The sequence below is a fragment of the Drosophila obscura genome, unplaced genomic scaffold (assembly GCF_018151105.1).
Source record: "Drosophila obscura isolate BZ-5 IFL unplaced genomic scaffold, ASM1815110v1 contig_179, whole genome shotgun sequence".
Taxonomy (NCBI): domain Eukaryota; kingdom Metazoa; phylum Arthropoda; class Insecta; order Diptera; family Drosophilidae; genus Drosophila; species Drosophila obscura.
The window spans coordinates 2,121,057-2,261,495 of NW_024542766.1; the positions used below are offsets into that span (position 1 = coordinate 2,121,057).

The 140,439-nt window shown below is 44.7% G+C and overlaps 11 protein-coding genes and 5 long non-coding RNA genes across 26 annotated transcripts in view; 8 read left to right on the forward strand and 8 right to left on the reverse strand.

Annotated features, from left to right (window-relative positions):
- Positions 1–1,868: 1,868 nt before the first annotated feature.
- LOC111079647 lies at positions 1,869–4,240 on the forward strand. Of its 2 annotated transcripts, none has more exons than XR_005967607.1 (5): positions 1,869–2,107; positions 2,397–2,522; positions 2,606–2,666; positions 3,112–3,989; positions 4,045–4,240. It is a non-coding gene; the product is annotated as an uncharacterized LOC111079647 (long non-coding RNA). The 2 variants fall into 2 exon arrangements; XR_002608385.2 differs by having other exon boundaries at positions 4,059–4,240.
- On the reverse strand, positions 2,559–5,192 carry LOC111080988. 2 transcript variants are annotated; one of them, XR_005967605.1, is made up of 5 exons: positions 5,084–5,192; positions 4,498–5,009; positions 3,509–4,423; positions 2,951–3,442; positions 2,559–2,885 (listed from the first exon to the last, which is right to left on the reverse strand). It is a non-coding gene; the product is annotated as an uncharacterized LOC111080988 (long non-coding RNA). The 2 variants fall into 2 exon arrangements; XR_005967606.1 differs by having other exon boundaries at positions 2,936–3,442.
- Positions 5,193–7,733: 2,541 nt separating this feature from the next.
- On the forward strand, positions 7,734–100,306 carry LOC111081371 (Down syndrome cell adhesion molecule-like protein 1 homolog). Of its 2 annotated transcripts, XM_041592255.1 has the most exons (13): positions 7,735–8,005; positions 42,898–43,111; positions 83,941–83,982; positions 84,394–84,599; positions 84,662–84,727; positions 84,798–84,837; positions 84,911–85,066; positions 85,155–85,283; positions 87,373–87,510; positions 91,201–91,365; positions 91,563–91,622; positions 92,703–92,789; positions 97,615–100,306. In XM_041592255.1, the coding sequence occupies exons 2-13, from the start codon at positions 43,024–43,026 to the stop codon at positions 98,424–98,426; spliced, it is 1,989 nt and encodes a 662-aa protein (XP_041448189.1). In that variant the 5' UTR covers positions 7,735–8,005; positions 42,898–43,023; the 3' UTR covers positions 98,427–100,306. The 2 variants fall into 2 exon arrangements, with proteins under 2 accessions (XP_041448190.1, XP_041448189.1); XM_041592256.1 differs by lacking the exon at positions 92,703–92,789 and having other exon boundaries at positions 7,734–8,005.
- Positions 23,258–23,827, reverse strand: LOC111080993 (protein nemuri). Its single transcript, XM_022376894.2, has one exon. It carries the CDS (start codon positions 23,771–23,773, stop codon positions 23,258–23,260), a length of 516 nt encoding a protein of 171 aa, XP_022232586.2. The 5' UTR covers positions 23,774–23,827.
- On the forward strand, positions 25,619–26,701 carry LOC111079635 (cysteine and histidine-rich protein 1-like). The gene has a single exon (XM_022376888.2). The coding sequence runs from the start codon at positions 25,619–25,621 to the stop codon at positions 26,699–26,701; it is 1,083 nt and encodes a 360-aa protein (XP_022232580.2).
- On the forward strand, positions 38,435–39,810 carry LOC111080989 (E3 ubiquitin-protein ligase NRDP1). Its single transcript, XM_022376890.2, has one exon. The coding sequence runs from the start codon at positions 38,640–38,642 to the stop codon at positions 39,633–39,635; it is 996 nt and encodes a 331-aa protein (XP_022232582.2). The 5' UTR covers positions 38,435–38,639; the 3' UTR covers positions 39,636–39,810.
- On the reverse strand, positions 55,764–57,850 carry LOC111081131 (serine/arginine repetitive matrix protein 2-like). The gene has a single exon (XM_022377082.2). It carries the CDS (start codon positions 57,713–57,715, stop codon positions 55,940–55,942), a length of 1,776 nt encoding a protein of 591 aa, XP_022232774.2. The 5' UTR covers positions 57,716–57,850; the 3' UTR covers positions 55,764–55,939.
- Positions 59,017–61,651, reverse strand: LOC111080991 (glycerol-3-phosphate dehydrogenase, mitochondrial). Its single transcript, XM_022376893.2, has 2 exons — positions 61,000–61,651; positions 59,017–60,939 (listed from the first exon to the last, which is right to left on the reverse strand). The coding sequence occupies exons 1-2, from the start codon at positions 61,579–61,581 to the stop codon at positions 59,143–59,145; spliced, it is 2,379 nt and encodes a 792-aa protein (XP_022232585.2). The 5' UTR covers positions 61,582–61,651; the 3' UTR covers positions 59,017–59,142.
- An 830-nt stretch (positions 100,307–101,136) lies between the features above and the next one.
- Positions 101,137–106,305, forward strand: LOC121403947. Its single transcript, XR_005967577.1, has 3 exons — positions 101,137–101,708; positions 105,169–105,729; positions 106,049–106,305. It is a non-coding gene; the product is annotated as an uncharacterized LOC121403947 (long non-coding RNA).
- On the reverse strand, positions 105,285–112,281 carry LOC111081370. 7 transcript variants are annotated; one of them, XM_041592359.1, is made up of 6 exons: positions 111,227–112,279; positions 108,984–109,365; positions 108,778–108,893; positions 108,203–108,724; positions 107,207–107,366; positions 105,285–105,363 (listed from the first exon to the last, which is right to left on the reverse strand). In XM_041592359.1, the coding sequence occupies exons 1-6, from the start codon at positions 111,569–111,571 to the stop codon at positions 105,338–105,340; spliced, it is 1,551 nt and encodes a 516-aa protein (XP_041448293.1). In that variant the 5' UTR covers positions 111,572–112,279; the 3' UTR covers positions 105,285–105,337. The 7 variants fall into 7 exon arrangements, with proteins under 7 accessions (XP_041448293.1, XP_022233109.2, XP_022233108.2 ...); XM_022377417.2 differs by lacking the exon at positions 105,285–105,363 and adding an exon at positions 105,998–106,167 and having other exon boundaries at positions 111,227–112,280; XM_022368708.2 differs by lacking the exon at positions 105,285–105,363 and adding an exon at positions 106,397–106,808 and having other exon boundaries at positions 111,227–112,278.
- A 6,503-nt stretch (positions 112,282–118,784) lies between these two features.
- Positions 118,785–120,496, forward strand: LOC111075415 (mannosyl-oligosaccharide alpha-1,2-mannosidase IA-like). Its single transcript, XM_022368709.2, has 2 exons — positions 118,785–118,895; positions 118,955–120,496. The coding sequence occupies exons 1-2, from the start codon at positions 118,832–118,834 to the stop codon at positions 120,421–120,423; spliced, it is 1,533 nt and encodes a 510-aa protein (XP_022224401.2). The 5' UTR covers positions 118,785–118,831; the 3' UTR covers positions 120,424–120,496.
- A 6,479-nt stretch (positions 120,497–126,975) lies between these two features.
- Positions 126,976–127,483, reverse strand: LOC111075412. The gene is made up of 2 exons (XR_002607943.2): positions 127,274–127,483; positions 126,976–127,212 (listed from the first exon to the last, which is right to left on the reverse strand). It is a non-coding gene; the product is annotated as an uncharacterized LOC111075412 (long non-coding RNA).
- Positions 127,484–127,683: 200 nt separating this feature from the next.
- On the reverse strand, positions 127,684–128,247 carry LOC111075411. Its single transcript, XR_002607942.2, has 2 exons — positions 127,927–128,247; positions 127,684–127,864 (listed from the first exon to the last, which is right to left on the reverse strand). It is a non-coding gene; the product is annotated as an uncharacterized LOC111075411 (long non-coding RNA).
- A 201-nt stretch (positions 128,248–128,448) lies between these two features.
- LOC111075409 (60S ribosomal protein L22-like) lies at positions 128,449–129,348 on the forward strand. The gene has a single exon (XM_022368702.2). The coding sequence runs from the start codon at positions 128,557–128,559 to the stop codon at positions 129,211–129,213; it is 657 nt and encodes a 218-aa protein (XP_022224394.2). The 5' UTR covers positions 128,449–128,556; the 3' UTR covers positions 129,214–129,348.
- A 7,728-nt stretch (positions 129,349–137,076) lies between these two features.
- LOC111075425 (glutactin) lies at positions 137,077–140,060 on the forward strand. Of its 2 annotated transcripts, none has more exons than XM_022368719.2 (4): positions 137,077–137,779; positions 138,128–138,799; positions 138,862–139,227; positions 139,296–140,060. In XM_022368719.2, exons 1-4 carry the CDS (start codon positions 137,546–137,548, stop codon positions 139,896–139,898), a joined length of 1,875 nt encoding a protein of 624 aa, XP_022224411.2. In that variant the 5' UTR covers positions 137,077–137,545; the 3' UTR covers positions 139,899–140,060. The 2 variants fall into 2 exon arrangements, with proteins under 2 accessions (XP_022224411.2, XP_022224412.2); XM_022368720.2 differs by lacking the exon at positions 137,077–137,779 and adding an exon at positions 137,939–138,074 and having other exon boundaries at positions 138,156–138,799.
- The window catches only part of LOC111075422 (glutactin), a 3,946-nt gene continuing 3,536 nt past the window's right edge, over positions 140,030–140,439 (reverse strand). Inside the window, exon 3 of the mRNA XM_022368712.2 lies at positions 140,030–140,439. This exon is cut by the window's right edge and continues 1,865 nt beyond it. Within this exon, the coding sequence (XP_022224404.2) occupies positions 140,098–140,439 (342 nt within the window). The 3' untranslated portion in view covers positions 140,030–140,097.

A 140,439-nucleotide genomic window follows, 5' to 3' on the forward strand; every position in this document is an offset into this window, starting at 1 on the left:
GCGATGACGATGATGCTGATTCTGATTCTGCTGAAGAGCCAGCCAGCGGAGATGCAGCAAGTGGAGGTAGCAGTGAAGATAGCCAGGGTATGCGGCATGTGGCATGGACTAATAGGCTGACGAGCCAAGACAAAATTGATGTCTGTGGTTTCTGTGGTTAACAGAGAGTGCCCTTTAAATATGTATGACCAGCGATATCAGTGGTCTCAGGCCTCTTGCCGTGCCTGTCACTCATAAGTTTCCATTATCACATGCCAAACATTTAGGCCGCTATTAATTTCATGCAAGAATTATAAGATGCACCATACACAGTCATGCCCCATTTTGTTCAGCAGTTGGAGGGTGTATGCCTCCTCGCTCTGCAATTTTTGCCTTGTGTGCATAATTTATATTTCAGCGAGGGGCAGCCGAGTCTTAGCAAATGCCACACAGCAGGGTACACAGCGAAGGCAAACCGGAGTGACCATATTTAACATTACGGCAGCACAGTGGACAAATTCCATTGAAAATCTTCTGCATCGAAATCTTTGTCCAAGAGGCTAGCTTTTATTTCCGCTGCTATTCAATATTATTTGATATTTTAGGCCAAGAATTTTTAACTAAAAGTTGCCTTAAATTAAATTACTAATAATTTAATCAATTAACTTTTGAGGGTCCACATTGTCCAGCGAAACTCGCCTCTAATTTGGTTCAAAAAATAATCCCAATTATTGTTGCAAAAATATATGCAAGAATAACTTTGAATTAAATTATGTGGAGAATTTTGCTGGGGCTTCCCACAGTTCATCAGATGACAACAAAAAAATAAAAACAAAAACATAATAAAAATGCAGAGCAGTAGCAAACGACTAGCAGGGCCATGCATCATCATCATCATCATATACAGCAGGACCAGGGACCAGCAGCAGCAGCACCAGCAGCAGCAGCAGCAGCAGCAGTGGCAACAAAAACTACACCAACAAGCTATACTAACTAAATCCTATTATGAACTTTGAGCTTATGGAAAGACTTCAAGCGGCGCATCGTCTGCCACACGGACAAACTTGGCAGTCCTGGAACCACTCGGTCCCTGTCCCTGTCCCCTGTCCTTTGCCCCTCTACGAGTACGAGTATGTCTGGGGTGTGTGACTGTTTGTTAGCAACATTTACACTTCTGCATAATTAAGTTATGTGCACGGCACTACAACACACAAAAACATATATACATATATGCACATACACATACAGATATGTGCAAGTAGTCGTATACATTGCATATGTATATGGGGTATATGGGATTCACCTTTGGTCTGACATTTTGCGGCTGGCCGTAGTTTTTCATTGCGCATACGCCGCATGAACCGACCCGACGCAAGGTTATGCCGCTTTAATTGTTATAAATTATGTATAAATTAGTTAGCTCTATTAAAGTATCGCACTTTAAGTGGCAGTAGCTGAGCAAAAGCAAAAGCAACGGCAACGGCAACCAGAAGCGCACTGCAAACACCCAGACAAACTGTAGCTGCACAGCTGTTGGCAATTTGAAATTTCTTGCTTGGTTTGGCACAATTTCCGTTCTCTGTTCGCCCTCAATTTATCAGCTGAATGTCGACGCTGTGCATTGAAAACAATTGGCAGCTAATTTTGCTGAAAATTCCAATCCATTCCAATTTTTTATGCTCGTTTTGTGCAACTGAGTAACGATACCGTACCGAGTCGCTGAGACGCTGTGCAACCACTGGGGAACCAGGGAGCCAAGGCGCCAGAGAGCCAGTCAGGCGATTGCCTCTGGCTGGCGGTTTCATCTGCATTGCAATTGTGAAATGCAAAATACATTTCTAATGAATATTGAAGTGTGAAATTTGAATTGATTGCATTTGATTTGTGGATTTGCAGCTGGATATTTACTTTGAGGCGTTCCAGTGATGCCGAGCGGACTGCAGCCGAAAGGGAAATGTCAATGGAAATGGTAACCATTCAGAAAGCCTTTAGAAATTCAATTCAGCAGGCAGACAGTCAGTTGCCAATGAAGCACTGGTAAATACTCGTAGAGTGCACAGTGAGTCGAAGTACTAATGTATGCACAAAGACGATGTTTGTTTGATATGAGAACATATTGGATTAAATGGTTTGTGGCTCTTTGATAAGTCAAAACGTTGTTGTCCCCTAGGACCTTTAACCTTTTCACTAACGTTGACCATACAATTAAAAACAATACACGTGGATGGTTGTTTTATTCATTCGTTACAACTGAAACCCTCTGGAGTATTTTTTGGAGACTTAAGAAGCAAAGCGCTCAGCATAAAAGCATAAACTGTATATTTATCCAGCAACATCATATTTCCATTTACTCTAAAGATTGGCGATTCAGTATCAAGTTTTTATTTAACACTTGGAATTTTATTCATTCGTTTCAGTTGGCATTACCAGTTAGATTGTGAAAATCGTAAAGTTCTATAGAATTTTGAGCTTTGAACCGCTTTGAACTAGATTAAAGATCTATTCTTGTTTCCGGCTATGAGAATATATAAAATAAATGCAATGTATGTATCCCCAACAACCTTCATTTTAAAGTTGAATAATATTTTAATATTTTTATTTTATTTTATTACGTATACGTCGACAGTTCGGGAAAGGAATCACTGCGCTCAACATAAGAGAGTTACGGAGAGATATTTTCAAAGAAGGTAAATTTTGTTGTTTAAGATATCTTTAGTCGTATTTACTAGAGAAAATCGTTGGGCATCTGCTGGGTTGCAACTTGAATTAATCTATGTGAATGCAGCACAGTTCGTTGGTCGAACAATCGTGGGACTCAAATGTCAGTTGTGGATGTTTGTTCGTATCTGCACATTGATTAGGCACTGCCGATATTGGCACACAACCTCCTCCATTTGTTGCACAATCTGGTAATTTAAATTGTATACATATAATTAATATACATACATGCTTTTACTTAATCATTTTTTACTCCTGCTTCCGTTTGAGAAGTAAAACAATGCGCTCAGCACTAAAGATAAAAATATATATTTATCCAGCAACATCATATTTCCATTTACTCTGAAGATTGGCGATTCAGTATCAAGTTTTTAGTTTTTATTTAACACTTGGAATTTAATTCATTCGTTTCAGTTGACATTACCAGTTGGAGTGTGACAATCGTGGAATTCCATAGAATTTCGAGCTTTGAACCGCATCCTAGATTAAAGATCGACTCTTGTTGCTGGCTATGAGAATATATAAAATAAATGCAATGTATGTATCCCCAACAACCTTAATTTTAAAGTTGAATAATATTTTAATATATTTTTTTTTTATTTTATTACGTATACGTCGACAGTTCGGAAAAAAAATCACTTTCCAAAGTGGGTATTAACAACGCAATCGTAGTTCTCAAATGTCAGTCGATCATGTACACATTTTGGAGGGATTGGCTCACAACCTCCTCCATTTGTTGAACAATCTGGTAATTTAAATTGTATACATATAATTAATATACATACATGCACTTACTTAATAATCTACTTACTGCTGCTTCCGTTTGAGAAGTGAAACAATGCGCTCAGCACTAAAGATAAAAATATATATTTATCCAGCAACATCTATTACCATATACTCTGAAGGTTGGCGATCCAGTGTCAAGTTTTTAGTTTTTATTTAACACTTGGATTTTAATTCATTCGTTTCAGTTGGCATTACCAGTTAGAGTGTGAAAAACGTGGAGTTCTATAGAATTTTGAGATTTGCACCGCATTGTAGATTAGGGATCGATTCTTGTTTCTGGTTGTGAGATGATGGACTTTGAGCTGCCATTGGACGGCACTTGGGCCAACGCTCTCAATATTCCAGTTAAGGAGATATATTTATATAGCAAAATACTTTTGTTATTTAAAATATCTTTCTTCGCATTGAACTGTAGAAAATCTTTTGATTTGTGGCGTTCACAACCTGGGAACAAAAATTGTATTTCTTTCGTACTATTTATTTTGGTATTATTTACTTACCAGGCGGTAAATAAACATATAATGCGCTCAGCAGCATAGATAAAAATATATCATAATACAGCAACATCGTTACAGAATCAGCAATCGGCCGGTATCTTCTCATGCCAGTTAATGAGTCATACGGACTGTCATACGGACAGTTAAAAGGAATTTTTGAATTCACTTGATCTGCCTGGAATGCCACCACATGTATTGTTTTTTATTTGTTAATATTTGTAGGCGTGCTATGACAAAATAAACAGTCGAAATAAGCCCGACTTGTGCCGTCTTCAAACGATCAAACACGGGCCTAGTTCTTACAGTCTAAGCTGTTTAAAAGTCCTTGATACAACAAAGGAGAATCTCCCTGGTTTGTTGATTCATACATTCCCCTCTGTTGCGAATAAACTTCATCCCTTTTCGACATTTCTCCTTACAATATCCTGTGTTGTCCCTGCAACCTTAAAATGGATATTTGCATATTATATATTATAGGTATTATATATATATATTAAAGGTATACACTTGTACATACGATTGGAGGCGTTGGAGGCGAGCAAACAGGCGCTCACTATCAAAGCTAGGAAGAGATATTTACACAGCAAAATCATGGTTCCATTTACCTTGAAGACTGGCGATTCAGGGACACTTTTATAGTTTTTCTATAACACTTGGAATCAAATTTATTCGTTACAGTCGAAGCATTGCGAAAGGTAAAAACTTTTTTTATATCAGAGAACGTCAGTCGTATTTATTGTAGATAATCTTTGTGTTACATTTGTGGATTTAGATTACAAAAATGTTCATAATATTTAAAGCCGAATGGTTTGCTATCTGAACATAGCCAGCTCAAAATGAAAGCAACGACGTCCGAAATCTAATGGATATTGCGCTTCTGTTTGCGTCGGGTCTTGCCGAAAATTTCTTTGACACAACAATTGAGAAAGGTCCGGGTGCCTTCATCCTCCATACATTCCGCTCGGAAACGTATACTATTCATGTTTGCTGGACATCGAGACATACATTCTCCAGTGTTGTCCCTGCAACCTGCAATCAATTAATATTGCACATTATAATATTTAGTTATTGTGTTATTCAATTGTGTACACATATGTACATACGTTTAGATTTGGAGTTAAATCTAAGCGCTTGAGCGCCTGTGAATATCAAAGCTAAGAAGAGATATTTATACAGCCAATTCATAGTTCCATGTACTGCGAAGATTTACAATTAAGTCGATAAGTGCCATTTTTATACATAGTTGTTATAACGTACAACTGTTTGGCATTTAATTCATTCGTTACAATTGACAGCCCATTTGAAGGTGTAGCTAAATACTATTTAGAGGATTCTGCATAACGCTTGGAAATTCATTCGCTTCAAGCCAAAAGTGAGTGTGGTATCCAGCTTCCACTTGGCAGAATTTATATCGCAACTTGCAATCAGTGGCTGGGCGGAATGGTGCTGCATAATTGCAAAAGTATTGCAATTTGGCATCTTCCGCTTTTGGAATAGAGTCTACTTCAGAATTTAATTGAATTATCCGTGCTGCAGTTGTAGCGAAATCCTTGCCAAGCCACAGAACGAGTGGATTGCCGAGAGAAAAGCAGCGAAGAGAAGAGGAGAACAGAAATACCTAAAACGGAAAACCGAGAATTCCGGAGTCATGTTTTAATAATTTTTGCAGCAACAATAACACTGGCAAAATTCAATTTTATTCAATAATATTAGCTGCTGGCTGCCGCCTGTTTGCGGCCGCCAACTTTGGTCCCTGTTTGGCTGCAACCGCAGTGGGCGCCTGGCACTGGAACCTGAACCTGAAGTCTGAATACCCAATGGATGGTACACACACACCTCCATCTCCTTCTCCATCTTCTTCTCTAACAGTTTCGTTTGTTTGACTTGGCCGCAAACTTGAAGCCAAGTTTTGGCTAGTTAAGCCAAAAACCGCCATCTGCCGCATACTCGTGTGCATGGAAATTGGGTCGCCGAAGGATCCACTCCTTAGCAGTCACTCGCCTTTCTGCCAGAGCAAGTCCAGGCTTTGTATATGGAGCTAGCCGTTGTTTGCCCAATAATCTACTTCAGCTCTTCACATATGTATGTGTGTACGTATGTATATATACCGGAACTTGTCGTGGGGCAAGGAGCCTGGTTTTGTTGATTTTCTGACGCAGCTGGTGCGAAGTTGTGTCAAAGCCCCAAAAGGTTTGATTTGTTAATTTGTTATTGGTTTGCCATTGGCACTGGTAGTTGGGGAAGTTGGTTCCTAATATAATTGGGTAAAGATTTAATCGAAACACTGCCAAGCACTTGCCAATTTAATTGACTATTTCTAGAGAGTATTTTGCCGGTTACTGCTGAACTGGTTAAGTAATAAGATTAAAGCTGTATTCCCTGTTCGATACTGGGCCTAATATCAGGGTTAAAGCTCGGCCCACTGGGTGGCACTTAAATATTCATTTCTGGGCCTCCGCCAGCAGCTGCTCCGAAATCCGAGACGATCACAAATTATATGTTAATGCAATTGTAATTGATACAAATTTGATTTCGGAAGGAATAAAAAATATGTACGTGGCACCAGCCTGATGCTGACGGCATTGGAAATGAGAAATCATTTGGTGGAGGCAGCGGCAGCGGCAGGCAGCCTTTTGTGTGTGTGTGTGTGGCAAACTCGTATGGCTGGCATATTGTGCCACCACGTGTCAGCTGCCAGTTGGGCAGCTTGCGTGGGTGGTTGGGTCTGGGTGCCTTGGTTCTTGGGTTCTGGGGTCTGGAGGTGGTTGCCAGTGTAGCCCTGCAAACGTTTGAGATAACGTAATAATTTATATGAACTTTACAGGGTCATTAATTTAAAGCTTATTCAGTTGTTCAAGATTTATTAAATTAACTCAAGTTGTGGCAGCCAAGCAGTGGGTGGTGCGGCGCCACAGCAGTGGGAGCAGTGGCTGGGATTGCGGGCGCCCAAGGACGCTCAAGCACAGGAAATTTAAGACGTTTTGGCCCTGTTTAGCGCGTAGAGTAAGTCAGTTGGAGCTGATGGAAAGTGGAATGCTACTCGTATGATTTCTGGGGTGTTTTTTTTTGTCTAGCACAAATGATTGAAATTAGCTGATATTAATTGAAATTAAATGAACGGCGGGCGCTTTATTAAAATGATTCGAGATTTAACATTGTGAAATAAGATTTTATAAAATATTATCTATTAATATTATTTACTTAATAATAATTAAATTAAGCGCTAACCTCTTGCCTTTCCAAAATGAAGTTTGCTTTTGCAAATTGATCAAATACAATGGAATTAAATACGTTATTAGTCCAAATAATATTAATAATAGAAAATACGAAAATCTGCGGCGCTGTGAAGGACCGACCAAAAGCCAAAACCGAACGCAATCCAATTTATTGCAGAAACCGCATCGGGCTGGTCGGAATGGGATTGGGGCGTGTCTGGCAACGGGAATAGGTTCGTCTATTCATCTGCTCAGGTAAATGTTGCTATAAAAACAAAAATACCAACAACTGCAAGATGGAGCAGCATTTTGATGGAAACGCTGCAATTTGGCAGCGCTGCAGGTGGAGGCAGCGAAGGGATATCAAATACCCGTCAGCAGCCCTATACCCTGAGCCAGCACCAGCACCAGACCCAGCCACAGACCTAGATGGAGCGGCAGAGTGTGGGGAGGGGGGGAGACTCGGGGATAGAAATGTAAGAGGAATATTCATAGAATTGCCAATGCTTGACTGGCAACAACCACAGAAAATGCATTGAATTGAAAATGTTTGAATTTATATTGCAAGTTTGACTTGATTGAGGCACTTGATATCGTTTCCTTTTTGACAGAGCCGGCGACGCCACTTGACGGGTCCCTGCCCCACGCCGAGCACTGAGTGCGAGTGGATTAAGAGTGGACCAACCACATGCTGGGGCCGGGGCCACTCCACTAACGAGCTTCGAACATCCACTCATCGATGGGAAACGGATTCAGTCCTCAAGTAGACACAATGCGTACTTGCGGTCATCGGAAATTAACTAAAAAAAGGTTAGATATGAATTTTTATTAATTAATGAGAGAAAAAAATATTGGTAGCTCATTTATAATCGTGAGCCAGTCAAGTAGACTCCCAAAATGAACATCTTAGAAATTTATTCCTTTTATTTCTTTTTTTTTTTGACTTTATCTACAAGATTTATTTATTTATTATATTTAATTATTTAAATCATATATATGAATGTGTACAATGATTTTTAATATTTAATATTTGTTTAATCGTGATTGATTTTTTTAGTAGAAATTTTAATTGTAATAATTTGTATTTTGTTTTTAATTAATTTTATTAAATGCATAAATTTATTTTTATGTTTTGGCATAAAAACATTCTTGTCAAGTGTCTAATTGATTAGACAATTGCTAAATTCGTATGCTAAATCATAATTAAAGCGATTAAACAAATGTTAAATAGTATGAAGAATTTTCTTTAGCCCTCAAAATTGATTAAAACATGCCCCTGCCCGTTCCTCTATAGCACAGCAAAATGTTGGGCATTTGCAAAAACATGGAGCCTTGGTGCTCGACAAAATCATTTCACCGTGCGATGCTTAGCTTTTACGGCCGGACAGAACGTACTGGCGAAGCCACTGAATAATAAAAGTCACAGTTTAAACATTAATTAGAGCCATCGATGCGCAGCCAACGAAAATACCCATTGATAGGGCCAAGGGCCACGTGTCGTGAATGCCAAATACGAATCACGTAGCGGGCGAATCCTCCATGCAGCGACCTGTTTAATGTGGATAACAATTTCAGCCCCCCATTTGGAGACTTTTTGTGTGCGTTTTTGTGGTGTGTCATCCGCAGAATTGCCAGAAACTAACCGCAAGACAAAATCCGTCGGCGAAGTTTTATCGGGGGGAGTTTAACACCGTTTTTGGTATGCGTGGTCTGCCTTGATTTTACGACATTTTTGGCAGCGATTTCCATAAGTCCCTGCTCCTGTTCCAGTCCCAGGGCCCTGCCCCAGTCGCAGTCACAGTGTGTCCTAGCCAGAGAACAGCCAACTCCATAAAATTACAAGATACTACCTGTTAGAAGTTTCTCTCCGCCGAAATTCCAATAAACTCACTGCACAATATTAGTTTTATGCGGCACACACACAAACAAGGAAAATACGAGTAATATAAAAAGAAAAAGAACAAAACTAGCAAAAAAAAAAAAGAAAAACGAGTAAAGTCTGAGCACAGCAGAGCAGAGAAAAGAAAAAAAAAACGGAAGAAACAAAAAAACTGCGAAATCATTTAAGCAAACAGTCACAGACTTTGGCAGTCTCTCGTTGGATCTACGATACCTGCATGGAAAACTTTCAGCTATGTGACTTTCAGAATTTTTAGTTTTGATTTCAAGAGTTTGCCCCGTTCTCATTGTTGTTGCCAGCTTAGTTTTGGTTTTGGCTACGGCTTTGGCTTTGGCTGCAAATATTGCAAGTTGTGCCAAAGTCACGTGCAAGTTTACAGACATTCGGTTTGGTCCTGTTCTCTCCAGGCACTGGCACGGGCACGGGCACGGGCACTTGGCACCCTTAAAATGGATTCCAGGCTCCAGGTTTCTGTTCGTTTTTCTCAACACTTTAAACTAGCCATGGACTGTCCGGAGTGCTGCTCTCTATTAGTTAGCTCAAGAAACCTTTATTAAAGAATTGTCCATTGAAGTTCTCCACTCAGTTTCAGCTGGTTTCTTGTCTCTTTCATCTACAGTGTTAAATTTTCTTTACGTTCCACTGCCTGAAAAGAGATTACAATAAATCTTTTGATCTTTTTGATGCCGAATAAAATATAAAGAGAACAATTTTTCATCAACTTTAAGCTTATTCCTTTTGGCTTGCAACCATTTTGTGTATTTCCTCAATTTGTTGCACTTTTTCTATTAACTTTGCTGCCATTTCTGCCCACAAAACAATTTCCATAAAAACAAAACAATTGTTCGCAGTGAATATTTCTCTTGTTCTGCGCCATTTGGCATATTAAAAATAATTTTACAAGGCAAATAAATTGGATGCACAAATGTATGAGAAGGGGGATATGAATTTTTCAAGTAGTAGTTTCTTTCACAGTAATGGAAATTTATGGTTTATGGTATCAGGAAGCCAAAACTTTCAGAACACCTTTGTGTGGGCCAAATCTTTATTAATGTTGATACCATAGTCCCTGGGTTAGAGCTACATAGCCGTACATATTTCTGAATATATATATTTTTATTTTTATTTACCATATTCATCGGGGTACATTTAACTTAGAGGTTTTAAGGTATACAACTGTTTATCAGTATATAATTTTTATTTAAATATCTATTACTTGCAACTGTGCATCTGCTTACTGTCTGTTTATATTTCATCGACATCCACATGTTCATCAATAATTACAATGCATACATCCTTCCCATACATCCCCCCTATGTGTACCTGCACAACGATATTTCTTTCCGTTCACTGAAAATCTCGTCCCAACTTACAAATCGCTGTCCAAACATGTTCATTTGAATGGGTAAACGCCAAGGAGAACTACAGCCCCTGCGCAGTTAGGCAACCCCCTGTGTGCCACATCCCCAGCTCCACAGCTCCCCAGCTCCCCAACTCCCACTGCCTCCCGCCGAACTTGAGCTCCAAAGTGAGCGTAAGCAGGAACTGCTCAACACCTTTTTGCAGCGGTGAATGGAGCATAAGAAATCATATCAAGCGCTTCAATGTGCGGATATAATATATATAACAATTTTCACACAATTTTCCTAACACGTTATTTGCGCGTATTTCATATATCCTTACTGCCAGGATGCCTGCTCGTGCTCCGCCGCCTGTACATGTGTGTGTGTGTGTGTGTGTGCGTGTGAATTAGCGGCAAACGGATGTTGAATTGGTTTGCCTTTGCTCCGTTCTTCGCTCCTTCGCCTGCCAGTCAAGTGTAAAGATGTGTGCGCCTGTGCCTGTGCCTGTGTCTGTGTCTGTGTGAAGGAGGAGCATCTTGTGGCTGCTGCTGTTACCAGGTACTCGCAGAGCACATGGGAGTATTTGTATTCGTGTGGACTTAGTCTTCAGAATATAAGTCTTGAAGCAGCAAAAATTGAACTCGGTGTCTATGCCATTATGCCATAAAAAATCAAGTAAAATTCTCTGGCATCAAGAATGGATGAATGGATCAAGAGAAGAGAAAGAAAGTTCATTGCTGTTGAATTGTAAATTGGTTTTGGGCTGCTGCTGGGTGGAAACCCAGTTGGCGCCTAATCCCTGGGTATTCTCTAGTCGAATGCTCGTCTCTGGCGCTCCTACTGGCTGCTTCTCGTCCAATGTTGACTGCTTGTTTTTATTCCCTTCTTTCGAGAGCGGAATGTGCTCGCCGTGTGCGACTGTGTGAGGAGTCCTAGCACGTTGGCACGCTTAAATCAAAGCAATTTGCCAAGCACAATCGTGTTGTAAATTATCGCCGCAGGATTTTGTTTTATTAAACCGAGAGTGGGTCGTCTGGGCTCGGATATGTGTGTGTGTTTTTTTTTTCTTGTGAGTTTCCTGAGATTGGTCCGGGCTTCTGGCATGGATTCCCGTTGATTGCTGCTGGGATTATATGCAGGGCATATTTAAAGTAGCCAGAGTTTCCAATTCCATTTTTGGCTTTGCCATTAATCAGACATTATTAAAGTCGCGCCTTAAAATTTTTTTTTTTTCAAAAGTTTCCACTGAATTGGATCACAATCAGCTGCTTAGACACGAGTTGTCTATTTGATAATAAGAAATGTAAGCCAAAAAATACTCTCAGGCGTGTGTCAGTCTCTCGTATCTTTTTGTAAACAGTTTGCCCATTTATTTAGGCACTATTTGACCAGACGATTGGCGACTTTGCCTTGCAGATAAATCAGCAGCATCGGCAGCATCGGCAGGGGGTGCGAAACAAAGGCAGTGCCGGAGCCCTATCTAAGGCCTCGCAGATAAGCAATATTCGGGCTCAATCTGACTATAAAATGCACGCCCTTTCCATCAGTTTCCATCAGTGCCGTGCAGTCAGCAAAGTGAACCAGTTCGAATAGTGTTCTATGTAGTGTTCTAGTAATTACTGCAGCTTCTTTAAGTAGTAACCATTAAAAGGTCGTCGTATATTGTTCGTATCGACCTTTTGATTTACTACTTTAAAAAGTGCAGTCCAAGTCAACGGAACTCTGTGCGCTTAGAGCTATCAAATATTGTTTTAATATACGTATTAATAGTCGAAATAATCGGATGTCTAAGTAGTTGATACAAGGGCGATGAATGTAATTGAACTTTCGCATTGTGTGACCTACTTAAATGTCCGATTGTTGAAAGCCCCATTGACCAGCTGAGTGGAGTAGCTGGAGCGTTAATAGCATAACAATATGTGTCTAAAATATAACTGCTGTAATAAGCTTAGAAATATATATAGATTATCTTCTTAGTCCCATCAAGTTTTGATTGGCATTTCGCAAACATTTGAGTTTAGATTTACTTTGTTTTCTTTTTTAGGTAAACTCATTAGTCAAGCCGCAGCAGACAGCACTGACTGCCTGTATTTACATGCATAAATCAAAGTAGCGATAAGGTTAATACAATTGCTGCACCCACACACGGCTGCTGGCTTAACACCTCGCTGCTGATGTGAGTTTGAATGAAGGAAACAGACAGACAGACAGACTGGCAGGCAAGGCTGGCAGGGCAGGCAGGTGCGCGTACCGATTTAGCTGGCATGTGTGTAGGTAACAATGTGGCCAAAATAGCATGACAAACCCACAACAGCAGCAATAACAATGGGCCACAACAATATCAAGCGAAGAGCTACAGGCGACAACAGACAGCAAAATGGTGTTAAAGCTGCCATCCAGCATCCAGCCATGCCCCATGGCTGACATTTTCGCCATTTTTTGCACGTGTGTCAAAGCTCTGACAATGAAGAGAGTGTGTGCGTGAGCCGATGGTGTGACTGTGTGAGTGTGATTCCTCAGGTATGCCAGCTGTGTGACTATGTCGCTTATGCGAATGATTTTTCACTCATGTCGAAATACATTTTTATAAATTCTGACAGGGCATTTGTTGTGTGTTGTGCTCAGTGCTGCTTGCCAAGCAGATAAAAATGTTTACCCTTCTGCCCGGCCAAACAGAGCCTTGCCTGTATGGAATAAATGAATGAGCTTATGGAGGGATGTGTCCATTGTCCCGGTCCATGACCTATCGATGCCATGAAAAAGATGCTCAGCTCGAAATTCCCCTCTTAACCTATGGAAAGTGATTCATGGCACATAATAAACTGTTACTAAAAAAATGCTTGCTACTTCATTGGTTTGCATGGAAAATAAACTCGCTTTTGGTGCTGATCCGAAGGTATTGCCGCGAGTCCGAGCAGATCGAGAGGGTTTTTCGCCATGTGCCCTTCATTGAGACATCGCAGTGGCATCTGCTGGCGACTCTCCCCAAAAGGAAAGAAAGAAACGCAGGCAGCCAAACAAATTATGAGCTCATAAACCTCCGGAGCTCATTAAACGGAGGCAACAACTCGCATCACGACGAATCATGCCACCACATCCTCGGGGCGACAGAATAAATGAGCTGTCAAGAGCTCTCTAAACAGGGTCATCTACAACGTGGTGGGGCAGCCACAAGCAGCTGGGATAATAAACCAAATAAATATTATAACTTCATCAAAACTCAACAGTTCGGAGCTCTCACAGCCCCGCCCCACCACTCCACCCAAGGCTGAAAGTGTTGAGGCGCAAAGATTGATGATAAGAGACAAAACGAAAGCGAATGACCGACATCCTCTTTCTGCATGGAGTGTCCAAGTCGGCGACTGACTCAAATATTTTGACCAAATTCCTTTTCTCTTTAGGCCCCGCCCATCAGCGTCTCATAACGTTGACATTTCCAGCACAGTTCAATGGGCATCAAAATATCAATGTGTTTGTTGTATCTATCTATTGTTCTTATCTGTGGGTGGGGTGCTGGTAGGTAGAGGCCCTGACAGGGCATGAGAAATGGGATGCTGGCCGCCTGTCCCTTTGTTTGATTGACTTGGCATGGCCTTTGTTTCAATGACTCGAAACATCTTGAAGATAACTTGTCCAAATACAGACAGACGTTGGGTGGGGGACAGTGGCAGGCTGACTATGCGACGTGCTGTTTGCTTTGCTTGGCCGCCTTTCCCTTTCCCAAATAAATTTCTAATTTTTCGGTTATTTTCTTTTATTTTTTTTTTGTCATTTTTTGGTTCAGTGACTGGCGACGAGTAGTTCAATATTTTCAACGTCATTTACGTGTCATTTACTTCTGCACAAGAAGTATATACCCCGCCTACCTGCCTGCCAGACAGCCCAATTCGTGTTTTCTTATCGCCGCCCGACGTTCCTCCCCATCATTAGGTCACGACGCCCGCACATCTGACTGTGGCGAGGAAAATAAAAGCAAAATCCAAGGGAAATGTCATTGGGCTCGCGTTGATTTGTTTGCCTGGCAATTATTATCCTTATCGTTGACACAAATCGCCATTTAATGAGTTCAATGCTTTTGTGTCATGTTTGTATTTGCCATTGATTTACTTCACTGACAGTGTCTAAGCAGGCCACTTTGGCGATTATGCTCCAGTAGCTTAATAAGGATCACAATTCGCTGGCTGTGGCTGCCGATGCTGCGGCTGCGGCTGACAGCTGGCGAATATTTCAACGCTCAAGTCAATTAATTGGCTCGCTTAATGTAAATCCCCTGGCAACTGTCGCCATGCCATTCTTCAATCAGAAATTAGTTGGGCATAAAGTGAAGGGAGAACACAAAAAAGTGGCACTAAGTTATTAAATAAATATAATACAATTACTTTGCATACTTCCATTTGTTGGGAATATATTTCCAAGCCTCCAGGAACTTCCACCACAAAACTAAACATTCAACAGTACCTTTCGGTTCAGAGAAAATCGCAGTAAATTCCAGTCGGTACGTCTAATAAATCATTTACTTGGCCAGGGCATAAATTACAATTAAAACTGAAATATAATTATGTTATCTGGGGGTAACTTTTCATTGAGGCAACAGACAAACGAGCTCACCAAACACTCCCCCAAGCCAACCCAACCCAAACCCACATTTGCATGCAACATAAATAGTCAGAGAGGGAGAGAGAGATGTTGTGTGTGCGACCTTTTGCTGGGAGTATTCTCACCTTTTAGCAACTATTAATTATGTCTCCATTAGATGGACACAATAGTCGAAATGTCGCAAAAGTTTTGCTGTTCGAGCAGTTTGGCCATTGGGGTGCGGTGCCGCACATAAATCTGCATAAAGGGAATCCCCAAGCCCAACCCAACCCAACCCTTCGGCTTGTTTGTTGAAGCTTAATTAACATGAAGTGTGGCCATAATTCACCGCTGCATGTTGCATGTTGCATGTTGCATGTTGTATGTTGTATGTTGTATCTGTGACCATTTGGGGCGGCATCTTTAAGCTGCGTCCTTCCAAATGCACTCGTGTAAGCCGATTAATGTCAGTGCCAATGCGATTAGCTTCGAGCGTCGACTTTTAGCACTTAAAGTGCATTTCCCATAAACTTGCACTGTCCGCTCCTTGACCTGAACTCCGCTTCCTCGTTTTACCCCCTTCCTCACTGTCTCTCTGTGTCTCCCTCTTTCTTTTCAGTAGTTGTCTTCCTATCTCTGTCTCTGGTCAGGCAGCTTAGTCTTTGCTGTATCTGCTGTATGTGTCGCAGTATTTTATAGTTAAACTTTCGCCCGGACAGGCAACGCCCTGCTCTTGGCCGTAGTAGTCCCTTTGACATTCCCGTGCATCGTTCATTTTGTTTTCCCTGCAATTTTCTTCGTTGTTCTACACAATTAACAGCCATTGCTGTTACCCACACTCACACCCCTGCCTGTGCCCGTGCCCGTATCGTGGCGTCTACTAGCTTTGGGGCAACATTCCCCTTTGGCCTGTTTGTTTGTTTGTGGGCTGAGCAGGCCCACTCTCTCCCTGCTGCTGCTCGGTTGTTAGCCTTGTTAGTTGCTTACGGGCGTGGCTCAATGTAATATGCGTTTTAGATTGTAGACTTGTAGCTTTGCTCTTGTGTTGTGCCTGTCGCTGTCCCTGTCCCTGCCTGGGCCTCTGCCTGTGCTTGGGCCTGGTCCTTGTGCTGTGTCGTCTGCTCATCCCCGTGTATTCCCTCGCATGCTGTGACTGTGACTTGCATAATGAGTAACATGTTTGTTGAAGGCCATTGAGGCTTGGCTTGTGGCAGGCTTCAGCCGCAACGTTGTTCCCCAGCAGTGAGCTGTGTACATTGGCTGGGGTGGCGTGGCTCGTATCAACAATTGAAGGCGTTTAGAGAGAGGGCAAGAGACTGCACTTTAAACAATATAACGAGAGCATTTGGAATTTTGCATTTTGCAGAGAGATGCGGCAGCGTTGAGTCTGAAGTTTGCCATAGAAAAAAGCATCTAAATATTATTTAAAAATAATATCAATTATAATTTACCATACTTTATACGTCTGCTTATTCTGTGTGAATATGTCCAGTGAAATTGGACTCAATAGCCTGCCTCATCTCATGGCCAATCAACTAGATGCGATTCAATTGAAAAAGGAACGGCAAGAACCGGCATCTAAAACTATCCAGAGCTATCAATAGCAGTTTGTGACTGTGGGGGTGGGATGGAACAGCAGCAACAAATGATTTAGAAAATGATTTATGGCACATTCATCTAATTACCAGGCACCCGCAGCGTGGGCAGGACACACCACACAGGACACACAGCAGGAGCCAGCAGGCCACAAAAAAAGCTAAAGCCCGAATGCTGATGACAATTGTGTCCCATTTGTAGCTGTTGTTGTGGGTGTGGCCGGATGTCTGGCATGTGTGGCATGAGGGGGGGCAACTGTGTGTGTGTGTGTGTGCTTGTCAGCAACATCATTGCTGACATTAATGACGCATGCCATCAGTCAGAGCACAGAATCCCGGCATCCCTGGATCCCAGCCATAAGGGGGAAACCCCATGCCATTGATAGGTTCAGGGGCCTGGGCTGCCTAAGCCTTTTTCCGCGATTGCAGCGCATCAATCGTCATCAGATGGGCCAATGTTGTGGCTGGCTGTAAAATGGCTTTCGTATTAATATCGCATCAATTATAATTTCCAGTTGACAAGCGAATGCGTTTTAGCTTCCCGATTTGTTGCAATTTTTTTGCGCGCTCCCTTCCTTCCGCCTTCCGCCTTCCGCCTGTTGCCTCTTGTCTGCTGCCTGCTGCCACTGCCATCCGTGCATTGTGTATACGCCTGGGTGTCTGTTGCAGGTTCGTATCCCTTTCTGTGATTGACGTTGTATCCTGCTGCTGCTGCTGCTGCTATTGCTGTTGCTGTGGTGTGTCTGTACCCATTTTCCATCGACATTGTAGCCCTCAATTCGAATTTAATTTACGTTGCCAGCACGTGGAAAAACGACCAAAATATCTACGTTACATTTGTTTTTGTATTTCTTTATTGATTTATCATTATGCTTGTATTGCATATTGGATATTGGCTTGTTGCTGCACAGGGTGTGGTCAGCGGCAGCGCCAGCGCCAGCTTGGGCTAATGATTGTTTCCGTATAAATGCCAAGTGATTATAGGCAGCAGCAGATTACTTATCCGCAAGCTTTAAGTCAGATACATTTCAATTAGCCATCGTTAATGCTTTGCCAAATTAAAGAAAATTCTATTAATGGACAGCTCCAAACAGCGCTGCAAGTATCCAAAAGATACGACCATCAGCTGTCCGGTGTATATATCGCAGACAGGAACAAATCAAAAACGAAAACGAAACGAAAACAAACCAAAAACAAGATTTCAAAGCTTAGGGCGCCCCCCTTCGCCTGCCCTCCGACGATTGTCGGAAAAATAAACAAAACTGCAAATTTTATCGTCGTGAACGTTTATGCACAAATTGCTTCCAGGTTTGAACACAGCTGTCTGTCGTGTCTGTCGTGTCTGTCGCCTTATCGAATTTCAGGACAAGGATACCGCAGACTCTAACTTGGAGAAGGATGCCCGGCTCCAACTCCAACTCCGATTTGTGTAGAGATGTCGTTGACAATGGCGCAGATTTTGCGTGAAGTGCTCCGCGGCAGAGTAAAGTTTTCATGCTCAAGGCGTGAAATGAAATCGACAGTAATTTGTGTTTATCTGTTCCTCTCTCTCTCTCTCTCTGCCATCCTCCACGACAACTCCCAACTCCAGTCCGCCTGCCTGTGTGCGAGTGTGTCTCTGAAATAACAATTGTGACAACTTTTCCTACTGACAATGTCTGCTGCCAGTAGTTACGAGTATGTGTGTGGTGGGGCTTTGGGCGTGGGGCAAAAGTTGCACAACAGGAAATTACTTTAATTCGAAAAGTTGACTTTATCAAACTATGATATCTAAACGACTGACTCACTGACTCACTGACTGACGACTACTGGTGTTAATGTCGGCGACAAATATTGTATCTGCGACTTAGAACCAATAAGCCGGCGCTCCATCATATTGTCATATCGCCAGGCGTGGTGGCGGGGTAGTGGCTGGGACAGCCACAGCATTCTGCAGGGGGGGCAGGCATCCCTAAGTCACTTTGATGGCGCATAAGTAAGTGCCAATGAATTATTCATGTGCTATTTATACAAAATCGAAATGATAATCGTTCACTTTAGCATTTAAATCAGTTCATGCCCCAGCCACAGCCCCAGTCCCAGCCCCAGTCCCAGCCCTTGCCTTACTTTGTGAGTGAGCCCAAGGAGCACACACAAATTTACATTTCATAGAGTGAGGCAATGGGAGATTTTTCCCTTTGGTTGATGCGCCCAAAAATCGTAGATTTCTACGTTCTCTCTCTTTGCCAGCAGAGTTCTTGCTGGTGCCTCTTTTGGTATGCAATGTAGTTTTAAATCGAGCCATAGATTATTATATTAAAGGCCTCCTATTCGAGGTATATTTGTGTTCCATTGCCAGAGGATTCTCTGGGCAAAAGCCTCTTTTTCCAAATAAAAATGCCCAATGTAACCCTTCCTCAACGAGCATTTGTTCAAGTGGATCTGCTTATCGCTGAAGTGAAGCGATTTCCATCAATAATTATGACACCAGATGTGTGCCGCTTTTCATTTCCTTGCCATTTACGTTCTCGCCTCCCCGTGCTCGTTGGCTGCATGGGGGGGGGGGGCTGCAGGGGGGGTGTTTCCGTTAGCTATAGCAATTGACATTTATGGCTTGTGCAGGCATGCAAATCCAGCGATAGCACGCCCCACCACACGCCAAAGTGTGGGCACAATGCGGTCGAAGAAGGGGCCTAGAAGCAGCGGGGCGGGGCGGGTGGCACTTATGTGGCAAGCCACAAAGTGCGGCGGGGGGAAGAATCAAGTTCCTATCTGTATTTATTCATAACTGCAATTGCGATGCCCTTTATGCTCCGCATATCCTTTCGAGTTGCTTCCGAGTGGGAGCGGCGGCACACGCATTGGCAAGCTGTCGAGCATGCATTTTTCTGTTAAATTGTCTTGTTGAAAGAAAATCGCACACACTTAATGCCTTGACAGGAAGAAAACCCGATTTGCATGTCACTGCCAGTGTCAGGCACTGACGGGACTGCCGGGACTGCCGGGAGGGTGCCCTACAGGAGCTGCCTGGAGCTAGTGGTGGGTAGTGGGAGGCAGCGCATTCGCATTCGCATTCACATTGTTGAAATGCATTTCACTGCTGACAGTTGATAAACGACAAGCACTCAGTGCGAGTACTTGGAGTGTTCAGCTCGCTTTGCCCTGCCCTGCCCTGCCACATGTAGAAATGGCAAACGGATGCCCGTAGCGTAAGACACTCTCTACGTATTATTTCAATTCGCGATGTGTCTCGAGCTCTGCCCGTGAGTGATGATTGTTAGACAAGAGCACACAGCCCCACCTCCCATTCCAGTCCCATTCTTTCCTCACTTCCAACTCCAACTCCTGCCTGTTCCTCGGCTTATCGCACACTTGTTGCCGGGCTTTGCATAATTTATGATCTTTGCTGTAATTGCTCTATTTTATGTCTGCACCCAACAAAAACATTTAAGGGCCGGGGCGCGGCGCGGCGACGCAGGCATCTTCTTATCGCTGGAGCGGCGGGGCACAGATTCGGGCTTCGGCACTTAAGCCCTTTAAAATTTATGTCAAATGCATTTGTAAAATATGCCAAACGTACGAGCAGTAAAACCGATTTCTGTGCCATTTAAACTAACAATCCACAGTGGGCCCCACAAGCGTTGACATTTGTTAGCCACCGAATTTTGGAGCTTTCAAAAGTATTCTAATTTTATATAAACACATTTTTGCTGTTTTTATTTTGCACCCCATATTAATGGACATTGAGAAATATAAAACATAAAAATAAATAAAATATATTTTGGCGCCACTGTGCGACAATGTCGATTCTGAAAGAAACAAGGAAAAAGTCTACCGACGCCTTGCACGCCATTCCTGTTCGAGGAAAAACAACGTTGCAGCGAGGAAAAAATCTTGGCGCATTTTCGTGCCGTCGCTTGTGGGGGAATATTCGTGCAGGGAAAATTTAATTTCAGTGCACGTTGGCGGTCTTCGGTTTGTTCGTTTCCTTGTGCGCCCCGACCACATATGCATATAAGTTGCAAATGCTACAAAATGGCGACAGCGGCCACGTTCCCGGTCCCTGTCCCTGTCCCGGTCCCGGTCGGCCCCCGCGTATTTTCCAGCATGTGTTGTCTTTATCAGCATCGCCATCGTCGTTCGTTCGTTCGTTCGCCCTCTCTCTGTGTCCCTCTGTGGGGGGTAGTCGGCGTGTGTTTTTTTTTGCTTGGCTCTTATAGGAAATACATTTAGGACATTTTTGCTGCTAAGAACTGAGAGAAGCCGCTCGCTTTGGCTCTGGCACTGGCACTGGCACTGTGTGTGTGCTCCTCATCTTTTATCTTAATGCAAATAATGCAGGCCCCATGCGAAAGTTCCCAACGAGTGTCAGTTAAGCTCACAACTCCAATGCCATCCTCTTCCGCCCCCCAGAAGATAGGCAGGTGTGTGCACTATTTACACACGAGATAGTGCAGCTCGAAATTTGGTCACGAAATGCTGAAAATATTTGCTGGCATTAAGCAAAGTGGGCACGTGGCAAGGCGAGACACAGGCCAAGCGAACATTTTAAATTCACATTTTTGAATGCCTGAAACGAAGCGAGGAAAACATTTCACATTGCTGCTGCTGCTTCTGCTGCTGCATATGCCACAAATCAATACGCACTTCTGTGTAAATATGTTCATGCCTCTTCCCACACATATATATATATATATATGTGTTTGTGTGTATGTATTGTGCAAATAAAATGGCGCCAACAAGCACGCACCATATTGTATTTATGTAAATTTATTTCCGTTACATTTCCGCCGCTCAATTGAAAATCGTCGTGTGATTTTTACACATTTTTCCTTCTTTCTTCCTCTTTTAAACGAATATTTGTTCTCTCGTGGTTGTTGTTGTTGTTGTTGTGGTGCTTCCAGCCCAAGTAAAAATCGGCTCAAAAAAGCAACAACAAAAATCGCGTAACAAAAACAAAAAGAAGTAAATAAAACTGCCATGCATTTTCGAAGGCTTCGCGAGTTCTCTTTGTGGCAAGTCAATCTGAATAAGAGATTTTTATTCTGTATTAAGTTCGCTGCAAGAAAGTCAATCGGGCATCCAAGTTATTGAATATTTTTTCATGTTTCATGGGTCCATGGAACGAGTGTTCCAAAATATATTCTGTACGAATATGGCTCCAAGACATCCCAGATGGCTGCGTAACAATTTATTCAGCTGCTGCTCCAATTTTGTGTGCCGTAAGCAGCTTATAAATAAGAGCGCTACGCTGACAAATAATAATTGTAATGCCGCCCTGCATATGCTGATAATTTAATTTAATTGCATTTTATTTGGAGAAGCCTTCTTCTGGTCGAGCCAATTTAATTTCCCTTTGGCTTATTGTGCTATCTAAATTGTTTGGCTCTTTGGGCTTTTGTTGCTGCTAAAAGCCAAACAATGGCCATCTATTGTTTGTTGAATAAGCGCAGACAAAGGGCAGGACAGCGCAGGGCAGGGCAGTGCAGGGCAGAGTTTTTGCACGCCTCCTTGTGCCGATGAATGAATGCAGACACATGTTCCAGTTGAATAGGAAATTAATAGCAAAACTCTCACTGCACACTGCAAACTTCACACGAAACGCTAAGGGAGTGGATTCAATGATCCAATGATCCAGTGAATTCGCATAAAAGCTCATTATGATTGGGTTTGCCCCAAGCCCTGATGCTGCATGCATATGGTGCTGCACAATGGAGAATTCATATCAAAATGTATCGTGTGACTGACGTGGCTGCTGCTGCTGCTGCCTGCTGCCTGCACATGGGTTTAATTTCCTGCAGGCCACAAACTATTTGCGGCTTAATGTGTGCCGCCTGACAAACTCATTTAACATTTAGGAGCCATCTACACTCCAACAAACTCTTCGACTCTTCGACTCTGTTGCTCTGCTGCTCTGCTGTTGCTCTGCTGTTGCAGTCCAGAGAGTCCATGCCATGCCTCATGTTGCACCAAATGCTGTCTAAAAATTCAAAATGCTTACAAAACTTGAATGCCACAAAACTTTTGCCTCGACTACAGCACAAGACAGGCCAAGAACTTTGGCAGAGTGTAGCCGGGCAGGGCAGGGCAGGGCTGGGCAGGGCTGGTCCCAAGCCCGAGGATGTGGCAACAGGCCCAACAGTCACACTCCGAGACCCTCTAGAGCCAGGCAACATTGGCACATTCATCATTTTTGGGAGCTGCTGTGGCACAGTCCAAAGGCAGAGGCAGCAGCTGTTGCAGCAATGCTGCCGCGGCAACTTCTTGTCACATGTCACGTCGCCTGCACCACTGTGGAGGCAGGGGGGTGGGTACCGAGACAAAGAATGTGAAACAGGCATGGCATTTTCCTACTCCCACTCCTGCACCCTCTTGGCATTTTGGGGCATTTTTTCGGGGCCTTTTTTGGCAGTGATTGGGCAACGTCTTTAAAGTACATTTTGGGGTCGCGTTAAATACCTAAGGGGATTGCAGTTAAGGCATCGAGCGATGCATCTTTGGATTACAGCTGGCAGAGACGATATCCTTTTTGGTGTTAGGTCCAAAGAACAGCTGGGACTTCAGTTTAAATTATTATAGTTTATTTTTCGGTATATTTGGGCATGTCGTTCATTGAAAATCCAAAACTCCAGTTGGTGTCGGTGGGGGGGGTTTCCGCGGGTCCTTAGCCTTATCCACGGTTGCCCTTGCCGGAGCGCCGCTTCACGGAGGTGCGGCGACCGCCACGGGCGCCACGACGACCACCACGCCTGCGTCCACCACGACGACCGCCACGCCTGCGTCCGCCGCTCCTGCGTCCACCACGACGACCGCCGCGACGTCCGCCACGACGACGGCCGGCACGAACAGTGCGGCGGGCACGGGCATCGTCCTTGTTGGGTCGCACAATGGTGTCCTTTTCCTGGTCGGTTTCCAGCTTGTTGTCAGCTTGGGCGACATCGTCCTCGCTGCGGCCAGCCAGCTCGCTGCCCTCCTCCGCCTCAGGCTGCTGTTCCTGTGGCTGCTGCTGTTGCTGCTGCTGCTGTGCTGCCAATTCGGTCTCCTCCTTGCTGTCGGCAGTCCGCTCGACCAGCTCGGAGCCGCGCTTAGTGCTGAGCACTCGGCTGCGCTGGGCCGCCGCCTCTGTGCTGGCCACCAGGCAGCAGAGTGCCGCAACGGCAAAGATCAGGGCGTACTTGGCTGACATGCTGATAGTAGAGTCTACGAATTACAGTTGGTTGCTTGCGGAAGGCCGGAAGTGGTTGTGATGCTTTCGATGAGCCAGCCGTTGGGTTTTATACTCTATCTCTCCACAGCATCGTTCGAAATGCAGAACATTTCCCATGCATCTGTTCAAATGTCTGTTCAAATGTTTGCTCATTGCAAGACATTGGCTGCCACACCTTTGCACCTTTCCCCTCATTAGTCAGCCAGCCAGCCAGCCAGCCACTCTACCCACTCCACTCCCCCTGGCTCCAGCTGTGTTTGCTGTTCCGCCAGTCGATGTCTCGATGCTTTGATGCCATTAATTTGATCTTTTGTTTGCCGCTTCGGCTTTGGGCTTTGCCTTTCAACTGCAGCATATTTTCTCTGCGTTTCCTCTGCTTACGCTTCATTTCCTTACAAATTGCTTGCCCTCTGGCAGTCCTGCTACACAGCTACACAGCTACACAGCTACAGCTCCTGCCTCTGCTCTTCTGCACTCCCTGCTCTCCAGCTCCTCATGTTCCGGCTCTATCCTCAAATAATTGGTTTCGCCTTCTCGCTAACCAGCTAACCCGTTGGCCAGACGAGTCGCTGGTGCGGGGGAAATATCATTTAAAAAGAATAAACGTAAATAATCGAATTGTGCACAAAAGCGTTTTAGTTGCGCTTTCGTTTGATTTACTCGAACGTTGTCCGTGGCCGTGTCCGTGGCCGTGGCCGTGGCCCGACCCGCTGGCTGTGTTGGTTATTCAGCTAGGATCCGGATACCATCCATGCAGTTTTCCGCTTACAGCACAGCGTAAAAATTCACTGACCAAAAAAAATATACTAAATAAATTCGTTAAATGAGTTTTTAGTGAATATTTTCCTGGACTGCTGCTAATTAATTTAGCATTATTTATTTGAGTTGATTCTTTTGCCTGGACATATCTACATTATTCAGTCGATTTTTGTCGCAGTGTATTGTACGTACAGAGCACAATCAGGGACTATTAAAAATTGCAGAGCAAACAGCTTGCAGCGCTTGCGGCGATTTACTTGCGCGCTTTTAAATGAATTACAAATTCGCAGCTCGGCCAGGACTCGCAGGAGGCTCTTTAAGCCAACGATTTCTGCTGCTGGCTTGGCCTTTATCTTTCGGGCAACTTGCCAGCAATCAAACATATTTATTGCGCTTAAACGCTTTGCCAATATTTCCTGCTTCGGCAGATGTTGCGCCAGCAGGAGGGGCACGTGCGAGTGGAGTGGAAATCACGTGGCCAGCATTCGCTGAAATGATTTACAAGGGTTTATTATTTAGCCGAAAAAGCAGCTGGAGCGTTCCTCCAGCGAAAAGCTTTAAATTCAAGTGGTTCCACGCGACAGAAATCAGATGTGTGGGATGTGGGAGTCCTGAGTCACAAGCCGAGCAATGCTCCAGGAATTATTGGCAGACCCTTGCCTCCGATTTTGCAGCATTCCTGGAACCTGAATGAACGTACTGGAAAAACTAATTAAAAAGCGCTTAGTGTGTGTGTGAACAAAGGATTTGCCCTGGCAAAAGGGAAGCCCATGTCCATGTGCTCTCGGCAGATTAGCTGCATTGTCCCCATCCAGCAACCAGACGATACGCTTGCAGGATGACAGCTGTAAGTAGCAGGCCCCCCGAACCGAGAAATGTTCAGTGAGGCTCCCAGCAGCTGTTCAACAAATCAAAAACATTCCAAAAACTGTCATTCTAGTTTCTGCTTCTGCTTCTGCTCTAAAATTAATTCTATAGCAGAGAACCCGCCCGAGCTGCTGTTCTCGTATATATTTTTACATATTTGGCTGCCAATCCACTCCAGGAATCAGCCTGTTAGGCATCATGGAGCCTTCCACTTCCTCATCTGATTCATCTGTGGATCACTGCTGGGGAAATCTTTGCGAGTGCAGGGACGAACGTTGCTGCCTTTGCCGCCTGTTTGACAATGCCATCGACGACGAGCTGGCGAATGTGCCGCTCACCGGTCTCATGCCGTCAGGCGCCACAGTTCACAAGGAGTTCCTTTGCATTCGCTGTGAGACGATACCCGTGGGGCGGATCTTCCAGTGCCACAATGGCCATCTGATCTGTGAGGCGTGCTACCAGGTGCAGGTGCTGGACAAGATGCTGTGCGAGACGCTCGGCACCTGTCCGCAGTGCAGTGTCAGGATGTACCGCCACCTGCCCAACCGGAACATCGCCATTGAGTGGCTCCTGGCCGAGATGCAGCTGGCCTGCGAGCATTGCGGCACCAAAATGCCGCGTTCCGCCCTCCGATCGCACTTCCGAGGCGAGTGTCCCGGGCGCTTGGTGTACTGCAAGTACAGGCGCATTGGATGCCCATGGTACGGTCGACGCGCCGAGGCCAGTGCCCATGATGCGGCGTGTGCGTGGCCCTCGAAGACGGGCGCCGAGCTGATGGAGCTGCTGCTGCCCATACAAGCCGAGCGGGATGCCCGGACACGTGTGCTGCAGCAGATCCAGAGTATGGTGCAGCTGCCCAACCTGACGGTGCGGCTCGTGCAAGTCCTGCCCCAAGGACGCATTCGCAAGTTTCCCCAGAACCAGTTCGTCGCGGTGAGCAACTTGCGAGCCCACGCCCAGCAGTGGTCGCTGCTCCTCAAGTGGCAGACACCCGCTGCCGACGATGACAATCCGCAGGCCATGGGCTCGCTCCACCTCTGCCTGCAGCTGGATCCGCCCGAGGACTGGTCTGCCAAGCTGCTGGTTTCCTACACCCTGGTGCACGGCACCCACTCCGAGGTGTTCTTTCGCCCGAACTACTGCGAACGCTTCGAGTTCTCCAGCAACCAGCTGCGTGGACCGCCAGCCCTCGTCTACCGCCACACCATGGCCAACTGCAAGAAGCTGCTGCTCGAGCGCGGAATCTACGTACGCCTCCTGATCGCCCACATAAAGCCGTAGCCATTTCTGGCAAATAAATACATGTGTTTCGAAATGAGCTAGAGCTAGAGCTAGTAGCAGTCGCAGTCGCAGTCTCAATCCCTGTGCCAGTCCGAATCCCATTTGCACCAAGGGACGACACCTGCTTCGGGCCATGCTCTGACAGTTGGCCCGGCCGGGACCACACTCTTTGGGCCTGTGCACATTTGCTTAAGTTATTTGACTTTCTGCCGGTACCTTTCACACAAGCAGCCCCCAAGCAGCAAAAGGGCAAACGAGACGAGAGAGAGAGAGACACAGAGGGAGAGCAGCCTGCCCTTCCTTTTGTTTTTTTTTGTGTTGCCAAAACAATGGATTCGGGCTGGGGCCATTGTCTTACACGGTGATTCCCGTTTTATAAGCAGTCGTGAGGTGCAGCTGGAAAAGGGCAGGGGACACGAAGGCTGCTCTGAGAGCGTGTCAGGGTTTGCATTAGAGCCTGACATGCCTGCAGGGACAATGGCAGGCAAACAGAACGGCAGGACGACGGGACGACGAGCACTCGGCTATGTAAAGGCCATTGATGTGTGCTGGCTGTTGTCTCGACTTGATTGAGTTTTATGCACAGTTTGCTCGCTCTCTCAATTTTATCCACCCACTCCCCCAGCCCCCTCTCTGGAGTGTCGCTTAATAGCCAGCGGGCTGAGCACACACGTGCCACACATCCTTAATTTTAGATGCTTCTGCCTCAATCTCTCTGGCCCACTGTATCTGATATTTTTAGCCAGTTTTAAAGCAAACAACTAACTTCTCGTCTGTGTGTGTGTGCAGCTTAAACTTGGCCAAGTTAACTCCAAGGAAATGGAGTCCCCGCCCCCACTTATGCGTACTTCTGCCTGATCATTGCTCATTGTTGTCTGTTCACCGTTCGCCGTTCGCCGTTCACCTCTATTTGCTTTGCGATTTATTTTATGTATTCAAAAGCACAACAACTTTCCAAATCTCCATTTTTTCTCTCTCTCGTTTTTGCCTCCCCCCACCATACGTATGCTTTGTATGTTTATTTATTTATCTGGCTTTTAGCTAAACTTCAGGTCTAGCCTTTTGTGCCGAGTTCTATTTCAATGGATGCCAGCCAACCCCCCACCCCACACCACCCCATTCAAGCTCTGTCTGGCATAATTCGTTTCTCTGCATTTTCCTTGGTCTTTCACTCTTGACTTGTTTTTTCGCTAGTCCTCTTGGCCGGGTGGGCGGCTAGGGTGGCGAATGCAAGTCACTGCTTCCATTTGACGTCATTATAATTCGCAAGATAAACACATACCGACATTCAGCTACATAGACATACAAAATATAGGTATATATGTAATATGGAATATCTGGAATATTTAGACAGCATTTTTTGGTAGCTGCTTGGTACAGCTTAAGCCTCGCAGAGTAATGCAAAATTTGATTGAAAACATGGCCAAAAAAAAAAAACATAAAAAAAATAAAGAAATGCATATTTTATTCAGCCAGAGCCAGAGCCAAAGCCAAAGCCAAAGCCTTTTCGCCCGTGAGATAATCGATATTTGCCCCGTCCGGTTGTTACCTCTGCGCCCACTTCTTTTAGCCTCGTTGCTCTGGCTTAAGCAACACTTTCAAGTCAGCTTCAATTACATAGCCTTGACAGTCGTCTCCTTCTGCTGCTGCTGCTGCTCGGCCACGTCTCCCCACTGCCACTGCCACTGCCACTGCCACTTCAGCAGTTGCTGCTGCTAAAACGAATAAGTGCTTTTCTATTTGCCCTCTTCTTTTGTGCAAATTTTCAGCGCTTATGCAAAAGAAGACGTCGCCCATTATGCAAGGTAATCGAAGCGCAAAGACCCTGCACCAGCTCCAGCCTTAGACTCATCCTTGGTGCCTTGGTTTCTCCCCTACCTCTGGTCTCTCCTCTGCCTGCTGTCAGTGTGTCGAGTCTATCGATTCGAAGAGACAGGCCCGTAGCTTGGGCCAAGGCCAGATATCAGCTGGAGCTTGAGCCCAAAAACCAGCCGTTTCCCGTTTCCCGTTTCCCATTTAATGCATTCGAGAGTAAAGAGCGAAGCTAACTAAATTATGCACCACATTTCGCCAGTCAGTCACTCATTTGCCCCCTGAAATTAGCCCACAAGAATTATGATTATGATGTGTTCATTGTTTTTATGCGGCCCGCTTTTCGGCTGTCGGCAATTTGCCTCCTCCTCCCCCCTAAATACAACAATAAATACATACACCCACAAGTGTTCACATACATACGTATGAGTACACTCTCCCCCTTCTCGTACGCACGTGGTTCTGGCTGCTTGGGAAGTACTTACAAATCGTCTTTGGCTTTTATTCGCTGCACCCTCCACTTGTACGTGTAGGTAGGGCATACCAGATGATTCTATGACTTAAGTCGAGTTATAATAAAATATAGAATATAGAAATATAATATAGAAACATCAGCCTTGCTTCAGGTAATACCTTCTTGCATTAAAATACAAATTTATATAAATAAAATAAAATATGTAATACTTGTAAAATATAACGATAAATTTCCAATTAGCTGCTGCATCGAAAGTAGATGTGTGTACAATTTTTCATACCTATCTACATGTATGTACATGCTCGTATTAACTAGGCTTAAAAGGAAATTCGTTGCGACAGTCGTTGGATAATCAAGTGGTATCAAACCCGTCGATTTTCCCACGTATTTCCATGCGAATGCCTCTCTGGTTGTTTTTGTCTTTTGGCACAAGACTTTTGCTTACATTTCGGGCTGCTAATCACATGCAAATCCTTTTAAGTCGCAATGACTTTGTGACTTGAGCGCATAATAAGCTCATTTGTAATGGAAATAAGTACGCAGATACACACACACACTAGGACATTCAGTGTGTGTGTGAGTCTGTTTGTATTTGTGTTTGTAATAGCTGCAGGTTATTTGTTGTTGTGCGTCTCTGGCGTTGGCATTCACCAAGAGAGAGAGGACTGGCAGGGAGTCTCTGTGTGGAATTCCTTGCCTTTATTTATGTTCTCTTATGTACGGAAGTGCGAATGAGAGTGTGTCTGTGTCCCCCCAACCACATATTAAAATATGAATCTAATGTTCATTTTATACGCGTAATTTACGCTGCGAGCCATTTTGGGTGGCAGGCAGCTTCATTTGTGTTCACTCCATGCAGGATGCGATGCTCTCCACCTCCACCTCCACCCACTCTGTGGGTATGTACATATATCTGTGTGCTGTTATGTTCATTTTTATGTTGTGGCTGCCTTTCTAATTGCTTGCAAAATGCTTTAATTTCAACATATTCTCTGAGTAATTTAAAGCGCCAGCAGCTGCCAGCAGCTGCCACCAGCAGCATGCTAGTAGGTCAAAATAAATGTGAGTTAATGATGTTAGCATCAGTCGAGAGTAATGTAAATGGATACACACAAGCCTCGGATACTTGTATTCAATTAACTCAAGAGGATTAAAGCTGCGTAAAATATTTGCTTGATTATTAAATAGTCACATATATTTAATGTGGCTGAACATCAAATAAATCTTCAGGCCACTCCTAATTGCTGTGGCTACTAGAAATTTAATTAAAATTGAGTTGCCACCTCCAGCTACTTGGGCTTGCGGTGCAGCAGCACATTTAATGAATGTCCAAAGCCATTCCACATTATTTGTGAGATATATGATTTATTTGGCATCCTTTCAGACAGCCACCACATATGCTTGCCAATGCCAATTTGCGCTGCGCTTCAAATGGGAGCTAATTTATTAGCGAGCACTCCCCTGCCAGCAGGCAGGCAGGCAGGCAGGCAGGCAGCACCTTAAAAATGCTGTAATAAATGTCACACATGCCACTGCAGCAAGTTATGGCCACGCATTTGTCACTCGCTACGCGTACGCGTTTCGCAGCGGCAAACAAACAAACAAAAAAATAGCACCAACAAAAAACCAAACGAGAGAGGGCAAACCCGGCAGAACTGAGGTGGAAAAACACAAATAAATACGATAAATAAAAGTATTTTTAATTAAAATTTCAAATGAAGAAAACGCACACTTGAATACGAAAATAAGTGCAAAAAGAAATCACTGAAATATGATTCTGGAAAACAGAAACAATTTATTTTCGCCCAAAAACAAAAAATACAAACGAACTTAATTTAGAGGAAATTAAATAGAGAAATATCCTGGCATGAAATAACGAAAGAAAAATTATGGAAACGAACCTTCCGCCAGACACTTTCGGCAGGTAAAGGTTAAAGTGATTTCTCGTAAATAAAATCGATTTATTTTTTGGTCTTAACTTCAAATACGAAATTCTCGAGTTAACTTTTTCAAAGTTGGGAACGTACGCCAAAAGAGAAATGAGAAAATGAAATGCACGAGGAATAATGCTGCCAATTATACGCAGAAGAATTGTATTGCCGGAATTATTTATTTCGTTTTTGTTTGTTGGCCAATTGCAATGAGCTGATTTTTGCTGTACGTTTGAAAGGCTGTTTTTGGTCGAAGAGAAAAACGAAAACGAAATAAATGGCTGGGCGTTTTTCTTGGATTGGTGGGGATTGTTGCAGCAGCTGTTGCATTCGAAGCGCTGATTATATAGTTTTCGTTCCACGGCACGCTTCGATCTCGGACCGTTGTCGTAAAAGTCAATCTCATTTGGACATGCCTTGACCCTTTTTATGTTCTTCTTTATTTTTTGTTGCTGCTGCTGCTGCCAGCTTTACTCTGATCCTTTCACACATATGTGCCGCTAGGGTACGGGGACAACTTAATGGCAGCATTTTCATAAAATTTTATTGAATTTAAAAGCGAAGCGCCAGCTACTTGGGCAAATATCATTTATTTTATTGTTCAATTCCGGAGTATTCCGGAGGATTCTGGCTGGACTCCCACGCGCCTGTGTGTGTGTCCTGCTTTGATTTCCTTGGCTGTCTGCTGTGCCAGTGGCAGCTGTGCCATAAAAACTAAGGCCAGCCCAACAACTAAACCGGGGTCGCTGGTTGTCCGTATCCCGTACCCGTACCCGTGCCCGTACCGTATACTCGTTCGTAGCCGTATCCTTCTCTGTTTGTGGCACTTTGGCCCATTCGTAATGAATGTTTATTGCACCGGACATGTACATGTTTTTGCTCTCTGTCCCGCCCTGGCCATGGCACTGTCTCCCATCTCATCTGCTGCCCCCCTGCTCCCCTCAATCCAATCCCCTCAATTCATCCTGGTTCGGCTGCTTTTGTGTTTTTCTAGACGTTTCTGGTCAACAAGACTGCGTAATTGCTTTTGGTTTCTCCGGCATGCAGTCGCATTGTTGCCTTAACGATGCTTCACTGTAAACAGCATGGCAATGTGGAAAGTTCGGAATGCTGCCAGGACGGGACAGCAGATCGCCTTGGCGATTATGTTTCCTCCTCGAGCGCTGCAAGCTGTGCGGATAAAGTAAAAATTGTGTTTACCTCAATTAAATTGATTGAAGCACTGCTCCAGTTCCAGAAGAACACTTGGAACAGTCGCATTGAATTTTAAAGCAATGTTCCTTTGGGTTCTATTTGGTCACTCACACGCTGCATTATGGGCAGTGGCCTCGGGTGCTGGACTGTACCAAGGGCATTCTTGTGTCGATCATTTGGGCTTGACTGGGAGCAATGGGCTATAGAATATGACTGAAACTAAATACTGCAAGGTACTATAGTTAAATTAGGAGTGGGAGAAAAGGGCTAGCTTCCAGGGCTTAAGCTTTGTGTGGCCTCGAATAATATACATATGTGTGATGGCATCCCTTGAATTTAAATCTATTGCCAGTGCCAAATATATCTGTTTCAACTGCAAATCAATTGAAGCTGACAACATAAAGCGGTTCTCTAGAACTGGCCGGAGACCTGTCAAAACATATGTAACATTTTAATAATCATAAAAGCAAACAGCGCGAGCCAAACAGCCAAAATACCCGCAACACAATCTAGTTAAATAATAAAAATGAGCGCTGCACACATATTAAAAAGCGAGGTGGCAGGGGGCTGCCTCCTGGAGGAGGACCTCGGATGCCACGGAAAAGTAAGTCATTGTTATGCATGACGCCAACTGCGAGAGCCAAAGCCAAGTTGAGGGTTCTGATTTCCATAAACAGCAACAACAAGTGCCAAGGGGGGGTGGGTGGTAGCCAATGGGATGGGTATGGGTGGGGGTGTGGATGTGGGTGTGTGTGGCCCTGGCTGGCTGGCAAAAGAGGCAAAAATATTAAAGATTCTGAAAACCATAATCTTATTGACGTGATAGGATTACACTTTGCTAAGTGAATTAATAAAGTATGCGAGTTTGTTGGCCAGAAAGTGTGGCCAACTACTTAGGGCGACGGGTAAGGCGACCCACTCAATATGATATGCACACAATATTATGGTCGAAAAATGGTCCAAACCGTGGTGTGTGGGTGGTGTGTGGGGGGAGGTGTGGGGGGTGTCGTCAGCATAACAAGTGAGGGGCTCTGGGACGTGGCCTGATTCTTGACAAGGGATGAGCCACGAGGCAGCTCTGCTGGCTGCCTGCACAAAACTTTTGTAGCTTTCAACTTTCAGCCAAGTTGCCTACTCAACATTATTAACATAATTTATCACGACAGCGACACCACCAGAGTAAGAGCAACAGCAACAGCCAGAGCCAGAGCAGCTCAATAAGGTAACACTTTTGTTCGGGTGGTCCGGCTCGCTCCTCAAAGTTTTTGTCGATGAAACTTTTTTGCCAGCAGCATATTCATTACACAATCATTATGGGAGGGCTGAGAGAGTTTTATTTTCTGTCAACGATTTCATTAACAGCAGAGCACAGCCCAGACCACTGGCTGCTCAAACTTGATTGCTGGTGAAATAATTATGTCATACCAATAATGATCAATCATTGTTCGATTTGCTGGCCAAACTTGATTGGAGTTTGCTTCAGCAAAAATAATAAATTGGCATTTATTGTGATGACTTGCGTCAGACCCCCCGAGGGAGCATTTAAATCTGCAGATTTCGTGCTATTCTTTTTTGCGTGCTGAAAATCAAACTCTGGTCTCTTTAGGCTTAGTTTTCTACTGAATGAACTGTGTAAAAATAAATGAAAAAGTGAATCGGTGCGTAGAAATAAATATTGAAATTATTTGAGGCTTTCAATGCAATTGGCCAAACGTTTGGCAATCTCTAAATGCCATTTAGGGAGGGACAACCCTTGCCAAGATTGAAAACTTTTCCGATTAAGACGACGGGCGGAGAGCGTTGTGCCCTGGCAATTGATGTCATCCAGTTCTGCTGCTTCCAATGCAACGCCCATAAAAAAGTGCTTAGCCATTCATTCATAATTCGAAAAGTTTTTCGGCCTGGCCAACTCTGGCACGGTACGGGACGGAACGTCTTGTGCAAGTTCCTCGAGCCGTTGGCCATTAAAAAGTTGTGCGCTCTCATTTCAATTGCTCTGGTCTGGACCATCACCAGCAGCAGCCCCAGCTCCAGCTCCAACCCCAGCCCCAGCCCCAGCTCCAGCCCAAGTTGCTAAGCAAATTATAAACTATGTGCAAATTTGCACTTGGCAAGGCGAACGACATTCTATGCAACATGCAATGGAAAGTGTTGAAAGTGTTGCACAAACATTTCTGCAAGTCTTTGCGGGCACAAAGTTTTACCCCCTTCTATTTTTTACTCTATTTTGTGTAGTGTGTGTGTGTGTGTGTGTGTGTTTATTTTTTGGGCTTGCCAATAAATGCAAATTGCCAGCCAATTAAATGGGTGGCCGGAAACTGGGCCGCAGAAGGGTTGCGGGCGGATAATTAATTGCTCAGCAATGTGCCTTAAAGTCGTTTGACATTTGACAAAAGCTCCAAAAATAAGTCAAATTATTGCTCAAATAATTCGTTCGTCATTTATTGTTGTGGCTGTCGCCAGCCAGCTTGTAATTAATGCAAATTAGATATGGACCTGCGACGAAATGAGTTTTTCATCAGGTCTAACAACTTAATTAGCTCATAAAAATGACGCCCCAAAAAGCTGTTAACCCACCCACCCCTTGGCCTGCCTTGCCCCAGACTTTTCATGTTGCTGCGTGTTGCGGCCACTTAAGCGCGGCACAGATTGCCAATGCCCCCCGCCCCCTCCATTCTGGCCACAGGATGCGGCTCTGTAGCCGGAAATGCCAACCGCTCGCCAGGGCAGGTCGTAGGTCACGGCGTAGGCGCAAAGCTAATTAGTATTAAGTGCTCTTGCGGCACTTGAGGCCTTCTTCCCCTCGACTGGTGTGTATTCCTGTTCCAGCCATCGTTGTGGGCTTTGTTGTCGCCTCGGGTGTGGCAAAAATATTTTTGTGTGTGCGGTCAGTTGTTAAATTCCAGCAAAACGTTCGCCACACCACAAAAAACAACAAAAAACAAAAGAACACATTATGTGTGGAAGCTCTAAACGAAGCTCAGATACTCTCTGTGTGGTATGGAATATTATTTGAATTTCTGGCAAGCTCTTTCAGTATTTAATATATATAAAAGAAGAGCAGATATTCATTTGCACAAGCCCCACCATGTTGCTGACTATGCCCAATGCCAGAGGAAACATCGAATGCCTCACAAAGGCCATTGCCACTGGCATGCTCGTACAAACGATTTAGTGTCGCTTCAGCGGACAATAAAGCCAGCCGCCGAGTCACAGCAGAATTTGGATTTTCCGGCTAATTTCTGCGTGGCTCCCTTTTGATCGGAGGAGGGGACTGCAATGGTGATGGGACGATGGCTACGTTGATTACGGGGCGATGGTGATGGCAGGTGCCTGAGGTTGCAGGGTCAGCAGGTCACTTAAAACAAACTTTTAAGCTTTCCGTGTGCATGTAAAAATGTTGTAAGATTTTTTTTTAAAGATACGCAGAACTCCTTTGAGCAACTTTACTGTGGTAAGTGCCTATTGACCTTTAGCTTCACCTTTCAATTCATCAATTTACAAGCAAGCCAATTATCTTATTAAAATCCCACTGTGCCGTGCCCCCTGCCTTCTTTGGCCCCATCTGAGAGCCGGCTCGAAGAGGCACGTAGACGCTTTCCGTTAGCTCAACTCATTTCCGCCGCTCACATGACTTTATGCAATAACATCCAAATAAAATTATCTTATCAGCAACTGAAGCATCCTGCGTGTCCTGCCTGAGTGCGTGTGTCTGAGAGAGTGGGCTAATTTTATTGCATAAAACTTGTGCTTATTGCTGGCCTTCCGCCTCCCGCCGCCTTGCCCATGTGCCACAGAAAAATTGCACGTTCCGGTCATACAGTGCGAACGTGACCGCTTGGCCAGAGATCGGACCAGCTCCCGAACACACGTCCCGGCCAGAGCTCTCGCTCTCAGTGACGATGTCCAGTGACATGTCCCATTTCCATGTAATGACCATGGCTTAGGGCGGCAGGGCAGCATTCCAGTCGCAGTCGCAAGTGGAATTACAGTAATTCATGGTAATTTTTTGTATCTTTTTGCGGGTGGCACGGAGCACGCAGCACGCAGCACGCAGCACGGATGACAATTTGCTTGTTGCTCTAGGAAATGGACCGTTATGTCAGTACAACTATTTGACACGATGATAAAATGTACCGTCAAATTCCTGTGCGTCTCATTGTTTCCAGCAAGAAACTAAACCCAACTTTATATAGTCAGGCATTTGTGGCTGCAATCGAAGCTCAGAACGCAGCCATAAAATTTCTACTTAAGGCAGCCAAATGTGATCGCATTTATCATTAGTAAATACTGCTTAAAAATGTTAAAAATGGTAGCTTACAGCTCTCACCACTGACCAGAGAGATCGTTTGCTACCCAATCATTTTCTTAGCTGTTTTGTGACTTTTATTTGTATTTATAGCATCAGCTAAACGGTGCTCGCTTGCCTTAGATACTAGATTTGAGATCCTCTAAAATGATATCAGCCAAGTCTGTAATATTCTTTAACATTAAGCGTTCTTTATTATGATTATTTCTGGCTAAGTTGCAGATTATTTCCAGCAATTAGAGCAGGCAGCAGGCAGAAGTGAATTTTATATTGTTTGACTAGCAGACAAGCCCAAAAGCCTTTGTCAAGCGCATTCCCTGGATGACTATCAACCGAATGGCAAATGGCAGATCCGTTGAGTCCTGGCTTTGGCTTCGGCTCTGGCTCCGGCTCTGGCAACTTGAGGCGAATGTGGCACGTACGATTGCTGCAACGATACGTATGTACATACATTCTGCGGTGAGCATTTGTAGCTCGTTATGTAATGCATATGATGCTACCGTTATTGGTTGTCTGTGTGTGTGTGCAGGTTCAACGGCGCTCAGCAAAGCGGAAGTGTTGATTTTCATTAAATATTCGTTAGTTCAATTGGAAAAATATTGCTGTTGTTGTTGCTATTGCCATTGTTCAAAAGGCGAGAGATTGTTGGGCTGCTGTGGCTGTTTAGCTTATTAAATTAGCCTGCTCCACTGGGCTCTGTACGATTGTCGCTGTGGATTGTCCTGGTTTGTATATCCAAATATCGCAGTCAAGTCAAATGAAAATTGCTGATAAATTTCTCTAATGCGGTTCATCAGTTCGGAAATGGCTAGGAAATATTATTGATACTCGTTATGGTCGATGGTTAGTGGTCACAAAAATAGAACAGAAATAGTCCCGGCTGCTTCGGCTGAAATGTAAGTGATGAAAATGAATTGGTAATAATCACAAATGTTGATTTATGCGCTGCAGCCTCTCACCTTGGGCACAGCCCTAAAATATTTACTCAAGTTTAAATAACTTTTTTGTTGTTGTTGTCCAAAACTGGAATGCAAGTTCGTACCCAATTTTGACAGCTGCATTTGGAGATAAGCAGCCAGTGGCTCGATGTACAGCCCAAAATTGCAATTCAAAGAAGATGGCATAAGGCAACGTTTGACAGGAATGAGAGAGAGACAGACATAAAGATAGTGAGAGAGAGTTACAGCTAGAGCTAGTGCTCGTGCCTAGTTGTCACACAAGTGCAAAAATTCAGACAATAGGAAAATGCCATTGCAAAAGGGGAAAACATGAAATTTAATATACAAAACGGATGAGATGGCTGAACCCATATTAAATTTAAAACCGAATTTCCAGTCACCCATTGTCTGCCAAAGCATACCAGAGCCAGAGTCAGAGCCAGAGCCAGAGTCAGAGCCAGAGTCAGAGCCTGTGCCCAACTCTGCCACTCGCAATCTATTTATATAGCAGTTCATATGCGATGGTAGGTTGATATAGTGTAAATATTTTGACATGGCAATATGTTGTCACAATCATGCCTGTATGTGTGTGTGCGTGTGTGTGTGTTTGTTCAGTATTTCGGTCATTGTTGGAGCTTAAGATGCAGATGGAGAGTTTATTTGTTTGACCATGTCTCTGCATTTGCAGTTAATTTGTTAAAATTTCACTCCATAAATAAAACTGTACTTGGCGTCGTTCTGCTCTGCTCTGGGCTTGTTGTTGTACCATAAGTTTTCCAATTTGCATACTTCCGCAGCAGTTGGAACTGAACTATAAATATGCAAAAGGGCTTACGACCGCACCATGTGCCATGCACCACCTCAAGGAACTCCCCCAACTGCAGCGAATAGTTATGGGAGGGGGCAGAGGATTGCCAATGAATGGATGGCTTTCTGTTTACTGTTTGTTTTTGAGTTGGTTTCACTTGCGCTCGAATTGAAATTGAAGTGCTGGGGGGCAGGGATGAAGAAATGAAGACATCTCCGGATCGGAGTTCACATTTCAATTTCATTCGCAAAGCAACCCATGGGAGAGTTGTTTTCCCATTCAAAGGAGAATACAAAAAGCAGTTCACACTTTTTGGGGCATTGAAAAAATTACTGTTTGGAAAACCTCGACGCAACATTCATATTTAGTACATAAAATTCCCAAAACCGAGTTTCTAAAACAACAAAAAATATTCGCCAAATAAATCCCTCCACTTTTTCCCGAACGAATCACCCACAAGCAGCAGAAGGCATGGGCTTCGATATTAACTACATTATCGGCAGTGTTGACGAGGAGCTCATTTGTCCGATATGTACCGAGGTGATGGAGAATCCTGTGCAGTCGCTGCACTGTGAGCACGCCTTCTGCAAGGACTGCATCGAGAAGTGGATGAAGCTGAAGTCGCTGTGCCCCGTGGACCGTTCCGAGCTGGTGCCGAGCCACCTGGTGCCAGCCTCGCGACTGATGCGCAACATGCTCGCCCGCCTCCAGATCCGGTGCCCCTTTGCGGAGCACGACTGCCCGATGGTGATGCCGCTGGACGAGTATCGCGCCCATGTGAGTGGCTGCCAGTACAATCCCAAGGTCTTGGTCGACTGCAAGAGCTGCGCCATGCAGGTGCCCAAGAACGAGCTGGCCGATCACAACTGCATCCTCGAGCTGCGGAATGTGTTGCAGATGAAGGGGAAGGAGCTAACAGAGGTCAAGGACGCCCAGCTGGGCCAACAGACGCGAATCGATTCCCAGTGCCGGGAGCTGGAGCTGCTGCAGTTCTACGTAGCAGCACTGCGCTCAACCAGTCCCGTGATGCGCGACGTTGGGGACCAGCTGGACCACTATGCGCTGTCCCACTGGAGCGCCAGCCTGCCACGGGCACGGGTGACCAACTGGGGCAGCGTCATCTCCACGCCGGACAACCAGATGCACCTGTTGGTCAGGGACAGCCTGCGCGAGAGCGGCTGTCCCATGCACCTGCTCAACACGATGGTGGAGCAGTGCCACGAGGAGCGCTGGCCCGTCGCCATGGCCAACCTGCAGCTACGCCGCGCCAGCCACAATCAAATGACGCAATTTGTGACCAGACTGATCAAGTCGCTCGCCACGGGCAAGCCCTGCCTGTGCATCTTTGGCGTCGACAACCGCCACATGCCGGAGAACCTGCGACCGAGGCTGGGCCTGACCATGATATTCGTTGACAGCGTGGAGGAGGCGCCCAACGGTTTCTATCAGGACAACGTGCACCTCTAAGCTGACAGCAGAAAACACAAACGTATTTTCCAAGTCAAAATTTAATTTGGTCTCCGTAGTTGGCTTGGTTTCCCACCTTTTGTTTTGGAGCCCACAAATACGACTACACCGCACAAAAAAGTACACTTAAATCAAACGAAACTCAAGCACAAATATAAACGTATTCTGGCTGGTAGTTGTGTGCATTATAACTGGATAAATCCGACGAAATGTGTGCCTGATTCGTAACCGAATATGACACAAATAAACGTCACCTTTTGATGACAGGTATGCCGGGAGGAATGTTCGTGCCATAGCTAGTGTGTGCCTGGCTGTGATCTAAAGCTGAAACTGTAACTGAACTCTCAGTACGCACACAATTGAACTCGCGCTGAGTGCAGCCAAACTTACGGCTAAGTGCAGAGAGAGAGTGCAGCGAGTTATCCTGCCTGAATCGCAGTTAACCCTTAATTGGCAACACAAACTGCCGCTTCCTGGGCTGCTGGGCTGCTGAGCTGACTCAGTTGACACTCGTTCTTCCCGGCAATTACGCGGCAATTAGAAAAGCTCACTGCACACCCTGGCGTATGCGTAATGTTCAAGCGAAATTAAATAAACGCATAAGCCTGGATTGAGGTCGCGCATTGGCTGCTGGGTGGGTGACTGTGTGGCACGATGGTGAGCCGCTGAATCAAGTAAAACTTGTAATGGAAATTCTGAAAGTTTTGCCTGTGGCTGTGGCTCTCCGCTCAGTTGACGGTTCGCGGCAGTTGGCGACACTATTTGGGAAAGTTTTACAAATTGTACAAAATTTAATTTGCCAACTGAGATAAATTTTTAGTGCCAGTGCAATTTCAGCATACAATTGGCAAAGATATCAGATCAAATGGAAATTTATGGCTACTTTTGTGGACTGAATTTGAGTCCAAGTTGGAGTCCAAAGATTTATTCCTGCAGTACGCAGCTGGCTTCAATCTGGGCTTCAAGCTGACTGCAGCCTGGCATTCAACAGCTCAACGGAATGTGCACCAAATTAGTGTCAAATCGTGTTGGACTTGGACTCTTTGTGAACTAATTAAGTGGCCGGGTAAGCCACAAGAGCATGTACTGCCAAGTTGATTAGGCAAAGTCATTGTTACAAAGGACGCCGAGTGTTCGACTAACTAACCAACTAATTCTGCAGCTAATACAATGATAGATGCATGCACCTGGGAGCCAGTAGACAGGAGCCAGCAGCCAGGAGACGGCTTGCCGCAAGGTTTGCTGCAAAAACCAAAGTCGCATGCAACAAAAGCCAAAACTTAATTAATATTTACATGAGGCATCCTGGGTCCAGGCTGTTTGCCTGCTTGGGCGGCTGGGTTGGCTGTTGGCTGTTGGCTGATGGCTGCCACTGCTGTTTGTTGGTCTTATCTTCTTGGCTGTCATGTTTGCATATGTGCAGGCGCCGGTTTCTTCCTGTAGGAGCAGTGGCAGTGGGGAGAAGGAGTGTGGTGACTGGATGGCTGGATGGCGCCTCGCTTGCATGGCTGCTAGAAATCAATTCGCATTGTTAACCCCTGATTGGATATTATTGATTCAATTTGCTGCCAACCGACCAAAACATGTTTTATGCATGCCCATGCCCATGCCCATGCCCATGCTGGTGCACCTCCCCTTGCCGCCCCCAGCCATGCCGGTGCATGTGTTGCATGTGCTGATAATGTCTTTCGGTATCGATAATGGAGAATGGAGAACATGCACGCTCGCACACCCGCAACAACCTCACACCCGGATACGCACTCGCACTCGCACTCGCACCCACATACTGGGCTAAACCTGACTCTCCCCACATTGTAGTTTAATTTATGCATTTGTTGCACTTGAATGTGCAGACGGGCACAGACGTTACAGTGGGCTACAGTGATTATCTACGGGCATAATTTATCATTCCGCAATTTATAGTTTTCATTTAAGTTCCACACAAAGTTCTTCATAAAATGTTCTCCACTTTGGGCACACCTTCGTGGCTGTAAGTCCCTTTATTTACAAACATATAAATGCTAACAAAAGCTCTATTTAAACTGTCCACTGTAGCTGCATTGCCTCGAGCCCTGTGAAGAGCCGTTAACAAAGGCCGTGATCATGGAAGGACTTGAGGCACATGCATGCCCCTGACTGTCCGGAACCGTGCCGTGTCCTATCCCTATCCATATACCTATACCAGTTGACTCACAAAATGTTGGCGTGCCAACAAAGTTTTGATATTATTTGTAGTGGCAGGGCTACAACTGTTGTTGCTGCTGTTGCTGCTGTTGCTGCTGCTGCTGCTGTTGTTGCTGCTGCTGCTGTTGCTGCTGTTGCTGTTGCTGCTGCTGCTGCTGTTGCTGCTGCTGCTGCTGTTGTTGCTATTATCATTGACAATGGCAATGATAACAAAGTACTCAGCACAGCACACACTGAGTCCTACGGTGTACGTTTGCTACTCAATATTGTATGCCATGCTGCATCCGCCTTGGAGTTGACTTGTTTCTGCTGTCTGAAGTGTTTGGCATTTCCGGTTGCCTTTCATGTGCGCTGAATTGAGTGTAGTATTTGCAGATTATCAGCTGAGATGCAGGAGCCTAGTGGAAATCAGAGCCGATAACCCAACACTAATCAAACAATACGTAAATTACGCGGCAGTCGCCAGAGCGGAGGTCAGCACAATGGAAAATGCAGCAGCAGCAGCAGCAGCGACCTGCCTTCGGCATTGGCTAAAAAAAGCTGGAAACAGAGAGCCACAAAAGGAGCAGAAAACCATAGGAGAGAAAAAAACACAGAGCGGCAGTAAATTGGTAGCGATAAAATTGAAACACACTGGAGGCTGTGCCCAGCTCGATTTGGATTAGTCTTCGGACCCAGAGGCGGGAGGAAGTCGGCGCGTTGAGTTGTGAAAACCAAACGGAAATGGCGGCCATAACTCGGCCGGCTCTGGCCCACAGAATCACCAGAGTCTGGCCATGGCACAGCTATTAGGTTTGTTTGTCTATTAGGTAGTTGTTGCTGCTGTTGTTGCTGTGGCGAATTGAATCGACATTGAGCTGTGATTCGAGTAGATTGGGTATCAGGGCGCAGTTTTTGCTGAGAGTTTTCGTTACTAAGAGCGCGCTTAAAGGTGTCATAGCATGTTTGTTGATATTGCCGTAATTTATATAAGAAAATTAATTAAAAATCAAACAGATTAACCCCCCTGACAGCAGCACACTGACTAACAAACTTCTATTTGCCATTTTTACGCACAAACAATTTATTTCACACACAGGTAACTTGGCAGGCGCACAAATTATGCGAGACCGAACCGCTTAGCCACTCGTTGAGCCACCAGTCGACATACATACATATATATCACTTGAGCTGTCCGAAAGCGACTAAACGATTTAACCAATTTATGTACCTGCGCCTGGACCCAGCAGCCGCAGCCGCAGCCACAGACACGGACACGGACACAGCGATTCCGATTCGAATTCGGTTTGCGGGTGAGAATGTAATAAAAATTTAATGGCATTTATTAAGTACACATTAATTTGATTAATGCTCACACGGAATGTGTTTGCTTTTGCTGGTATTTATTTTTATTCGAGTTGGAGAGTTGCGCTGCAAATCGAAGCAAAATTCTAAGGGACATCAATTTCGGGACATCGAATATTTATTTTCAATGTGCATAACATGGCAGGGCATTGGGCTGTGGTAGCTTAGGCCACTTGAAGGGGGAAATCTGCTTAATTGGGCCATAAGAAGTGGAGAAAGGGCTAAGCACTACAACAGATTCGAATGCAATGGGAAGGCGGCCAACGGCCAATGGCCAACGGCCAAGCACTATTGTTCTGATTGGACTTGAACTGCCTTTCTGGCAATAGATCGGCTTTGAATGGGGTCAGGCAGGCAGCAGGCAAATGCCATAATGCCCACAGAACGCATTCGGGGATAAATACGGTAATGGGTATCGGAGATTCCAGGCAGTAGGGGCTTCCACTTTGCACAAATATGTTCTCACATTGTTCGTGGCCACAGAATGATGATTTTGCCATCGGTTTTTTTGTTTTTGCCCCAAAAACCATCTCGGAATTCCTCCTTTTTTTGTCTTTTGTGCATATATTTGCTGAACACTTCAATTTTTGGCAGCAATTTACGCTCTCCTCTTCTCTGCGCTCAGTGCAATCAGCTTGTTGTTGTTGTTGTTGTTGTTGTTTTTGTGCTCCGGCTGCTTGTTGCTAATGCGATTTAAGTAGGGGGTCATGCCACGCCCACGCCCAAGCAGTTGCCCGGAGGAATCAATTGCCACTAGATGGTCCCAGTAGCAAAGATTTTTTGTATCCTTTCTTTTTTTTTTTCGTCTGCTTTTTATGCTCTTGCAATTTACACCAATTGCAGCGGGTGCAAAAGAATGGAGAAAACTTTCATTTAATGCCCGCACTTCTGGGTGTCGTTTCCAGCATGACATCAGCAAAGAGCAGCAGCAGCAGCAGCAGCAGCAGCAAGTGCTCTTGGATTTCGACTAAATGCTGATCCCAAAGGAGGTGTCGATGGCTGCATAGTAGGAGGAGCAGGCAGGCAGTCGAAGGATTGTTCAAAGGCAATGCGATTTGCTTACACTCATGAGCTTCTGGCTGGCCGGGCTTAGATGCTCAAAATGTTCTCTTGAAAGCGGTCCAAAGCAAGCTTGAGATGCAGCAAACTAGCTGCTTGGAGAGGGGAATATTTGCAATAGCCATTGCTCATTAAAGATTAAATGTAGTGCCCATGAGGTGCTATTCCTAGCGTATATTAACTCGTGTCTAATTCAAAGAATTCAAGAAGGAAACTTCAACGTGTGCTACAATTCATTAAAGCCCTCAAAATGTAACCAAACTGCTGATTTTCCTGCTCTGCTTTAGCCATTCAATTATTCGTAGGTTTTAAAATTCTTTGTTCTATTTTTATTTAAACCATTTTCTGGGCTTTTCCCTCTGCTGGCTGCTGTCCAAAAGGCGAGCTCAAAGAGTCTGTGTTTGCATTTAAAGAATACATGGAGATAAACTTATGAATGACCCACTTTGGGATAAAGTTTTAAAATACGTTTTAATGCGCTTTGAAAAGGATCTGCAAAGGACACAGACACAGACACAGACACACATATACTTTCATTTATATAAACGAAACACACACACACACACACACACACATGAGTATATGTACATATGTATGCATGTATATACTCGTAGAGCCGGAAACAGTTGGCGATGCCGTTGAGTGATGCGCCGTTTGTCAACTTTGCAGGTCAGCATAGTCGTCGTGCTCGGCATCATCATGGCCACCCTTTTTTTTTTTTTACTTTTGCCCCCACTCGACCCACTCCACTCCTGGCTCAGTTCTGGTGAATAATGATGCCGGGGCGCGGAGCCGAATTGTTGCCAGTTTCAGATTAAACTGTTGGCCGAGCTTCAGCAGCAACCAGAGAGTTTGCTTTAACTCAATTCCCGCCCAACCACTTGAAGATTGAAGCTCGGGAACAATACCATGCCATATTAGTTTATTTTATTCTTTTTTGGCTCTCTTTGCTTGTTGTTGATTTTATTCATGGCGAAAACTGCTTGCCTGGGACTTTTTGTGCTGCTGTTGCTGCTGCTGCTGCTGCTGTGGTTGTTCGTGGTTCAGTTCGGTGCGGTGTGGTTCGGTTTCTCTGGTCAGACGGTCCGGCGGTCCGACGGTGCGACGGTCCGAAGGCTTGGTTTTAAGTTTCCGAGTTATATTTATCTAAATGATGCCAGCAGGCAACTCTGCGTATGTGGAATATTTTTTTATTGTGGCAAGCAGTCGGTTGTTGCCAGCTTTCAGCTTGCTGGTTAGCTGCTTTTGACATTCGCTTAGAGTGGTCGAAGCAAGGGGCACACAGCACTGTTGTGTGTGTGTGTCTAGCAGATAAGCCAATTTATGCAGTTGTTCTTTATAGAATATGCGTGTTAATTTGCTTGTCGGCTCATCCGTACTGGTAGGAGTTTAGTTTGGATATCGGAGTGGTGTCGGTCCTCTTCTCGGTAGTTGTTGCTACTGTGTCTGTTTCTGTTGTGGCAAATGATGCTGCCGGGCACTTATTTCACATACATTTTAGCTGGTGAATATTATATTATATTATTCCTATTGCCTCATTTTAATTAATAGATTACAATGTCACACACCATAATATATTTTCTTAAGTTCGAAATTAACTAATTTCCATTGCAATTTGTAAGTAATTTCATTTAAAATTCGTTTTAAAATTCAAAGTAAATCAAAGATTTATTTTATTTTAAATTAAAATTAAATTAAGTTAAATTCTTTTGAATTTCCTCATTGGACATCAAAGCACAAAACTCCCGAAAGGAGGCACAGCAGAATGAACCTTCACCAGTTTGCCTTCCAGTGGGGCAGGAGTTCATTCTCTCTGGCAACGAACAAATTCGAATTTCGAAAAACCGAATGCCGAACGAAGGCCGAAGCGTAGCGAAGAACCATTCGGGCCATATGAAAGCCTTCTCCACCAATGAAGTCGGCCGCCAGTTCACTCGTGCATCGGGTTTCCAAGTGAACGGACGCACTACGAGAGCCGGAACAACGCGGAACAAAACTATTTGCCGTGCGATTTGCGATATTGCGATCCGCGCGAAACTCTCCCACGCTTGCTCCCACACACGAAATGTGGTTCGGTGCGCTGCTGCCGGTGCCGCTGTCGTTTTCGTTGTCGTTGTCGCTTGTCGTTCCTCCCGTCGCTGTCATTTGCCGGCTTCTGGCAGCCTTCGCCAAAGTTCTGAGCGAGTGAAAGTTTTCTGTGTGCATCTGTCGTGTGGCAACTTCGGTTACGCCGTTACTTTTGCATTTGCGTGCTTAATTCAATGTAATTACCAAATTGCTTGTTATGCTGCAAACACTATTTCACCCTGGCTGCAAACATTTACAGCCTTTAGTCCACCTCTCTCTGACCGCTCTCTGATATATGTAGGCGACATTTGTTGGTGCTTTGTTGAGGGGTTCTACGAGCAGGGGGCCCATAGATCGGACTTAATATTAATTGAAATTCTTTGAGGCAATCTCCATTTTCAAGTGAATAACAGTGGACTTGTCTTGAAGATTGCGACAGTCAAGAAGTGTAAATATGTACGTCTGGTAAATTGGCAGACTTTTAAAGAAAATTCTTACGCAAATACGATCACCTAAATTAAGTGGATAAATATTTTGTAATACACCAAGCTTAAATGAGAATCTGTCTGCTATATGTGGCTTTTTATTGTTTTGAGTGCAGCTTTGAATGAGATCTTAAGATGGAAGAGATATTCCGAAAGCATGTGGATTGATAGAGATACAGATAAACCAGAATTTTAATATAAAGAGGTCAAAAATAAAGGTTTAAAGGAAGGAATCGGGGAGAAGACTTAGCACAGAAGAGTTCGGTAAAAAAAAGGGAAATTTTAAGTGTCTGTAAATATTTGTTAAATTATTTTACCCATAACAAAAGATTTTTGAATATTGGAATGTCCGATTGTGGTAGATCATTGCATATTTAGAGCCAAAGATGGTAGCCCACGTATACGTAGAAAATTGTTTAGTGTTTGAATATTTAAATTAAAATAAAAAATCAAAATTGTTGGCTAAATTGAAAAGGTTTTAACTGCATTTCCGACCAAATAATGATACTCAGATAATAAAAACTATTTGCTTTGGCATTCGAAAATTCCTTGCATTTGCCACAACAACAACAACAACAGCAATTCAACCATAATTTATTGGGTTTTACGCTCGAAATAAATTGTATACAGCTGTAATACCCTAATTTGTCTGCAATTGTGCAAAAAACCGCAAAAATCTCAACACCAAATCCTTTCACTGGAATGAAACAAACTAAATGGCCATAAAAACCGCTTTCGGGCAGGAGCAGCAGCAGCTGCATGAAAGAGGGGAGCAGGCAGCAAGAGCAGGGAATGCTGAGACACAAACGAAGGGCTCTGGCTCTGGCTGTGGCTCTGGCCGCGGTGTAACCAGCAAAATAATTTGTTGCAATAAATATTTGAAAATCCAGTTAAGCGAAACATTTTCGTCACGAAGAGGCCAACTGGCCACAGAGTCTAAGAACTGCACAAAAAATGCACTCCCTGCTAGGTCGTGGATAGGGATAGTGTTTGGATAGGGGCTGGGGTGAGGGTAAGGGTGATGGCAGGGCACATGGGTATGGCCCAGGTCCTGGCCTGAGGCGCTCGGTTGGTTGAGTCGCCTCCTACAGGAATCTGGCCACTGTGCAGGGTATCGGTTGGCTACTTGGATTTACAGAAGAACATACGCCATTTGGTTTTATTTTTACGGGATTTTCACCCCATACTTTATTTTGCGGTGAAGCAATAAATAGGCAAACAATGTCACAAATCCATATTAAAGTAATAGTAAAATTCGTACTATAACTAACACTTACAAAAATCTATTATTCAATAATAGTTACAATTATACAAATATTTTTAACTATATTTCAATTTAAAGTAAATTTTTGTACCTTCTATTTTAAGCTTTTATATTTTCAACGATTGAACTGCTTTCTAATGTTTTTGTTTCGTACGTTACTTCAGTTGTTGACATTAAAAATGTTAAATAATGGCAGTACGGGGTATAGCCAAGTCTTCTTTGGCGTATTTCAGACTCCATTCTTCGTTCCTTGGCTGCCTTGTTTTTTGTGGCATTTTCATGCAGTCGCCTCTTTTTGCATGCCCCGCATGCCATCGGCAATGTTATGCCTTAGTGTTGCTGTTGTTGCTCGAGCTGCTGCTGGTGCTGCTGTTGCTGTTGCTGTTGCACGCCGTGTTGCATATTGCTGGTTGCCGTTCGGGGTTCCCTGCCAGTGCCAGTGCCAGTGCCTGCTTCGCCTTTTGTGTCTCTATACCGGACGCTTTAATATTAAAAGCGTTTAAAATTTTTGTACGTTTCGTCGCCATTGTTCCATGTCCTGGCACCGAGCGCCGTGCCTCCCACTCTTGGATATCCACAATCCCTTCGGCCAGGGGTTGGGCAGAAGGCACCACTGTTGCTGCTGTTGCAACGCTATGGGGAGCAACACTAACAAGCTTTGTTATGTTTCGCTGCCGTCCTCTCGTCCTGCCGTCCTGCTGTTGCTTTTGCCTTTGAGTTTGCTCAACGTTTTGCCAACTGTGCGAGAAAGTCGCCCGCAGCGTCGGAAGCGGAAACGGAAGTGTTGCCATTGCCATTTTGCTGGCATCGCCATTGCATTTTTTGGTGCGCCCTCTGCGCCGCTCGGGCTCCTCTCTTTTGTTTGTCTTATACTCGCAGCTGTTGTTCCTGTTGCTGCCGATAGATAATATTCCTTTCTGGCTTTCCGCCTGTAAAATGCTGTCATGTTCTGTGCACTGTCCGCCTTTGGCCCAACTTTCAGCGCTGCTCGGGCTCGGGCATGGGCTGGGCGATGAGTTTTGCCTTTTGCACAAAAACTTTCTGACAGGTGGTTTGTGTGCTACGTGTTTGTTTGCTGTTTACTTTGTGTAATCATTTCATTTGTCAGACTTGATTTGCTGGCAAGCACAGCGTTGACAGCTCGACATTGCCAAATTGAGGCCCAAACGAAAATCAAGCATTGCCCCAAGACAACCAGGGAACTGAAACAGAAAATAATCGCACAAGTTTTGTGTTTATTTGTTGGGGCTTTTATTTAATTCAAATGTAATTCGATTAAACATTTTATCATGCCTCCCAAATTAACTTTTTGCTCGCTTCTGGCGCACTATTAAATTTCAAAGAAACTCTCCCCCTAAATACAATAACATTTTAACTACATATTTCTGTTTTTGTGCCATTTGTCATACGAGATGTACCCTTTGTCATTTGAGCTTTTAATGTTAATTGAAATCCCCACAGAAATTCCCTGCCTTAAACTACAACAAAGTCCATCCGTAAGTCAGTTGAAAGCTTTGCCAATCTGCCCCTCCCATCGGACGGGACAACTTAAAGACTTTTGTTAAATTAATGTTGAGACAAAATTCAATTTCCGTCGACAAATCAAATTACTGTCTGTTGGCTGTCTGCGGATATTCCCTCTGACTTGGGAGTCTCAAACGCTTCAGATTAACGCCCTCACAAAATGAACTGCCACAGTGGCGGTGGGCCGGTGGGCCGGTGGGACGGTGGGACGAGCCGCGAGTCAAGCGGAAAAATTCCCAGCAACGTACAAACAAATGTCGGCATAAAGTCAAAATCAGAAGTCACAAGTCAAAAAGCTAAAGTCAATGCCAAACTACATGAACGCGAAGTGAAGCTCGGTCTAAACAGGAAGAACAGCAAGAGCAGCAACAACTTTGACTCTTGCCACGCATCCGCATCCGGATTGGGTCTCTGCTTTGGGGCTGGGGCTGGGGCTGGAGCTGGGGCTGGCGGGCTAGATTGCCATGTTAAGTGCTGGCAAACCCGCACGTCATCAACGTAGCCACCGTCGACCTCTGGCCCCAGAGCCATCAGCCTTACACTCATCCTCATCATCATCCTCATCATCCTCATCATCATCCTCATCATCATTATCCCCGTCCTAGTCATGACGCTCCATTTCAATGCTGTCGACGATGTCGGTGTTGATTGCAACCTGCTTGTTGGTATTTTTTGTTGTTGCTATTGCTGCTGTTGTTGTTGATTACGCGCCGTTTAAGTGATTAAAGGTGAAAATGTTACCAGCCAGTGTGCGCCGTTGCCAGCCGTTGCCAGCCCTTGCCCCCTAATCCACTCATCCACCCATCCGCCCCAGTGGTGCTCGAACATTTTGGCAACTCAACGTGAGTGTTGAAAATTTTGTGCCCTTGCCCATTGCAGAAGAAGAACTAAGGTAAAGGATTTCGAGAGCCATGCCCGAGCCACACAGGCCAGCACGTCCACGTCCACGCCCCCGCAACCGCCTCCGCCTCCGCCAATGCCCACGCCCACAGGGCAGTGCCAGTGGCAGTGGCAGTGTCCGTGTCCGGCACCTGGCCACGCTGCTGATTATAAATGCCGCAGTTACCATGCTGATGACAGCCACGCCCGCTCTCGCCGAGATTCCCTCAAAGGGTAAGTGCTTTGATAATTTAATGAGCCGCTTTTAATGGGCTTCTTATTTGATTGATTGATTGATTGATTGGTTAAAGTGATTGACTTGAGGGGGGGGCAGGCAAAAGATTATGTCAAACAAAATCTTTTCTTTTGTTAGGGAAACCCAACAAAGGGTAAAGGTCTCAAACTTATTCTGTCTAAATAATAATTAAAACTTTGACATTTATATAGGAAAACTATGAAAACTAAGGAATAAAAAATGTATACAAATACGGACATATTTCAAGAAACTTTCAAGGAAGTTGAAGTACTTTTAGCATTCATGCAACTTGCACCTAAATAATTTACACACAGAATTTTTCATATTCGAATATATTTGAATGCCTCAATTATTAATTCCTGCATCTACATATGTACATATGTATGTACATATGGTGCTTATTTCTTTCTCTTATGCCTGGCACGTGGAGTGCACTTAACACTCTGAAATCTATTTCCTTTATTCTCGTATTCGCCAACCAATTTCATTCAATAAATATCAAGACATACAGAAAAATGTGTGTGTGCTTACTTTTGCCATTAAAAGCAATTTCGAGAGAGAGAATTATTGCTTTTGCTGTTTGCGAAGCCTATTTCTGAACTGAATATTCTTGGGCCCACTTGCTGGCGACATTGCGAGGGAATGGAGGGGCCATTGTGCATATTAGAAAAATTTATGAAAAACAATTTTCCATTTTGCTGTGTATTAAAGACGGAAGGTGGAGCAGGAGAAGGGGAATAGCCTATTTGCATATTTGTTAAATTTATCTTTGGCTAAGCAAACACAGAGCAGACAAGAGCAGACAAGAGCAGGCAAGTACAGAGCAGGCAGGAGCAGGAGCAGGAGCAGAGTATCCTCGAGCATATTTTGTGACATAATCAAATATGCTTTAAGCAAAAGCCAACAACTCAACCCTTTTGAAGTCGCTGCCAACAAAAATGAATGAACTGCAGATAAAAGATGTTGGCCCCTGCCATGTCATGGTTGTTCAGTTATTTCCTACACATACATACATACAGTCTCTCTCTCTCTCTCTCTCTCTCTCTCTGTCTCCGTCCTCCTGCTTGCCAGAAGGACAATTTTCTTATTTCTTTCGTCTATTTTATGGGCAAGGAAATGCAAATGCTTACAAGACGTTTAACATGTCACCTGCGGGCAAAAGTTGCTCTCTGCAAAATGCTCTGCACACTTATCTGACAGTTGTGTGCATCTCTTCTGGCCCGGCGCTCCTTACCCGGGCATATGTATAAAATATACATTTGTTTGCCTTACCATGTTTGTCACTTATCGTTTGGTCCAATGTTTTGCAGCTGAGTGCCATTCCCACAGCGACTGCTCCAGCGCCTTCCTCCTTGAATCTGGGTAGCTGGCACTGAGGCGAAGGCTGGCTGCTGATGCTGATGCTGATGCTCAGGCTATGCGATGCTGTAGATAAATGTTTTTGTATGTCTGCTAGGATATATTATGATTTTATGCATGGTATGGCAAGAAATTACTGCTTGCCCGCCCGATGCTGCGAATATGAAAACTGTATAAACTATATACAGTAGTTGCCATATAATATTTTATGGCTGGACTGTTAGGTGTTCTTCTCTAACAATGCCTCGAGAAATATATATACACATATATGTTGCACATATGTATATAATGTACGTCAAAGGTTTTATACAAATTTTAATTATGCATATGAGAAAATGCGAAATTATGTGAAATATTTTTTCTCACTTGCTTCTTGTTACTCGATTTTATAAGAGAGATCTGTGGCACGTTGTTGTGTGTACAGTATGTACACAGTATTGATATTTAATCTCTACTTTTGTTTGCCATTTCCGAATAAACACAAATTTTGCATTACATACGCGTATCCTTTACAGTCCGTGCCGCTTGCATTTTCGCTCTCCTTTAGTAGTGGGTGCCACTGCCACAGCAGTAAAGCACATTTTATGGCATACTATTTTCCTCTTATTTCCGTTTGTCGCTTTCCACCATTTGCACCATTTTATGGCCATGCTTCCGTCAGAGATTTTTGTTGTGGAATTTTCTTGGTTTTCTGGCGGCTGCTTCGCATTTTAAAGTGTTATAATTTGTTTGAAAGTGTCCTTGAGCTGCTCCAGAGAAAGAGCCGCGCACACACGGGTCCGCTCGCCAGCCCGGAACTTCTTTGGCGGTGGAATTCCTATGAGTACGAGTTCTATGAGCTCGCGTGTGCGGCACATGCATTTTTCCATATTAGCTGCACAGTCTGCCGGCCGAAACTTATTAAAATTGTTCAACGTCGTTGCTGGTGCAACACTGGCATACCAAGCTCCTTCTCCTCCCCCTCTCCTTCTGCTCCCTGGTGGGGTCGGGCAATGCGATTTATGTTTCAAGTTTGAAATTCGCGAAATAGTTTCGCGTGCTGCAAATTTTTAACGAAACTAATCAGCATAAAAATGCAGTGCAAGTGTGCCGTCTGCCACAGTGTGTGTGTGGGGTGGGGGGGCAAAAGTGAAAGTGTTCTGCGTGGAACCCGTTTAATAGAATTATTTATGGCGGCAAAGGGGAAAGTGGGAAATTCCGCGCGTGACTCGATGAAAGTGCTTTTCAGCCAGCAGCCAAATGAAGTGCAAGGCTTCTTTCTGCCCCTCTGAATGAGCTTTGCCTCAGATGTCTTAATGAAAAATGAACACGTAATTATTGTATTTTTTGTATTTTTTTTATTGTTAGCTCAAAATTTTGTGTTGCAAAAGTATGTAAAAAAAAAACCAGCCAAATGTTGGTTAAATTGTATTGTGGTTTATCTCGTAGTGCCTTTGTGAGCGGCTCCTGCAGCCGTACCCCTGCCAAGGCCCATAGCCATAGCCATTGCCGTAGTCGGGCGGATCTGCGCCTGCCCTGCCGAACGAAGCAGCTGGAGGGACTCAGCGACAACATCTTCGATGTGCTGGTGATAGGCGGTGGGGCCACGGGTTGTGGCTGTGCCTTGGATGCGGCCTCGCGCGGTCTGAAGACCGCCCTGCTGGAGGTGTCCGACTTTGGCAGCGGCTCCAGCTCAAAGTCCAGTAAGCTGCTCCATGGCGGCCTCCGCATAATGCAGTCGGCGGTCAGAAACCGCGACACCAAGCAGCTGCTCGTCATGTACGACACCCTGCAGGAGAGGAGTCTCTTCCTGAGGACAGCTCCGCATCTGGTGAAGCCGGTGGCGATGGTAATGCCAGTTGAGGAATATGGGGACCTGCCCAGGCTGTGGCTCCTGCTGAAGCTGTACGATCTGCTGGCTGCTGGCTCAAAGCTGAAGGCCTCGCACTTTCTCAGCCGCAAGCAAACACATTTCGCCTGTCCCATGCTCAGGACGGACCGTCTGAAGGGCTCGCTGGTCAGCTACGAGCTGCAGATGGACGATGCCAGGCTCTGCCTCGCCCTGGCCCTGACGGCGGCTCGCCAGGGCGCCAATGTGGCCAACTATGTCCAGGTGCAGCAGCTGTCGCCGCCGGACCTGTCCGGCATACGGCTGGTCATCGCCAAGGACCTGCTCACCCAACGCCAGCTGGCCTTGAAGGCCGCCTGCGTGATCAATGCGACGGGGGCCTACGTGGACTATGTGCGGCTGATGGACTCGAGTCAGTCGGTGGCGATAGCTCGGCCCACAGCCGGAACTCACATAGTTCTGCCGGGCTACTTCGCCAGGAGCTGTGCTGTGCACGGACTGCGGCCGGGCGAGGTATTCGCCATGCCCTGGCAGGGCCACACGCTGGTGGGTTGCAGCGAGGGGGGCTCCTTGGGCCTGGAGCCCCTTGACACGGAGGTGGATGCGCTGCTGGACAAGTTCCGGCAGAAGATCAGGCCGGATGTGGTGCTGAGCAGGAAACACGTCCTCAGTGCCTGGAAGGGCCTGTGGACCAGTGTGGCCGGCCGTGGCGCCAGTAGTCGAGTGTCCGGGCGTCCGCTGCTGCTGGCCAGCGAGCGGCGATTGCTTACCATTGCCAGCGGGGACTGGACCAATTACCGCGCCATGGCCGAGGACACCATCGACGGGGCCATCAAGAGCCTGCGTCTCCAGCCGCAGTCCGAGTGCTGCACCTACAGGCTGCCACTGGAGGGGGCGCTCCACTGGACCAAGGAGCTGCCCGGCGAGCTCATGCGCAGCTTCGACCTGCCCGCCGATGTGGCCAACCATCTGTCCGAGTCCTACGGCTCGAATGCCTTCACCCTGCTCAGCGCCTTCGATGGCTGCCACGAGCGACTGCACCCACATCTGCCCCACATCGAGGCGGAGGTGCACTACGCGGTGCTGTTCGAGTACGCTCTGACCGCTGCCGATGTGCTGGCGCGCCGGACGCGCGTGGCCTGCGTGGATGTGGCCGCCGCCATGCAGATGCTACCGCGAGTGGTGGAGATCATGGGCAGTCGGCTGAACTGGAGCCCAGCGGTGCAGGAAGACCAGCTGGCTCGCACGGCCAGGTTCCTGCGGCAGGAGATGGGCATGGGTACAGTCACGCTCGCCGATTCCATGAGCATGGCGCAGGCGGAAATGGACAAAAGAATGGCCGCCAGGCAGGACTAAACGTTCAATCTACACACTCAGAAATGCATTGGAAACGTGTGAAATATATTCTGAAATCGTAGGCTGCTTTAATTTCAATGTAATTTAAACACACTTTGAATATGCGATGCCATAAAAAGCTCATTTGCGCAGCTAACGAGCGGCAGTTAGCAAAAATATTCCCCCACTCTTCGCTCCACCCACCTCTACACACGCCTCTCGAAGCCGCCCCCTCAATCAGCCAATAAATAAAGTAATGTATGAGAACGATAAGCATATTCAAAGCAGCGACACAGCAACAAGAAATGATTCCGCAGCAGCGCCCATAACAATAATTCAAAATAGGCCATCCCCCCTCCTGCAAAATATAGCTAATTTATTAAAAACAAACGACAGCAGCAACAGCAACTGAGGATGGGGGCAAATAAATTGCCAAAGTAACGCCAACCAAAAAGGAGGCAGAAAAATCGAACACCAAAAAATTTCCTAACGACTGCCAGGGAATCGAAGCCCAAAACGTTTTTCCTCTCATATTCCTGCAAGTAACCGAAACTCTTTTGCGCTGCAATTTCAGTCCCAATGTTTTTGTATTTTACAATTCGTTTGAGCAAGTTACATGGCTGGAGTTAATGGAATGGGCTGGCTTTTGGTTGCATGCAAGTGTAGCGAGGCTTACAGGTGATTGTGCTTTGTGGAGTGTGGAGTGTCCCTGGCCTTTGCTTAGTATTGATAGCCACGTGGCTGGGCACCACGATGCTGGCCGTGACTGTACTGATTGTAGCGAGACGGCGAGCGTGAGCGATTTCGGTAGCGAGAATCGAAATTGTTGCGGTTGTGCGAACGGGATGGCGAACGGGTGTGGGAGCGGCCACCGCCACCGCCACCGCGGACGGGCGAGTAGCGGCGGCGCCAGGTGGCACGGACCTTGTTCGGGCGAAAGGCCGACACCACGATCCTTCTGCTGTCGATCTGGCCCCCGTCCATGTTCTTGATGGCGCGTGCGCAGTCCTGTGCGTTGGCAAACTCCACGAAGGCGAATCCGCGCCCCGCACTATCCCCGTGCAGCTCAATCGGAAAGTCGACGGCTGTCAGCGGGCCAAAGTTGCCAAAGATCTCGGTCACATGCTCCTTGGTCACCTGGCGGCTCAGCCCCTTGATGTGCAGCCGCAGCTGCGAGATTGGCGGCGCCCCGGGCCTGAAGGTTCTCTCACGACTCATTTGGGAACTCGGCGATGCCACACGTCTGCGTTTGTTTCTTGGATTGGGGCTGCCCGACTTGGAGCGTGAGTGGGAGCGCGAATGGGAGCGCGAACGGGAGCGCGAACGGGAGCGAGAACGGGTGCGAGAACGGGTGCGAGAACGGGTGCGGATGCTGCGCTGCATCAGCTTGGCTGGCAGCTGATTGGTGCCAGTATTGGCAGTGGAATCAGCCACTGGATGCTTCGAAATGGCAGCAGCATCGGTGGCTGGCTTGGAGTTGGCAATTGACAGGATTGCTGCCATCACGTCAGCTTTGCAATTGGTCGTCTGACACTTTGTGCCGGAACCAGTGTCGATGGGCTTGGCTGCTGGGCTGGCTTCGGCAAGCGGTAGCTTCGCAAGGCAGCCAGAGTCGGTTGGCTTGACATCGGCACTGAAGCTGGCCACCGAGCGTTTCACTTCTCCCTCGACAGTCTTTGTGGAGTCCCTGGTGACCTTCACAGGATCTTTTGGCCTCGAGCCGAGGGCAAAACTGACTGGTTTCGGATTGGAACTGGAGCTCTTCGGCTTCGAGTTGGCACTGGAACCAGCAGAGTCTGGCTTGGCTTCCAGCTTGGAACTGGAACCAGCATTTTCTGTCTTGGCAGCATGACTTGCTGTCTTCTCAATGGCACCGGAACCGGAACCGGAACCGAAGCGGGAGCTGGAGCTGGTTCCTGCGGTGCTGGCTGGCTTCGATCTGTGGCTGGACTTCCTGGGCGGCGGACTCGTCTGGCAGGCAACATTCTTGAAGCGACTGTTGCGCTTCTTGCGGCGCGAATTGTCTTCCGGCTCAGAATTGGCCAGGGCGTCAACATCTTCGCCCGGAGCTGGAACTGGAACTGGGACTGGCACTGGCACTGGGTGACGGCGCATGCTGCTTTTGGCGGCCCTGGAACGCTCGGAGCAGCGTCGGTGATGGTTCGATGGCTTCTCGTAGCGCATACGCCGATGCAAACGGCGACGGCAGCAGCGATGGTCGAACGAGTCGTCGTTGCTGCTGGACGAGTCGTCGGAGCTGGAGGTGCTCGAGAGGTCCGACTCGTTGTAGCCCATGCTTATCGAGGACAGCGAGGACGCAGAAGGCGACCGCAGTGGCGACGACGTTTTGAATTTTTTTGGCTTGCCTTCTGACTTGTGCAACTTGCTCGGCTTGACCGGCTCCAATGACACGGCATTCGAATTATTTTCTGCGGCGTCACTGGGCGGCACGGTGACCTCCTGACCGGTGGTCTTGACATCAACTGGATCGAGCATATCGCTGTTTCAATTAATCACAAAATTTTGAATAGAGAAAATCTTTTTTTTTCGCTTTTGGAAATGAATTAATTTTTGATTGGAGCTCCGGACTTGTTCCTTACACTTCGACTTCTGCGACGGAATGAAAGGCAATTCGACTCGATGCTTGTCACAAAACGCAAAGGCAAGGGCTGCTGCGAGTGCAAGGAAGTGCTTGACATTGCCTCAAAAGAGTGTTGGATAACATTTTCTGTCAACACTTAAACTTGACTTGAAGAAAATTGATTCCCAGCGGAAGATAGTACATGGGAAATGCTATTTAATCTATTGAAATTAATCCAGATAATTTCGCCAGTCTCCTTGGGCAGCAATAGATCTCTGATCATTATTTTTACAGTCTTTTTTGAAGCTATTACGCCCAATGATGGCGATTCCACGCTGATTGTTACCGTCTTCTTTGGCCCTATATATTCCATTTAGAGAACTGAAAAAAATTCAAATGTAAAGTTGAGAGAGGTTGGAAATACTTAAAAAAAAATATAAATTATCTTTGGGCGCAGTCCTTGAACCACCAGGGGGGCACACCTGCCCTCATTTAGTCTGTGACTGATTTGCAGCAATATGGCACTCCAGTTCCACAGTTTCGATCTATATCACTTACTTCTCTCGCTTATTGAACAGTCCCTGGGTCTTCAATCGACCTCGCTTTGCTTTCATCAACCGACTCATCTTGCTATCGCTTTCGCTACCACATGCCACACCTACACCTACACCTACACCTACACACACCATAGTTCCGCCTACTTGTAGCAAATAAATTGTACACCCATTAACTTCTTATTTTACTTTAAAATTTAGAGTCTCAATCAGCTAGTGAAAGAACAGCAGTGATAAATAAATAAGGCATCTATGATTTATTGCGGCAGCGAAAAAATTCGAGGAAATTCAGAAATGGGAAACACTTTGTTCCTGGGGTGGTTCTAAAATCTGAAAAATTCTAAATTCTAATTATAATTCCTCCACAAATTATTATTATTATTATTATTTTTTTTTTCATTTATTTGTTATTTTTTATTTATTAGTTTTAGTTTATTAATTTTCACTCTGACCCTCAGTCATCAGCTAACACGGGGACTTTAACGATAAAGTGCGTCTAACGCAGACCCTTACAAATTTTGCTGCCTTTGATGAAGCCTTCAATTGTCCCACGGCACGATCCACAGAGAGATGCCAGCTCTGGTGATAGGGAAAATCCCACGACGATAAAAACCCCCCTTCTGAAGGGGTTTAAAATTACATAACTAAAGAGTGGCAAATTGTTTAGCTGCATTTAATTTATTCACGAATTCTGCATACTATTCCACACCATAGGCACGTATGCAATTACTCGAGGGCAATAGATCTTGTGGGACATGTGGCAGCATCGACATCGTCAGCTTGAACGCTCAGCACATGAATTTGTTGCGCCACACTGAATGGGCCAGATCGCGTTTGCCCGTGGTCCAGGTAATGGGGAGCAGGGCCGCTTTGCCTGAGGATCGAGAGGTGGCTGCTACCGTGGTAATGCCGCTCGTCACGGGCAACGGCATGAACTCAAACGTTGACTCTGCAACGGGAACAGACTCTTTCACTGTGGCAGCTCTCTTGCTCTGGCTCTTGGTCTGGCTCTTGCTCTGGCTCTTGCTCTTGCAGTGGCTCTTGCTCTGGCTCTTGGCCAGCGACTTGCACTTGTGGGTGAAATTCACAGCGAACTGGTACTTTTCCGCCTTCTGTGGCTTGAGCCCCTGCTGGCGGGGCGAACCCGCATCTAGACCAAGTCGCTTGCAGAAGCTTCTGTTCGGGATCTGCGAATCCCGAGCTGGTAACGAGCCGCTGCTCATCGCGGCCCCCTTGGCTGTGGTGTGCGTGTGAGTCTGTTGCTTGGCCTTCACCACAGAGCCCAGACCCATCTGACGCACCAGAAACTGCTGGGCCAAGACCAGCTCCTTGGTCTGGTCCTTCTTCGCCCACTTGTGGTGCTCGGACATGATGGCCAGGATGCGTGGCAGCATCAGCAGCGCAGCCAGCGCATCCACAAAGGCCACGCGCAGCCGTCGCGCAATGATGTCCACCAGGGTGCAGGCGTACTCGTGCCGGGCCGCATAGTGGATCTCTGCCTCGATGTACGGAAAGTGGCAGTGCAGCCGCCGCTTCGACTCCGGCGTGGCCTCCGCGAGGAGAGTGTGGCCATTGCAGCCATAGGACTCGGCAATGTGCTGTGCCACGTCCATGGGCACACCGTAGGCCTGGCACAACTCGAGCGGCAGCATGCAGTTCCAGCCCTCGGCACCGTCCAGCATCAGGTCCTCGGTGCAGCTGGGCGGCAGTTCGCAGTTCAGGTCGCACACCGCGACGGCGGTGTCCACCGCATCGGCGGCCATCACGCGGTACGTGCTCCAACGCCCACCGCCCAAAGTGATCAGACGGCACTCGCTGACCTCCAGAAGATAGTTGCGCACCGGCAGCTGTTCCTTTTCTGCCACTGCTGCACTCGGACTGGCCGGACTGGCGGGTTTGGCCTCCGTGGGACAGACCACAGCCGGCCGCATGCCTGTCCAGGCGCTGAGCACATGCTCCGGGCCCAGCTGAACGCATTCGTCCATGTGATCGCGAGCCGAGTCCAGCAGCAGCTCCACATCGTACTCCTGCGGCGTGGGGCTCTGTTTGATGTCGTCGACGGTGCCAGTCGAGGTGCCCAGCAGCACGTGGTTCTCGAAGGGCACCATCACCAGCGTCGGATGGCACTTGGTGGCGGCGGGACTCAGCAGGCCGTACTGCGGCGAGCCGAAGTAGCTGGGCAGGGCCAGGGTGGTGCCCAGCGTGGGCACGGAAATCGGCACCGTTCTGCTGTCGTCCAGCTGCCGCACGGTGTCCGTGTGGGCGCCAGTGGCATTGATCACCGACCTGGCCTCGATGTAGAACTTCTCGTCGGTGAGCACATCGCGCACTCCGGCACAGCGACAGCAGCCGTCCTTGCGTATCAGCTCGATCAGCTGCATGTGATTGGCCACATTGGCGCCCAGATTGACGGCTGACATGACGAGCGCCAGGCACATGCGGGCATCGTCCACCTGGCCATCGTAGTAGACCAGTCCGCCGCGCAGACCCTTGGCCTGCAGCAGGGGGAACTCATCGAGGGTCTCCTGCTTGGACAGAAAGTGAGAGCTGCCCACGTTCGATGCTCCAGCCAACCAGTCGTACGCCTGAGGGCAGGCGAAAACTCGCAGTGAATGATCAGAGTCAGAACTAAAGTGCAATCTTACCTTGAAGCCCAGCCAGTAGAAGGGCAAGCGCAGGACACTGTAGATGGGCATCAGCATCGGCTGGACTCGGTTCAGATGGGGGGCGATCCTCAGCATGGTGGCCCGCTCGCTCATCACCTGCTGCATGATGTGCAGCTGCTCGAGGTTCTTGTCCCGGATGGCGTCACTGATGTAGGAGCCGCTGCCGTCGATTAGTTTGCTCGACTTCGAGCTGGCCCCACTCGAGAAGTCATCGGCGTCTATGAGGGCCGTTTTGAGGCCGCGCGATGCCGCGTCCAGCGCACAGCCACAGCCGGCAGAGCCTCCGCCAATCACCAGGACATCGTATTCCTCCCGCTTCATGGCGCACAGGTGATCCCGCCGCGTGGGTGTCTGCCTTTGCGTGCATGCCAGCCGCGCCTGTGGCAGCGTCAAACAGCCGCAACAATTCGACTTTCGCAGCAGATTCGTCGCAGAGACGCTCTTCGCCAGGCCGCTGCACAGTTCGGATAGCATACTGAAGTTCCACTCTTGCTCGGCAGCCAGCAAACACTGAAAATTTAGAATTTCTACGCGATTTGTATCCAACAGAAAGACAACCATGCAGTAGAAAAAAAAATAGCCAAAACACAGAACTTCATTTGCCAAAAGCCAAAACTGATGTAAATATTCTACCCATCGGATTTTGACAGCTGCTGGAAGTTTTTGAGGTGAGCTACTCTGTCGGGGAGATTTAACTATTAGATATTAGATATTAGATATTTAGTTGCCCTTGCGATGCTTTAACCGATCCCCCATCCCCCACACTCTTTGAAATTCAATATAAAAATTGAATAATTTATGAGCGCTCGTCCGGTGCCTTAATGAACAACCAACTGCGGTGTCCACACCCAAAGCCAATTAAAATTAATGAAAATTATAGATATGCGCGCTGTGGCCCCACCTTTGCCTGTCCTGCCTGTCCTGCCCCACGCGGAAAGGTGTCGACCTGTCACAGTTTCTGACAATTTAAACTCGTGACTGGCAGGCCAGCAGACAGACAGGCAGACGAACAGACAGACTGAACTCCCCCCGTGGCGTAGCTGGGTGGAATGTGAAACTAAATTACTATGCTTAGCACATTAGGGTTGGGAAATTTAATTACATGCAATGGCCAGGCGGAGGCGAGGTGAAATGGGCCAAAAACTCCTAACCATTCAATGGACAATTTCCTGAGGGTGTGGGGGGTGTCATTGTCCAATGCTTACACGGGGTAAGCACAAAAAAATTATGCCCCTCAACACTCCCATTTGTATCTGTTGGAATATTAATGCTTGTCCGCAGATCCCCCATGGGGGCATCACTCCGATGACACAGCGCTAAGGGCTAGGGGCTAGGGGCTAGGGGCTAAGGGCTAAGGGCTAAGGGCTGGCGCTGGCGCTGGAACAATTGGTGTCAACAGTGCCGACTGCAGGACTATGACAGGCCTTTGACTTTCACACGCTAATGAGTTTGTTTAAGTAATTTCAATTCATTTGTTAATTTTCAACTATTGTCTCTCTATTGACTTTATTAATGTGCCCGGGGCCTGCCCATCACTCTGTCAGCCCTGTCGTTTTCTGTGTCTGTTTATTTGATTGTTTGCTTACCTGTCCTGCCTCCCTGTCCGCATGTCCGCCGCATGTCCCATGGGACTCTGGGACTTTGACTTTGCGTGCCCCTGTATAGCTTTGCCCTGGCACCGGGCCTGGTCATTAATATCGCCTCTCCGGCGCGTAGATAAATATTAAATTGCTGATTGTTCGCATTATTGAAATGCCATCGGCGCATTTGGCTCCATGTTAATGCGAGTCAATGAATGGGTAATATTCCGATAAAAAGTCATCGATCAAATGTGTTTTTTTCGTTGCCCAGAGGGGTACAGGGGTGTATTGTGTAAGTTATTTAAGCCATGGCCGTCAGAGACTGGAACTAATGCAACCACATTTGGTGTACAGACTCCTGTATAATCACACTGAATCAAGTTTATATATTTAATACTTTTAATGCCCCCTCAAGTCACGATTGTAGTGTCAGCCATTATTAGAATTATTATAAATATTATTTATAAGTTACAGAAGTCAGCAGAAGACATCTTCATGCATAATCTGAGTACTGATTATTAGATTGGATTACTGAGCCCAGAGGCAACACTGTACCTACTTACTGTGCACCCAAAGAATATCAGGGAATATGATAGAATATGCCTGAGAGAATATCTTGCTCCTTCCTTTGCCCTTAGCCCTTAGCTTGTAGCTTTTGACCTTCTTTGAAGACCATTCCTTTGGAAATTTCCTGTCGTTTAGTTAAGGAAATCTTTGAAATTATGACAGTAAATATGACTTGAAAGCAAGAAGGAAAACTAATTTTAATGACACAAAAGATAGTCATAAGTGTTTGTTCATACACGTTGTATAAGCGTCTGAGCTGGGGGCACAACAACAAACAAAAGAGCAACAAGAACAATAACAGCGGCCTTCTAAACACAAATTTCCGGCATAGGCCGCACATAACAAACCTAACCCGATGCGATAGTCATAGTCATAGTCCTTACCGACACCACACCACACCACACCATACCACATCTTCTCTTCTCTGCTCTCCCCACCCGATGGCCACCCGTCGGTCTGCTGGCACCCGCCACGCCCCGGCACTTTGTTACATTTCGTTACCTCGCCAAAGTGCCTCAACACATTTGGCGCGGTATGGCGTGGCCTTGTTGCTTCCTGCCTGTTTCCTCCTGCCACATAGCTGCCGCTGCTGCTGCCCCTCCACCTTCCGGCTACTTGCCCCCTGCCGCTGCTGGCTGCAACTGGCTTTGTTTTGTGTGCTGATGTTGTTGGCGTGTGGCTCACCTTTTTCGCCCGCACCGCCCCCGCCGCCGGGGTCCGGTCTTCTTTGGGCATTATTGCAGCTATAAAGTCAGTGCCTTGAACTTTTTGCTGCTGCTGTTTTTGTTTCTGCCCCGATGTTCCTTTGGTCCGGCAGTTTTTCTTTTTTCCGCCGCTGTTTCTTTTTTTTTTTTTTTGCTCTTTTCTGGTCTCTTTTTGTCGCCTTATTGCTATTGAAGTTTGTTTTTTATGGCCTGGCCGAGCTTGACAATAAGCACGACGGCGGCGGCGGCGAAACTTTTCCACTTCTCATTTATTATTACGTATACGCGCCGTTGCCGTTGCTGTTTTTGTTGCTGTTGTTGTTGTTGTCCTGACAACCGAGCGACACAAATTGTCGTCTGTCGTCGGAAAAGAAAGAAAAGAATATACATAAAAAATAAAACAAATCACAGCTGGAGCGGGAGCTGGAGCTGGATCTAGAGCTGGAGCTGCAAATGCAAATAAGCGCACCAAATTTGTCTAATATTTTTGTTCAAAGGCCAGCAGCAAAATACAAAAAACAAAAAACCAAAACAAGAAAAATGCCTAAATTAAAATAATTCAAAATAAACGATTTGTTGCGCTTCGACTGGCAGCCAGCGAGGTGTTAAGTGGCACAAATTGTGTGGCAACGGATAAGGGTGGCTTCTGCTCCCGCTGCTGCTGTTGCTGTTGCTCCTGGCCCTAGACCCTTCAAATAGCTAGAAATTGGTTGCAGCTTTCACTTTGTTTATTGGCTAAAGTTTTGATTTATTTGGACAAGCGACAAATCTATAAGAAAATCGAAGCAGGTGCAACAAACGTTCGGTGAAGAATATTTCCGGAAATGGAAATGATTAATTGAATTCATTAGAAGCAACATATTTTAATTCGCCTGAAATTTAAATGAGTTTTGGGAAGCTTAAGAAAAATTAAAACAGAAAGGAATGTATTTTAATTTTCAATATATTAGATTTAAATATTAAACATATTAAATTTAAATATGAAGCATATTAAAATTAAATATGAAACATATTAAATTTAAATATGAAACATATTACATTTAAATATGAAACATATTAAATTTAAATATGAAACATATTAAATTTAAATATGAAACATATTAAATTTTAATATGAACTATATTTAATTTAAAAATTTCTATATTAATATCAAAATTTAAGTGAAAAATATTAAATTTTAATACAACCACTCTTGGATGAAAATCAATGGCATAAATATTAAAATCTAAGTGAAAATATTACAATTTCAGGGCTTTTTTCTATCGGTGTATATATTTTTTTATTTTATTATATATTTTTGTAATTGCTCACAGCATACTCTTATCAGATATTCCCATTGCTTAGAGCCCATTCGAATGACATTTGGATGGCCAAATGATTCATCGCAAGCAGCACAATGGGAATATGGCCACAAGGCTTTGCGAATTGTCAACGATTGAGCCAAATTTAGCCGCCATATTAATGTGTATTGTGGCATAATTGAGTTGCACACGCAATGGGTATGGGGGCAAAGGACTGGCCAGTCCAAGGGCCCAGCTGGGGACTTGGCAGAGCAGATCCATGCACAGCTGGCCCGGGCATAAAGGCGTTAATTTGTAGCAATTAGTTTGGCACTCGGCCATGGCAGTGGCCAGTGGCCAGTGGCCGAGTGGGCATGTTGTATGGAGAATGGCGAATGGCGAATGAACCAATGGGTTCGGTTCAGACAAAGGACAAACGATAAACATGCACACACAGGACACACGGCATGCCGCAGACCGCACGGATCGCGGACAAAAAGGAAGGACATTTGATAACAATTAAATAAACGCTGGCGGGTCAGCCACGCGTTTAAAGCGACTGAACTTGCCACATTTTTTTTATTACGACCTGACATCAATTAAATTTTTACCTCTGCCACACACGCCCCGCCCCGCAAACACTCGGCCGGGGACAGACACTCACAATCGTTGTTGTTGCTGCACATGGAGGGGAAAATTTTATTTTTTGAAACTTTTGCTACAACAGGCTACCCAGCCAATGGAAGAGGGCGTACTCGGACTCTTAGTGGACACGATCAGGGTTAGGGTATAGGGTATTCATGGGTCTAAACATTGCCTCCATCGTGCAGCCACACTATCCCTTACCTTGTCCCTGTCCACGTCCCTGTCGCTGTCGCTGTCTTGGCGGCTGTTGTTGTTGTCGTTGTCGTCTGTCGCTGTTGTAGGCAACACTATTTGTGTCATGCAACAATGTAATTGCCACTGTCGTTGTCATTTCCGCTGGACACACGTTGCCCAGCGGCAAAGAGAAAGAAAAAAGGAAAAAAAGAAAACGTAAAACAGAAACGACAAACAGAAAAACCTTAAAGATATTACCGGGCAGGGCAGGGAAGGGGGAAAGGATAGTGTGGGATAGTTAGGAGGGAAAGTGGCAGTGTTTGGGGGGGTTGGGAGGGGCAGCAACAAAGTGTATGTGGGTTGGGGCAAGACGGGGTGTGGCCCCATACAGCGGAAGGAAGTGAGTTGTAGGTCGGCCATTGTGCAGCTTTTGCGGTGAGCAAGTCGCATTGTGTCGCCCTTTTGGGTGGTGGGTTTCGGGGGTTTTGCTTGGGTCATTGTGAATGTAGGGGCTGTGGGGCAAATGTCCTGGGCAATTGTCAGAGGCGCGCGCCATGTTAAGTTGAAAATAATAGACGTGGACATGGCTGTCAGGCTGTCAGGCAGTCAGCCAGAGACGATGTGCGCCGGACACTAATCGATGGGGACAAATTGCAAAGGTTGCAAGGCTGCCACCGCCCCCATCCCCCACCCCCACCCCCACCCCCTTCGCACTTGTCAGTGGCATATCTTACCTTTTGGCTTTTCCTGAAAATTAATGACTCAATGAGGCAGAGCATTAGCTGCTCCCTTGTTTGGCCAGCAGGGCTTTTTAATTGCTGCCTCGATGGCCATCCTGTGGCCTGGCCATTTATTTGTACTACTAGTGGTACAAGTATTTGCCCCCCCTCTCACCCAGCGCTTGTGGTTGTCCCCTCCTCCGTTGGCGCTTGCCAGCTTAATCGATTATACCCCTAGTGCTCCCCTAGTGCTCCCCGATTCCCCATTTGCTCTTTAGTTATGCTACAGTAAACTTGCGGTTACCCACAGCATTGCATGCGCATCCTCCGCCCTTCGCCCCGTCTCATCCGTAGCCGTACTCTTCATCCGCATCCACATGCACGCTAAGTAGCCCCGGGTCGGAGTTTATTTAAATACGTAAGCACTGAATGAAATCAAGCGTTGTATAAAGGATTGAGTTGAGTGTAGCAGGAGCAGGAGCAGGAGCAGGAGTTCCTGCAGTTTATTGTTGTGTCTGTGGATTGTCAGTTAAAGTGGCAACAAAAATAAGAGCGGGTCTTGACTTAGCTTGGTTTAAGCATGAACTTCCCAACATTAATCCAAATTCTATTCTCTGTTTTTTTTTTTTCAGGTAAGTCACTCTCCCCATAAAGAAGCAATTTTGGCTGCCCGTCCGTAAGTTTTTCTCTCCATTTATCCATTAACCAAAAGTTTAGCCTCTTGGCCTGCTACTTCCACCGAAGCATCCATATATATATATATATATATTTTCTTTGCACGCCAACTTTGAAACAGGGTCAGCTCTCTGGACTTTTCTATTTCACTTGCTTGCATTTTCTTGCTTAAAGGCACTAAATGCAGTGTGGCATCAACAGCTGGCTACTCCTGCCAGCTGCAGGTCTGCGCCATGCTCTCCACTCTCTCCACTCTCTCTCTTCTGTTTTCTGGCCAGGACAAGCCACATTCGACACTTTATCACCTGGTTGGACATTGGCAGCCGGCATTTGCTCATGTTTTTCCACACGGCCATAACATTTAATGACGCTCCGCTTAACGCTTGTAAACACGTTGGGGGGCAATCAGAGTACGGAGCACGGAGCACAGACCACGCCCACGCCATATACCTACATCCCCACATACCTACGTGTATATAGTAGGAGTATTGGGGGGAGTATATCTGGACTAAGTTGGCACGACTCTGTGTCCCTGTTGCACTGCAGGACTGGAGGACTTTTGGACTTATCTTCTCGCAAATTATGCCCATTGGGCATGCTAATTTCACTTTGGCGTTTGCTTCCGTTAAAAGTCTACAATTACGGCTAATAGCTATTAGCCAGCTGGAATGAATGCCAAAATCAAATGCAACAGTCACAGCCACAGCCACAGCCCATTCATTATCGTTAATTGCGGTAAGCAGTTGGTGTCCGTATTATTACAAATTAACAAATCACTTAGTCTGCCTCGCCGAAAGGAGGCGGCACGAAGCCAGCCCGAAACCCGATTCCCCCTAAGCAGCAAAATTAATTAACTTACATTGTAAAGTTTAACAATTTGAGAAAAGAATCTGGAGCGCACTTAATTTGAATTTATGCCAAAACATTGTAAGGGCGAGTGCCAAACGGGGTCTTGGGGTCGACTGGGCGATTCCCCGGAATTACCCGCGGTACAACCAGAAGGGCACACAAATATTCCTGACTGCACTTTAACATATCTCATAACAGATATGAGAAATCTGTAGCTAAACATTGAGTGCAATCTATTATCTAATATTTGTCCTGAAATATTATTCATTTATTATCCGGAGTCCGGACATAGTGCAGCTCTAACTCGATTTAAAAATGTAATCATAAAGTTTTTAGAACGTTAAAATATTATATTTGAAATGGAATAACAATTCGTTCCAGTACCCAAGGCACATTTATAATCGCCTCTTATTTGCAGCCATTATCGTAAATATTTATTTTAAATATTCAATGCCCAGCCATAAAATGCTGAACAACCTTTGCGACCCTGGATAGCAGGCTGTAAAAATTCGCCAAAAATTGCCATTAGGCCTTAACGCTTCGCTTAACTCGTTATTGGAGCTGAAGTTGATTTCGACAAAAGTTTTTAGCCGGCGGCAGTTCTCGTTCCGAAAGCAATTATCCTCAAGGAAGTGTATTCGACTTAATTGATTTTCCAGCCGGCAGTCGTTACGGTTTTAAAAGGATTTTAATAATAAGCGCATTCAGGCAGTGTCTGTGTATTAGTGTGTGTATGTGTGTGTGCCTGTGCGTGTGGGTCTGGGTCTGGGTGTATATCCTTTGTGCTTTGTCCAAGGGTCGGTTCGCCTTTCTCTATCCTTTTGCTTGAAAAGTTCAGCGCGCATTTAGATAACAAAATTTCGTCGGCTCTTTCACACTTTGCCTCTTTTGGGGTCTAAGTAAATTTCGCAAGTCGGACGTGGACGTGGACGTGCCAAGGCCCTGGGGCACTAGGTGCCCAGAGCGGGTTGAAGGTTGCCGATCCGATTTCATAGGTTGAAGTTCAAGTGGTTGTCTGTCTGTGTGTATTTGACCGGAAGTTAAGCGCCCCTTTTTTCTGGACGAGTCGCTTTCTAAGCAGCCTTCTGAACGGCTCTGACCGGCAGGGGTGAGGTGTGTGTGTGTGTGTGTGTGTGTGTGTACTTTAAATACAATTTGAAAATTGTGTTTATTTAATTACCCGGAAAGCATTCAGTTACGGCTTTTCCCCCAATGCTAAACACTTTAATGCTGCCGCCCGATTGGTTTTCATTGCAATCGTTTTCCCTGCGCCACAAATAATGCTATTAAAATTTGAGTGTTTGGTTTTAATGTGCCACACAAAATAGAATCGGATCCCATATGGGAATAATAAATAGAAAATGTATCAAGCAAGACTTAAAAACAATTAATATGCCCCTTGAATTCTATCTAAACAAGTTACGTGCTCTCCATTTCATTCTCCTCCCACACTGCCTCAGGCTTAAGCCTTCAACACCGAACTGTGGTGGCCCATGGTTTCATAATTTCTCATGGAGAACCCAAGTTCTAATTTCTTGTTCCTCCAGCCTGCATGTACTGCACTCCCTCGAATGAGTGGACTGGAGTCGAGCGGAGCGGAGCGAAGTCCATGAATCCCTGGCAACGGTCTGGTCTGGGCAACTTCATCAGCATTTCGAGTAGCATTTCCATTCATATGCTGCGCTGGAGCCGCTGCCTTGTCTCTCCCCCTCCCCCTCCCCTCTCTTTCGCTGTCTCTTTGTAGTCTTGCATCTCTGTCTCTCTTGTGCGCACTCGCTCTATGTTAATTTTACAGAGCTCTATGGCCACGACGCCCCTCATGTTTTTTGATGATGAAGAGGTTTTTGGCAGGCAGCCAAAAACAACGCCAAAAAAAAAAAGAAAAAGAAAAAGGAAGAAGAGAAACCAAAATTACGAGTATTTTTTCTTTGGACTCCAAATAGACGCATGCTGCAGCGGGGCACAGGACAAGGGCTGCACCGGGCTGTGTGTGTGGAGGCTTGGCAATGAAGATGCCCAAAAGCAATAACAAATAACACACACACACACGCTCGTACAGGAAGAAGAAGTCCCCCCCCCTCCTTGGCTTTAGTTTCGTTTTTGCCGCTTGGTTTGATGAACTTCCTCCCATGGCGGTTTTTGCCAGGGAGTTGCCAGGGAGTGGCAGTGCCGCTGCCTGCCTGCCTGATTCTGATTGTTTTTATAGATGGTGCGCTGCTTGTTGATTTTGATGATGATGATGATGATGATGATGGGGCGGGGAAATGATTATAATGATGAGAAGGATGCTCATGATGTGGATGATATTGATGATGGTTGTCCGACTGCTCTGCTCCGCTCTGCTCCGCATGCATTGCTTTATTTTTGTGTGGGTTTTGAGGGAGTTTGCCGTTGCTGTGGCTGTTATTGTTGTTGTTGTCAACGCTTCGACCGCATTTGCCACGCTTGATTTCGTTAATAGAAAATTTAATTGCTTTTATTGATACTTGGATGGAGCCAGTGTTTGGCAGTGATTGTAAATGGGATTACACGAGTGCAGAAGTGCGGGGCAGGGGCAGGGCAGGGGCAGGGGCATTCAGCTGGCTGCTAAATGGAGCAGCTGCATGAACGGAAAATGGGGAAAAGTTAGGCTCAATTTCAGTGCTCTTAAATGTTGCAGAATTTCGATTTAATTTTCAGCTTTATGGCTGCCAGCACACGTCTGACCCCCCGAAGCCATTAAAGCCAATTGCAGTTGATGAGTCTCAAAGGCGGGCAGGCGGACACCTCTGGTCGGCCAGTAGGCGACAACGACTCCTGGTCGGGCGGTTAACCACAGCAGATATGGCGCATACACAGCCACACTGACTGCAATTTGCATATGCCCACAACCGAGAGAGGGGACAGAGAGAGGCAGAGAGCGGGGTAGCCAATGAAGCGAGCTTTTCCCTTTTCTTGTGCATGTCAATCAGTTCATCGAGTGCCGGGCTTCGGCCAGGCTTCCATGGCATATTGATTGCGGGTAAGTTGAAGTCCAAATCGAAGTGGAAGTTAAAGCGACTGCAACACACAACAAAAGAAATCGCTTTGGAGTATTGTTTGGGGCAGTCTGATGGACTAATTACGTTAATATATTTGAAAAGAAAAGTCAAATCGAAGCTCATCAATAATTACAAAGGCATCCGGGAGAAAATCCACAGTTAGAAAGTTGAAAATGAAAACGAACTCTGACTTCAGGTGCCCTCCAGCCAGCCAGACACAACAGACACGAATGTCAGTCAGTCAGGCAAGGCAAGGCAAGGCAGGCAGGCAGGCAGGCAGGGCGCAGGCAGTAAGCCCAACCAACACATTCACTGCCAAACCCAAGCACATAAACACATCAATCTTAATTAGAGTTTCACGTCTCCGACGCTGAAGTGGCTCAGCCCTCCACATTGATAGGGAAGTCCGCCTGGAGGGTCTCCTAGTGCCTGGGATCCTTGGCTGGCTTTGATTCACGCTGCCAGTCAATCGGTGGCCAAAAGAACTTTGTTATTCTCTCCATCGATTGCCCAACTAATTGCAGTTGATGTTTTATTTTGCTCGCTTTGCGGTTCGCACTGCCAAGGGGCTAGCACTAGGTCTGGCATCAGGCAAAGAGCACTCGATAATTATAGCATAGAAAAGCTAACTTGTTGCGGATGCTTTGTGTCTTATTATGGGTTGTATATTGTATATTCCTGGTTATTTTTGATACATCTAACAATTTAATTAGTTTAAATATAAGCCAGAGGCGAGAACTAGCAGAGAGGGAGGGCAGAGCCCGAGCCCGAGCCATCAACTGGTCTGCACTGAGCACAGAAAATTAAGTGCAACCACAATTCACAGACGCAGACACAGAGACAGATACAGCTACAGATGCAGACTCAGACACCGACACGGACACGGACTCAGTTGCAGGCAATAACCGAATGCATCTGGTTTTTAGCAGCACAGAGAGAGAGAGCGAGGGAGACGTTGCAACTGCACGGATAGAACCTGGCCAGATGGCAAGACTTTTAGCACTCCAGGGATAAAGTTTCATTAAGAGCAGCCTAACATGGAGCTGCTCCACAAGTAAAATAAAGCCACAGACTGAAGCAGAGACAGACAGACGGCAAAAGAGAGAGAGAGAGAGAGAGATGGCGAGCGATAGAGACAGACAGACAGACAGACAGACAGACCAACACCCCGAACTATCATACTTCAGATGTATGAGGCACTTCACTTCAAATTGCACTTGAGGCTTATGACACACCCAGCCTACCCCAGCCCCATTTCTCAACCCCATTCTGCATTCTGCATTCTCCATTGCCTGGTCGAGGACTCCACTTCAAGTGCATGTGAAACCGCAGTTGAAAGGCATTTATTGTACTTGTCATTGTTGTTGGAGTCGCAATCGGAGCTGGAGTTGGAGTTGCTGCTCAGACTGTGGTTAGTTGGCACCCCTTTAGGCCGGGTGCCGGGCGTTGGGCATAGAAAAAGGCCTGGCTCGCTCTCATGAATGCCAATGCATCAAGGGCTCATAAAAAGATGTAGGGCGTGTGGGGCTAGAGGCTAGAGACAAGCGCGTGAAGTGGATAATCACGCCAGCTGAGAGTAAAAATCTAGCGAGTGGAATAAGCTTTGGCTGCTGCTCGTGATAGTCACTAAAGAATACCATTACAAGTGCCCATCTCTAGCTCGCCAGTGCTGAATGCTGCGTCTTTTTGTGTGTGTGTGTGTGCTGGTGTGTGTGTGTGCTAGGCATTTGCTAAACGACCCTAGTTAACCTCCGGGCCAAATAATTTGCATCAAGCACTTGCACCAGCGCCATTGCAGAAACTTTGCCAAAGAAAGCCATGCTCGGAATCTGGTTGTGCCCTTCGGGATAATATGTTTTGCCTGCTTCCCTTTCCTTGCCTTGCCTTCCCATTCCCATTCCCTTCCCATTCCCTTTCTTTGTCTTCCTTTCATTTGCCGACACTACTCGTATCTGTCTCGGGGGTCGGCAGGGCGCTTGCTTATTTTAGTTATGGCATTTGAAGCATTTTTGCCAAGTTTACAAGATTATGCGCTTAGTGGCTGCTCGAGCATGTTCTGTGCGGATCGAGGGAGCGCCACACTGAAACTTCCAGCCGTGCGGGTGTTGAAAACTTTGCAGCCTCTCTGCTAGGTGCAAAATGAATATGGGCTTGTGCCCCTGCCTGGAGTGTAATTAAATTGCAGCCAAGCCAGGCCAGGCCACCTTTAGAAGTGAGTGTGTGCCAAAATTAAAGTTAAAGTTGTCTGCGAATTAGGGCTTTTAATTGGTGAACATTTGCGAATCGGCTCCAGCAATTGCTTGGATTAAAAGCCAAAAGGGTCTAAAATGGGTCCACTTCGAGTGGACTGGCACATTTCAATCAAGCTTCTTTCCAGCGACATAATTTGCTTTGTTTCCCTCTGATCGCTTCCAAATGCAAACAGAGTGCTCCTCCACAAACGTCAAAGCTGGCCGAAAACAATGTCAGTCAACAGCCAACACTCAGGCTGCAACACAGCACACAGGCCCCCGCCCCCCAGACATAGACACATACAGACATATGTACATACATACTCGTACATCACTTGAAGCTAAACATAAACAATTTATGGAATTTATTAAATTGGCCAAGAGGCTCCCATTGTGCTAGCTACAAAGGCCCTTGGGCCAGAACAGAAGGGGAACAAACAACAAACAGGCAAACATTTTACAAACGGACGAGAAAATGTTTTTCTTTTTATACACATACCCTTGAACGTGCAGAAGGTCAGCTGGTTTTTTTAACAAATTTCTGTTAACATTTTTAAAAATTATAAACAACAAATTTTAAGCGTAAATTGTTGTGCTTTAAATGTACGAAAATATACATCAACTTTGGATGAGTGTATCGTATAAATGCATCTTCGACCAGGGTATTTAGAGCTTCGACACCGGAAGCCATAGATTTGCTTTATTTTTCCTTATTTTTTTGATGGGCCACAGAGCAAACACTTGAAGAAATTTATGACAATGAGCCAACAACTGTGAGTGGTCATAATATAAATAACAAGTGGGGCAGTGGGCAATTGGGCCGAATGGCCGATGTGCGCTGGGCGATGGGCGATGGGCGTTCCGTTGTAGACAGGGAAGAACTGGGCGTGGTGTGGCGTGGCGTGGCGTGGCCAATGCGTAAACGTAACTGACCGTGCCAAAAGTGTTGTTTTATGTGTGTGTGTGTGGGGGGCGAGTGTGCTTAAGAGATTCAACGGCTCATTGTGCTTGATTGAAGAGGGAATGGCTGCGAGTTGGCCCGGGCTAAGGGATTGCGTATTCTCTGGATCTGTAGATCTGTGTGTGTGTTTGTGTGCCACATGTGCCTGCAATTGGGAAATTATGCCCAGCGGACACAGACCAGAGTAAAGTGAAAAGCCGGATGCTTGGCTTTTTGGCCTTTTGCCCTTTGGCCACCTCCCACCTCCCACCTCCCCCTGCTTGTCCGTATACCAGTATCGAAATGGGATTTCATCCACTTGCCAGATTGAAGGCAGCCACTTGGCCACATACATTTTTTATGCCCGCTGTTGCTGTTGCTGCTTGGCAGCTCCTCGGCGACAGCCTGTTGAAATTTACGACAATTTAAGTTAAACGGTTTGCCAAGACACGAACCGAAAACGAACCTTTCCCGGCCGTGGCAGACTGTGCCTTATTTTGAGTTAATTTAATACACCTCGTTGCCTAAGCTTCGCACTTTGATTGAACAAAATAAATGAATGAAACTCGAAGATTTTTCCCTTTTGCCACTCGAAACTTTTGGTTGATCCCTGACTAACCTTTGTACTTTGTGTATTAAATTTAGTTTCTGTTTTCAGATATTAGTTTTGGCTCTTACAATTTTTGTTAGATACTTAAATTACCTGTCGGTCTTTATGCATTGTTGATTTTGTTGCTGGCTCATTGTTTTATCTAAAAAGCACTTGAAAGAATGCAAATATGTGTGCAATATTAATAAATGCTTCCTTTGAGGAGGCATCCAAAATAATGTAATATTAAACTGCCGAAAATACAAACAATACAAAATTTAAAATCCTTTAACTAAAATCCATTCCAATTGTGTGAATAAATATATGAAAGTATTCTATTTAAAAATATAAAACTAAGCCTGAGTAATGTTGATTAGATGAAAACTGTTAGTACTATTTAGAGGCCCAATTAAGACATGCAAAGATTTATTTATCTATGCTGCTAGTATAAATACGAGTAGGTTCAATCAGCGGCGCAAGCTGATGGGCAGATCTCAGTTAATAACTTGACTTTAAAAGCATGAAAATAAATCATCATCTCCTCCCACAGTCGCTACCGTTTGCTGTTGATTTTTAATTACTGAAACTCCACCTTCAGCACCGCCAACGTGGAACCCTCAAAAGACATTGAAACAGATGTCCAGGGAACTGGGGTGGGGGAGGGGAACAAATAAAAATTTACATTTGGCCGCAAAATAAAAAGCCAAAGAGTTGGCCACAAAGTTGCTGAATAATTCAACGAATGTCCTGCCAACATTTTAATTTAAGTTTGCGCTTCGTCGGCCGCCAAGATAAGAAATTGTTCAAGACACCGAACGGAGCGAGGGAGTTGGTTGTATTTATTTACACTTTGCTGCCCGCCAAATGACAGCCACAAAAATTAATAGAAAAGTTTCCCCAAAGACACTCGGCAAATAGCGAAAGGGAGACGCGAAGGGGAAGGCGATGGCGGAGGGGGCGGTGTAGGCGGAAAGGACAAATTATGCAGCAATTTCATTTTGATATTTTTGTCAACACAGGATGAAAGGATGTTAATGTAAATGACCGCCCCGAAAGTAGCCCCGGAAAAAAGGGAAAAGAAAAGAAAAAAACTTTTAATAATGTCTCGAAAGAAACATTTTTTTTTTTTGTGCTTTCTTTTCGACGAGCCTTTGTTCTAGCCTGGTCCCGGCAACGGCCAAAAGAGGAGAAGCCACACAACTCTGGTTCACACTTCATTTGCAATTCTAAGGAGTCCGTTCTGGTCCTTTTGTTTTGGCCAAGGACGTGGACTTGCCATTCAGCCCGAGCCTAATTATTATTTTCTGCGAATTTAAGTCCTGCTGGCTGCTCCTCAATGTAAATTATGTTTACGATTGCATACTCGCTTTGCTGTCCTTGAATGGGCGGCGGCGCCCACAATGCAATGCCATTACTTTTTATGCCTCGCCTCCCTAGCAGCTCCTTTGCTCTGGCCTGTGACCCTGACATGGGCTTATGGCCTGGCTTTATGGTCCAGTTGCGACAGTTGTGGCAAAAGTTTCGGTCCGCTGATGTACTGGCAATCTGACAGAGAGTCTATGAAAGGCAAGACCTTCAGAATGGGTTGGATAGCATGGATCCTTATGACCTTTCCGCAATTCCAAATATTTTTAAAGAGTGAAAAGCATTTCAACCGCTTGGCATATGCATTGACGATGATCCAATTGTACAGTTGATAAATATATATAAATATTCGTAGTAGTATTTTCTGGCCAAACAAACTCTTATTAGCTGATCTATGTTGTCACGTGTAATTGGGTGTGAATGCTAAACCCAAAAATATTCCATTTCAAGCCTTTACGTGATCCAAATAAATATGAATATTTATTCTATAACATTTAATAAGCCCAATTCACACCTACTTTTCCACGAATTCGCGCTACGCCTAATAGCCGCCCCTAAACCCGTCTGTCTGCTTGTCCGTAAACGATTTCCCCGCATGCTGGCCAAATGCCGGAATGGAATCCCTGGCATACGTACATATGTTAAATGTCTGTACGTGCCAAGCTGAAAACAAGGAAAGCGACGCGACGCCACGCGACGCCCTGTTGGCCCACTGTCTCTACTCGCAGTCCCAGTCCCAGTTCCCATTCCGCATTTCGCTTTCCCGGGACTCTCTGTCTGTCTGTCGACATATCTTAATTCCCATAACCAGGCAAAAGTCTGCATGAATTTCAAATTCAATTTGGCGCATTTTACATAATTTATTAAACAAAAGGCTCAACATCAACAACAGCAACAGCGACAGGAATAAAAGCGGGGAGGGAAACGGAACGTTTTATTGCATGAGCGACGGCTAACAAGTAACTTGTTTGTGTTTGTGTGTGTCTGTGTGTGTTTGTGAGCCAAGCTTGACTCTGTGTGTGTGTGAGCCACGCTTGGCTTTTTACATAAATAATTTAGGTGTGAAGATTAAATCGTTGCGATATGGCTGAAATTTTGTTGACAACTTAATTTGCAAAGTAGTTGCTGTGGCCGGAAGGGGCGCCCGGAAATGCACTCGGCTGCTGGGCCCAGTACGAGTGGAGTATGCAGCAAATTGTGATTTAAATTAAGCCTCGAAAATGCTATCCAACAAAGGACCCAATCGCTTAAGTCACGCAATGCAAACAGGAAGACAACACCACGCATACTTAATCTGCCTCGCAGTCCAGCGAACAGTACACACAGAGAGAGAGAGAGAGAAAGGGAGAGAGAGCTGCTTGCAACGGCAATTGAATTATTGAAAAATTAACCAGCTCGGGGGAAATCGGGGAAAACATGGAATGCATTTCTCGGCGCGTGAGTGTGTGAAATATTGCATGAATAATGCAATGCAGCACACTCACGAGCACTCCACTCACTCCGCCGGCTGTCGATGGCAGCACTTGACACAGCTTAACGCATTTCCTCTGCCTCCGTCTCCGCCACTGCCTCCGCCACTACCGCTCCGCCTTTCCCTTCGCTGGCTGCAGTTTAATTGCCGTCATCTGTTTGTTAATTGCTACATAATTGTTTGAAATAAATTTACTTACGATTCGTTTCGTGTTGTGTCGTTCAGCCCCAGCCGCAGCCCCCCCTTCACTGTTCTTCTTTTGTGCGCCATTTCGTTTCTTGGCAAGGTGTTGCCGTTCGTCGAAGCGCCGACATGGCGTATGAGTAATGTGCTGCCGAGTGTCAGAGCACTTTTGATTGTCGTGCAGGCAGTTGAATTTTCGAAGGGGTTGACGAGCTGCTGAGGATCGCCCGAGTACATTGTATTGTATTGTGAGTGAGTGGCATTCCGATGATTAATTCAGGAATAACCAGCTGTTTTTTCTGGATTTTTTTAGTTCCCGCTTCATGAGCGAGTTATCCGCAATTAAACCGGTATACCAGCAGATTTGTGTTCATCACATAATTTGTGCATCATTTATTTAAACGTTGAGCACAGTCCAAATGTGGCCGCAGTCACCTGCCAGCTGCCAAATGGCTTGCCATGGCCCACACCTAAAGAACGCTGTCATCCAGTGCGAGCTGCAGCTAAGCTGGATCTGACGCGCAGGCAACATAACTCACGGGGCGTGCAGTCTGCAGCAAGCAGCTGAAAGTGTGCCTTGTCCTCGCCCCGCCACATCACAGCGTGCTGTTCAGCTGCTGTTGCCTGACTGCCATGCTTTATGTTTTCGCTCACTTTCTGGCACACTTTCTAACATATTTTTGTTTGTTTGCTTTTATTTGCTGCTGCACGCGCTGGCTTTGAGCTGTTGCAGCTGCCACTGCCACAGCCACAGCCAGTGGAGCTGCTCCTGCAACTGGAGCTGGAGCTGTAGCTGGAGCTGTAGCTGTAGCTGGACGCAGATTTTCAGTTTTGTGCTTTCGTGTCGTTATGAATAATGAGTTTTCTTGGTGCGATGCAATTTTCGCCATGCCCTGCTCATTGTCAATGCCGGGACTCGATTTAATTAAACTTCGTAATGAGTTTTCTGTATCGCAGCTCAATCAATCGGGCCTGAAGCGAAATTGAACCATTTAAATGGCAAGCCGGCACTGGCATTGTCTTGCAACCGATTAAATTGTCGGGAAAGGGGACTCAACCAAACAACAAAGAACTTGTAACATCCACAGAGACTTTGGCCGAAACAAAAGTACGAGAACAAGTACGAGCACGAGTGTCTTCCATGTCTTCCTGCCATGTTCGCAGTTCAGTTGGAGTTCATTTGCCTGCCAAGTTGGCGAAAAGCATTTTTGCCGCATCCGCAATTCGTTTTGCGGTCTCCACACTTCCATGGAGTCTGCCACTGCCTGTCCCGAATACTATATATGCAAGTACATACATATGTATATATATATTCTGTGGCATGTATTTGCTTGGCATTCTTAGACACTCTCCCTGGATGCCTCACTCACTCTGGCTTGTGGACTCACGTGAGTGCATGGCTGTGCACAGAGTGCCATGTTGCTGCTGCTGTTCGGGCTCCGAATCTGAATCTGAGTCTGAATCTGGTTGGTGTTCGCTCTATGCCAGAAAGTAAACAATTTGCACAAAGCATTTCATACGTTGGCAGACTCTTTTTTTCTTATGAAAGTTTGATTAACAGTTCCTCCCGCACCCCCTCCCACAGCTGTCCGTCGCTTGTGGCGATGACTTTCTCTTTGCTTGATTTTGAGGAATTATTAGCAAGGTAAACTTGGCAATTTATCCTTAGCTGTTGATTAAAGTTTGAGTAATTTCAGTTGGGCTTCAACGCTTTAATGTAAATAAGCGCCGTCTTTAATGCCTTTGGCATACACACACACACAAACACACACACGCACACACGCACACTCGACCTGTTGGCTGGCATACAGAGTCTGTTGCCATTTAATTGCATAATGACCGAGAGCTGGCATTTAATCAGCTCGTTTGTCAACAAAGTGCATATATCAGCACATAGAGAGAGAGAGAGAGCGAGACAGAGAGAGAGAGTGGGCGAAGACGGGCTACTCCTCCGCCGGACGATGATTTGCTCGCCTTGTCAAACGCTAAACTAATTACGTATACGCAATGTGATTATGGGCTTGCAGCTGATTAGGCTACTGTTTGGGGGCAGTTGGGGTGTCTGTTTGGATGGCTGGTTGCTGGTAATGCGCCGTAAGCTGTGCTGCAAGATCCGACCCATTTAACAGCTGTCGTAAGCCATCATAATGACCTGAACGAACCGAACCGCCTGGAGGGCAAGCGGGCGGTCGGTCGGTCGAACGGGCAGTAAAAAACGAGCCAAGTGCCCGTTGTTCAAATATTTGTTGACATATTGCGGATTTAAAATGATTTGTGGCTGCCAATCCCCGGGAATTAAACAAATACATTTGAATAATGGCTGGCAATCAGCAAACAAAACGCAAGACTGATTGCCGGCAATAAAAATGGACCATAAAAAGCGATAACATCATATTTATAAGCGGCACTCGCCTTGGGCTCCACACCGCACAGTCCAAAATCAAGACATCCCAGCCACCAACCGCTGTCATGGACTCCGTACCCAAGGAGCTCCCAAGGCGGCGGGAAGCGTTGAAAGCGATTATATGCGTAAATATAAAAATGGCAAAAAGACAAATAAACGACAATAAACGGGGCAGCCGAAGTATTCCCAGCCCACCCGTCCGTCTCCAGTCCCATGAAAAATAAACGGAAAAAATGGCCAACAAAAAAAATGGGCCCCATAAAAACGAAAACAGAAGAAAGGCCAGCGCAAGCCTCTGGACCAAATCATCTTATAGCACAGTGGGAAGCAACAAATCGAATTGTGCTCATAATATAAATCCTGTTGAAGGCCGTTCAAATTGCAGATAAAGAAAATTTAATACAATCAATGCTGTTACTTGAAAAGAGCAAACAGTAGCTAGAATATAAACTCTAAAATTAGTGGCTGTGCTATAAATATCCTTTGAAACTATTGATAACCAATTACTGCCAAGGGAAGCTCTCACCCTTCACCACACGCAACAAATTTGTTGAGCAACCCATATATAGAAAACCAAAAGAAAAGTCAGCCGAGTCACTTGTACTCTACTCGTATTTATTTGATTGCAAACAAATATTAAGTAACTAAAAAATATTTAAAATATATTTAACATAGTATAAATTAATATAAATTCAAATCTAAATCTTAATGATGGTATAGCCCCGGTACAAACCACTTTTAAATGGTGTTTTTGCCTGTATACCCCACAGTGCGTACAGTTTATTTGCGGACAATGCCGAAAATCGAGTAGGCAGCACGTCTGGCCAAAAGTTTTCTTTTGTGTGGGCGCTTTGTTTATGACAACCATTTGGTTGGCCGAGATTAGGCTGGGGGGGGGGGAAAACGGCAAGGTAAAAGCTGCTCTTGGCCTGGTCATCTTTTCCGCACGCCCCCACCTTTCTCTCTCACTCTCTCTCTCTCGCTCTCTCAGGCATTCACAACTCGTTCTTAATGCGAGCAAAGACGTGGCAAGTGTACGGCTCCAGATATTTGCATTTGCACTTTGAATGCGCTGCATTGTCGGGCCTTTAAATGTTAAGCTGCAGCCGTAAAACTTTAAAGACCCGTCTGAGGCGCCAAAAAGTATAACAGAACCCCTAGAGGCTCACACGCACGGCAGGGCAAAATAAATTTGCCAAAAAGAAGTGACTGTCAAATTTGCTTTGCGATGTGTTTTTTGATGTTGGTTTTGTCGTTATATTTGTCCATTTTTTTGTGTGTGTTTGTAGGGTATTGGGAGTCGTAGCTGCAGCTTAGAGTGTATGTCGGATAATAAATATTAAATACTAAATTCAGCATAGCAAAAATATCAACCTGCGGATAGTCCATGGCAAATGCTTTGTCAATGTTTGGCGTATCCATATTGCGATATATTCAATGCTGGGTATCGAAAAGTTTAGCCCTCGGGGAAACTCACGGGGCTAGCTCATTGAAAGTGGCTGGCACTTTTCAGTGGCGGCATTTTGCAGGCGCTTTTTGTTTGCACAAAGCGCAAAGCCAAAAGGCGGTTTAGGACTGGCAATGGTGGATTGTGGGCGGTTGGTGGATGGTGGAGGGGTGAGAGGTGCACGTGCCGCCGTCGAGCCTGATAAATTGAATGGTCAGCTGCGTTTGCATAAAGAGCAGGAGCAGCGGTAGCAGCAGCAGCAGTAGGTGAGGACCGGCCAGAGCCCTTTGCATAGGCTGGCCAAACAGAATTTTCCAACAGCACATCCTGAATGGAACTCTGACTGATTGCCAGGTGCCGAGAGTCAAGCGTTGAGCGTCGAGCGTTGAGAGTCGTGAGTCGAGGGCTGAAAGTCATGTGAGCCATGTTGACACAAGCGGCAGGAAAAAACGAGTCTGAAAAAAAGACACTCGACTGCAATATCAATAGAAAAATGGAAGAACAGTGTTAAATTGACCAGCTTTTATTGGGATGGGGGAGCGGGCTGGATGTGTGAGAGAACGGATAAGTTGACAGGCCTGCCAGCTGTTATCCTAAGGGCTAGGGGGACTGGCGGGACGCACAGACAAATCTCAGTGACGATGAAAAGCTGCTCATTAAATTGCAGAACATCAAAAAAGTACAAACATTTAAATGGCAAAAAGCTGCAGACAGGTTGCATCTGTCCGTTGAAATTGAAAAAGACCAAAGAGCTGACCGAAAAGGGATAGGAAAAGTGCGGAGTTTGGGTGAGGGGTGAGGGGTGAGGGAAGAAAACGTACAGCTAAACTAGACGAAAAACGTGCTAAAACGTAAATCAACAGCGAAAATCGTGTTGAGCATTTTTTCGTAGCTGAAAAGGCATAAACAGCAGCTGCTCCAGCAGAACAGCAGAACACGACAGCACGACCCGGGGTACGAGGAGTAGTGAAGTGAAGTAGAAAACTGGCAGCAGCAGAAGCATACAACAGAAGAAGGAAAGAAACAGGCAACAGCCAACAGAGAGCAGCCAGCAGCCAGCAGGCAGCAGCCAGCAGGGAGCGGGGAGCTGTGGCAAGCAACTTTACCAGTTGTCCAGTTGCTGCAAAGCAAGAGGAGAGACAGCACTGGAGAGAGGGACCGTAATTCAATATGCGGCACCGTGTTAAAAGCTGTAAAAATGCTTAAGCGTTTTTCAATTTACCAGTTTTATTTTACGGACAGGACAGCGTTGGAAACGCTCTCCGAAGCGAATGCGATTTGCTGCTAACTCAAATTTCTTAAATGCTTGTGGAACGCTCATTTGTAAAGTGTCCGTTCCGCACAGGACGATGATGAAGCGCAAGGATTTGTCTGCGCATAACGAATATTGGCACTGACTGTCTGTCTGCTGTCCCAGAGACAAAGTGAACGAGTAGCAAGAGGGTAACCATTTTAATGCATTTTAGGTATGCAATTATTTCGAAGGGTGAAAATATTCGAGCCACCATGCCACTGAGGTGTCCGGGAAACTTTTTTATTGAAAATATTCGCACTAGGAGTATTTTTGCTGTCACTCCGCCTCGCTCAGCAGGTTTCACCTTTTCGCCATGGAACTTTTGTGCCGGGAAAAACAGGAAAAAGTTTGCGCTGCAGCTAGGAGCAAAAGTGCCAACGCAGCCAGAAACAATTAAACTTGAACTTTTGTCATAAAATGAATGAATGGAATAAATGCAACTAAAAATAACAAAAAACCCAAACCCAAACCAAAACTGAAAGCACAGCGGGAATTTCTGCCATATCAGCAAAACATGACGACAACCAGAGCCCGGCAGCAGCTGGACAGTCGGGCAGCCGTGCAGCCGGGCAGCCGGGCAGCTGGGCAACGACCAGGACCAAATTCCTTGTACCCACCCGTCCAAGTTTCTGGCTTGGCTAATTAATTTTTATTTATTACCCATATGAAACGGGCAACCAAAAGTGTTTCTCCAATTAAATTATTTTGCCGGACAACTGCCGGCAGTGAAATTAAATTAATTAAATGCTCTAACTCGGCGCCTTCCTTTCGTTTCCATTGCAGGCAAACACACGCGCCTGGATACCCAGCAGACGGCACAGGAAGGTAATTAATATGGTGACTCCGTTTCTCCTCTGTCGCCGCTTCATTGGGGTCGTCGCACATGGGAAATGGGACAAGGGACAACGGGCCATGGGCCATGGGGCGTATGCGCAATGTGCCGCAGTGCAGTGCAGTGTGCAGCACGGAAGGGAAGGGAAGGGAAGGGGTTCTGGTTCTCAAGCGGAACCCAATGAATGTCAAAGTATAAGCTGGAAAATATGTGTGCACTTTTTTCTGTTCGCCCCCGGGCTTTGTGCGGGCTCCAATGTGGCAGGAAACTTTTAAGCAAATTAAATTAATCCTGCACTGCTGCGCTGCGCTGCGCTGCGCTGAGCTCAGCGGAGCGGGAATCTGGGCTCCCATGGGTCCCATCTCCATGAGTGAATATACGAGCATCTTTTTGTTGTTTTGCAGACGCGGACTTTCCGCGATTCGCCGAGCCCATTGCCAATGTCACCGTCTCCATCGGTCGCGACGCCCTGCTCGCCTGTGTCGTGGAGAACCTCAAGGGCTACAAGGTGGCCTGGGTGCGTGTGGACACCCAGACGATCCTGTCCATACACCACAATGTCATATCGCAGAACAGCCGCATCAGCCTCACCTACAACGACCATCGATCGGTGAGTTTTGCACCCATTTCGCCCCCATTTTCCATCTCAACTGAAGCTGCTCCTTTGCGTAGTGGTATCTGCACATCAAGGAGGTGGAGGAGACGGATCGTGGCTGGTACATGTGCCAGGTTAATACGGTAAGCAGCTCTTGATAAATTTAAATATTAAATAAGCTTAAAAATGTATCCCCCCCCTTCTCGCCGGCAGGATCCCATGCGTTCGCGGAAGGGCTATCTCCAGGTGGTGGGTGAGTATTGAACTACATATCCCGGGTCGACGGTAATTGACCCCTTCCATCTGTGACCGATTCTCCCCCGCAGTTCCCCCAATGATTGTCGAGGGCATGACCAGCAACGATATGGTAGTGCGCGAGGGTCAGAATGTCTCGCTGATGTGCAAGGCACGCGGCTACCCCGAACCCTATGTCATGTGGCGCCGCGAGGACGGCGAGGAGATGCTAATTGGCGGGGAGCACGGTAAGCGCATCCTGCATCCTGCACCCTGCACTCTGCACCCTGCTGCATGCCTTAATGCGGTTTCCTTTCTCTCCACACACACACACAGTGAACGTGGTCGATGGCGAGCTGCTGCACATCACCAAGGTGAGCCGCCTCCACATGGCCGCGTATCTGTGCGTTGCATCCAACGGAGTGCCGCCCTCGATTAGCAAGCGGGTCCATCTGCGAGTGCAATGTGAGTAAATGTCCGTAGTCGTAGTAACAACGAGTAGAAAACAAACCAAAGAAATATTTGATGTATGCCAGCTAGATCTACCTGCAAAGTGTTTGCGTTTGGTTGTTCGGCGCAAGAGGCTTGACTCTGTGGGCATTGACTGCAGCATGTCTGAGATGTGGCTTTGTTTTAATTTTCGTGGCTATACCAGACTCCCATAACGTTTCAGTATCTGATTGGGATTATTTTTTGGCTGTTGTAGCTGGATCAGAGGGAATAGAAAAATAGATAGACTTTATTTAAAAAGACAGGAATGAAGGGAGTTTGGTCTGTGATTCGATCACCCAATATTTATTTGCTGCGAATCTCCCTTAATTTCTACCCTCAGCCACAAGGCTTAACAATAAAATATTAACGCCTCAAAGTACATAAATATATATATGTATATATGTATATGTAGATACAATATGATAGCTCTTAACGTAACCAATTTAACACTTTTAACCAATTCCATGCATCAGCATTTCCATTGGTTCTGTTGTTGCCGGGCAACATGGAAGCTCCGGAAACGCCAAAAATAACGAAAAATCCATTTTGGGCTCAACTCTTATGCAATATTTATGGTCCGTGCAGGAGGGACAGGGGGATGAGCTAAAAGGAAACATTCACCAATGTGGTTGGGACGGGCAGAGGAGCGCTCTCAGTTTAATGCGTAAAATACACAAAACAAGGCTGAGGCTGAGGCTGGGGCTGGGGCCTGGCCTGGGACTGGCAGTGCCTCTGTGTTGTTCCCCCGTGCCCCATCGCATGTTGCCACTGCAGTTTTTGGGGCAATAACCGCACTTCGTCCCCAACATTGGCATACAAAACAGAGGTGGTTGGTGTGGCGCCACCCACGCTCTTGGCCGAAAATCGACCAAAAGCTGCAGTCACGTTAAATTAATTTACCTGTGAGAGTTTGATCGTGCGTGCCTCACGTGGACACTGCTTGCTGAAGATGGGCAAGCCTTCCTTACAGTCTTCTTTTATGTTAAACGAAATATAGTCCGCCGCAAAAACCGCTTCCGAAGCACACAAAAACCCGTAACAAACAAAGCCTAGAACAGGATTATAAATGATCAAACCACGCAAGAATTTGATAATCATTACTCATCAGAATATACTCGTATTTATTTGTATATTGAGTTATAGCTGGTACTAGTAGTTTGGGTGTCAAAGCTAAGCTATTGGACCCCTCTTTTGTGTGTTAATAATACAAAGATAATCTGCATAGATCGTATTGCTAATTTAATAAATTTAAAAATCGTGAGTCACGCTGCCTTCCCATCCCTAGCATCCCCCAGCGTCGTTGTGCTGATGCACTGCGCTCATTTCGAGCTGTTTGCAGGCGTTTTGTTTGCCTGTTTGTCAGCAGGTGTTATTTTGTGCCCTCGTGATGTGTGCGTGGCCAAAATGCGTTCAGCATTCACGTAGCAGCTTTTGTTGTTACTACCGCACACGCACACACCCACACACAACCACGTAGCAACAAAAGCTATTTACGCACCCACACCCACACAGCCACACAACCATAGCGACATCCACACAGAGGCTCCGTTCGTTGCCTGTGTCCGAGGCACAATCACTCGCTCTCAGGCGCGCTTTTAATGACTGAGTGCATTTTAATCCAAAAACAGTTTGTAAACTCACGTAAAATGCAATGCAAAATGTATCAGCAAAACTGGGCATGGGAGTGGCTGGAGAGTTGATGAAAAGTCAGTGATGTGTGCGCTGGATGCTGCTAATGGCGATGCGAGTGCTTCTGGATGGATATGTGTTTGGGTATGGTTTTTACTGGATGAGTTTGGGTATGGGTACTGGTACCCAGGGATGGGCATGGCGATGGGCATGGGGATGTAAGTGTGGGTGTGGATGAAATGAAAACAATATGGGTGTGCAGGACAACCGATAAAGGCAGCCACGTGACAGGATATTGGCTACGAGCTAAAGGTAATTGAAATGGATATTACGAGCCGCTTTCAAAGTGAAAAATATTGTTCGTAGAACTTAGGGCTTAAATTATTTATATCTTAAATTTAAGTTTCTGTCTTCAACTCCCCTTTTTCGACAGTTCCCCCCATGCTCTCCATTCCCAATCAGCTTGAGGGCGCCTATGTGGGCCAAGATGTGATACTCGAGTGCCACACGGAGGCCTATCCGGCATCGATCAACTACTGGACAACGGAGCGCGGCGACATGATCATATCGGGTGAGTTAAAGCGCCGATATATACATACATATGTAAGTGTAGGAGATAGGCATATGCCAGTGTCGCATCACGACTGATGGGCGGTAATAAAATGCAATAAAGGAGTCGAACATGGACCTGGCGGGGGGTCGTCGGCCATACGTTTATTATCTGAAAAGCGTTTGTAAGTGAGCTTACAATGTAATCAACATGCAGACCGACGCCTCTGAAACTCAGTGGTCTGGTCCCAGCTTGCCGAGCAGAAAATTGTCATGCGAAATGCGCAAAAAAAAACCAACAAAATTAAAAGTCCCATCAGGAGGTCTCATGTAAGAGACCCGAGTTGAGCTCCGGCAGTTACTGCAGTTGCGTAGGAGTCGCGAGTCGATGTTGGGAATGTTGACGTGGCATCCTCTCTTTTTTTTATTGTTTTACATACGAATTTTCAGTCATTTTTGCACTCCCTCTGCGCTGCCAGCGGTTGTTCGCCGTAAAATGCGATGCTCATACGCACTGTGTGACGACAGGCTTAAAGCACACATTCATACTCATCCAGAGACATTGTGCAATGGCGGATTGTGCATCCTTTGAGTGTTTCGCTTTTATTGTGTGAGGTTTCATCTCATCTCTTGCCTGGCAATGGCAATGGCGGTCGGTCAGTTCATAAGGTTGATAGCAATCCGTAAAGCAGACTCAAGTCAGGGAATGTCAATGTCACTGTCATTGTCATTGTCACTGTCAGCAATCAGAGTAATCAGAGATTAAAATTTCACGGTATGCTGCACTGAAAATCATCTGAAAATGGTGGAAATTAACAACTATTTAATGGGGCCAAAATTATACGTTTTTGCTGAATTATTGCTTTCCCAATTCGGGTACAAAAAGAGCCAGAATCATAAGCTTCCAATTACATTTCTATGATTTTTCATTAACAATTTAAATAGCAAATGAGAAACCTCATCAAATTTTGTTCATTTCTGTGCTGCATATTCGGAATTCACTTTTGAAATTGGCGCTGAATTCGAATGATTTTGATTTGATTGAATTAGTAGAGCTGCAGGCATGCGGAAACACACAATGTTTTTAATTAACCTCAGAGCTCAGAGAACGCAGAACAGACACAGAAAACAGAACGCAAATAACAGAATGCAATGCAAATTAAATATTATCAACATTGCAATAATCAAAACTAATAAACAACATTTTTGCGCTGATGCGCCGCAGCATTGACAAAGTGAAAATGAAATAAACAAAAATGAATGCACGCACAAGCCGAATCGAGTCGAGTCGAGTCGAGTGGAGTCCGTGGGAGGACCAGCGCAAATCGAATAAAGCGGAATGCAATGCAAAATGTCAGAAAATATTATTTTGTAGCGGAAATTATTTTAGCATAATCACACACGCTGACGGGGGTTGGGGCGCTGAAATGCCACAGGCAGGGAAAAGCGCGTACGAGCGCAAAGCGCCTAAAAGCATGCAACATCATGCGTTCGATGCCGCAGCTCATAATTTCCATGCAATGCATTCAAATTGAAATGGAAAATAATTACCATTGTGTGTGTTCCTCGTGCCCAATGCCTCCTGCCTCCTGCCCTTTATCACTGTGATTGTGTAAATTGTCAGAAGTGCATAGGAGGGAGGTTCGGGTCGCCGACCCCTTTTTGGGCTCCATATTTACAAATCACTTTTTAATCCCAGCCCTCGAACAGATTGGTTTGTGCGGCAAGCACTCCCCACTACCCCCTCCCCTCTTGGAACTTGTGCTGTAATAGGCCCCAAAATCCAATCTGATCCCCAATCTAAGCCCACCTTCATGACTCATCGATAGCAGCCCATACGAGTGGGCATAAAAACTGCGCTAAATATAGACGCGCCTTTGATGGACTGCCATTCGGTTCCCCTTTTTGCTTAAATGTCACTTTGTTTGTTCGATAAGAGAGCGGCGATAGGCTCGGCTTTGGGCACATCCACAACTCAAATGCCAAATTATGACCAGGCCTTGGATATCATGCATGCATACATATGTATGTAGGTAGGAAAAACTGAGCCAAGAATATGACATTTCTCATATGCACACACGCACGGGGCAAAGGAAAGGCGACAGCACAGGACAAGGCAAGGCGTGGTGAGGTGAGGCGAGGCGAGGCGAAAGAGTCGAAATGCGAACTGAGATATGAAAGCGCCGTGGCGGCCATGATGTATGGCTAACAGACACCAAAAGTTTGGGTAATAAATTTTAAGCGCTTTCGCATAGAGTTCTATACGACTCTCGGCGAATAGAGACAGAGAGAGCAGCTACAGAAATAGAGAAACGATTGAAATGTCTGGCAAAGACATGAACTAGGAGGAAAGACAAGAAGATCCATGAGTTTAGAGAATATTTGTACTTAATTTTTAACGTAAAACATTCACTGATTTTATTGCATTATTTATTTTATTTATTTATTAAATATCAAGTGAAGTAGCTCCCAAATAATATCTATCAGTACCCTTGAATAATTGTTAGAATTCATCCGTTTCTAACTTGATAAACTTCCCTCGCTCTGGGTCGGCTGTCTCCAGCACATGGCATACATCACAGGTAGACTATATGGCAGTCGGCGGGACAGCAATTCTACAAGCTGTTCAAGAAACCCAAAACTTTCATTTAATGCGGCTAGGTATTAAAAGCATAAAGTTTTGTGGAAGACAAGGCAGCAGAGCAGGGCGAAAGGGAGCAAGAATTGCTGCCGCCGATGATTATGAGTAAAATTATATATTTGCGTGTCAGACGGACTTCCTACTACAATATACTCGTATGAAGGTTGTACGAAGTTGGTATTGTATAGGGATGTGGAAAATGTATCACAAAAGGTGACTAGGGCTATAAAAAGAAGTCGCGAGTGCGGGTCACATGCATGTGGAACGCTATATGGAAAATTGTTTCCCCTTATTGTTTAAGGCTCCCAAAAAAAAAAAAAAAGAAAATGCCAACAGGAAAAAGAAAGCATGAAAACTAAAGACATTTGTCACAACACACAAACACACACACACACACACACACACTAGCACGTGAACAGACAAAGGACAACATGTCGTATGAGTAACATGCGATATCGCCTTACAATGCGCCAAACAATCAAAGTGAAATTAAGTTTATATATTTAATGCTACTTACTGGCAGCCATTTGACATCGTAGTCGTAGTCGGAGTCGTAGTGCCAGTCCCAAGTCCCATGCCAAGTCTCAGTTCCAGAAAGTAGGCAACACAATACGGAATGAAACGAAACGAAACGAAATTAAAGCCGCAGCCGGCAGAGAACAAAAGTTTTCTTTTAGATTTTCACTGATTAATGAGAAAAGTTTTAGTTGGCGATGGCGATGGCAATGGAAATGGTTGAAGAACTGCGCCAGTTTTAATTACACATACACCCAGTACCCAGTACCCACTACCCATTACAGGGGGGGGGAAGCGGCGTAATTAGTTGGAGTCTCTATTGAGAACGCGACTCGCTTCACTGCACATAAGCAGGACTGGCAACAGCAACAACAACAACAACAGCAACAGCACCCCAGTCCATGTAGGTGACATTAATTAATTGATTTTTTGCGCACAAACAGATTTTTGCAGCTGCGCTCTGCTTTGGTTCTTTTCCAGAGAATGCTGAAAAATTGTCACTTTAATTTACAGAACTGACAGCTTGAATTATTCTGCATTTTTCCATATTTTCAGACACATCGCGGGCTGGCGATAAATACGAGACCACATCCACAGTCAGCGGCTACACGAAATATATGAAGTTAAAAATCCGCGCCGTTGGAACCAACGATTTTGGCACCTATCGCTGTGTGGCGAAAAACTCCCTGGGCGAGACCGATGGCAACATCAAGCTGGATGGTGAGTAGTTATATTCCTTTCATATCAGTTTTATTTGTTGATTTTCTTTTGTGCACACATTTTACATATGAAAAAGGTTCAATATATTGCTTAAAAGAAACAAAAGAAATGTGCAATGGAAAACTCTACTTTGAAATTGAACTTTGTCTTTAATTTGACAACATATTAATGCATTTTTATGTTTTGTTTATTTACAGAAATGCCAACACCAGCAACGGCAATTATATCCGAGATGGCTATGCTCAATCGCAGCTATGGTGAGTTGGCTATTAATAATTAAGTTTATTCAACATATCGTATTGCGGGTAATTTTGAACTCCACGTATACCCGTTAATACTCCATACTGCAGTTCAGAACCGTTTTCTCAACTCCGTAATTGATTGAATATATCAGCCATAAGCATCAGCATCACAGCATACATTTTCTGCTTGGTCATGAACTACATATGATTATAAGGCATACAATATAATGGGTTTTTAATTTTATGCACTGCAAAGCACAACCTCATAGTCAGCACTATAATATTCCACACCAGCGCATTCATCTCGATCATTCACATGAGTTCCCCGTTTCTATAATTCGCAAGACTAATTCGAAAGACTTCTCTTCTCATGCCTGAGCCACTGCTTTGAATCTGAATCGAGTTTTCACTTAGGAACTGTTTAAAGCACTTTGAAAGCGATAGGAGGGCCATCTGGCACAATGACTGTAATCAGCACAAACAGCCGAAAAATGGATGAAACCACCCTCAAACCGCACACAACACCAACACCATAACTCGTATAGGGGCCATTCCACACCTCATCCTTGTTATCCACTCCATCAAGTCAAAGTTGCATGCGATTTCTGTGTCCATTTTTCCCTGCTTTTGTTGGTTCCGTTATTTTTTGTTTTGGTTTGTTCCTCGCTTTGGGTTTTGTTGCCTCTTCAGTGTGCTATTAAATGCAAATAAATGCAGAAATTAAATAAAAATACCTTGGCATACACTTACCCTTACCGTTACCTTACCTTTACCATCTGTGTGTGTGTGTGTGTGTGTGTGTGTGTGTGTATATATAAATTCATTTTTATATGGTTTCTCTGTTCTTTATTTCTGAAAATTTTCCCTCCATTTGAATATTTCTTTCATGCTATGCCCTACTCCAAACTCCAAACAACCTACCAACCAACCAACCAACAACAACCGTCATTATTCATATACCGTGTTATCCCGAACTCTCCCTGAACTCTCTCTCTCTCTCTCTATCTCTCTCTGTCTGTTTCTCTCGGTCTGTGTATATCTCCTCCTTGACTGACGCTTGCTGCATAAAATTAAAAATATATACAAAATATAAAGATGGCAAGAGACGTCATAGAAATAAATTTGACTCGGCTAACGCTTTGCCTGATTATGGGGTTGAGGAGTGGCGTGACGGTGCACAAGGTAAGTACAAGCTCTACCAACTGCATACCATACCCCTCCATACCTATCCGTAGCCATAGCCATATAGCCCTAACCCCAAACATCATCATCTTGCCCATCTACTCCTAGCCCTACCTACCCAGTCTTAGTGGCATTTATGGTCCGTGCTGCACTTTTTCTTTTTTTCCCCCCACAATTTGCACATTGCCAGGGCAGCGCCAGGGCAAAGTTTCCCCCGCTTTGAGTCAGCGTGTTGTGTTTTCCTTTCATGGATTTCATACTTCAAGTACGTCGCCGTGTGATCTCATAATTTCAATGTTCTTTGGCGCCTTTTCCTCCATCACAGTGGCCAAAAACTTCCACGGCGAGACAAATATTTCCGCTTCCCTGTTTTGGCCCAAGTGCTTAGCCCAAACGCTAAGAATTAATTAAATTTTCCCCATTCTGTGCGCAATGACGTTTGCCGTTCGGTGGTGGCTTTGCTGTTGTTTTCATTCATTCGCATTTCGCGGCAAATACAAAAGGCATTTCATTGCTGAAGCAGGTTGCTGGCATCTTGGATTTGTGAAGTGCCAAAAGCACGAACGCAAGAGGCAATAAATACGAATTATAGCGAAGGAACTTTAGTTTGCACAAGAAATAAGCGGGCTGTGAATGAGTATTATTTGGAGATTGCTCAAAATATTTAAATATTAATCATAGGAATATCAGAGACCTCAGTGTTCTAGCTTCAATAAGATATCTCATCTCAATGGGATTGTTGAATGGCTTTCAATTTAATATTCTCTATATTCACAGAGAAAACACTCTAGTGAAACCTAAACATTAAATTTGATTTGAATACCATTCTTTTTCATTAAGTAAATTCTGCTATAGTGAGCCTGGCGCACACACCAAAACACATTGCGAGTCGTTTAAGATCATTTTTCAACTCGAAATAAATTTAATAAATCCAACATTGCAAATTCCTAAAAGCCACAACAAATTCTTCCAACCACACGGCCAGAGCAAAGCAAAGCGAAAGAAGAGAGAAAAAAAAACCAACTTGCTAAAAACATACAAATAACGAAAAAGAAAATTTATTTGTATTTTATTCCATTTCCAATTCCAATGGATGTTAGACATTTGGAGCATTGCATTTGTCATGTTCTGTGGCTGAATGCATCAGCGTGGCTGTGTCGGGCTCTGTGTTGATCTGTTGATCCCTTTTGTTGGCAGCCGGATAAATATTGCAGCAATAAAAATGCCATCGAGTGGAAAGTGCCACAGCAGCAACAGCAGCAACAGCAACAGCAGCAACAATATCAACTCGAGCACCAGCAATAGCAACTAGCGACAATGTTGATTGACACTGACATTCTGTCGATGTCAATGACCAACTCTGTCCGTCCGTTTGCCAACATTTGGGTGGGACACGTGTCCTGTTGCTGCATGCGTTTTATGGTTTGTCAAATGTGGCGGCTAAACTCTGTACGGATACGGATACGACCCAAATTAGTCGGTGGCAGGGATCCATATCCCGGCCACAGAAAGCAAATTAACCATGAACATTGGCTTTTCAAATTTTCTGCTACATGCTCTTGGGCTGAATTAATCCTTATTGAAGCAGCAACCAGAAATATTTTGGTTCTGGCTCTGGTTCTGCTACTGGGTTTGTTTTTGTCTGTGTTTATTGCATTTAAAATGCAATTATTTAAGGCACGCGTCCGTAAAATGCCGTTCAACCGACTGCACTAATGAACTGAAGCCAAAATGCTCCAGCGGGGGCGGAATGATGGCTGGGCTTACCCGAGTCTCCTCTCCACACTCCTCTGGTCGCCTCTGCTCCGATCTGGCCCTGTCTGGCTAGAGCCATAGTTTGGGGGCTCTGTCTCTGGCGCTGGCTCTGGCTCTGGAGGCATTCGTGCATTGCAAGTGCCCGAAAAGGAGAGAAAAAAAACCAAGGAAGAATGCGGAAAAAAACAGATAAAATGCCTGTTCATGGTGGGTGAAGCCAGTAGGGGAGTGAATGTGGGTAGGGGTATGTGGCAGTGTGGGGTCGAGTGGAAAAGGCTTTTCTTATAGTGGGCCGTTGACTTTATTGATTCAACATTGGAGTTTGGTGCCCCAAGCTTCCATGTTTGCCCTCGGGAAAGACGGGGCAGTTAAATGAAGAGACTTAGGCGGAGATGCAGAAGTGGAAGAGAATGCAATTAGGGGCTGGAAAATGCTGTTCATTAAGGTTCTGGCCAAGTGGTTTTCCGAGTAACGGTCAGAGGATGTCACGACTTCAAACATACTTAAATAATGTCAAATCTGCAAATAAAGACCACGTAATATTCGAAAATATTTAAAAATGAAGTCAAATGGAGAGGAAACGACTCATTGATATAGCATTTAAAGTTCCATTCTCCCTTCCCAAAGTATTTTTGTTTAGGATTTGTTTGCCCATTTCAAATCTACATATATGAACACCCACCAGAATGTGGAAATATTCGCACAATAAATATTGATTTCAGTGCGTCGCGTCGGCAGCTTTTGGCCCAAAAGAAACGAGAGCAAATCAAACAGCTTTGGCATACCATATTTTATTTAAGCGCATTCAAAACAAAGGCTGCGGCAAAATGTACCACAAAATTCCCGACGGGAAATGCTTTTTTGATTGATTGTCGATTGGCAGTTCTGACGTTGGATTCTCAACGAATCGTCGCGGCTTATAAATAAAATATCAAAAAAGGTACGGAAGCCAAAAATAAAAGGGGGGGTAAAGCAAACGCCGCGAATGCCCAAAAGGGAAATATTTATTGCTTGACATCAAATGAAATATGCCATCAAAATTGTCTGACTGTCGCTCTGACACCTTTTCAATGTGTCCTCAATCAAGCGTAAATGCGGGCATTGACTTTGCTCTGCCTCTCCGCTCACCGCACACCTCTCACCACTCACCGAATCTATCTGTCTTTGTTTTTCCGTTGACATCAATCAAATGCGCACGAGGAATAGGAATGGGGGGGAGTCTTTGTGAAAACAATCACAGAGGTGTTTGATCACACATGTGGGTCGGTGCTTTAGGGACTTGCGATAGCCTCGAGACTTCTGAAGTGTTTGAAGATATTACCCATATCTCCCACATATCGGATACTTAACATAATGACTATATCACAGGCAGTTGCATATTTCCTCTCGCTACCTTCAACCTTGAACATTTCGATTCAAATTCCCATTCTCATTTACGGACAATTCAATTTCGATTTTGGCCCACAGCCAGCAATAAGTAGCACAGCCTCTCCATACAAAGCTGACCCACAATGTGCGCATCTATCACTTTATATTTATGACTCTGACTGTTGTGAAAACAACAAAAGCCACCCCCCACATAACCATACATAACAATCGATTCAGGAGAACCCACGGAATGTGGCTCTCAAAGACCACTTTGTTGTTATTTATGGGGCCAGCTGATGAAAAGCCAAATGCCAAAAGATTAAAAGCAGATAAAATACTGCGAGTATATATGCTATATATAACGGCTAATGCACGCCCCACAACCGCTCACAGTGGGACGCCTTTGGGGAATAAACTGGCGAAAAAGGGTGCAAATGAGAGCTGGCAACGCAGAAGGATAATGATGGATGGCTGCAATTAGGGAAAGATTTTTTAATTTGTATTTATTATTGCATTCGCCCCAGCTCCAGCTCCAGCTCCAGTTGCCATATTGTCTTTCGGACCCCACTGTAGCTCGTTCATCAGACATTGACATGCGGTCAACAAAGTGCGTTCAATGACGTGCATAAAAACCAGCAGCCACAGCACTCAATCAGTCCGACAAAGTGGGGTACGGGGACGGGACACAAAGACGTCAAAAGACGCAGACACAAGCGGCGATGCCCGGCGGTGAAATATTGTCAAGTAATCGCTGTCCAAATGCCCGACCAATGCCTTGACGATATAAAGACGTACAATGACGTTGTAAAACGTAGCGAAAGAGTGGAAATGTACACAAGAAAGGGGACAACTGCGGGATGTCAGCAAGCAGGATGAAGTCGCTTACTCAAGCAGGGCAGGAGGCGTTAAGTGAACTCCATAAATATAGCCGTGAACGATTGAGACTGGCGCTATATGGCCGCAGGGCGTCCCTCTTCAGTGGTTGCACCTGTCAAGTGATTGTAAGAGTGAAATATTAAAGTTTCTTCCTGTGAACAAAGGAGGAATAAACAGAGCATAAGTGAATCTCTCTTGGTGCCTATGCAGTGAAAACAAAGTGAACCCCACAGAATTAAGTCCTTGAGCAGAGTTAAAACTCCAAGAAGATCGAACGATTGATTTGGGTTAGCCAAAGGAGTCGCTTTGGCAGAGAACTAATTCCTTTACATATATTTCGATATTTATGCTCCACGAAATCGTTGTCAATTCAATTTAAATCCCAACAAGTTAACCCCAAAGATATCCCTCTGAACTCGAATGACTTTTTAAGTCCGGGTCCGGTCATTTCTCTCGTTCTAATCGTCAAATGTCAATGGACCAAGAGCCACAGCAAATTCAATAAATTAACCAGCAAAGTAACCCCAAGAACCAAAGCACACAGAAAGCACACGAAGAACTATTAAGTGCACAGCATACTTTCCGACAGTCAAGAGCAATTTTCTTTAATGCCACCCACCCTAACCCCAACCAATACTAACCCATAGCAACCCCCATCTGACCCAGTCCCCTTGATGATAATGTATCCAATGCCAGTTTGGTGTTCGCCAAACGCACAAAATAAATGAAAATATAAACCCGACTAACCAAAAAACTGATTACTACATGTTCTGCTTGTGCTTGTGCTTCTCTTTCTCTTTCTCTTTCTCCTTCTCCTTCTCGTCAGGCAACCATGCTGGCAACAATGGCGATAACAATCAAACGCCCGTGCGTAATCCGCCTGGAGCATTTCACAATTCTGCAGGCTCACTGGCGCAGCATAATCTACTTGGTAAAATAATGCGCGGCATTAAAACGCAATCATTGGGGATTTTCAAACGTTTATCGAGCTGCTTGCCAGCGGCGCTCTGGCCGTCGACGTTATCGCTATCATCGCCGAGTCGGTGGCGTATGAGTAATATGAAAAACCAGCCGCACACAGAGGAGGATGTTGTCAACGTCGAGGCAGTTGTATGCTGGGAGATCAGGAGTAGCAACACGACAAGCGACAGCAGGAGCAGGAGCAGGACCAGCACCAGCACCACCACCACCATCACCATCAACAGCCTACAATTTTGGGCGTGGCAATTGCGCATATTTCACATTGCTCATACGCCGTGTGTTGCTTCAACAACGCAACATTCGAAATGCCAACGGCAATGGCAATGGAAGAGCCAGTGGCAGTGGCAGTGGCAGTGGCAGTGGCAATGGCAAAGGCAATGGCCAATGCTCATTTGCATAGTAATATTGGCTGGCAGCTTTGTTGTGCTCCTCCCGATGCTGCTGCATTTTATCGGCCGCCACATCGGCACATTTTCTATTAGCACGACGCATAGGCAACATTTAATGCTTACATTTTGGGCAGGCGCTGGTAATAAGGTTGTCGCCATATACACCGCAGCGACAAGAGCAAAAACAGCAATGCCAACAACAACAGCCACATCCGCAGCCAGGCCAAATACATTTGCAATGCTCTGCCCTCGAAAGTTTTCAAGATGAAATCAAATAATTGCAAAAGCAAAAAGAAACTCATTTGGGGCACAAGAGCAGCTTGAAAAATAAAATCAAACCAGCAGGACGTGGACGTGGACGTGGACGCAAGCGTAGAGCAGGACGCGAAATGGAAGAGGCGGACAGCACAGACAGCTGCAGTTCGTGGTATACATATTGATATACATACTTACACACAGATACAACTACAAATACATTAGATATAGATATGTTTATGTTAGAGCGTAAAATGAAAATCATGTTAGATGTCATACGGGCTTTAAGTTGATTGACAGTTGATTAAGGAAGAACTGCAACTCCATTTTCAGTGTGGAGTGTGGACAAAGTGGCGATAACTTATTATCGGAATGCGCAGACAACAGCTCACTTATCTGTCTGAAAGACCTACATACTTGCATATTTGTGTGTCTGTTTATGAATATTATTAAGGTCAAGCCGTATCTGATTAGTTGGTAAAATATTAACGCTCACGCTCAATTTGAATTCTTTAATTAAAAATAAGTTTTTTATGTGATTCATTTCCTAAAACCTACCATCAGCATGACCAAAAAACAATCAAATGATTTCTGATTTATATATTAACATCATTTTAAAGAAAATATCTCTCCGAACATTTCTATAACTCTACTTGACGTAGAGTTCAATGGTATTATTCCATTTTATTTTATTTAATTTGGTTTCCATATTTAATTCTTTAATGATTTTACAAATATTTGGTATGATGACCATTTTATTTCAAAATCATTTGAATATTTAAAATATGAGAAGATTTATGTGTACGAAAAGGCAAAAAACAATTGGCAAATGACTACACAAACGTTGCGTATTGTAAAAACCATAAATATATCCAATTAAATGGAAATAAACTAATTATAGTCCAACAACAGAAACCAAACAAAATGTGTGAAAAACGGTTAATCAAATTTGCATTTAGATGAAAATATTTATGCATAAACATACATAGCGAATTTACCTAGTAAATTTAGCCAACGTATAACAAATAGAAAACCAAATCAAGTAAGCCACAAAATAGCAAAGAATAAAATATGTAAGTGTTGAATTAAGTCGTTTATTAGATATACGGTTGATGCTAAAAATATAAAAGAATACAATAGTTTTCCCATTGTTTGTTTCCCATTGTGGAAAAAGGCAGCTGCTAATGATATGGTTTTTATTGCAATCGATTTGTTTCAATTGCAATTTTTTGAAGCAACATAAAGAACCCATTAAAACTAATATATTGCCTGGAAATTATAATTTTTCCGCTTTCCTTTCGGTGTTGCTCATGTTAATGGGAGTTTAATTAGTGCACTTTTTGTGCTCCCTTGAATGTAAATATTTAAATAAAAAAATAACCTTAATGGATATTAAACGAATTTCATGACACTGTATATATATATCAGAGCAAACTTTTTGTATAAATTCAGACTCCATTTAATTATGCCTAAGACCCAACAAGCTCCATTCAAATTTAAGCGAAAATTGCCACACAATTTTTCCGCTTTAACATTTGTAAATAAATCTAAAACATTAAAGTATGCAGTTGAAATGAATGTTAAAATGTTGATAAAATTAAATAAATATATAAATGTAGAAACCCCCGAACCGAACAGCATTAAAAATCTAAAGAAAAAAGAATCGCTGTGGAAATTGTATTGGACAAAATGAATATTTAAGAGCTCGGCAGAAACTAAAGATGGCAACGGGAAATGATATAAAACTCTTTAGTTAGTTATATCTGATAACATATATATATATATATATATAGCATATATCTATAGTTCTATCTATGTGGATAAGTGGCGGCATATCTATGTGACATATTTGTATGTAAATGTATGCAAAAGTTTACAGCAAAAATAAACAAAAACAAAACAAAATCCAGATGAATATGAAGCGCAGGGGGAACACGTCAAGCCGTAAGTACCAGGACTGTACTCAGCCCTGAAGAGGACGACCTCTGATGTGAGAGTTATTTTATTTTTTATTTAATATTTTATTATTATTATTATTTTTAGGCTATTTTAATATTATTTTACTCATTTTAAACTTTCAGAAAAATGATATTTTATTATTTTATTTTAATTTTATTTTACTTATTTTAAACTTTCAGGAAAATGATATAATGGACACATGCCAACATTTTGTGATTCTACGCCCGACCGAGCACACAATGCCTCTCCTTCAGCTGTTCAGCCAACAATTTACCAAAGCTACTGCAAAAAAAAATAAGCAAAAGGAGAACACAAGCAGGCAACACAATGAGGGAAAACGAGAGTGAAATGCGTAGCACATGCACACAATTTTTCTGAAAAAAACCAGGCCAAACAGATTTGCCTCTTTTTGTTGTGGCACGCTTATAGAAAACCAGTTGCAGTTTTTGCTGCCTCAGTTGTGTGGAAATTGTTGCGGCTGCCATTGAAAAGCCGTCGAGTGGAAATGAGCGAAATTTCCACGCAATTAGTAGTTGAACGGGAAGCATTGTAAAAGGAAGACATGTCGGCTTGTTCTACATACATACGAGTATATTTATTGTTTAGTGTTGGTTATCCCCATAAGAGGGAATCGGAAACGCTGCCTTCTAGGTATTATATCTTCGATTACCAGATATAAGAAAAAGCCAAAGTTAAAGTTCACATAAAAAAGAAGGGCCGACAAAATAGGTGTCAGAAACAAACCGAACGGGGGAATCCAGCAGCGTTACTCGCCTTGCCCTTTTTGTTTTGCACACGGCCTTTTTATGTGTGTGTGAAACGATTCTGGGGACGTATGCAAGTGGAAAATTCAATTTGTAAAAGTGCATAAAAGTAGCAACCGACGAGACCAGACCAGACCTAGAGCAGCGGTGCAGAGGGCCATACGAGTATGTGGGGCTGCTCAGCGCTCTGAGTATTTGTTGTTAAACAAAAGCATCAGCTACTATTCCACGCCAGGAGGCAGCCAGCAACCCCAAGTGCCCCAGCAGCATCATCATCTCCATGTCAGCCAGACCTGGACGTGGGGCGGGTGGCTGTTTGCACATGCAGCAATAACAACGGAGGCTCGTGAGGATCCCGAGTGACAAGTGGAATAAACGTGAATGCAGGCGCCAACATTGTAATTAAATCTGCGTCAACACAAGGGGAGAGCACGAGTGCGCCAAGAGGGCCAACAAATGCATACGACATCTTTCTATGCGCGTGTCTCTGGATGAGATGGGATTGTGTTGTCTTTCTGGCTGTTCACTTGTTGGCCCCAGCAGAGTGCAGGTCCGGCCTGGTTTCCATCTAGGTAAGTGAGGCTAAAAGGCAGTGAAACTTTTATCTTGCTGGATATCTTATGCTTTCCCAGCAAATCGCATATCGCCATGAACTCTGGGATCGGCAGTCGTACTTCTGCATAGCAACGCTCGGTTGACAAACGAAAGTAGGGGCTGCCAAATGTAATTTAACTTTTGCAGTCGCTCTTATCAAAAACAATTAAAGAGTGTCAAGCGCAGGAGAACACATGAGAGAAGAGACAGAGTGCAAAAGGAGGGTAAATACGAACGGAAATAGAACTTTACCTATTTTGGAATTTATTTATTTTGTTAAGTGTAATTGAAAGCGAAATCAGTAACGATATTAGGAGGAGAAGCCAGGCAGATTAGTCGGCTTCATTGAAATGGATTTACTCTTTCGATTGTAAATAACTTAGTTTAGGGTGCTGTGCATTTGGCGGAATTTGCACGGCCAATTCACTCAACTGGCTTGCGTTTTATTTTCCCTATCCCTAGAGCTAAGAAATATATGTGCTTTCTTAGTAATTCCTTTGCACATACATCTTCTTTGAGGGATGTCAATTTACATTGGGCGTGCACGCATAGTTGAGGCAATTACGACGGATGTGAAACGCATAAATCACGCATACGCCCCATTGAACTCGTCTTGCCTGCCTTCCTGACCTGATTTGTCTCGATTAGACAAACGATAAATATTCAATGTTGGTGCTCCTTCCCTCCCAAGTGTTTGTTGTCCTAAAAGGGTTAAACAACAGCAGCTCAGTCAGTCCCGCGCAAGCTTATTAAGCTGCAAAATATTTTGATAAAGGTCTGGCAGGCAGTGGGGGCTTTTTGCGAGCGGAGGATGGTGGTAATTGCCATCGTCATCCTAGACCAAGTAATATGAGTGGAAAACCAACACGGGGACTGAGCGCTGAGGACTCGGACGAGTAATGGCCGGATGGAGGGCATAACTTAGCGTTCGCCAGTGTTGACGCTTGTATCCTTTGGCGGCCACTTATCATAACGCTTAAGCGTCGTCCATTCGTCTTTTGGGCCGACACGCACATGCGCCAGCAATTATGCTAAAAGCGTTAAATTTATAGTTTCCCACACTCGGTGCTGTCGCTTCGAGCCTTTGAGAATTTTTAACATGGCTCGTCCTGTCTGCATTGGCCACTAAATAAATGGCTTTTAGAGCACGCGTTAATGATGTTGATTGTGGCCAAGGGAGCTAACACCCGTGCACCCCCTTCCCTGGTAGCACCCGTGTACCAGGACTCCCAGTCCCAGCTCTGGTCTCCTCCCAGCCGCGATCCTGCTACGATTCCATGTTTAATGTTTTATAGCTGCTCGAGAGGGGCAGACAGCACGTTCCTGTTCCTGTTCCTGTTCCTGTTGGTCTCTGTCCGGTTTATTTTTATGATGATAGATGGTCTGTGGTCCCGTATTTGCTGTCTCGCTGCTGCCTGTTGTTAAAAAGGATTTAATGCCATATTTATTAGAGGTGTAACTGCATGCGTGTGTGTGTGTGTGTGTGTGTGTGTGTGTGTGTGTGTGTGTATATGTATGTGTGTCTGTGTGGCATAAAGGTGTTGCAAATGCGGTGGCGAATGCCGCATTCGCTAATGGTTTGCATACTGGTTGGCCCTTAAGTATCTGATAACAAATGGACATTCAAGATCGTTTCGCTGGCAATAAAATAATGATTAATAGGGGATTTGCTAAATGTATATATACATTTATTATTATTATTGTCTACTCGAATGCTATTCGGTTGCTCTTTATATAACAATTTTCAACCCGTTCTTCCTGCCGAAATGTCCTCCTCTTAACAGTGTCATTGTAAATTATATAGCTGGCAGCCGATGTATGGGACAGAAGAACAATATTATGAATTAAGCAATCCACTGTACAGTATATTTTCATATATTTATTACGATCATTTATTCTGCCGACACTGTAAGGAGGCCTGCGCTCCCCGAGAGCCGTGGAAATAACAAAAAATTGTGCACTTAAAATGCAATGCGAGCATAAAACTGAAACTAACACAAAACTAAAAAAAAAAAAACAAAACAAGAGAGAAAACATAGCGAAAAAAAATTAAAGTGTAGGCAGAGCACCGAAAGCTTCACAGATTCCCACATAGAGGCTGAAAAGAGAAGCAACGAAACACACAAAATAACAAGAAAAACATTTGCTCGAAAACTCATCACTCACAGGCTGGGACCAGGACCAGTACTAGGACGGGCCAGTCCAGGCCATTGGCTACCTTCAAGCTGCAAGCTCCATTCCCGGCCAGGCGGTGCTCTGGAAAAAAAAATACCACATAAACAATCCGGATGGGGATGGGTTGGAGGCGGAGCTAGAGGCCAACCAGGAAAATGGTTTAAAACTCAATTAAAGTTTTAGCCGCAAAATAAATGCAAAAACGACGGCGGCAGCGTCGACAGCAGCAAAAAATAAATACAACAAATAACAACGATTTTAGGGAATCACACAAAATAAATTGCTGATTATTTGGATACACTTTCTAGCCCATAATATGGGCAAAATATTTAATGTGATTTTCACTTGAGTTTGTGAATATTTTGGTATTTCCTTCGTTTAAGCAGAAGATTTTTCAGATATCTAATTGGGTTAAATATACATGCATTTCGTTGCAGTTGAGTGTGATAACTTTACACTTTATACAAAATTACTTCTACGTATTATAGGAGACCCAAATAGATGTCTTAGATATGTTGAGTAAGAATCCAATCTAATTTATTTATTTTAAAATTAAATCTAAGAAAACGATTATACATGTGGGATGTTCCAGTTAAAATTTGTTGCTGCACATCAGCTAAAAGAAAGGAGGGAATTTTTCTATTTACAATCCAATCAAACAATTTCCTCTGGTTAGGGAAACCAGTGCTCGCATTTTCCGTTGCAATGAAATGCACAAAGTGCGGGCCATCAGCGCTTGCCACGCCCACAGGCATGCCAGCCTCCCCTCTCTCTCTCTCTCTCTCCCACGAACTCTGGCACTTTTGATGGCTGTAATTCAAATGAAAATTACACAAATGAATTGAATTTCCGAAAAATGCAGCAGCAGCAGCAGCAGCAGTAGAGAAGGAAAAACTTTGATGAGCCTCGAATTTGGTTTGGTTTGGTTTGGTTTGGGAATGAGTGTAATGATTGTATGTGGTGGGGGTGGGGGGTGGGTGTAGTATGGGTGATTGTGTATGTTTGTTTGTTTGCGATTAGTTTACGCGCCTCTGGTGGGGCACTGCCTTTGGCAATGGTTGCACCTCGTTTGACTCGTTGTCGATTGGAGTGCAGTTGGACTAACGAGTTGCTCGAGTTCGACGAAGTTTGGTGAAAATTTAATGGCGCATTCTTGCCACACGCTGACTGCCTGCCTGCCCGCCTGCCCCAAGAGTTTGAATTTGTTTTATTGGAGCGTGAAATCGTGTTTTGTTTTTAATTCTGTTGTGTGTTTTTTCGCAGGTTTGGAAAGGCAGCAGCAGCAACAGCAGCAGCAGTGGCAGGCATGCTGAACGGAATGGGAAATCAAATCAAAGTGCCAGAATACGATTATACTTACCCACAAGAAGATAGTTGCAGCTCTTCAACAGATATATGTACATACGTAATATAATAATAGCTGCATTGGCCATCAGCATAGATACAAACGTCTGCCAGCTAATTTGAATGCAGAAATGATATTAAATTTAAGGCATTTAAGTGGTTCACATGCACCAAAATGGAAAATGCAATGAATGGTGTGGAATTCCCCAAAATGCTGCACCGTGTTAATGACTCATTACACATGCAACACAAAATGGGCGACGCACAGGCACGGACCACAGCAAACTTTTCGCCACAGCCACAGTTTGTGGAACGTGAATGTGGCTAAAATGCGGCAAAACATTAAGTTGAATTATGCAATAAAAAATAATGCAATAATAGTTAAACTGGCACATGCCCCACAACAGCCCCCGAAAAAAAAAAACAAATGGAGAGTCAGGAAGCACCGGACCATATGGAACATACATATATAAAACTACAGTACGTTTCATAGCTAACAGGTATTATTCATTCTGCAATGGACTTGTAGAGTTCGCTCATAATAAGATTTGTTGACTCGTTGTCTTATATTTTCGAAACGCACTGTACCCGTGCATAGTTTTATGCTGTCCAAGCACGGCAACAGTTTTTTCTTGTTCACCCAAATTAATTTTGTATTTTATTTTGCTGGCAGAAGAGCACATTCGACTCTCTTGAAAGTCTTTCCAATGTTCTATTAAAGTAAAACTTAAAATGCTGAAGAATGTGCTTTTATTTATTGAGTATACATGAAACATTAATATATGTACGTAAATTGCAGGCTTCGAACACAAACAAGTCCCGACTGAGGGGTTAAATATTAAAATGAGGCACAACAGTTCTAGTAACGATACTGAAAACTTGGATCCGAACCATAGACAATGCACCCACATGGATAACCTGTAAGAGGCGTTCAATGAGAGAGGAGACATGTGGAATCAGTAATACGCATACGTACGAGAGTGTTAATTAATAAAAGACTGATCAACAGTAAGTATATACATTTTACATATATTTCACATTTATTCATGACACCAACAAAATATAGTAAGTAAGTAGAGTATATAGTATATAGTATAAATGGAAAGAAAATCTTCACAGTGCTTATGTTAATAAGAAATTCATTCGTTTTGCATTCAGTAAACATTAGATATAATTTTGTTGAAATAATAATATCGAAACGGCTTAGTTTTTGTTCATAATCGAGACTGTTTGTGTGTGGGTGTGTGTGTTGTGGGTCATGGTCAAGGTATTTGTGGTATCTGGGCCAAAACACCCGCTCAACATTTAGCCACCAAACAGGGGGAATCGTGTCCAAACTACTTGACCAATGCTGTTAATGGCGACTGTTTCGTGTCAAATTGGCAGGCATCAAAGAAACATGTTTAAACAACAAATTTAGAAAACATTCGAGTTAATTTTGTACACATATAAAGTTGGGTTTTAGGTGGGAGTTAGGGAGGGATTAAGTGGTATTAAGATTGCGTCAAAACATATACCAAAAACTACAAAAACATTAACGAAGCCTTATGGGCTAACATCTGAAACGAGAGAGAATTTATTTATATATTGAAATTATTTTTAGCCTCATTCACTGGCATACAGATGCAGGGGCATGTATGTTTTGGTAGCTTGTTGGTATTTTCTGATCTTAACCTTTAGAAATATATATGTACATGTATGTATATGTGTTCATTCCAAAAATAATAACATGACCGATTAAAAACAAAAATAAATTCACGGGTTTAGACAAAGCCTCTAGCATGGCCTCGCGTAGCAAACGTAGCACACGATAAATTCTTTAGTTACGGCACAATGGCAGATAAATGTACAGCAATGGACAGACAGCAAACAAACATTCACTAATACAAAAGACTTTAACTATCGTAGCGCTCAGATGCCAACACCCAATGGACGAAATTGCAACACTTGAACTTGCCTCGCGGTTTGCACTGCAAATGCTCTTTGATGTACTGGCAGGGGCACTGAAACTGGCCGCAGTGGCGGCCCGGCTCCAGGGGCGTGACGTCCACCAGGCCCCTCAACGCCTCCATGCCCCAGCGGGAGCCGTAGCGCAGGAACAGCTGCAGGCCGCGCTCCTACAGAGAGATCAGGGTTAGATCGGGATATGAGAAACACAAGAAGAGTAAACAGATATTGAGGTGAGAGATAGCTGGGGATGGGATGAAGGTCGAGTGGGTTAGCAACTGGAGTGGTGGAGGGTATGGCAGTGCGGATTAGTAATATGCAATAACAGAAATGTGCTGCATACTTTCGGGCTGCAATATTAATTAAACGAAAAATAGAAACTGAAACTGAAACAGAAACGAAATCAAATCATATCAAATCAAATCATATCAAATGAATTGCTTAAAAATACAATGCAATGACACAAACTTCATGTTCTTTTGTTTTGCAATTCTGCAATTTAATTCGTTCACGCTAATCAAAACACGGAAAATTACAATTCTTGTGTGTACAAATCAGAGATGCCGCCTCTTCCGCTTACGCTTCCGCTGGCTGTTTCAAAGCCAGCAGCCCATGCAGTTGATGCCACAGCAATGGCGATGCTGCAGGCTGATTTTGATTTTATTACGCAACAATTCCTCCTCATACTGACAGGGGCAGATGGACGACTGCAGGTGCCTGGGCGTTTCGTGGACTCCCGCCTCCTGGACCGTCCAATCGAGACGACGACGCAGAAAATCCTTGCCCCATCGCTGCAGATAGCTAAGGAAGAGCTCCTGGGCAAAGGCCTAGAGAGAGCAGTTAATAATTGGTGAGGTGCATGAGTGACAGCGAGAGAAAGACAGACAGAGAGGTGGCTGTTATCGAGAGATTCGGGAGATGATGATGAAGGAAGCAACAACTACCGGAATGTGCATTTAAAAATTCACCACCAACTGAATGGAATGAAAACAGCTCAAACGCTCACCTGCTTGCGCGGCATCCTCACTGGCTGACTGCCCTGGATGACAATATCGTTCAGATCAATGTCCAGCTTGGCCTCCCAACCGGCCTTGATGGCCTCGCCGCCGTTCTGCTCCGTATGCTCCAGGAACTCGTTGAGGAAGCTCACGCACTGCGTGGCATCGAAGTACATGAAGCAGAGGTTGACCTTGTGGCAGGAGATGCGGCCTCGGTCGTCCAGCACGAGGAGTATCTTGTGCCGCATCAGCTGCTTGTTCACCCGGGCCAGACACTTCTCCAGGCCGCGCGACAGGCGCAGTTTCACCCACATGCACAGGAATATGGCCGCCGCATTCAAGAAGAGCCAGCCGACGCCCAGCGCGAACAGGGCAACGCCCTGCAGGCCCGAGAACAGCAGTGCCAGCAGCACGGTGAAGGCGAACAGGATCCAGCAGACGAGGATGCGCTTGTAGCAAATGTTGTACACGGTGAAGCGGTAATCATTCACCAGCGTCTCCATCGCATTCACATAGTCCTCCACGGTGAGCTGTGATCGTGAGACATTAGATGATGGATCATTTTGCAATTGACTTTGCTTACCGTCAGACCCTGGGCCATCAGCTCCTCCGGCACCAGCTCCGGGCGAAATATTGCGGGCGTAATCCAAGGCCATTTGGTGTTGGCCGGCAGCAGGGTGACAATCACATCGCCATTCGCTGTGGAATATCATTGAAGACATAAATAGACGTTGGTGTACCGCCTCAGAAACCATGCAATGGACTCGACTATCATCGCCGGGTACTTACCAAATCCCTCACGGATTCGACCCGTTGACAGTTCAATTGTGCGCATGCCGGAGCCCTGATCCATGGGTCTGCTGCTGCCGCTGCTGCCGCTGATGCCATGGGCCCCATTGCCGTTGTGGAGGCCGGAGGAGGAGGCTGCCGCCTGGACGGAGGATGTTGAGGCTACCGTTGCTTTTTGGTTTATTAGCTGCTGGGGGTGTCGGGCCGGGCTGGAGGCTCTCGCTCCGCTGGCAGCGTTGCCGCTGACAATGCCACTGCCGGATGCATTCAGATTAACGTGCGTACTCTCAGTTGTCAGAACAGCGGGCGCCACATCCGGCGACGAGGCTGCTGCCGAGACTGGGGCTGGAGCCGCAGCTGTTGTCGAGGAAACGGCTGGGCGCTGGGAAAATGGGCAACAACAATGGGTTAATAGTGCTCTTGGCCTTTGAACGTCATTGGGTCAGCCTGTGGCCAGCCGGCAAAGAAAATTATGCAAATGGGCAAAAGAAAATCAATTTTATTGATTTTTGATTTTACTTTTTAAGCACTGCAGGGCCAAGAGAATCGCTCAAAAAAGGTATCTACATATAAATCTGGACACAAATTGCAATGAAAATAATTGTTCAATTTGCACGTACGCGTTAGAGAGCTCCACGGCCCCTTAAATAGCTTTGCGAAGGCAATCCAATCCGCTGACTTCAGAAGGGGGCCAGCAGCTGAACAGCTGCACAGCTAAATTTTTCAGTTTTTGCTTGTACCCATACACGTATGTAATATAAATCTCTCATAAGAGTTTTGCAATAGCAAAACTTCCAAACTCTCGGAATCGTTTGATATTTATCTCTGTGTATAATTGGAATTGCCGGCATCTGTAGTTTTTATCTCTTCCGATAACACAGATAATTTTTGGTACACATATTTTTTAACATTTATATTTATGCGGTCGGTTTCAAAAACAAACTACGAAAGTCTGATAAGCTTAGGTAAACAAGTTAAGGCCCTGTGAACCACCCAAGAGACAGCAGCATCCAGTGGATCCACAAACATTGATATAAGTTTAGATAATAGTCCGGACCAATTGCAATGAGTCGTGCCCCGAGCATATAGAATCAATTTCATGCTGGAATCTACCACAAAATATTGCCTAAGCTATCGGGCAGATAATGGTTGAATGGAGAACTTCAAGGTCAGTAACAAACAACAATCAAAGTACATGCATACGTATTTCCCATTTAAATTAAATTTGATAATTTAGTCAGCTACAATTGTATAATAATACAATTAAATATTTAGGTGTGTGTTTTATATGCCAATTTTCACAGTGACACGAAACCACCTTAGGGCCACAGGCTGTTAAGGGACTCCAATTGCAAATTGCGAAAAAATAAATTATACAAATATAAATATTAAATATTTACTTCGGAGAAACAGTAGAGTAAACAAACAAAAAAGCACCGGTGAAGGTGACATTTTTTAACAATCGCTCGTGGAAATGGAATACGAATTGAGTTTATCTTTCGTTATGGCGAGAGGGTCTGGTATTGGGGTAGAACATTTGCGAAGAGAAAAGTTCAGAACTTTCGAGAGAATTTATTTATTATTGAAATGGAAACTGAACTAAAGGAAACGTGACATTGTATCGATAAAACTTTGGCGTAAGTCTGTTTAAATTTACAGAACAATTTCTCAGAATTTTGTACATAAGTACGCAGCTACTGTGACGTGTCCAATACAATCATGACTACATCGAGTCAGAGTTTATCACCGGATGGAGCTCAGCTACAACTTCTCAGCCTGAACCTCACTCGGCAGTACCTCATTTGTCATGCGAGAAACGTTCCCAAAAACGACTCGAAAGAGAGTTCGAAAATACAAAAACCACTTTTCATAACAACTCCATTAAGCGGGAACAGTATGAGTACAGTAGACACTGGGCTACAGAGAAACTTTAATTGTTCTTTTCTATATTATTATTCATTAATTTAAGCTACCTATATATTTCCTATATATCACGACTTATAGCCCCCTTCTAAAACTGATATTTTCTGTGGTGATATATTCTATAATGCAGAGAGTTCACTGTACCAACCCTGTTTGCCTCTGTTTGTTCGTGAAGGAGGGGCAGAAGGGCCAAATGTGCATTGGAATGCGTTTCGCTGCGTTTGGGTCACCCGCACGCGAATGAGACAGCGAGATACAGAGAGCAAGAGAGCAAGAGTTAAGAGAGAGAGAGAGCGGAGAGAGCGGTGAGAGCTACTTACCTGGACAGGTGCTGTTGTTGTTGTTGTCGATTGCTCATTCGGACTGCGCGAGCGCGCCCGCCTGTTGTTGTTGCTGCTCACAACCGACGGCGGCGGCGGCAGAGCTAACTTGTTTTGCCGCTGCTGCGGCTGCGGCGGCTGCTGCTGCTGCTGCTGCTGTTCTTGTTGTTGTGTGGCATCGCTGTCGTTACTGTTATTATTTTTTTCACTGCCCTCTGCCTCATCATCGAATTTAACCCAATTTTTGGGCGTCTGTTTGTCGTCATCATTCTCGTTTAGGGACACATCTTGCAAAGGATGGTTTTGCTGCTGCTGCAGCTGCGCCTGCGCCTTGGAGTCGTCCATTTGGAATGCGAATCTCTCCGGCTGGAGGTAGAGGGGTGCGGAGCTGGATCGGGGCAAAGCGCGTGTCTTGAATTAGTGACAAACGTGTGGCCTGGCTTGGCCTGGCAAATGCAGCAGCGTTTTGTTTTCGCGTTTTTATGGCCTGACGCTTACATAACCTCAATATCAATTCACACCTGAGTTGCTGCTGCTACTGCTGCTTATTGTCGTCTGTTTCTCTCACACTTTCGTTCAGACTGCACAACGCGCCGCTTACGTGTTGGCCGCTCGCCCGTTCACGTCGCACTGCTGCGGCACACCCAGCAACAAAAAACACTCGCACACAAATTATTCAGAGCCAAAAGCTCGGCTCGGCTCGGCTCAGCTTGGCTTGGCTTAAAGGCGCGCTCAGGCTGGTGTTGGCGGTGGGTCTCTGACGTGTTCCGTTCTCAAGCGTTCCCCACTCCCGTTCGGCGTACTGCAAGCTCTGGCCACAAGAGCAGAACTGAGCGCTCACCTGTTGCGGGCCGCCAGCTTTAGCGGAGCTTTCTCTCGAAATCTTTATCTAGTGCGCTCGCTCTCCCACTCTTCGTAGGTTCATTCATTGGAGTATCTGTTGGTATACCCTTGAAGCCAAAAGATAGTATGATTTAAGCCGCATATTAGCAAAAGAATTAAGGAGAATTTATTCTAATAGTATAATGTAGTATGTAGTCCCTGCTAATTGGATCACTAATTAATAGCTGCCACAGCAAGCACTGTGTTTAAAGAATATATATATATTAGCGAGTATATAGTATGTGTGTACGTTTCTTGCAATATATCTGACATGAATGTGCAGAGTATCTAAAGCTTCGGCATCCGAATATAACAATTCCATTTTGTTAGATTTTCTGTTTGTTTTTTGTTTGTTTTTTTTTTGTTTAGCTCACATGACAAGTTTTTGTCTTTCCGAGCATCTGTATTTTTTACTCTCCTACTTGAATCTCCCACTCTATGTAGTTTTGTGACTCACAATTTGTTGTTGCTTGCTTTTAGTTTTGCCTGTTCAATGATCACGTTTTTTATCTTTGCATTCATTTGTTTGCTTGTTTACAGATACCCGCAATAGAATATTTCGCAAAGAGAGCAGCGTGTATCGTGTTTACAAACACCTCCATCCGCTGCCGCGTCCGCAATAAACTCCGGACAGCCACACTCCGTCTCCGATTTCAAAACCAATAAGCACTTCTTATCAGCCACAATGGGTGAGCGAACCAAAGGTATCGGTCAGATACTGTTTGTGCAACTTTTACAGCTAATGCGAGTGTAAGTAAATCCCCCAATTAAATAGCAGAGTAAATACGCGGGGCTTGTGCATTAATTATGGGATTTTTATTTAAATTGTACTCTTGTTATCATATATTAAAGCAACGCAGACAAAAGTTAACTTAAGATTAAAATACAATATAATTGTTCCGTTGTCTCAGCCTTCATATTAAGCAAAGTTTAAATTCTAAGTAAAATCATTACTGTTCGTTCTTTGGCTGCCAAACATTTGCAGGGCTATAGAAATATTTTCTCTATTTGCTTAGGCAAATACCAAAACGAGGAATGCAATTTAAAATCAATTTGACGTTTGTTATGCCATTCAATGGTGTGGTGTGGTGTGGTGTGGGTGGGTGTCGGTCCGAAACGGGTCCTGTTTTCCATGTCCCGCTTTCGATAAGCGGAAGGGCAGAAATTTATGGCCGCGGCGGATAGGAGAGGCGGATGGCTATGGCTGGACCGCATAGTTTACGCTTGGACGGAGCAACCAACATTTTTTGGCTGGAATAAAATGTAAAATGCAAGGGCCCACAACATTATAGTGGCAATTGTTCGACTGGGCAGCCACAGAAAACTTTTCTGCCCATAAATTATGCTGCAAAATTATTATATAAGCGGCCAGTGTCGAACGGTGGTGCCAAAGAAATTGGCCCCCGGCCAACACAGACCCCAGAGAGAGAGATAGTCACAGAGGGGATAGGAGGGGAAAGAAGCAAGCGAAGGAGAGCAGTGTGCCAACTATTGGGAAAAGTTGTTAAGCAAATTATGGCCTGGCACCGAGGAGGCATTTGAAACAGTTACGCTCAAGTTGTGGGCATGTGGGAGGCCAGCAATGGGATTGCTGCTGCAAGATGCTGCTTCCGATGGTCAGCTGACTAGATAAATGGAAACACTTTGCTGTTGCTAAGATATTTGCCTCGATCTTGGATAGATGGCCAGGATGTAGTGCCATTCGATACTGGCTACAAGGAGACCCAAGCGCACCCAAGAATAAAGCCAGAAGTTGTATGTTTTAATGACATTTTTATTTGCATTGCACCAATTTAATTATAGTCTTTCCCTTTCCCTTAAATTCTAACTTAAGCCCCAGATCATAGCTCATTCACCCCCCCACTTTGATTCGCCGCAACTTTTACGTACAATAAGTCATTTCCATTAAGCCATAAATCGCTCAACAGCCCGAAAATCCTTTGTGCCTCGACAAACTTTGCTTCAATTTGGCTAAGACTAAGACAAGCCACAAAAATTGCAACCTCAGTCGATGGCTGTATGGGGCGGGGGCGGGGGCGGAGAGTCAGTCCGTCAGCCAAGCAGCCAAGAGTCTAATTAGGCCAAATTAATTGCCTGCGCTTTTGACACTTGCGAAGACTGAACCGGCCCATCGCAGAGGAGAGTCAACAAGACAGCTGCCGGGACCGCAACCAAGTACAACACTCAAAAGTCTATTTGCAAGCGGCCCTAAACTCTCTCTCTTAGATCTCCCACGCCACGCCCCACCAGTCGGGGAAAGAGTAATGTTGGCAATTTGTTGGTCGTCGTCTTATTAACCCGCAACAGGAGACAGCAGACAAGAGACGAAGACCAAGAAGTTGGCGGCAACTTTTTGGCCAGCGCGCGAATGTCCAACGGGCATATAAATTAGCTGAGACAGAAGTTTCTTGCCCCCACCCCTTCTTGCTCGACGGCTGAGAAGGCGGGCAAAGTTTTGGCATCAAAAAATGTTTTCAAATTAAGCTAATTTATATTATATAAACACGCTTAATGAGTGCCCTACGATGGTGACGGGGGAGGGGAGAACGTGGCGTATGGCTGGCCGGCCCCATAAGTTGTATGGAAAGCAAGACAAAACAAACATATTTCTGCTGGCATGCTGAACATTTTGATTTGCCTCGTCCACCTTTCAAGTCCCTTTGAAAATGGCAAAAAGTTTTCCAACACCCCGTTCTCGTTGCTGTTTCTGTTGCTGTTGCTGTTGATATTCCTTCACAGTTGGCTGGTTAAATTAACGTGACTTGCATAACGCCCCAAGGCATGCAACGCGGCTGTAAAGTGTCGCCATCATGCCCACCATCGGCATTTGGGGCAGAGCAGAGCAGAGCAGCGCAGACCTTTTTGCTCCTTAGCGCTTCTTTGGCAGCACCAGAACTTCTCCGGCTGCTGGCTCTGGCTCTGGCTGTGAAAATAAAAACAAAATGCAACTGGGGAAACGTGTCACAAACTTTATGCCCCTGCCACGCGTCACGCACGCGATTTTCGCTTAGTTGTTTGTCACTTTGTCGCCGCCTTTCTCCGTCACACCCTCTGTATCTGCCGCCCGCTGCTGGGAGTCCCGAGAAAAATCGCACTGGAAATTAAGTGAGCTGCCGTTCCCGGAGTGGAGCAGAGCGAAGCAGCAGCATAAATTAGTGTGCCGAGATTTGAACCGAACCGAAGAGAGTTCCAAGCGGGAGTAATGCAGCTGCAATTTCAGCTCAAAGTAAAGTTTCATAGGAAACGGATGCAGTGGATGCAGAAACAACGTGGCTAATATTACGAAATTTAAGTCAGCAAAATCCCATTCAATGGGTCGAGTAACAGCCTTTTGCAGTGGGATAAGACTTGCTGGCTGCTTGCTTTTGTCATAGAAATATAAACTAAATGCTTAATTAATGCAGTATCCGTTGAAAGTAGCCACAGGTAGCATTGATACTTAGCCCCTCCAGGCGACCAATGGCCACATGAGTGAGTATAAACCATAACAGATTTTTGGATTGAATTGCAATTCATAAACTTGCCATCTTATTATGTCAAGAATATTGCATCTGAAATATAATTGGAAATATTCCCTTCTAGAGCCACATTTAAATGAAAATTATTGCTTCATTTGGTGAACTATGACATTTCCATCTGGCCGCAGCAAACTGTTGCCGCACTCGAAAACCACTCGAGTTCATAATAATGTACAACATGCTGCAACAGCAACCACAGGGACACGCAGGAGCCACATGCCTGGCCCTGGCCAACAATGGAACTGACACTACAACGGGCGTTCAGCTCGGTCGACCAGGAATGTGGCAAGGGCCCGAGCCCGGACCCTACCCTGACTGTTGTTGGCACATGTCACCTTTCATTAAACATAAAATCACTTTGGGGTTGCGCCAGTGTGCCCCTTCACACTGTGAGCACAACTGGCCAAGACGAATGTGGCCAAGATACAAGGCCCTGAATTGTCTTGGAAGAGACATCAAGAGCCCAGAAGTGGGGCCAATTCCCGCACTCGAAAATTGAAACCTTTAAATACGAGTGCGGCCGATGTAGATGTCCTGGCCATGTGCCTGACCGCCAAGTGGCAATTATTTGACAGAGGTACAACGAGTAGATGACATCAAGTTTGTGGGCTCGTAAGAAAAGGCTTGAATGCGAAAGATGCAAACATTTCAATAGTGGAAATATCTTGGAAAGACACGAACAAGTGTCAGATCACCAGGTCATTATCTCTGGCTGTCTGGGCACAAAAAAGGAAAATGTTGCAACAGCCACTTCAGTGTAAATCATTATAATAATTTAACTAAAGCACCAGGAAGAGCAGAGGCGACGGTGAAAGTTCCGCGCCAGCCAGACACAGCAGGGACGGTAGGCCAGACAGCTGGACCTCTCCAGACGAGCCAGCAGCAAATGCATTTAAGTAGAAAATCTTGCCAAAAAAGAATAAAATATGTGGATGAAGCAAGCCAGACAAGGACATGCCATGATTTAGGGGTGCTTAAACGGTTCCGTTCTGCAGTTTCTCCACTCACTTTAAGTCGCTGCGTTGGAGCTGCGTTGGAACTTTTTCCTTGGTGTCACGCCAAAGACAAGAAGGAAAGAAAAATGTAGTTTACTTTATTTTAAAAATCCGTGGCAACAACTTTGCCTTGCCGCAGACCAAATCAGCTGCAAGCTGACCAAATAAAAACCCCGCAACTCGCAGCACAAATAAAATCATATTTAAAACTTTCGCACCATGGTGCAAAAAAAGGAAAGGAAACGAAACGAGCAGAAATATGGAAAAGTAGCAAAAACTTGCCGCATTTCCATAACAAAACTTTCGCGTTAAAAAACAGAAAAGTGTTTTGTGCTCCTCGACGCAACAATAGCAGTGCAGGCAAAAAAAAACTGGTCGGAGAGTGGCCAACTAAACTTTTATTAAATTGGAAATATTTATCAACATTCATAAGCCAAAGCCCACCACAAGAAAAAAATGCAGATGCATGAATGTGCATAATGGAATTTCGTAATAAATTTACAAGGCTCGATTAACCCATATTGGCGTGTTCTAGAACGATGTTTTTATTGTAGTAATAGCTGAATAGCGTATGGTTAGTTAGTGATCCACTAAGTATCAGCTGAAGCATTATGTAGGAATAGTCATATTAATATCATTATCCTAGGCTGTTTAAATGTTGCTTACACATTAATCAAAATCTGTAAGATTGCTAGAGCCATTTCTGATCCATCTTCATCGTCCCTCTCATCTTATTTTACATACCGCTTATAATGACTATATATACCCCTCTTAAATTTCAGTAGCGTCGTTTACGAGAGACAATGGGAATTCATCTTGTCCAATGCTTCTCTGCGCTCATTTAAAATCCGGCATCCATTTAGTCGTAGTCGCAGTCAGCTGAAGTGGAAATATTTTCTTTCACAACAATGTCCCACCCACGCAGCATACGTACTCGTCGTACAGGCCCACGCGCAACCCAGTTTTGAAGCATTTGTCGGAACTCTCTGGGTAAAACAAAAGAGGCGAATTTGCATTGCATTAATTAAAGCCATGGACAGAAAATGTTTAACATATGTAATTTTGACAAACAGAAGGACAGGCGAAAGGCGGAAAAAGCACGGAAAGAATGCAGAGCAGGGCTTATATTAATGCAATTTAACAGGGCGTATGCATAATGTTTAGCTAAGCCAAAGCCAAAAAGAGTAACATCTCCGCGGCGGCCCAAAGCTGCGGCCGGGCTCAGTGCAAAACTTAATTAAAAATGTGCGCGCATAATTATAACTATATTTAGCCAGAAACAACCACACACACACACACACGCATGTAAATGTGTATTAATTTCGTATGCAAAAAAAACACACACTCGACGGGCAAATGCAGCAGCAGCAGCTGCACACAAAAGCCCTGCGCAAAAAAATATGCTACACTTTTTTTTCGCCGTGTGTAAGCGGCGTTTCGGGCGTCCGCTCTGCTCTGCTCCGCTCCACTCCGATGATGCTGATGATGATGATGATGATCCTATGCCGGGTTTTGTCAACACAACGCCAACAGCATCCTCGTCATAGTCCTGGCCTGGCCTGTCCTGTCCTGGCCTGATGAGCGTCAGCAGTTACCGTAAATTATTTTATTTATACCACTAGTCGTGCAGCTGGCTGAGGCTGGGGCTGGGGCTGGGGCTGAGGCAAGATGGGACAGAATACCATACCATGGCTGTCTGTGTGCTTGACTTAATAAAATAAATTTAGAAGCTGCCTGGCTTCTCTCTGCCCCATCCTCTCCGTCTCTCTGTCTCTCTGTCTATCTCTGGCATCACGCCTCAGTCGGGCGCGTTCGCAAAACGGCAAAATGTGCATAATGCCAGTGTGTTTGTGAGTGCACGGGGAAGTGTGCGAGTGTATGTATGTCCCGTTTATTATTTATGCATGCTGTGAAACATTTTCACCCAGCAGCTGCACAACAAACGCGAAACCGTTGCACGGCTTCCTGGCTATCAGATTTTTTCGCTTTTGGTTTTGTTGTGTTTTAAGTAGAACAACCTTATGCATCGCACAGTGGGACCAGAGCTTTCCATAATGTAATTAAATGTTAGCCTTGCCTTTGTACTGCCTTTCGCTAATCAACTTAATTCATTCGTCACGTATATTAGTATTTATCTAATAGATTTTTTCCTCTCGTTTCAGACTTTTCTACAAGCCGTTGCTTAGTTTGGCATTGCCAGCTATTGTGGAATGTTCCTTAAGTTGGCGGCTCTCTTCGTTCTCTTCGGCCTCCTCCAGAGATGTCCATCTTCAGGTTAGTTCAATAGATCACAAGTATCAATCCATCAGACAGACGTTGTGCTTTTGTTGCAGCCTCAAATGCGTTTGGCTTTGCCGGCCATGCTGATGCAAGGGTACAGTCACAGCGGGAGAAGGTGAAGGAGATGATGAAGTTCGCCTGGGATGGATACGCGCAGCATGCGTGGGAGCACAACGAGCTGAACTCAATGAGGGGAGCACCCCACAACGACAGCATCATGGGCCAGCACAAGATTGGACTGAGCATCGTGGACAGTCTGGACACACTGTATATAATGGACCTGCAGGAGGAGTACAATCGAGGCTATAGTTGGGTGCGGGAGAACTTCAGCCTGGACCATGTGGACGAGTATCTGTCCGTGTCCGAGTTGAACGTTCACTTCGTTGGCGGTCTCCTCTCGATGTACGCCTTCACGGGCGATGCGCTGTTCCAGTCGAAGGCTGAAGATGTGGTAAAGAAGCTGCTGCCAGCCTTCACGTCAATGGACTCTGACATACCCCAGGCCATGGTCAATCCCAAAAGGGGAGTGGCTGGGCCAAAATCCGGGGTCTACGAATCCATCTTATCAGAGATTGGTTCACTGCATCTGGAGTTCAGCTACATAACGGAGATCACTGGGGTTCGCCAGTATCGACACTGCGTGCACCAGCTCCGGGATAGGCTGGAGCTCATATCGAAGCCGCGCAGTTTGTATCCCGTTTACCTGAATCCAAAAACTGCCGTCTGGGGGCCATACAAAATGACCATGGGCACCATGGGCGACATTTTCTACGAGTATTTGCTGAAGAACTGGCTGCGGTCGCGCAAGACACTCGCACAGTCCCGCGGCATGTACCAGGCAGCTGTCAGCCGCATTCTCGTCTATCAATTGGGACTGAGCTCAGCGGGATTGACGTATCTGGGCGAGCTGGCCAACTTCCATGTGATCCGGCGGATGGAGCATCGGACCTGCTTTGCCGGCGGACTGTTCGCGCTGGGAGCATCCGCGTACTTCAACGACTCTAGGCTGGCTGAAAGGCACCTTCAGGTGGGCAAAGATCTGGCACACACCTGCCATGAGAGCTATCGGCGCTCGCCCACAGGCCTGGGACCCGAGTCCTTTCAGTTCGACTCCTCGGCAGAGGAAGACGCCACCGCCCAGACCAGCGACCGGAAAGCCTTTCGCCTGCGCCCCGAGGTAGTGGAGACCTACTTCATACTCTGGCGTCTGACCCACGACCAAAAGTACAGGGACTGGGGCTGGGAAGTGGTCGAGGCCCTGGAACGACATTGCCGCACCAAATTCGGCTACTCGGGTCTGGAAAATGTGTACCTGCGGGATGGACCCAGGGACGGGGTGCAACAAAGCTACTTCATGGCTGAGACCCTCAAGTATCTGTACCTCCTGTTCTCCAATGACACGCTGCTGCCACTGGACGAGTGGGTCTTCAACACCGGAGGACACCCGCTCCCCATTCGATATGTGAACAAGATGTTTCGCGCTAAGAAAAATGTGCCAGAATATCATTTAGAGCTCAATTGAGATCCGATCCGCACTGCTTCATAAATTGTTAATATAATTGAATATGTCAAAAAATTAACAATTTGCACGCAAACCGACCACAGAACTTGTTCGATTGGATTCCGATTTTTGGGCAGCATTTAGAGCTATTTATATATTTTGATTTATTGTATGCGAATCATTTGCATCAGCATTTATCGTTTTGTGGGTTTTTGTGTCTGTGCTGGCTTTGTTTTCGGAGCCACAATTGTGGCCATTTTGATAATCACAATGTATCACAATATTTTCCATTTTAATTGGGTACACAAAAGTGGAAAAACAAATACACAAACACACACAACACATTGGAAAGCCCATCCAAAAATATGTTGCAAATTTAATGAAGCATTTGTGTGGATTCTGTTGCCGGATTTTGTAGTGTTTGTTTGCCAAGAAAAGGTGCAACAAAAAAAGTGGCCTCGATATGGAAATGGCCTTTAATTCAATGGCACCTGGCTAATTGTTTTGGTTATGGCAAATCGAGGCGAGTCGATGGAGCGTGTGTGCAATATTTGGAGTGTGAAATATTGGCAATCACTTTAAGGCCAGCATTAAACGAATGCCAAATGCTGGGAATGGCGCCCATCAATGAATTTTAATTTGTTTAATTGAAATGTAATTTATAGGCACCCATGAATGGGCATAAAATATGATTGTTCAATCGATTAAAGCCAAACGAAATGAGGGATATAAATTAAACTTAAATTAAACTCGCCAAAACAAAACGAAAAATGCTATAATGCTCTGAGGAAAATATAGAAAATGAGTTGGAGATTTTCTGGCCTCTACAAAATACGACAATGAATACGGCAGTCTGGTCGAGATAAAATCCCAAAGAAAAGCAATTTTTTCTGTTCTATTTTTTTTATTTCGTTTATTTTTATTTATTATTTTTTGCTGAAAAGCCTGGTCTATAATGCGTTCCTTTGTATGGCTGTGGCTGCATCATTAAAAGCATGAAGCAGTCGATTTAATAAATGTGGCGAGCCAAAGCAAACAGTAGACTGTGCAAAGGCAAAGGATACCCATGGCCGTATATCCTCCGGCCGTTGGCCATTGTGAGAGTTGCCAGAAATTAAAGCTGCGCCTTGGCCAACAGCTTCTTGCTTCTGTGTGAGTTTGTGTGGCTGGAAAGCAATTTACAAAAGTTTCTCCATCAAAAATCCGCTGTCAGTATAAATATCCTTAAAATAGCCAACACGGCTGCTAAGCACACACAAACATACACACACACACACACACACCCAGAAACATACGCCGGAGCACACTCTCGCAGGAACACATGGATGATGGAGGATCCTGGCCGCTTCCTGACTGCCTGCACTTTGCTCCTGCCTGCAGGAACATGATTTATGAATGCATGTGCTGATATATGCCATGTGCCCCTGTCTGTCCCGTCCTCGTCCAGTGTCCCAACCCCTTACCCCAGCCCCAGCCACAGCTACTGCTGCTGCTTTCCCGCTGCACGTACGAGTATTGTTAGCGCCGAAAATTATGCTACAATATTTTTCCTCTCTTTATAAAGCTACAACACACACCCATACACGTGTATGCATGCAGGCTGCACTTGTGTGGCCTCATCTATTTGTAGTCCAAACAAAGAGAGACGTGTTCAACACACACACACACGGAGAGAGGCTTACTGTGATTCTCACTGGTAAATCAGAGGCACTTTAAATTGAGCATGTTACGTAACATGTGGCAGCCCCTCGACCCCCACCAGCACCAGCAGCCTCTCTAAACGACTGGCTTACGAGCAAAGTGAAGGGCTCATCCTCCTCTATACCTCTCTCTCTGTCTCTCTCTCCATACACTCCACTGTGTGCAGTTCTTTTTCCAAGTAAATCTGTTTAAATGTTTGATATGCGATTATTTCTGCCTTCCATTGTGAATCAACCGGTTGGGTTGGGCTGGGGTCCCGTCCACCAGTAGATAGTCCAAAATCCCATTCTCGAGTCCTAAGCCTGACAAGCAATGTTGCTTTTTCGCCCTGATTTTTGATTTCTCCCTTCCTCGAGTATGGTTTTGGTTCTGTGGTCAAATTTCAAATCTCAAAAGAGAATTCTGTTGGGGATTTTGCAGGTTCAAAGGCTTCTTTTATCCCGATTTATCTGAAGATGATTTTTGAAGCTGATTATATTTTTGTTCTTATAGTATTCTCTGCTACAAGCAGACTTTTCATATTTAAATCGGCAAAATCGTTCTATATTGTTCTTGATTTAAATGCAACAGAAAACTTTCTCTGTATTTTTTTTCTTCGGACAAATTAAAATTGATTTTCCATATAAATCGCAGGCATGGGGCGCTCTCCCCTGCCTCCCACAGTCAAGCACATTTTCCCATATTTTTATGCATGCAAAACACAAGTCGAAACGGGGGGAAAAGGTAAAATGTCGAAAATAAATCCCCAAATCCATGTACTTGTGCACGCTGATTGCCCAGCCCGTGTCCTACCTCCGCTAGTCGTCCCCCTGTTTTGGTCCATCGATCGATCGCCTTGCATTTACAATTCCTTTCGATTTTGCTACAGCCACTTTATCAATTTCGCCAATAAAATTCAAGCAGTTCTGCTGGCTTATAGTTTTTATTCTTTCCTCTTTCGGTCTGCAGCCATTACAAAAATAAAACACAGTGAAAGGAAAAAATCAAAAGGAAATGCATCATTCATCATCATCGACCAACCGGCTGAGAGGATTGGATTGCTTTCGTGGTTTTCTATTGTCTGCTCTGCTCTGCTCCGCTCCGCTCCGCTCCGACCACCTGGCTGACGGATTCCCTTTGTGTTAAGTTAATTGGATTGATTGTTGTAATTGCTCGGAAATTAGTTGAATGCCTTTTGCAGTGTTTATTAATTGTAATTGTGCCACAATTTGGCATCGTTTTGTCGTTTTCCTGTCAAAACTTTTGCTCGCCTCGACAATTATTAAGTGCGAACATATATCTAACATGTAGTAGCTGTCAAATGAGCTTGTCAAATCAACGAATCCCCCACCTACCTGCCACCCGCGCGCTCTCTTACCTACCTTTGTGTCCATCTTTCTCTCCTTCTCTGTCTCTTTCTCTCTGTCTGTGTCTGTGTGTGTGCTGAAAAAGTCAGACAACAGGTAACCGTAGTCATTGTCCTCATTTGAAAACTTTTTTACGGTCTGCTTTTCGTTTCCATCGCAGCATCCTTTGTATGAAAAAGTGACCAGAGTCAGCCATCAGAGCTGTTCGCCCTCGCCCTCCCCACAAACACATAATTTATCAATACTTTGATTTCGACAGGGGAATACTTTTGTTTTTTGGTGCCAGGCAACCAAGAGTTGCGACTGAGATATTATGTTATTGTCCATCTAGATGTCTCCACATGATTACGCAGACACAGATAAACATGTAGTGAATGTAACGATCAGCTTGTAGGCTGACAAATAATTGCTAGCACTCTTTAGCGTCAGTTCTCATCTGGCAGCTCAGCGACAGTTGATGCTAAATAGATTATGCGGTGATATTCAATAGCTTGCGGCTAGCCAGGGTCTGGGGACCGAGTGCATTGGTGAGGCGGCAGCCTGTCAGAGGACTCCATCTCAATCTCTGTCCTCTCCATGGACGCTCTAACGAGTTCTAAAACATTTCGCCCGTCTAAACGAAGTTCAACGTACTGAATAACAAGTAGTTTTCCCCCAGCACACACAATTTTCCTATTTTCCGTGTGCGTTTTTGCGTCTTTTTCTTTTGCGGCCACACGTTGCGGAACACTGAAGCTGGAGTTAACTTGAGACGAGACGCGACGAGTCGAGACATCGGGACACAAACTGAATGCTAATGCGTTGCAGGTGGTATGTACTGGTAATATGCGGCGTATACGTAATGCCGCTTGGGCTTGAGGGGCCCTAATGAGTAGTTAAATATTTGTTGACAGTCCAAACGAACAGCCGAACGCTAATTAATCGCTTTGTAAGCTACAGTGCAGATTTGGCTAAAAGCCTTTGTTCAGCTAATAAATTCATAATTGTCAACAAATTAATGTTGAATTTTATTTATTTATTTACACATTCACCATGTGCATAATTATGAATTATGAATAATGCATTTTACAGCCCATCCACAATTTAAATCCGTTTATCTAACTTTACCCTGTCCCCCCCCCATCACCGTCCCGTCTGCACATAATTATTCTCCTTTGGTTTCGGTTTCGGTTCTGTATTGTATTTTACTCTCCTTTTTTTAATCGCATTTTTTTCCGATTGCATAATCCTCTTTGGTGCCCTTCTGACCTGACCGACATCACTTTGAAAATTAAATTGTATTTACTTTAATTAAAATGGATTAGTTTTGCCGTATTCTGCGTGAGCCAATTAAATTCATTTATTTCATTCATTTTGTTTGAGTTTAATATGTTGTGTCATTACTGCATAAATATTTCATAGGTTGCGCCCACCATTCCTGAATGGGGGGACTCGAATGAACAACGCCTGGGAGACTAAGAGAACTGCAGAAAACTCCCTACAACCAGTCTGATCGAAGTCCAAGTGATATGTATGCTGCCTCTCGAGATATTCTTTCCTCTTCAATCAAATATGATTGCATGTGAAGAAGAAGGTGACGAGAGTACAAAATATTGACAAAGCCCAATCGGACATAAATCTAGGGAGCAGGCAAAATCTGCACAAATTTAACAAGAAACGAAAACGAGTGGAGGGAATCCAAGGAGAGATTTACTTACCAAAACCGAAACAAAAACAAAAAACGCGTTGATGTATGATGTTGCCAATTGTATGAAGTAAATCAAACGGCACTGAGCCTGAGCCCCCCCACCCAGCCAAAGGGAGAAAGGATGCCAGGCAGCTGGATAAGTAAGTGCAAGACAGCAAAAGGCACATCACAGCCTGTGGTCGAGGACTGAATGGAGGCCTGCTACAAAGCAGCCATTGCCAATGATTGCCATGGCCTGATGCCGAGGCCTGGGTGTCTGATGCCTGCCGGCTGACGGCAGTCCCAGTGCCTTGGGCCTGGTCCTGGGCAAGCAAAGCGCATTGAAAAATTGCCAGAAATAAAGTAAGCGTCCAAGTGCCGGACAGAAGGATTCGCCCATGTCCATGTGTTGACAGCTGCGAGAGGGAAGCAGTCATTTATATTTCTGCTACCAGCCTGGGCCCGGCTCGAGACCACTTGGAGCTATTCAATCAGCCCAAAAGGACCGACAACTCTTTCTTGCTGTGGTCGAGGCAGCAAAATGGACACAAATTAGTGAGGACAATGCCCACTGTCGTGCTGTAAGCGCCATTTATTAACTTCAATTCAGATCGTTTATTTCCAGCCATACACACTCCGACATTACCATATCGATGGCCATATCGATGTTCCACCGAGTGCAAATTTGTTTACAACTTAATGCGAATTTATTGTCCTAAATAAATTGAATAATTAATGCAACAAATCAAAGTCGCCGAGCAAAATGTATTACATATTCTCATTGCATCTCACATGGCCAGGGACTGGCACAGCACTCGCCAATCACAAGGCCAAATAAATTATGGAGACAGAAGTCTGTGGCTTTTCTTAGGGTAGTGAATCTGCTAAAAACCTCTATTTCGATTGGGAAATTGTCCCTCAGCTTTCTCGCCATAGATCATTATCCTCGCAGCGATTCCCGTCGCAATTTCTAGGCATGCAAAATGTATATACGAACATTGCATTGCACGCCATTTCAAAATTAGCACAATTTGCACAGCGCTGCAAAACTTTGGCAACAAAACAACAAACAAAAAAGTTAATTAAAACAAAAAGTACGGACAGTGGTCGTTGGTTGGTGGTCGCTGGATGGTGGATGGTAGACGGTGCCCGCTGCTGTTGCCACAACATTAGCAGCACGGCCAAAAATGCAGCCGAAAAATCTGTGCGCCATCTGAAACAAAAATTAATTTTTGGGCCAGAGCAGGGAAAGTTTATATTTCGTTGTTGCTCTGCTGCCCAGGCGAGAGTTTTTGCATTGTTTTGCATATTTTATATGGCGGAAATGTGTGTGGGGCATAGCAACAAATGCCTCCTCCACCCGGCCAATCCATCTCCCCAAAAAGAAGCCAAACAAAAAAAAGTGCACAGCAACACGCAAATTATGCAGCGGAAGGCGCATAAGACAAACTTTCTGTTTAGCAGATTCGACAACGGGTGAAATGAAAACTAATACCAAAGCCAATACCAACGCGAATACGCGAAAACGAATACATGGGGAAACTGCAATGAAGCTGCTGAGTAATTAAAAATGCAAAAAATAGCCAAAGCGGCTAGTGCACGGCAAGAGATAATATTGGATGTGTTCTAAGCTCGAAAATGGGGTAGATTCCATCACAATGCATTGTAGCTAGCTTACCATTCCGAGCAGAAGGGAAAAAAGGGTTTGTTTTATAAAGTCAATGATTATTCAGATAACTTTTCCATGCTCAAGTTTTCTTTCTGTTTATAATGTCATGATTATTCAGATAACTTTTCCATACTGAAGTTTCTGTAAGCCTTGGCAGTGGATAAATTCAGTACGTAAGCAAAAACTGGAACTGAATTGTATGTATTTTATTTTTAGACAACAGAACCAATAGCTCAGCTCATCTTTATTGAATCAGCATCAAAATCATTCAAAATAGCTAGAATCTAAGCCCTCAATTCTCTTAAATTGAGCTCTCGCCCTGACACAGCAAACTGATGGCAATTCACATTCTGCAACTTGATACTTAGTTCCCCTACATTTTCCGTAGATATTCTTACACCTTCCTTTGTCTCCAACTTGGCAAGGACCTATTAGATATGTATAATAATTTATAATATGCCCATGATATCCATTTTATTGGCAGATTACCCGTTAGCGTTGCTTTAATCACTTTTGCACGAGAAATATGTTTCTTTGGATTATAAGCAGAATACACCAATGTAAAGGTCAGGGCTAAATACACGAAATATTTCAGTATCATTTTCTTCCTATCCACTGCTCTGACTCGCCTCGAATAAACTCCCTTTTCCATATTAAAATTTATCTTTTAAATGTACTCGTACCAAAAATATTGTACCATATGCCGTTTCCAATCAATTAATTTATGCAGGTGCCAAATATATATTTCATTCTGATCGTGACCGATCGATATAATAATGTTTCACTTCATACAATTCTCCTCGGTTTAATTTCTAAACCAAGAAATCTGGATAGAAGGTAAACTATTTTCAGTTTGTAACTATTTCCAACCAACGAACAAAATCTTATCCTATGACGAATAGGATTTTATAGAGCGGTAATTTTATTTATATCGTGGCTACTAAATTGAATAAATTGGTTTTGCTTTTGGTACGAATTTCTTCAAGCAGCAACGCTGTGATGTTCCGCAAACTTTATCTTCCAGTAGGCGGCCATAGCAATAGTCTTCAGCGTTTTGGCATCGTCCCAGAACATGGCAAACTACAATAAAAATAACATATTCCCAGTGACAATGCCAGCTCAGAAAACTTATTAGTTTATACGTGTAATGGGAGAGTCCCACTTGATGAAGCCACAATTTACTAGAGTCAGCATCAGAGTTGCAACAAAAATACATTTGAGAACCATAGCATGGGAGACTTTTGGTTATACTGACAATACTTTAATAGCGAGCCATTTAGCATTTCAAATTCATTTTTAGAGGTGTGACTAATACATTTAAAAACTCTTAACAGACTAAAACATTTTTCTACGGTAGTAAATAATATTAAAAAGTGAATAAATATTGCAGTTATTTCATACCCTTTAAGGTAAATAATGTATATATATTGCTCATCAGCATTAATAGCCGATTCGATATAGACACGTCCGTCTGTCCATTAGTTCTAAATTTTTTTGGGTGCTAGTATTCAATAATATTTTGTGGCCTAAAAGCGAGGGTAAAATGCATTAAAAATTATTTGTTCAAATGGCCGTTCCTTGGCGCCATTTGTTTGAATTTTATCGATACCACCACGTTTCATGGCAGCTAGCTTTTGTAACATATCCATTACTTGTTTGTTTTTCAGCACTGAATACCAAAACAAAAAAGACAGCGGCATACAAATTTTACAAATTTATTGGAAAAAATAATTGAAATATGTTAATTAGACATCTAAAACCTAAATAAAACAATGATAGCCACCGCTCCTTCCGCCGCCAAGGCTAAGGCAGCCAAGCCCGTTCCCGCTGACGCCAAGAACGTGAAGAAGGCACCGGAGACCGCTGAGGATGTGAAGGCCACAGCTTCTGCTGCCAAGGCAGATCCTGCTAAAGAGGCCGCCAAGAAGCCACCCGTAGCTACTCCCCCAGCTAAGAAGGCCGCCCCTGCTGCTGCTGCCGCTCCGGCTGCTGCCAAGTCTGCTGCTCCCAAGCCCAAGGAAAAGTCAGCACCGGCTCGCGGCAAGGTGACGAAGAAGAATTTGCTCCGCGGCAAGGGCCATAAGAAGAAAAAGATCTCCTTGCGCTTCACCATCGACTGCAGCAACATCGCTGAGGACAGCATCCTGGATGTGGCCGAGTTTGAGAAATACGTTAAAGCTCGCCTAAAGGTCAACGGCAAGGTTAAGAATCTAGACAACAATGTCACCTTTGAGCGCTCCAAGTTGAAGTTGCACGTCAGCTCCGATGTGCACCTCTCCAAGGCCTACCTCAAGTACCTGACCAAGCGGTACTTGAAGAAGAACAGCCTGCGCGACTGGATCCGCGTTGTGGCCAATGAGAAGGACTCGTACGAGCTGCGCTACTTCAGAATAGGCTCAAACAATGACGAGGGCGATGATGCGGAGTAAAGATCAAATAAAAAAGAGCAAACACAAGAGAAAGTTTAACAATGTTATTTTATGGCTGATTCGTTTTTATTAGATGTCACGTTAAGGTCGAGTTTTTATAAGCCAACAAAGACAAATTGAAATCAATTTTTTCGGTCTACAACAAAATACCAATTGGGAAAAATTAAATTTCGATCTCAGACCTCCAATCGGCCATTAAACGGTTAAATTTAAATCTGAGATACCAGGCGAAGAGAAATCAGCAGAAGGTCTCTGCTTTTTTTAAATTTCTTTTTTCTTGTTTCTCTTTGATTTCGTTGCTCTCTTTTTCGCTCTCATTTTTCCCATTTTCTGCCTCCACTTTCCACCGCTCAAATGGCAGAAAACCGTTGAATTCAAATCTGAGATACCAGGCGCACAGAAATCAGCAGAAGGTCGCTGCTTTTTTTAATTCTCTTTTTTTCTTGTTTCTCTTTGTATTTCGTTGCTCTCTTTTTTCGCTCTCATTTTTCCCATTTTCTGCCTCCACTTTCCACCGCTCAAATGGCAGAAAACCGTTAAATTCAAATCTGAGATACCAGGCGCACAGAAATCAGCAGAAGATCGCTGCTTTTTTTAAATTCTCTTTTTTTCTTGTTTCTCTTTGTATTTCGTTGCTCTCTTTTTTCGCTCTCATTTTTCCCATTTTCTGCCTCCACTTTCCACCGCTCAAATGGCAGAAAACCGTTAAATTCAAATCTGAGATACCAGGCGCACAGAAATCAGCAGAAGGTCGCTGCTTTTTTTAAATTCTCTTTTTTTCTTGTTTCTCTTTGTATTTCGTTGCTCTCTTTTTTCGCTCTCATTTTTCCCATTTTCTGCCTCCACTTTCCACCGCTCAAATGGCAGAAAACCGTTAAATTCAAATCTGAGATACCAGGCGCACAGAAATCAGAAGAAGGTCGCTGCTTTTTTTAAATTCTCTTTTTTTCTTGTTTCTCTTTGTATTTCGTTGCTCTCTTTTTTCGCTCTCATTTTTCCCATTTTCTGCCTCCACTTTCCACCGCTCAAATGGCAGAAAACCGTTGAATTCAAATCTGAGTTACCAGGCGCACAGAAATCAGCAAAAGGTCGCTGCTTTTTTTAAATTCTCTTTATTTCTTGTTTCTCTTTGTATTTCGTTGCTCTCTTTTTTCGCTCTCATTTTTCCCATTTTCTGCCTCCACTTTCCACCGCTCAAATGGCAGAAAACCGTTAAATTCAAATCTGAGATACCAGGCGCACAGAAATGAGCAGAAGGTCGCTGCTTTTTTTAAATTCTCTTTTTTTCTTGTTTCTCTTTGTATTTCGTTGCTCTCTTTTTTCGCTCTCATTTTTCCCATATTCTGCTTCCACTTTCCACCGCTCAAATGGCAGAAAACCGTTAAATTCAAATCTGAGATACCAGGCGCACAGAAATCAGCAGAAGGTCGCTGCTTTTTTTAAATTCTCTTTTTTCTTGTTTTCTCTTTGTATTTCGTTGCTCTCTTTTTTCGCTCTCATTTTTCCATTTTCTGCCTCCACTTTCCACCGCTCAAATGGCAGAAAACCGTTAAATTCAAATGATACCAGGCGCACAGAAATCAGCAGAAGGTCGCTGCTTTTTTTAAATTCTCTTTTTTTCTTGTTTCTCTTTGTATTTCGTTGCTCTCTTTTTTCGCTCTCATTTTTCCCATTTTCTGCCTCCACTTTCCACTGCTCAAATGGCAGAAAACCGTTAAATTCAAATCTGAGATACCAGGCGCACAGAAATCAGAAGAAGGTCGCTGCTTTTAAATTCTCTTTTTTTCTTGTTTCTCTTTGTATTTCGTTGCTCTCTTTTTTCGCTCTCATTTTCCCGTTTTCTGCCTTCACTTTCCACCGCTAAATGGCAGAAAACCGTTAAATTCAAATCTGAACCAGGCGCACAGAAATCAGCAGAAGGTCGCTGCTTTTTTTAAATTCTCTTTTTTTCTTGTTTCTCTTTGTATTTCGTTGCTCTCTTTTTTCGCTCTCATTTTTCCCATTTTCTGCCTCCACTTTCCACCGCTCAAATGGCAGAAACCCCGTTAAATTCAAATCTGAAAGGCGCACAGAAGCAGAAAAGGTCGCTGCCTTTTTTTAAATTCTCTTTTTTTCTTGTTTCTCTTTGTATTTCGTTGCTCTCTTTTTTCGCCATTTTTGAGCGGTGGAAAGTGGAGGCAGAAAATGGGAAAAATGAGAGCGAAAAAAGAGAGCAATGAAATACAAAGAGAAACAAGAAAAAAAAGAGAATTTAAAAAAAGCAGCGACCTTCTGCTGATTTCTGTGCGCCTGGTATCTCAGATTTGAATTTAACGGTTTTCGCCATTTGGGCGGTGGAAGGTGGAGGCAGAAAATGGGAAAAATGAGAGCGAAAAAAGAGAGCAACGAAATACAAAGAGAAACAAGAAAAAAAGAGAATTTAAAAAAAGAAGCGACCTTCTGCTGATTTCTGTGCGCCTGGTATCTCAGATTTGAATTGAACGGTTTTCTTCCATTTGAGCGGTGGAAGGTGGAGGCGGAAAATGGGAAAAATGAGAGCGAAAAAAGAGAGCAACGAAATACAAAGAGAAACAAGAAAAAAAGAGAATTTAAAAAAAGCAGCGACCTTCTGCTGATTTCTTTGCGCCTGGTATCTCAGATTTGAATTTAACGGTTTTCGGCCATTTGAGCGGGTGGAAGTGGAGGCAGAAAATGGGGAAAAATGAGAGCGAAAAAAGAGAGCAACGAAATACAAAGAGAAACAAGAAAAAAAGATAATTTAAAATAAAAAAGCAGCGACCTTCTGCTGATTTCTGTGCGCCTGGTATCTCAGATTTGAATTTAACGGTTTTCTGCCATTTGGGCGGTGGAAAGTGGAGGCAGAAAATGGGAAAAAGAGAGCGAAAAAAGAGAGCAACGAAATACAAAGAGAAACAAGAAAAAAAGAGAATTTAAAAAAAGCAGCGACCTTCTGCTGATTTCTGTGCGCCTGGTATCTCAGATTTGAATTTAACGGTTTTCTGCCATTTGAGCGGTGGAAAGTGGAGGCAGAAAATGGGAAAAATGAGAGCGAAAAAAGAGAGCAACGAAATACAAAGAGAAACAAGAAAAAAAGAGAATTTAAAAAAAGCAGCGACCTTCTTCTGATTTCTGTGCGCCTGGTATCTCAGATTTGAATTTAACGGTTTTCTGCCATTTGAGCGGTGGAAAGTGGAGGCAGAAAATGGGAAAAATGAGAGCGAAAAAAGAGAGCAACGAAATACAAAGAGAAACAAGAAAAAAAGAGAATTTAAAAAAAGCAGCGACCTTCTGCTGATTTCTGTGCGCCTGGTATCTCAGATTTGAATTTAACGGTTTTCTGCCATTTGAGCGGTGGAAAGTGGAGGCAGAAAATGGGAAAAATGAGAGCGAAAAAAGAGAGCAACGAAATACAAAGAGAAACAAGAAAAAAAGAGAATTAAAAAAAGCAGCGACCTTCTGCTGATTTCTGTGCGCCTGGTATCTCAGATTTGAATTTAACGGTTTTCTGCCATTTGAGCGGTGGAAAGTGGAAGCAGAATATGGGAAAAATGAGAGCGAAAAAAGAGAGCAACGAAATACAAAGAGAAACAAGAAAAAAAGAGAATTAAAAAAAGCAGCGACCTTCTGCTGATTTCTGTGCGCCTGGTATCTCAGATTTGAATTTAACGGTTTTCTGCCATTTGAGCGGTGGAAAGTGGAGGCAGAAAATGGGAAAAATGAGAGCGAAAAAAGAGAGCAACGAAATACAAAGAGAAACAAGAAAAAAAGAGAATTTAAAAAAAGCAGCGACCTTCTGCTGATTTCTGTGCGCCTGGTATCTCAGATTTGAATTTAACGGTTTTCTGCCATTTGAGCGGTGGAAAGTGGAGGCAGAAAATGGGAAAAAATGAGAGCGAAAAAAGAGAGCAACGAAATACAAAGAGAAACAAGAAAAAAGAGAATTTAAAAAAAGCAGCGACCTTCTGCTGATTTCTGTGCGCCTGGTGTCTCAGATTTGAATTTAACGGTTTTCTGCCGTTTAAGCGGTGGAAAGTGGAGGCAGAAAATGGGAAAAATGAGAGCGAAAAAAGAGAGCAACGAAATACAAAGAGAAACAAGAAAAAAAGAGAATTTAAAAAAAGCAGCGACCTTCTGCTGATTTCTGTGCGCCTGGTATCTCAGATTTGAATTTAACGGTTTTCTGCCATTTGAGCGGTGGAAAGTGGAGGCAGAAAATGGGAAAAATGAGAGCGAAAAAAGAGAGCAACGAAATACAAAGAGAAACAAGAAAAAAAGAGAATTTAAAAAAAGCAGCGACCTTCTGCTGATTTCTGTGCGCCTGGTATCTCAGATTTGAATTTAACGGTTTTCTGCCATTTGAGCGGTGGAAAGTGGAAGCATAATATGGGAAAAATGAGAGCGAAAAAAGAGAGCAACGAAATACAAAGAGAAACAAGAAAAAAAGAGAATTTAAAAAAAGCAGCGACCTTCTGCTGATTTCTGTGCGCCTGGTATCTCAGATTTGAATTTAACGGTTTTCTGCCATTTGAGCGGTGGAAAGTGGAAGCATAATATGGGAAAAATGAGAGCGAAAAAAGAGAGCAACGAAATACAAAGAGAAACAAGAAAAAAAGAGAATTTAAAAAAAGCAGCGACCTTCTGCTGATTTCTGTGCGCCTGGTATCTCAGATTTGAATTTAACGGTTTTCTGCCATTTGAGCGGTGGAAAGTGGAGGCAGAAAATGGGAAAAATGAGAGCGACAAAAGAGAGCAACGAAATACAAAGAGAAACAAGAAAAAAAGAGAATTTAAAAAAAGCAGCGACCTTTTGCTGATTTCTGTGCGCCTGGTATCTCAGATTTGAATTTAACGGTTTTCTGCCATTTGAGCGGTGGAAAGTGGAAGCAGAATATGGGAAAAATGAGAGCGAAAAAAGAGAGCAACGAAATACAAAGAGAAACAAGAAAAAAAGAGAATTTAAAAAAAGCAGCGACCTTCTGCTGATTTCTGTGCGCCTGGTATCTCAGATTTGAATTTAACGGTTTTCTGCCATTTGAGCGGTGGAAAGTGGAGGCAGAAAATGGGAAAAATGAGAGCGACAAAAGAGAGCAACGAAATACAAAGAGAAACAAGAAAAAAAGAGAATTTAAAAAAAGCAGCGACCTTCTGCTGATTTCTGTGCGCCTGGTATCTCAGATTTGAATTTAACGGTTTTCTGCCATTTGAGCGGTGGAAAGTGGAGGCAGAAAATGGGAAAAATGAGAGCGAAAAAAGAGAGCAACGAAATACAAAGAGAAACAAGAAAAAAAGAGAATTTAAAAAAAGCAGCGACCTTCTGCTGATTTCTGTGCGCCTGGTATCTCAGATTTGAATTTAACGGTTTTCTGCCATTTGAGCGGTGGAAAGTGGAGGCAGAAAATGGGAAAAATCAGAGCGAAAAAAGAGAGCAACGAAATACAAAGAGAAACAAGAAAAAAAGAGAATTTAAAAAAAGCAGCGACCTTCTGCTGATTTCTGTGCGCCTGGTATCTCAGATTTGAATTTAACGGTTTTCTGCCATTTGAGCGGTGGAAAGTGGAGGCAGAAAATGGGAAAAATTAGAGCGAAAAAAGAGAGCAACGAAATACAAAGAGAAACAAGAAAAAAAGAGAATTTAAAAAAAGCAGCGACCTTCTGCTGATTTTTGTGCGCCTGGTATCTCAGATTTGAATTTAACGGTTTTCTGCCATTTGAGCGGTGGAAAGTGGAGGCAGAAAATGGGAAAAATGAGAGCGAAAAAAGAGAGCAACGAAATACAAAGAGAAACAAGAAAAAAAGAGAATTTAAAAAAAGCAGCGACCTTCTGCTGATTTCTGTGCGCCTGGTATCTCAGATTTGAATTTAACGGTTTTCTGCCATTTGAGCGGTGGAAAGTGGAGGCAGAAAATGGGAAAAATGAGAGCGAAAAAAGAGAGCAACGAAATACAAAGAGAAACAAGAAAAAAAGAGAATTTTAAAAAGCAGCGACCTTCTGCTGATTTCTGTGCGCCTGGTATCTCAGATTTGAATTTAACGGTTTTCTGCCATTTGAGCGGTGGAAAGTGGAGGCAGAAAATGGGAAAAATGAGAGCGAAAAAAGAGAGCAACGAAATACAAAGAGAAACAAGAAAAAAAGATAATTTAAAAAAAGCAGCGACCTTCTGCTGATTTCTGTGCGCCTGGTATCTCAGATTTGAATTTAACGGTTTTCTGCCATTTGAGCGGTGGAAAGTGGAAGCAGAATATGGGAAAAATGAGAGCGAAAAAAAGAGAGCAACGAAATACAAAGAGAAACAAGAAAAAAGAGAATTTAAAAAAAGCAGCGACCTTCTGCTGATTTCTGTGCGCCTGGTGTCTCAGATTTGAATTTAACGGTTTTCTGCCATTTGAGCGGTGGAAAGTGGAGGCAGAAAATGGGAAAAATGAGAGCGAAAAAAGAGAGCAACGAAATACAAAGAGAAACAAGAAAAAAAGAGAATTTAAAAAAAGCAGCGACCTTCTGCTGATTTCTGTGCGCCTGGTGTCTCAGATTTGAATTTAACGGTTTTCTGCCATTTGAGCGGTGGAAAGTGGAGGCAGAAAATGGGAAAAATGAGAGCGAAAAAAGAGAGCAACGAAATACACGGAGAAACAAGAAAAAAAGAGAATTTAAAAAAAGCAGCGACCTTCTGCTGATTTATGTGCGCCTGGTATCTCAGATTTGAATTTAACGGTTTTCTGCCATTTGAGCGGTGGAAAGTGGAGGCAGAAAATGGGAAAAATGAGAGCGAAAAAAGAGAAAAACAAAATACAAAGAGAAACAAGAAAACAAGAGATATTAAAATTAAATTAAAGCAAAGGGCGCTGCAGTTTTATTTTTGGTTTTTGTACCCGTACTCAAAAAAAAGTTAAGGGGTATTTAGTTTGATGTCTCTCTTTGTATTCCATTGCTCTCTGTTTTCGATCTTTTTTTCTCATCTCAAGATGGCTAACGAAATCAATATCGGAGCCGAGTCTCCAACATATACAACAACATATAAATATATATTTCTATTAAATTATGCATATAACAATATGCTAATACATAACAGTATAATTATTAGAATTAGTATATAAATATGTACGTATAATAAAACATAAAGTCAAAGTCCGATTCTATCAGCATATGGAACTGTGGGAAATAGATCAACGATACGTTTCTGAAATAACGATATTTTCGCTTGTCATAATCTTTTACATATTTTTAATAACAATAAAAAACAGTGGAGATCGCAGTATAATTTGAATGATTTCCTGGCAATATTATATGAGAAAACATAAACTTGAGTTGGCCAATGATCAAAGTGTTACTAGAGTTCTCCCTATAGATACAATAAATCATATTTGGGTTGCACGAGAACAAGAGGAGTGGGAATGTGTTGATTGCGAACAAAATTTGCATAAATATACGTTTAGAAAGATGATCAAGCTCTCATTTAGCTTGACAGCTCATTTGTTCTACAATCTGTATGCAGGTTCGATAAAATGTCATGTAGGCATCCGATAACTTAATTAAAAGAGAGTCAGTTCCAGTCGGAAATACATATAATACATATAATTTTCTGGTGTACCGGGGCTTCCCTTGTCTATTAAATGAAAGACATATCTGAAAATAAATAAGTAGAGTTCAATAACTCATTAAGTGCAAAAGTCGTTGATCGCTTTGGACATTGAAGCGTGGCATTGCTTTCTCCAGCAGCTCGGGATGATTGATAATTCGCGATGGGCCTCGAATACCAGTAGCGAGGAGAATATGTAAAATCAATTTGGTAAAATCTAAAATTTAAATTAGGCAGCGCCCGCAGCTTTTCAGAAATGAATTATGCCCTGACTCTGCTCTGCCCGCACTTTCGTCGCCGTAGTCATCGCTGGCGTGAGAAAGACAAACTCAAGCGAATGCCCAATGTTTGCCGGCATATATTCGCCAGTTAATCAATCGCGGCAACTAATGACTGACCAGCTGACAAATCAAGTTCGGACCGTCGTTCTGTCGCGGTGCTTTTCCCTTTTACTTGCACCGAAGCGACCGTAGCAGACGAAACCGGAGCAGCGAAATCCATTCTTAATTATTTGCATAAATCTATGGACCGACACCAAGACACCACGGGGACAAGGCGTCATTCGTATTTTTGCGTTTTGTTTTAGTCTCTCCGTTTGCGAAATCTTCTTTTGGGTATGTCGGTCAGGTCTGGGGTGAAACTTCGGGTCAGAGCGGACTAAAATCTATCAGACACCGCTCGGCACAGATCAGTTGCGTTTTGAGCGCCATCGAGAGCGTTGGCTTCTTGGTTCCTTGTGTTATCTTGCGTTATCCAAGATGCAGCGCGTATCACTCGGCCTCCTCCTCATTATCATCCTGGTCTTGCACTGGGGTGTGGAAGCACGCGTCCGTGGCAAGGCCTACGACGAGGAGAAAGATACTATCATTGAACTACCAAAGCTGGGCAGCATCCAGGGAAAAATTCTAGAGACTGCCTGGACCAAGCGGGAGGTGCTACAATTTGTCGACGTCAGATACGCCGAGCCCCCCACTGGTCAGCATCGATTCAAGGTACATATACGCGCTACTGACTAATGCTTTCTGAACGGAAGCATCAGAAAGTGAAAGAAAACTGTGAGCTAATTTTAAATGATTCGAATTCGAATAGAAATGTTCAGCTTGATTGGTTATCCGGTTTCTGCTCCTATAAACTTTCAAAAATATGCAAATCTCACCAAATTAAATTCTGTAAAGAAAAATATGAAAAAACAAAAACGAAAATATCGGAATCTCCCCGACGAGTCGGGGAATGGCACACCGGTCTGCCGCGTGACGGGCGATCCACTACTATCCACTCTAGGATCGAGTATGTTCTCAGCCATCTCATTAGATATTTTGAATTTGGTTTCTATTTAATAGGCACCGCGACCGATCGAACCGTGGGAAGATGTAATGGATGCCACAGCGGAGAAGATTGGATGCCCCTCGGTGGTGTCGATGGACTCGCTGCGCAAGCTGGACGATGTGCTGGACGTTGAGGATTGCCTTACGATGACCATCACAACGCCAAATGCGACTGGCAAGCTGCCCGTTCTGGTCTACATACACGGGGAGTATCTGTACGAGGGCAGCAACTCGGAGGCGCCGCCAGACTATCTGCTCGAGAAGGATGTGGTGCTGGTGACGCCGCAGTACCGCTTGGGCCCCTTCGGTTTCCTGTCAACCAAAACAGATGAAATACCCGGAAACGCTGGATTCCTGGACATATTTCTAGCGCTGCAGTTTGTCAAGCACTTCATCCAGTACTTTGGCGGCGATCCGGCTCGTGTCACTGTGGCGGGACAGGTGGGTGGGGCGGCCATTGCACATCTGCTGACCCTCTCGCCGATGGTGCAGCGGGGTCTCTTCAGCCAGGTGATCTACCACTCGGGCTCGGCCATCATGCCCATCTTTCTCGAGGAGGATCCCCGCAAGCATGCCCAGGAGATAGCCAAGAAGGCTGACTGCCTGATGAAGACAGTGCGAGACCTGAACACTTGCCTCATGGAGCTCACGGCACTGGAGCTGCTAACCGCTTTCATGGAACATGCGGTAAGTAAATACACACTCCAGCTAAAGGCAATGTCCAATTAATGAGCGCCCTATCACAACAGCTCGAGAAATCTGACCTGGGCATTGGACACACGGGCGGCATACAGTTCACGATTGGTGGGCCGAGCGGCGTGCTGCCCAAGCACCCGTACGATCTCATGTTGGAGTCCAATTTCTCCTATCCGGCCATGGGGGGCTGTCCGAAAAATGCCGGCACCCGAGTCCTCAATGAGATAGTGGACAACGACTTTGAGGGAAAGATCCCAGATGATGAGTACAATACCTACAACTACATCGATCATGTGATCAGGCAGGTGGTGGGCACCGACAAGACCATGCTGCTCACCAGCTTCGTCACGCACGACTTTTTCAATCGCCAGCTACTCGAGAACGGAACATTCGACACCCTGATTCCCAGGCTCATCGATGTAAGCGAACCTCCCGCCCCATTTGATTCACATAGATCTTTAATGCTAATGTTCCAATGGTCTTACAGGTGGCTGGAACCCTGAATCACAAGCTACCCGTGCTGCTGGCGCTGAATATGAACAACAAACATAATCCGGACAACACGTTCCTCTACTCCTTCGACTATGCGGGCGAGTTCAATAGGTATCGTGAAATGGACGAGGAGACCAATATGCAGAGTCCGTTCAAGGCGGGTGTCTCGCTGACCGACGAGGCCCTCTACCTCTTTCCCTATCCCCAGCATGTGGAGCGTCTGAGTCCGCCGGACGAGACGATGGCCCATCGCATGGTCGAACTGTGGACAAACTTTGTGATCAGCGGCAATCCCCTGGGCTCCTATCGGTCCGGCTATTGGCCGCCAATGACCACGCTGTACGGCCCGTACATGAAAATCGACGAGACGCTGACAATTGGAGGCAACTTTTTCAATGAGTTCTCCGCCACGCTGCGCGACGAGGATCAGGGCCACAGTCTGATACGCGAAATCTACTATCTCCGTAGCCAAAGTCGCAAGAGGGCCAAGGCACAGCGCAAAAAGCAATTGGCTGCGGCAACTGCCAATAGAATGAAGAAGCTTGAGGTCCGCAAGAGTCTGGTGAAGCGACCAAATCGCAACAAGATACGGCTATAAAGCCATGCACTGAGCCAATAGGTATAGTTTAAAGCCTGTATCTGAGCGGGCGGATGATTTTCCACTGGAAATGCCCATTGATGGAGAACGTCCGGCCAGATCTTGCACTACAAATTTGTATTGATTACTCATATGATATAATATTTAATAAAGAACTCTTTAGAATAGTACTCAAGATTCTTTCAATGGTATATGAATGCTACAGCTTGGGTCGCTGCTGTCTGCGCAACTGCTTGGCGTGCTGTCGGTAGCCTGGATATTCTGGGCGAGAGTCCTCCCAGCCCTCCGGTTCAGTCCTGTCAGCCTGTTCAGCCCATTCGCGTTCCTCTGCCTCACGACGTTCCTGTTCCGCTCTGAGGTAATCGTCGAAGCTTGCGTATGCGGCGGGATCCTCACCTTCAGGCGGGTTCTGAGCCACGTTGTCCTGTTGTTCACGATGCAGTTGCTCGCGTTGTTGTTGCTCTCGTTCCTGCTCCTCGGAATAGGTTGGGTTCGAACTTTGCTCGTTTTCGGGTTCAGAGTCGACCGGTTCTCCCTCCTC

Excerpts from the sequence above, each read along its gene's own strand:
- LOC111080993 (XM_022376894.2), bottom strand. The coding sequence starts at position 23,773 with ATGTCAGCCAAGTACGCCCTGATCTTTGCCGTTGCGGCACTCTGCTGC.
- LOC111079635 (XM_022376888.2), top strand. The coding sequence starts at position 25,619 with ATGGAGCCTTCCACTTCCTCATCTGATTCATCTGTGGATCACTGCTGG.
- LOC111080989 (XM_022376890.2), top strand. The coding sequence starts at position 38,640 with ATGGGCTTCGATATTAACTACATTATCGGCAGTGTTGACGAGGAGCTC.
- LOC111081371 (XM_041592255.1), top strand. The coding sequence starts at position 43,024 with ATGTACCTGCGCCTGGACCCAGCAGCCGCAGCCGCAGCCACAGACACG. Across the intron at positions 84,728-84,797 it reads ACATGTGCCAGGTTAATACG|GATCCCATGCGTTCGCGGAA; the intron begins GTAAGCAGCTCT and ends TCTCGCCGGCAG. Across the intron at positions 91,623-92,702 it reads TATGCTCAATCGCAGCTATG|ATGGCAAGAGACGTCATAGA; the intron begins GTGAGTTGGCTA and ends CAAAATATAAAG.
- LOC111081131 (XM_022377082.2), bottom strand. The coding sequence starts at position 57,715 with ATGCTCGATCCAGTTGATGTCAAGACCACCGGTCAGGAGGTCACCGTG.
- LOC111080991 (XM_022376893.2), bottom strand. The coding sequence starts at position 61,581 with ATGGTTGTCTTTCTGTTGGATACAAATCGCGTAGAAATTCTAAATTTT. Across the intron at positions 60,940-60,999 it reads TCTACTGGCTGGGCTTCAAG|GCGTACGACTGGTTGGCTGG; the intron begins GTAAGATTGCAC and ends GCCTGCCCTCAG.
- LOC111081370 (XM_041592358.1), bottom strand. The coding sequence starts at position 111,571 with ATGGACGACTCCAAGGCGCAGGCGCAGCTGCAGCAGCAGCAAAACCAT. Across the intron at positions 108,894-108,983 it reads TCGAATCCGTGAGGGATTTG|CGAATGGCGATGTGATTGTC; the intron begins GTAAGTACCCGG and ends GATATTCCACAG. Across the intron at positions 108,024-108,202 it reads TGAGGATGCCGCGCAAGCAG|GCCTTTGCCCAGGAGCTCTT; the intron begins GTGAGCGTTTGA and ends TGCTCTCTCTAG.
- LOC111075415 (XM_022368709.2), top strand. The coding sequence starts at position 118,832 with ATGTTCCTTAAGTTGGCGGCTCTCTTCGTTCTCTTCGGCCTCCTCCAG. Across the intron at positions 118,896-118,954 it reads CCAGAGATGTCCATCTTCAG|CCTCAAATGCGTTTGGCTTT; the intron begins GTTAGTTCAATA and ends CTTTTGTTGCAG.
- LOC111075409 (XM_022368702.2), top strand. The coding sequence starts at position 128,557 with ATGATAGCCACCGCTCCTTCCGCCGCCAAGGCTAAGGCAGCCAAGCCC.
- LOC111075425 (XM_022368719.2), top strand. The coding sequence starts at position 137,546 with ATGCAGCGCGTATCACTCGGCCTCCTCCTCATTATCATCCTGGTCTTG. Across the intron at positions 138,800-138,861 it reads CCGCTTTCATGGAACATGCG|CTCGAGAAATCTGACCTGGG; the intron begins GTAAGTAAATAC and ends CTATCACAACAG. Across the intron at positions 139,228-139,295 it reads TGATTCCCAGGCTCATCGAT|GTGGCTGGAACCCTGAATCA; the intron begins GTAAGCGAACCT and ends ATGGTCTTACAG.